The sequence below is a fragment of the Triturus cristatus genome, chromosome 2_2 (assembly GCF_964204655.1).
Source record: "Triturus cristatus chromosome 2_2, aTriCri1.1, whole genome shotgun sequence".
Taxonomy (NCBI): domain Eukaryota; kingdom Metazoa; phylum Chordata; class Amphibia; order Caudata; family Salamandridae; genus Triturus; species Triturus cristatus.
This window is the reverse complement of record NC_140582.1, coordinates 1,176,243,877-1,176,388,055: the sequence shown is the minus strand read 5'-3', so window position 1 is coordinate 1,176,388,055 and position 144,179 is coordinate 1,176,243,877. Positions and strand designations below refer to the sequence as shown.

The following is a 144,179-nucleotide window of genomic DNA, read 5'->3' as shown; positions in this document are numbered from 1 at the left end:
GACTAGGACTATAATGACCTGCCAAAGGGCCTGACCACTGTAATTGTAGGAGAAAAGGTGTATGGGGAAATAAGTAACGGAACATCTCACCTGTGGATTGCACAGGCAGTAACAGCCCCTGGCAAACGCACCTGCACTAGAGCATTCTGGGACAGGCAAGGAAGGCAGCAAGCTCTCAGAGGCAGGTCACTTTTGATATGTGCCTGGATTTTGAAAACAAATTTATGCACAGCGAAGGCACTAACTTTATGCCGTTATGGGTTTCATTTTTCATCCATGTTTAAAACTTAAGCAGTGTGATAACATTTTAAACATTTGCTGATTTCTTAGGGGGTGTTAATCTGAGGTACTGCGAATTTAATGTGGATGAATAACAACTAAACACTTTTAATGTCTTGTAAAACAGCACGAAATGTGTTTTACGTGTGTTGTACATGTGCAATTCAGTGATGGCTTTTGGGCGCTTTTAAGTTCCTAAACACACTTCACATTGCTGCCGCTGTGCTCCCTCTTTGTTGACAGGATTCGGTATAACCTGAATGCCTGACCTTCAGGTATTCGGGAAAAGTTTAAAAACTCGGCTTTTTGCAACCATATGAGTGACCTTTTTCTGAGTCCCATGCTATTACACCCTCAGCGCCAAGACGCCTCGGCATTCGAGTGCTTTAGAAACATATAAACATAAACATATAACGGCAAGAAGGGACCAGCAATCGAAAATGTGGCCTAACGAAAAATAGAAGAGGATTGGATTCATTCGCTGATACTTTTATTAAGCAGAGCTGCTTCGCCCCTGCAGATGAGCAGATGACGTGTCTGCGCCACCACTTCAATGTTATTGGTTCAACCTGCCCATAAACCAGGGCTATAATTAGGACTAAATGTCCTGGTCATAAAACTCTTTGCTCCTCTGAGGAACTTCTATTTGGCAGCCAGCGATGAAAAAACATAAATAAACATGACTTCATTTGTCAGAGGATTTCTTTTAAAAAATCTGAGTGACAATCCATGCAGTTTTAGCACCAGGAACAGAATATTCGCCCATTCTATGCCACTGTAGAGGGTCCATTGCAACCCAGTCCCTTTTCTAAATACGGAAAAAAAAACTATCACGTGTTAATGCTTTTGATAAAAGTTCTCGTTAAAGCCCTTGTGGTAAATCTAGTTGACAAGTTACTAATGGGTTCTCCTGACCCACCTGTGGCATATGTGTTTAATAACATTTCACTGCATGTGCCCACTGTTAAAAACATTATGGAAATTCTACTTGTTAATAATAAAAAGCTGAATCCAATAGGCACCTTTAGACATCAACTAATTAGACAATTATTGACATTACAAATAAGCTTTAATCTGCAACCGCCATCAGCTGGGATTTCCACCAAGGGTGCTCTGTACATACAACCATATTATGAAGCAGGAACTTACAGACATATGATGCCTATTTGTTTATATGTTTGGAGTCTTACCTCTGGGGTCTGCATGGCCGACAGATAGAACAAACTGTAACACAAGTGATCCTGTCATTGTGCCCTAACTCCTGTGAAATGCTGTGATTTCCTCCTTAAATGGGCTGTGTGGGGTGTCTTTGAACGTTTCTTTATTTTTCTGTTTATACCACACTTTTCAGAACTTTTAGTAAATTGATTGCCAGAGGGACAGGAGCACGGGGCACTCATCCTTGGCTCATGGGAGTGCTGAAAAACAAAGCAGGCAGGCTCTCCTCTACAGACTTGTGAAAAAAAATACTGCAGTAAATAATTTGCTGGCGCTTGAGTGGGAAGACAGGCGTGACGTTGACATCCATGACTGCATGAATGGGGTGTTCAAAATTACAGTTTTTAAACTGCAGATAATTGTTATTTGCAGCCGGTGATGGATAAATAGGGGTGGGTGGAGGGGGGTTTAAAACGCTATTTGCACGCACAGCCTGGGCGATCTATCGAGGCCAGAAGGGCTGGGATTGAACCAGTCTTGCGACAGCTTGACATGTGACTGGCAGAACGGCTGTCTTGTGGTGGATTTTAAATGTTGTTGTAAAATGAAGGATTGACTTCAAGAGGGCACATTTCCTTAGAGCAGCTAATGAAACGGTAGCAATTATCTCTCAATACGGATTACGGACTCCGGTTTTAACAGTCAGAGTTCCCGTGAATTAATTGTGTAATGCTTACTTGAGGGGACAAAGAACAGAAGTGCAGAGGAAAACTGTAGAGACATCTTTAAAAGCCACGGATCAGCTCCAATGAGTTATCAAGATCAGTCGGAAAGGAATATTGAACCTCCCCGGAGAGACCTGTAACAATGGAACGGGTTACCGAGGGGCAGCCAGGACAAGCACAGTAAGTGTGGAGTAAACTTCACAACACAAGCTTCATTCATTCGCGTTTTCCAGGACTCAGCGGTGAATATTTACACTCAGGGCCCGATTCACAGAACTAACTTAAGACAAAATTCTAAACTTACTACCCTTTTGGTATTCACAGAAGGCACTTACTCATTTTGGTATTCACAGAAGACACTTACTCACTTCGGTATTCACAGAAGTTAGGAGTCCTAACTTTACTACTCCTAAACTGAGAAAAATCCTAACTTTAAGACTTTCGGCATTCACAGAAGGCATTTAGGAGTCCTAAAGTTAGGATTCCTAACTTCTGTGAATACCGAAATGAGTAAGTGCCTTCTGTGAATGCCAAAATGGTAGTAAGTTTAGGATTTTGTCTTAAGTTAGTTCTGTGAATCGGGCCCTCAGTAATTACAGCTGAATTCAGCACGCCAGTATCTGTATACTTCCTACGCTATTTTGTTTTCTCCTTACCGCCGTGCCCTTATCCATTTACTGGATTGGGAGATGCACTAGGATGCCATCGGAGCTGTCACTGCTCCTCAGCTCTTGCCAGCCAGTGCGAAACACAGGGACCACCCGGAGCTCTAATAATGGTGCCAACTCAGACTGCGCAGACTCGATGTCTCTGCTTCCCGCCTGCCAGCAGCCTACCACACCCTTTCCCAACTCGTCACAGGTCAGCCCCCTGTGACGAGTTGGGAAAGGGTGGGGTGACGTCCCCTTCACTCCCTGACTGACGGGAAGCCCCAGTGTTAAAGGGTTTAAGAATAAAACGCCCGGGGCTAATTTTGCATGCACGTCTTTAGGGGGTGGAGACTGGTCTTTTAGGCAATGTATTTGCCGAGCTGATGACCTCACAACTCTCAGGGCTGTGGGATCGTCCGACCCGCAAATACCTGAGGTTGTGGCCCTGCCCACAGGCAGCACGTTTAGGAAATAGCTGTCACTGGCAAGCAGTGTGGGCACAATGTGTTTTTTAAAAACCCGGATAGTAAAGAGAATGGCTGACCGAGGGGGAAAGCGTGACGGGTCAAGGCCTCAGTCGGAGGCCTCAACGTTACTTTTTCCCCACCCACCATCCCCTAAGGCAGATATACTGTGTGATCATTATTTAATTTCTATTGCAGGTAAATGAGTGTACTTGTTTGATGCTTTGTCATAATGTTGGTATTATAAATGTTTGCTTTTCTTAACTAAATGGTTTAAATTTTCAGGTTTTGTGATTCCGTCGTATTTTATATGTGTTTTCCTTGGTCAGGCGGCAAAGTCATGATTGCTGAGCATAGTTTTCGGTCCTTAGCGGGCATCACCATTGTCAAATGGGGACGCCCGAGGGGGAAACAGAGGGTCTCTCATGGAACTTCAGGAGCAGTTACAGCTGGTAGGCCGGTGGTGCGCGGGGGGAAGGGAAGTCTCGCTTACAGTAGGCTGGTGGGCCAATCCCCGCACACGCATGCGCTCAAGGGCGCCAGGATTCAAAACTGCAGTGCCCCTTTATGGAGTTTAACGTTGAGGGCGTAGGGGGGCCTGGGGGAGGTATCCATCCGGTAAGCTGGGCCCCCTACGCAAGGTCACTCTGGTTGGAGGTTGGGACCTAGCTTGATCGGGATCTGGGGCCACCAGTGATTGACCTTGCCGTCTGGGGTGGCAGAGTGGGCTAAAGAACGGTGATGGATCAAACCCGGATCTGTTGACTGGGTGTGAGTGTTTGATTGGTTCTGATGCTCCGTCCATCACCACCCCCTTTTGTACTATTTTACAGAAAAGTTCCAGCCACCCCCTCAGGTGTCATTGTGGTTACAGTACAACGCCGGTATTCTGGGTTAAAGAGTCAGTCGATTGGGTCTTGTGTTAGCATCTCTCCTCCCACACTGTTTTCCCGCATCCATGAATACTGCCTCCGACATAATCCCTAAAAATAAAGGTATTAGAACACCTTCCAAAGGTGGGAACTTCATTATCGCTTCATGCCAATTTTACCAGTGCTAGCTATATTTTCCAGATGAGGGGTTCCTTGATTTCCTAAGCACTGTGTTGTCCAAGTTCCCATATTGTTCACAGCTGGGGTGAGTGTTCTCTCCATGATGTGGATAAACCTATTCCAATCTTGCACAATTGAGGTGAATCACTGAATGCTTTTTTTCTCTGATGCTGCAGGAAGCATTTAATGGAGACCAGGACAGAGGAACTGCTAGTGCGGTGAGGTGGCAATGTGTTGGACATGGGCGGCATGTTGTTAATTTAATTATAAAAGAAACCAAGAAACATCAGGAGAACAATACGAAAGTTATTAAATGGCTAAAGGTTACTTTGAAGAAAGACAGATGTTCAAAGGGACTCAGTGGCCGCACCATGATGCTGTTTTTTTCGTGTCTCGAGCGCATGCATTAACTCGAAAATCTCCGAGTTCGTGCATGGACTGCAGACGGCAGAAGCACTGGACGGTCATTGATTTCTTGTGTTGTCAGCCCTCCTGTCAGCAAAACATGCACTTATTTTGCGATTTTTCAAGTTAATGGATGTGTAGAAGATGCGTAAAAAGAAAGCACAGACCATCGCCGTTTGGGCCACACAGAAAGGGATTGTGATACAGGTGCAGGGCTCAAATCCCACATCTGGAATACAAATAGAGACATAATTTACTGTTATTGTTAAATATCTCAAAACGAAAAAGTCTAAGATACTGTACTGCACAACTTGTTGTCAAAGCTTCACAATGGCAATGTTTTCTATCACCATATAACGGCCTATTCACCTGGAGTTTAGACTTGGAGTCAGCTCACAACACATAAGAGAACCCTCTGAAAAGGTGAAATGTATTACAATAAGGATCACTTCTGCCCGTGCTGTTTATCGAGGAAGGAGAGAAGGGTCAGCCCAGCCCCACGGATGCTGTACACAAGATCTTAACGGGGGCTCCAGAGGGGGGAGGCTGGACACCTCAAACATGGCCTCTGTTTGTAAAGCCAGCTTCACCCAACATCAAACAGTCAACCACTCCCTCTTTAAACAAGCATTTACAATGTAATGGTCTCGGCATTATTAAAATTAGAGCTATTGGCATTGCTCATGACATTATTTTTATTTATGGTTTTGTTTTTAAAACATTTAAAGAAACGGCATTGTTATTTACAATGTCAATAGCTTAATCTCTCTCAAATGCGAGACCTATTGCATTTGCACCCACACACAGAGCCACACACACACAAAGCCACCCACACACACAGAGCCACCCACACAGAGCCACCTACACAGAGCTATTCACATAGAGAACCCACACACAAATAGAGCCACCCACACAGAGGCACCTACACACACGCATTTAAATATACATAGTTTATTTGCCCCACACTCACTTTTCTCCTACCAAGATCACCTGTATATATCGAAGTGCATCTAATGCTAGCCAACGATGCCAGGTGGCACAAGCAGACTTATGGTAAGGCAATGCATCAAGCAACTGTGGTCTGAAATACTGGAACCAATAACCAAAGTGTTCCATAAGTGTATAGAACTTAGTGCTCTTGGGTACATGACTAGGATTTAAGCCCAGATCCAAGACCACTAAAAAAATATATACCAAGAGGAATGTAGCAATGCAATGGAAGGCCAATAGTGCACCGAGCACCAAAATGTGGCTGCATGATGTTCATACATTGTCGAGAGCTCTACCGATGACACTTCTGAAACACCCATGACAAGAAAGCAATAAGAATTTGCAATGCAATAGGTCTTGCATTTGCTAGAGTTTGAGCTATTTGCATTGTAAATGACAATGCCTTTTATTTCTTGGTTTTAAAAACCTTACAAGCGCTTACGAGAAGCAAGGTTGGGAGTAAAAGAGGCCTCCACAACTGAAGTTTATTTTCAAACGACGACCAACTTGGCACTCAATGTACACAAAGTTCTCCCGGGAAGCAGCCATGGCTGGAATACAGGGGGTGTGTTAAGGGATGGGTTTTTTTTCGTAGTTTTATATAGCGTGAACTTGACCTGAAGGTATCCGGCATCGGAGTGCTTTACATGAGCACCAGTTGCATTACACAAGGACACATTCATTTTTTGTAGGCACAGGGAGATTAAGTGATTTGCCCAGAATCACAGGACGTTGAGTGTCATTGCGGCGACTCGAACCCGGTTCCCCAGATTAGAGATCGACCGCCCAAGCAATTAGGCTACAGAAACAATTGGAAAGGCTTATGTTATCAACAGTCATTGATAGACACCAAAACTACCTGTTTTCTTTATTTATTCACCCAGTCTGTGGAATGTTATCTCCCAGCATCTAAAATGCAATAAGACAGAAGACTGCAGTGAGTTTTACTGCAATCACAACCAAATGAGAATAGCAGGCAAAAAAAATCTATATAATTGCAAATAAGGTTGGTGTTTATAGTTTGCAAACCAAGCAATGCAACCAACTTCTCAAAGGAAAAGGTAGGGGTCAGAGACCATCTCAACAACTTTTCTTACACAATTTAAAATAGCCAGACAAGAGCCCACAATGTAAAATGAGAGGAGATGGGATGCCGACATCCTTAGGTGTAATAAATACTTTTGCTGGGGTTTGCACTAATATAGGCAAACTGCTGTTGAGGTGAATGGAGTTCCAATGATTCGATGAAATTTGAAGTTAAAACACACAACTATTCAGAAAGAGTTCATCGTAATTATTATTTTTCCTCTGGGTTTCTAAAAAAACAAGCAATGGCAAATCGAGAAACTTCCAGTGAGCCATGTTTAAATATTACTGTCTCTAATGTATAACGGTGAAAGGTCTAAAATAGAATTGATCCCTCAATTATAACAACACCCTATGTATACTCGGTACTTTCTTTTAATGACAAATCACCTAAACGGTCGAAAATAGCAAAGGAGTAGTTTTAGGCCACCAATCACCGATTTTGAAAAAAGGAAGCATTTTCATACATTCAGCAAGCAAAGAGTTTCCAAATCTGTTGCCGGATTAACCTTCTGCTACAGTTTGTAAAGAGTTTTAACACACAAAGTTGCTAAACACTGTCAAAAGTTTTGAGATTCGGGCACCAGATACCTGCTCCGCCTCGTGCTGAACACAGAGGCAACATCTGTCCAGAAACAGCTACCAAAAGGAAACCGTTTGACACGGGCGTCTGGCCGAAGCATCATGCATGCCTAGGGCCCTCCCGCACGATGCTTCAACTGGATCAGGAAATGTGGATAGGGAAGTGTGGACTAAAGAAGAAGGAATAAATATAACACACACACACGCACACACGATAGCCAGTACAACATGTGCATAATTATTATGCAGAAAGGGGGGGGGGATTCTAGTATAACTAAAAAGCGCAAGGCAATCAAAACGTAATCAATTCACTTATGCACACTGTTTACCAACATCTACCCGTCAATCATTATTACCGCTGCACTGAAAAAGTGCAACAAGCGTGCCCAATTACTCAGACCTGTGACGCAACACGCAGTGCAAGTTCAATAAAGGTACTTACAGGTGAGAACATCCATATTGCTGAAATTCATTACTGCCAACACGTTGCAATATCCGGTGGAACAGGGACATTGCCGATATTATGGCCATGTGCAAGGCTAGTTCATAATCTGCAGCCCCGTACTCGGCACAGGAGAAGCGTGGAGATCTTCATCATAGCAGGCAGACACGAGGAAGTGTCATAGGCAGGAAGGTTTGGAGATCGGGGCCCAGCGGCACTGAGAGCAGAACCGAGAGCACAGCAGTCGGCCTGAGGGAGCAATAAAAATAAAAGCGTCCAGGAAGCGCTCCTCGTCCGCCGGATCGCATCAACTTCCTACTAGCTGCGATCACGGAAGTGCTGTCGGGAATGAGGAATGCCTCCACAGAAAGACACGCAGCAGAGGGCGGAGAATGGGGAACAACCTTACATGTAAAAAATTAGAGGCTTTGGCGGCCACAGATAATGAGGAATAATTCACTCGTAACCCTGTGCCACAGCTCCAGATATACAGAGGAGGGCGGCCGTTGGAAACATCACAGCTCGAAGACTGACGGCATAATAAAACGGATGCGGCAGAAGCGCGCTCTGCAGAACGTCCGTAGGGAAACATGGCGGGGAGGAAAGTGAGATTGTGAAACGCAGCGTCATGTTCGGATTCGGGGGCGTGTTTTTCTTTCTCTCCTCTTCCCATTGGCTGGAATGTTTACATTCCAGAGGAGAGAAAGAAAGTAAAAAACACGCCCCCGAATCCGAAAAAGACGGGGCTTAAATGGACAGACGCCCCTCTCCTCCAATGGCTGGCCTCCGTTTAGGAAGCCAGCCAATGGAGAAGAGGGGCAGGTTCAAGCCCCGTACTAGAAAACAATAAATCTCGCGAGCGAGACTGCGCAAGCGCAGCCATCGCTAGCCGAGACCTAAAAAGACTCAAACTCACTCCTAGACTTCCCCTTCTGAGATCTCAGTGAGTTAGGAAGCTGCAATGCGGCTTTTACAGCGCAGGTGATGGCAACAGGATGAAAAGAGAGGGTGTGTGAAGGGGGCATGTGCCCTCCTAATTGCCATTCGCAATTAAACGTGTAAGTGGTTTGTGATAGCAACAGTGGTGGCAAATTATTGATCAGATACCGGAAGCTGTGCCACGCCCCTCCCTCCTTTCATCCTGCAGCACAGGGAAGGCCGTTCTCTAGGAAGCGCAGGAGTTTGTATTTTTTGGCAAAGATCCAGCGCTGAAGAGTGAGAAATGGAAAGGAAACGGGACAGAACGGCAAATTAGAGTTTGCAGGCAGGTCGAGTTGTGGAGCCTGTTATCTAATTACTGTGGAGCCTTTAGACTTACTTCTAGACTTTTAAATTGTGTTACCGTGGGCAAATGGAACAGTCTGCCAGTCACTATACAGCTTGCATCTTCATCACTGTGATTCGAGCTTAAAACTTTCCTTAAAACATTTCCTGAAGAGTGGAAGTGTGAATGATAACCTGCTTTGCAAATTCTCTTTTTAGGTCTGGCCTAGACACGCTTTTAACTGTTGTAGGAGTCGGGTTCCACGTTCTAGACTTACTCTGGAACCCCTGGCCGATGTCTCTTTGCTGTCTACTTGGAGGGGAGAGAAATTATTGTTAGCCAATTATGCATTACAGTTCCAACGAACCATGACTCCGAAGAATCACAGGCTCCCGATTCAAAGTTTAGTTAGTTTATTACGAGGCCAAAGAACAACTGGAAATATAGACACCTCATGACGAGGGTGTAGAAATACATCGGAACTAATACAAAGCCAAATCTATGGGGGAAGTTAAGACCATGCAGCATACACAAAATAACCAGGTCTAGAATCAGGACGCAGAATATAACTGCTCTGATGTCGAGTCCCCTTCATTGGAGGTTCGTAAGTAAAGAGCATTAGTTTGTACATACACTATCTCTAAAGTGACATCCCTACTTAGCATTCCCAAAAGGCAAGTTCTGTAAAGGTGTCAGCTCGTGAAGGCTTCCTAAGAAGGCCATTCACTCGGAATGGGTCAGGTAGCCGGAAGCGACAGAGCTCGTTCTAAGAGGCTCTCTCTCTCAAGGTAAGGCAGAAGTCCCAGGAATCTGTCGTTCACTCCAACACAAAACTGGCATGAGACTTCCCACAATGCCGCGTAATATCACCCCATCCACGCAAGACACCTCCTCAAAGGTAACTTTCCATGTGGCAACAATGCTCCCAGGCCTTGGCATGATGACCTTGATTGCCAGGCTCTCTCCAGTGAGAAAGAACACCATCTCACACTATAAGCATCGCCGTCCAATGTATCTTCTCCTCCCTAATCTTAACTCCTAAAACAAAGACATTATTCTAACTAACAAAGATGCGTATCTCCACCTGCAACACAAAACGTGAGAGAAAACAAGTTCTGATTACACATTAATTTTACAAATAAATTAGCCTTGAGAGCAGCAGGAAGAAACGCGCATTAGGCCTACAGAATTCAGCCAACATTAGAAACAGCACGTCATTTCATTAAGCACACGTATACATGATCATTGTTATTGAGCACATTTAAATCAGTGCGTTACACAACATACAGATTATAACTCATTAGTCACCTATAAAATTCTTCACATTGAGGCGTTCAGCGAATAATATGTGATTGCAATGCAAATTTTATCCCCGTTATTCGAAAATATGCCTATCACTTCACTTTAAACGTTATTACGATAAATTAACTAATGGCACATGTGTTAACACGAAAAAAGACTAATGCGGGTGCAGACTACCCATGATTATAATGCACCTCTACAACTGCCAGAGCAATTTGCGCTCTATCAATATCTCATGTAAACATTTGCAATGTAATAGGTCTCGCATTTACGCGAGTTTAAGCTATTGGCATTATAATGACAATGCCTTTTATTTATGTTAAAAACGAAAAAAAAAAAAAAAAGACACTGTTATTTGCAATGTCAATAGCTCAAACTCGCGTAAATGCGAGACCTATTGCATTGCAAATGCTTGTTCCTAAAGTTAATACTTGCGGCCTCAAGGCTACAGCTGCCGACTTTGGAGCTGGAGAACCAGGTTCGAGCCTCGGCATCGACTAAGAATCCTGTGATTCTGTGCAAATCACTTAATCTACCCTTGCCTACCAAAAATGAAGGTGTCCTCGTGTAACGTAACTGGTGCAGATGTAAAGCGCTCCACTACCGTGTTGAGTTCGCATTGGAAAAATCTGCAAAAAAAATAAATACAAAACCTGCACCTGAGACGCCAGTGATGTCGATACTAGTCGGTTTCAGAATAAGGATTGGAACTGCGACAATTAGGGACGTTGTTATTAACAGTGGTGCGTTGCAGTGCCACTAGCGCCCACGGCACTCTCTTGATGTCTACTGTCTGTCTTTTACTATTCAACCAGGGAGCACGGGGGAACCCATTTTTCTGGTGTTTCCTTAGAGCCCATGTCACCGCCGTTAGGTCACTAAGGACAAAGGGCTGTTGTTTTTAGCCTGGAAATAAAAGTTTGATTGGATGCTTCGGTGCATTGAATCCTTCTCACGCTCAGGCTGACTGGCCCTGGTCCAAAACAATGCTGCTGCAATCCCTCCCCTTTCTGACGTCACAACATTGCATCCCTCGCCCGTGACGTCACGCCGTGCTAAAAAAGAACACAAACATTATTCGCTGGTGAAGAGAACGGGTGGATAGAACACTGCGAAAAGCAGACCCCCTGCTGGCGGAACAGAAATGGTGTCGTCGGTCACTGTGGTGAGTAATTCCGGTTAAAGAAGCGAACAACGGCCACCACCAGCAGAAAACGACAGGTGGGAGGAAGCACTGACTCCGGGGGTGTAGGCCACTCCTTGAACACAGCCCTCCTTTAAAAACATGCACCTGTGAGCTCAGCCCGCCAACCTCTCCCGGATGAGTCTGCTGGCAACCACCCCTTGCCGCATAACACCATAGCAGCTCTTACCTTATTCTTCGCCGGTTCCCAAAAATGCAACAATCCTCTGGCGTGAAAGCTGTTTGTACGATACCCCCACCACAATCGCTCCGCCTCCAAGTGACTACAACAAACAAGATGGGTAATGTGCAGTGGGCGTCTTCGGTCCTAAGCACGCAGGGCCGGCTAAAAAGACCCTAAGGTTAAGAACCATCCTGAGTCATGGGCTGATCCCAAGTGGCACGCGCCTCGTCAATCCTCCAGTCCTTAAGGCACTGACAATGTGAACAAGCAGCACTGAAAGCGATCGCAAAATCAATTGCTATTGTAAACAAGAGGGGAATAAACTATTCCAAGCTATTTCTACAGCTAAAAAAGCAAAACTGCAGGAATGAAAAATTGTCTTGCCTTCGTGCTGGTAAGTTTCAATTGTATTTAGGACTCGGAGGCGAGGATTATGCCTTCTTCCTTCGCTTTATTTTTTACAGCAGCAACACAATAAAACATCAACAACTACATTTCCCATGAACACTTGGGAAACAAAAGTCTCAATAGGAGTACTTCCTCTCTGTCCGCACCCCGACCGGCCACCATAGTCCATCTACTCTGTTTCCTCTTCCTCTTTCTTCGCGTGAAGCACATCCTGTTGGATTTCATGCGTCCTGTTTGGTACCATCATTTCCTGCAAAAGAGGCAGTGTCAGAGGCAGAACCGAAAAACCAATGAACTTATCATAAGGAACGTCAATAGAGCAACATCACAACGCAAGACTAAACTGAGAAATAACCCCCCTAAATGGATTACTTACAGTCATACGGGGAGCGTCCACTTCTCAGAAGTCATTGGGAGGGATAATCCTCGCCTGCGAGTCCTTAATGGAATTGAAATTTACCAGCACGAAGGCTAGGCAAATTTTCATTCTATGGCAGGACCGGAGGCTTCGGATTATGCTAGTTCAAAGCTTGTCATCAACTAACCTCGCTACCTCCAGCACCGGCTTGAAATAGAACCTCTTAAAGGTGAAATCTGAGGACCAATAAGCCGCGCGCATCAGATCCTCCAATCGCACTCTTAGGGCAAAAGCTTTAGAGGCCATCGCATCTCCCGCTGAATGAGCACCAAACTGTTTGGTATCAATCCCCGCCTCCTGCATTACCCAACGCACCCATCTGGCGATGGTCGGGGATGAGACTGCCTTGTACGGCTTGCGTAACGCAATGAGCAGTTGTCTTTCACCCAGAAGGCGAGAATCATTAGTTATCTCTTCATAGGCACGGAGGCACTGCACTACACACAGTTTAGGGGAGTCTGGAAAAGCTGGGTACGAAATAACCCTTGTGTTAGACTTAGTCCTTCGACTTATAGTGAAAGATACCCCTTCCGGTGAAAAGACTCTGGCCGAAATATCCAAGGCTCCTACGTCAGAGACACGCCTGCAGGACACCAGACACAACAACATCGCCAACTTGGCTGTCACCTCCTTACGAGAGAGAAACCTGTTCGGTTGCCAAGACAGAAAAAGTTTCAAAACCCTATTTATGTCCCAGAGGACGGAGTATCGGGGTTCCGGGAGATACGAAAGGTGAATCCCCCTGAGGAGGCGACATACCAAGGGATGTTCGCCGACAGGGGAACCCTGTCCCACCATCTGACCGGCAGAAATCGCGGAACGGAAGGTGTTAATCGACCGATAGGCCAAACCATCCTCTGCTAAACTCACCCAAAAATTAAGGACATGGACTACATCCGCCCCCACGGGATCAACACCCCATCGCACACACCAACGACGACATCGGTGCCAGGCTGATCTATACCTCCTGGAGTGCTATCTGCCCACGCTTTGGAGAGCAAGTCCTCAGCCTTTCCCAAAAGGCCTGGGAGTGTCCAGCGACGCCAGAGATCCCCCAGGCCATCAATCGTAGCGTCCCTTCTTGGACTAGTCAATGGGGAACAAGGTCCGGATTGAGTAGAATGTGAGGAGAGTGGGGAAGTGGGATTGGAAAATCCCAAGAAGGTTCCAGTAGAACCGGAAACCACACTTGAGACCTCCACCATGGCGTGATCAAGACCACCTCCGTCTGCTGGCGTCGCAGCAGCGCTGACACTCGCGGGATCATGGAAAATGGGGGAAATGCATAACCCTGTTCCCCCTGCCAGTCCTGGAGGAAAGCATCCGTTGCTTCCACCAGAGGATCTGGGCGCCAGCTGAAAAATCTCGGTAACTGATGATCTAGTCTCGACGCAAACAGATCCACGAGAAGGGGCCCCATTTCTCCGACAGGAGGGAAAAAACTTGAGGATCCAGCTTCCAGACACTGGCATCCAATAGGTGACAGGAGTGCCAATCGGCCACCTCGTTCTCCCGCCCCGGCAGATATTCCGCCGTTACCGAAATCCGGTTGTTCAGGCAAAAGTGCCCAAAAATGTTGGCTAAATCCGCTAGCATCTTGGACCTGGTGCCCCCCAGGTGGTTGATGTATCGGACCGCCAAAACATTGTCCATCCTGAGGAGGACACACGACTGTACCCTGTCCTTGGTCCAGCACCGAACTGCAAAGGAACCGGCTAGCAACTCCAAGCAGTTGATGTGCAGCGACTGCTCGTGAGTGGACCAGGCTCCACCTGTGGAAAACTCTCCGCACCTGGCTCCCCCCCCCCTCCAGAGCGACTGGCGTCCGACTCGATAACGATATCCGGGGATGAACCGAATATCGCACGGCCGTTCCAGGACTCCATATGCGTGAGCCACCATTGCATCTCGACCCTCACTTCGTCCGACAGGGGAATCAGCTGCGAATATGTCAGGCCCTGTCTGAGGTGATGCGCCTTCAGACGCTGCATGGCCCGATAGTGCAAGGGCCCGGGGAAAATGGCCTGAATCGACGAAGCGAGAAGACCGACTAACCGCGCCAACTGGTGGAGCGAGATCTGCTGTTTTGTCAAAGTCTGACGTAGTTTGTGCCTGATTTTTGCCATCTTCCTGGCGGGAAGACTCAGAGTGGATGACACGGAGTCGATATTAAAACCTAAAAAGGTTGCGCATTGGACGGGCACCAGTAGGGACATTTTCTCGTTGATAACGAACCCCAAACCCTGAAGGAGGTTGACAGTGGTCTGCAACTGGGTAGACAGCTGCTTGGGGCACTGGTCCAGAAACAACATGTTGTCCAAGAAGATGATCATCCGCACTCCCCGTGCCCGCAGGAACTCCACCACCAGCCGAAGGACCTTCGTGAAGCACCACGGAGCAGAAGATAGACCGAAAGGGAGTGTGGTGAACTCGTACACCTGACCTTCCCAACTGAACTGCAGGAAATGCCGATGAGAGGGAAAAATAGGCACGGTCAGGTAGGCATCCTTCAAGTCGAGTCTGACCATCCAATCCAGCGGATGCAAAACGTCCCGGAGGAGGTGGATGCCCTCCATTTTGAAGTGGCGGTATACCAGCCACTCGTTGAAGTCCTTTAAATTGATAACTGGATGTCGGCCTCCGTCGACCTTGTCGACTAAAAAGAGATTGCTTAGAAAACCACCTGGCTCTTGTGAGTGACAAATCGCCCCTTTTTGGAGGAGGGCGAACACCTCGTTGCGCACTAACTCTGCATCGCGCTGCAAGAAGGTAATGGGGCGGGGGCGATATAGCTGACATGGACGGGCATGAAACTCCAACTGGAAGCCCTGGACTGTCTGCAGCACCCAAGCATCGCTTGTGAGGGACATCCAAGCCGGGAAGAATCGCGCTAAGCGCCCCCCCCACCTACAGGCTCGCCGATGGCAGCACACTCACCTCTTCGAGCACCTTGTTGCTGGCCTCTGTGGCTTCCAAGACCACGGAACTTCTGCCCTTGTGTCGGATAGAAGTTATTGAAGCGGGCGTTGTCCTTGAACTGCCCGCGACCCGAGCCTTGCCCGCGATCGAAGCTGGTGAAGCAGCCGAACGAGCGGCCCCTGCCACGTCCGGCCCTCTCGAAAACCCGAGGGGTAAAAACTTTCAGAATGTTAGATTGCGCCCTATCAAGGGACGTGAAAGTAGCAACAAACATCCCCAACTCCTTGACGAAGGGGTCCCCAAACAAACCCCCTTGGGCCACAGCATCGGCCTCCGCGGAGGCGAGGTCACCCAACTTGGGGTCTATCTTAATAATAAGTGACCTCCGTCGCTCTGTGGAGAGAGCGCAATTCGCGTTCCCAATGAACACGATCGCCCGCTGCGCCCAATTGGAGAGAACCTCTGGGGAGATTAGGGCCCTGGACAACTTGGCCTCCTCAGCCATGTCTAAGATATTGGTGACAGGACCTACTGCATCCAGCAGCTTGTCTTGGCAGGTGCGCCAAGAATGGTCGATACCCTTCTTAGGGTCCCTAATAAACTTTGCTAAGAAGGTCGCCTTCTTTGGGTCGATCTCTGGGGTCAGCGCCACCTTCCCTTCTAAGCTGGGGCGAGGGCACTCTGCCCGAAGGCGGCTGCGAGCGTCCTTGTCCATGGGCTTACGCAGACGACTCGCCACATAGTGGGCCACCTTGTCCCCCGGAACCCAATCCGAAGACCTTGGATGGACAATATCGTCCGGGTCCAACATGTCTGAAGACCCTGCCGGGCAGAGGCGGTCCTCGTAGCTGGGAGCCAAGACCTAGAGGAACACGCCTACTCATCAGTATCAGGGGAGTCCCCATCGTCAAGGGGATCAGGCGAGGCGGTTCACGGGTTTGGTGAAATACCTTCCGTAGGGGGCAACTGGGTCGGTTAAGGGGCCTCCTGTGTCATAAAGGCGCTCTTCAAGCGCGCAAAGGCCTCCGTGTCAACTCCTTTGGTGCAGGGCTTTTTACTGGGTGGGGAGGAGGGTGGGGGCACAGGGGTGGGAGCAGGAGTAGAGATAAGCGTCGCTAGCTTCGCATAAGCCTCATCCATGCGTGCCGACAGACGCTGCTCAAGGGGTCCCATGGCCTGATCTACAGCCCTATAGATAGAATCGTCTACTGCCTGATAAAAGTCATCATCCCAGGGGAGGTAGCTTAGGGGGTCCTCCTTCTGGTACTGGTCGTGATCTCCTGCATTCTAAGTTAAATTAGGCTCCGCAGGGTCACAGATGCTTAGGCAGCATGTGCGCACTAGCACAAATGAAAAGGCCTGAAGGCACTAGAATTTGGAGCTGGGAGGGAGCCCAGGCGAATGTGGGTGGCCAAAGGCGCACAATAAACGGGCAGAGCCCTGGGGACACACCAGCCCTTACCTGTCACAGGGCAAACCACCCGGGACCGTGTCCCACAGCACCAAAGCACTTGGTGCAATTACAACCCCGCAGGGTGGCAGTTACAACAGAGGGCGTTCAGGGCTAAGAAAGCAAGAAAACCGACCCTTAAGGGTGTCACACCGGGTAGCAAGGGGCAGAGAACTCCCTGAGAACAGCGCTGGTCGGAAAACTCAATGATTCGAGTTTTGAAACTCGCGCTCACAGGGAGGAACGTCTGCCCCCTAACAGTCACTGGGTGAAAAACGCGTGAGGTACGCTCTAAGTGTCCCACGATTAACAGGGAATCTGCCAGGAGAAATACAGTGCAAGCACTAGCATACAACAGTAGAAACACTCATAAAAAAAACCCAAACTCAGGAGAAATAATAAAAAACAACTTAACTTGCTGCTGAGCAGCGAAGAAAGAGGAAGAGGAAACAGCGTAGATGGACTATGGTAGCCAGCCGGGGTGCAGACAGAGAGGAAGTACTCCTATTGAGACTTTTGTTTCCCAAGTGTTCATGGAAAATGTAGTTGTTGATGTTTTATTGTGTTGCTGCTGTAAAAAATAAAGCAAAGGAAGAAGGCATAATCCGAAGCCTCCAGTCCTGCCATAGAATTGCCTTTTTGCGACTTGCACCCAAATTCTGGAATCCAGGAGTGCGGGGCATGGAGCGCGCGGCAGGAAGTGTCCGGGGCTCCCGTGAGTTGAGGGAGCCCCGCGTGTTGCAGCCCGCGTGAAGGAGCCCACCCCGCAGAGAGAAGTCCGGCGGGAGCCCACCCCGCCTTCGTGAATGTCACTTCAGGATTTCAGGCGGGGCTCCTGTGAGCATGACAGTGCCCCTCGTGTTGCTGCACCAGTGACCGGGTGAACAGGCCCCCCTCCCATGGGAAGCGCGTGTGCAGCGCGCAGTGAGTTCCCGTGAAGTAGCATGCTATGCGTCTGGGGGAGGGGGAAAGTGAAAGCAAGCCATGGCGCGCTGTGTTCATGCGGGGATAGGAGATGTGCACACCTACGGAGTAGGGGACAGGAGATGTGCACATCGTGTGTATGTACATGCGTGTTCGCGGGCGCATTCACATTTCCAGTCCGGACTGCGCGTGCACATCTCTTGTCTCCCTTCCGAAGCAAGTCAGTAACAATAGATCTCGCTAGCGACAGCGCTTTCGCGCTGCGTCGCTAGGCGAGACCTAAAAAGCATAGATGAAAATGCTTCAATATATACATATATAGAGAAGCTTTGGGTCAACCCTCTTCATTCATTGGTCTGTTCATTCGTGCCTCACCTTTTGCCCCCGTACATCACAACGTATAGCATGGGGTAGTGGGTCAGGCGCCTTCAGCCTACAGCCACTGGCTCTCTTTCACTGCAAAGGACCTCCCCACCTTGTTGCTGCCCCCCGCACATTCCTTTTCTTATTTTTGCAGCATATTTTATTGCAATAAAAATGGAATAGCCATTAGAGCAGCTAGCCATGGCCTGTGGCTATTCTGTTGCTTGTTTCTTTAGACATATGATTTCTGAAGCTGATTCGAGGAGAATTATTTCTCCGCTTGTGTTGCCATATATGTTTTGTGATTTGATTGTCTTGATTTGGCTCGTTGTTGTTTATTACCGTTGGCTTTAATTCAGTTTGAGTCATGGAGTTTATCACCTTGCACTTTTATGCTTCATTAAATGCTGTGCTTAAATAAATAAAATGAATCCCTTAGTTTCCCTTTCTGCCAGAAACTGGGTGTTCTTGGAGACCGTTTTAGGAGTGAAAGACTGGCAGCATTTGCTACTTACAAATGTTGCCTGACACACGCGTCACGCATGTTGAAAATGGGGTTTTGGGGGGCAGCCGAGCACGACGAGGTCTGCCCCCCGGGCAGATTGGGAGGGGGGGGGCTGGCCGGCGAGCGGCCATTTTGTAAGCTTTCGGCTACATTGGGACTAGCCCAATTGTAGCCCAATTTCGTAGCGCTGTGGTAGTCAGGTTTTTGTCCCCGCCCTCCCTTCCCAGTTTTTAGGTATTTTTGGGGGGCGCTTGTTTCTTTCCTCCTTATTTTTGGATTTTTTTTTTTTGTTTAGCAGCATTTGTTGGAACAGGTACATAGGGCTGGCATACGTTGTATTTGTAACTTGGAACAGGTGCAGGCGGGGTGGTTGACAGTTGGCCGGGATTGGCTGTAGTTTTTTGTTATATGTTGGTAGTTTGTGAGCAGGACCAGGGAAAGGGTAACCAGGTAGGATAAGTTTAGATTAGAGGTTGGTTAGTTACAGTAGCACAAAGGCAGGTAGGGATTAGGGTCAGGGGAGGTTAGGATTTGTAAATGCTAGATTGTGCGGAATGTTATATTGTATTTTGTGGGGTGGGGGATCTGATGTGGGGATCGAAGGGGTGGGGGAGGATCAAGGGGTCAGTTAATTCATGTATAGTGAGGTTTTAGTTTTAGAAGGCAGTTGCCAAGGTGATGAAATTGTGATATGCACCTGTTTTAATAAAGCGGCCTTTTACAAACACAGAAAATTGGTCTTGTGTCGGCTTGCACCCCCCCCTCTTTCCCAAATAATGGCGGGTGGGAACACAGGCTAGGAACTGTACAGCAGAGAGTGGAGGGAATTTGAACTGGTATTATGGTTTGTTAAAAAATGGAAGCCAGCAACGGGTGAAAGTGTCGGGCATGAAAAAGCGGGTCACATGCTGCAGGCAGAAGAAGAACAAGAAGCCGTGCGTGGCTGGCAGCAGTGAAAAACGTGCATTCATGAGCCTTGCACAGCAATTCACAAATGTGCTAGGCATAGTGAAAATGATATGTGCCCTTTGAACTGTGATGACATCACTGACATGACCTCTGAGCATCACCACAGCCCCTTATTTGCAGGTTAAGGTTTATGGGGAGAGAAAGAGTGGAAACTACAGAAAGCTAACAGAGCCCGGAGAACTAAGGTTTAGTTTCTGTTCCTGCAGCTGCTCACCTGACCCTTGAACCGTGGGGTAGCAAAGGTAGTGGGGTGCCATTGGCAAGGCAGGTAGAAGCTGCTACCCCTGACCGCCTCTTACCTTCTTGGATATTGGCAAATGAAAGTGGGTTGCGTATGTGTGGAAGGGAGAAGCTAGTGGAAATACGGATGTAAATGACCAGTGATAACTGTGTTACCGCTGGATTATTCCACTTTCTGGACATCCCCTGAATAAACAGGTAACGGCTGGCAATACCTCCATTTTTGATGTCGTAGATACCACCATAGTGGCCACATCTCCTTCTAAGAGGTGGAGGTTAATTAAAAAAAATAAAACATTCGAAATCCATGAAAAAGACCCATGACTTCATCTTGCAGTTTTCTGAAGCATACGCATTTCAGCCTCTGCTTTTCATCCCAGAGGTGGCTACACTTTCATTAGAGCCTGGGGCCTTCATCTCTTGCACACCTTAATTTTTTCTTAAATTGGGAAACCTGCCAACAAAGCAATAGGGTGAAATCATCCGAAAAACCTCTTGCAGAAAAGGCCCTAGTTTAAAACAATGAGGCACATTACACGGCAGGTTTGTCGCGAGTCGTGCTGCTTCAATTAAAGTTATTTATGAATGCATCCAGAATTGCATTTAGGGTGTCTGTGAGCAGTGGGAACTGGGTCATGTCGTTTTGAACATTAAATGAACTTATGAGCTCAACCTCGGGTAGAAGTAAGGTAGCTAGGCTTCAATGCTTCTTAAAAGCAACAGAGCATCCAATGGAGTAGTTTCATTTCTTTTTAGGTCTGGCTTAGAGTCAGCTTCAATCAATCAGGGGTGTGTTAAAGCGTGACTACTCACACGTAAGGGTCTCAAGGCGCTAGGGGTGGGTGCAGGTTCCATTCCATCAAGGAGGGGGTCTGTCGAAGAGCCAGGCTTTGAGGTTTTTTGCGAAGATGGGGAGCGATGTTGTCTGTCTGAGGTGGAGCGGAAGGGAAGTCCAGGCTTTGGCAGCCGAGGTAGGAAGAGGAGCGGCCTCCCGATTTGGTCTTTCTGGCGTGGGCGACCACGGTGTAGGAGACCTGGGCTGATTGTAGGGTCCTTTGGTGTGCTTGGAAATTGAGTTGGCTGTTCAGGTATGCTGGTCCGGTGTCGTGGAGGGCCTTCTGTGCGTGGGTGAGTATCTTGAAGGTGATTCTCGCCTCAACAGGGAGCCAGTGGAGTGTGCGCTGGTGCTAGGAGATATGGCAGTGTTTTGGCAGATTGAGGACCAGTCTTGCGGTGGTCTTCTGGATGCTCTTTAGCTTGCGGGTGAGGTTTTTGTTTATTCCGGCATAGATATCGTTGCCGTAGTCGAGTCTGCTGGTGACCAGGGCGTGAGTGACGGTGTTTCGGTGTTCGAAGTGATCCATTTGAAGGTCTTACGAAGGAGGCAGAGGGTGTTGAGGCAGAGGGTGTGGAGCTTTGTAAAGCCTCATGCTTCCAAAAACAATCATTATAAAAAATACATCCATATACACATATAGCAGCTTTCGGTGAGCCCTCTTCATCCATTAGTTTGTTCTAGTGTTATTCTCATTTTGCTTTTCAGCGCTAAAGCCCACTTTATCCATGGGGTGTAATATACTTTGAGGGGCAGCATTTTTTCTGGTCGCTCTTGCACAGCCTCCAGAAATGAGCCTGGCATGCCATTGCTTCTTGGTGACACGTTTGTTTTGATTTTTTAATATTTTTGTAATTTTGGCATATTACACATTTATAAAATAATAAAAGAATTTTAAAATTTGCTCGCATGCCAAGGACAGACCCATTGGCTTTGCCAATGAATGTTTGACTAGGCTGCGGACCCTTTCCAATGTTATCATGGTCAGCACCTTTCTTTCCTAAAAGTATGCATCTTTAATTTCTTTGGATATTTCAGGGAAGTTCAAAAACTGTTTTTATAATGAAATCCAGGTAGCACTGGGGCATTGTGTAGGGCTTAGTAACTGCATCAGAACGGAATTGCAAAAATATGGGGCTGTGTGTGGTTGTAAATAAGTAAAATCAGCAAGGTTGTATTCATTGTTGTTTTGTTGTATATGTGCAGCTTTAATACCTTGTGGAGTACTGCTTTGTTATTATTCCATCTGGAGGCTCCAATGTGAACACTTGGTTCTGGTCGCTGCTTGGGTTGGATGCTACACATCTTGATTCCGACCCATCTCAAGTGTGTGCGGCGTTGTTGTAACACTTGCGATGAAAAACAGCATTTTGGTAGATGGGCATCCACTCCAAAATATTAGTAAACCGCAGGCAAATTTGAGAGATGTCAAGAATTTTAGTATTTTTCAGCTTTGGATTTGATGTATGAAGGACATGAAGGTATGTCTTCCATGAAGAGGATATAGAAAAATGTGTCAGGGGTGTGTGGTGTGTGTCCACAGGGTCCGCTTTAGCACTGTGGGCGACAATGTTTTTTGGTGCCCCCCCCAATGACAATCTCTGCCACGGATTCCCTCTCTACCGCCCTTTAGCAGTCTCCATAACCCCTCTCTCATATGCATTTAATGAATTTTATAGCGTCACTCTTAAAAGTGAAGGGTATCAGAGCACTTTACATAACACACATGTTACACAGAGACAATCAATCATAGGTGTGTAAATCAGTGTATAGTAAATGTTACATAAGTCAACAAGGGGTGGATTCACATGTCATCCATACAGGTATGGAGTATAGGTGAAGAGTACTTGGTCTGGAGAAGCACAAACTCTGAATTTAAAATGTAACACAATGGATTGGGGCTCTCTATAATAACAAGAACTGATTTGTACCCAAATGAACCCTTTTTGCAACATTAGAATCATGAAAGTCTGGGGAAAAAATCCATACACTCTAATCTATACCTTGAAGTCTGCATGCAGTTCTTTGATGACAGTTAATAGCTCACTGTGAACTGCAACTAACAAAAGGAAGTCTCTGACAAAAGCAGTAACCCACTGACTTGTTTGCATTATATTCACTTTGTGATCTGCATGGTACATGTTCTTTGCAGCAGGCATATTAACCCTCTGTGCTACCTTACCATGAATCAACACTTCTACTAGACAAAACTCAGATCTCACCAGGAAGAACTTTAATCACCAGAGTTTTCTTGACATTTTAACTGTTGCCTGAAAATTGATGGAGGCCAGAAAGCTGCAGCAGGTGCTTTTAAGCAAACAGGCGCCCCCATGTGAAGTCAGCACCCGGTGCGGTGGCACCAGTCTCACTGTCCTAGAGCCGGCGTGTGTGACCACAGTGATAAATCTCATGTAGTTGACAAGACACCTGGTGTGCCTGCAGTGGCAGAGGAAGGGGGTGCTGTGGGTGCGGGACGCCCCAGGTGTCATCACTGAAGGGGGTGACAAAATGGTACTGAGGGAAATGACAAAATGGTAAAAATATGTGTAACTATCTTTTTTTCCTTATTTTAATAATTTCAATGTGGGCGGGGGGGTAACAAGAAATTTTCTGCAGCGGGACCACCTGACCTTGCTACGCCACTGTGTGCCTGTCGGTTTTCCCAAAACGGCACGCCAAAAGGTCTGGGTTGTTACATCTGGCATCCTTTTATCTGCCAGGGCTTAGAGAGAAAGTATGCCATAGGACTCATCGATTATCATTCGAAATGGTCAGAAGTAGGTTTCGTGAATGCGGTCTGGTCGACTAATGTAGTAGCCTTTTCCGAGGACGTGTCGAGAAGGAAGGATGCCTCAAGGTAGTTATTACAGACTATGGTCTACAGGAGTTTGAGAAATGCCTGAGAGAATGGGGCATAAAGTAATATAAGACCACGTTGTAGCATCTTCGTGAGAATGGTCTGGTTGAATAATTTAGCAGAGTGCTTGTGGAGTGTGTGCAGCTATTGGTGCACAGTGGTTTGTACTGGAATTATAGAACAATGCCACACTCAATGACATCGGTACGTATATTAGTTTTGTTGAAGGGACGGCTGCCCTGGACTGCGTTAGCGAGGATGGAACGAACATCAGCTAGTCTGAGAATGTGGCATGTCTGATAGATTAAGTACATATGGAGCTTGGTTTAGTATGGGAAAAACAAAACAGGGACAAATGACTAGAACATAATGTCAAGGTTAAAGGGTTGAGTAGAGGGTTGCTGAGGAGGACCACGTGAATTTAGGAAAGTCAAGGAAGAAGAAGGCGTCCAGGTGGTCTAATAAGAGAGTGGTGGATCTGAAGACCAAAAGCGTGGTTCTGGATGATGGTAAGTAGAACATGTGAAGGGTGACAAGGTGTAAAAGTGTGGAATAGAAGGATTTGGAGAATGGCGAGGAAGCAGAGGTCGGTGCAGTGTGATGAGAGGGACGCAACGACAACTAGATGATGTCGAGTGAGGATGGAAACCTAGAAGATACCACAGATACATGTCTGCAGTGGTGTAATTCTACCATGTTCATCTACGTGGCTTCATGAATTGTTTTTCCATTATGCAGTTTTCCTTTATGTGGTCTTCGTCAATTGGTATTTTTTTCGTTGCTTATGTAATCCTTATAGCGTTTAGCCCGTTTGCGTTCATTGTTCTGTGCGACGGAAGATGTTCTGTATTCTGTGCTGCATTGTGTTATATTTCTGTGTACAGCTTTAAAATATTGTGGGTCCCACCAACATTGTTATTCTAGCAGGAAGTTCCAGTGTGAACAGTTGGCTCTGGTCGATGCCTAACTTTACTACTCCTAAACTGAGAAAAACCCTACATTTAAGAGTTTCGGTATTCACAGAAGGCATTTAGGAGTCCTAAAGTTAGGAGTCCTAACTTTACTGCTCCTCAACTGAGAAAAATCCTAACTTTAAGACTTTCGGTATTCACAGAAGGCATTTAGGAGTCCTAAAGTTAGGACTCCTAACTTCTGTGAATACTGAAATGAGTAAGTGCCTTCTGTGAATACCAAAATGGTAGTAAGTTTAGGATCTTGTCTTAAGTTAGTTCTGTGAATCTGGCCCTAAGACTTTACCCCTTACAAATACATGTTCATGATTTTCCACATTATGCAATTGACCTCCACTTGGTCAATGTTTCATTCCTTCTCCTCCTCCCCTGTTTGTGATGGTTCTAGCCAACATGTACCCACATTTCTTCCTCACAGTTCAGGCCACTTGGTGTCAGGGTGCAGAGTTCTATTATATACTTAGAATCTAACTGTCTGAGAGTTCTTATTCGGTCACCCCCTCTTCTCAGTGGTGGAACTCGATCCAGGCAGAAAAATCTAAATAAATTGCTGTTACTTTTGTGCATTTCCGCAAAATGCCTGGCCACGGGATAGCTGCTATCTTTCTTGGTTATTGCACGCATGTGCTCTAGAATCCTTCTCTTTGTCTGGTGTATCGTGCTTCAAACATACCGTAGGTTGCATGGACACACCAGACAGTAAACTGTGAAGTCTGAATTGCAGTTGACTAACTTGGTGACACCTTTAGCATGTTCACTGCCTGGGATTGTGTAGGTCTTTACTGTTGCACTATTTTTACATGTCTTGCATTTTAAACAAGGATAGGAGCCTTTAATATCATATTGATTGGCATCCCGTTTGATAAAATGACTGTGCGCTAGCAAATCCTAAATGAGACATTTTTTCTATAGGTAATGCTTGGTTGTTTGGTTATTTTCTTACCTATAATTACATCTGTCTGGAGTATTTTCCAGTGATTGTTTAAAATCTCACAAATATATTCCGAGTCTGAGGAGAAGGTTAAAACTAGTCTAGTTGTTCCTTCACTGTCTTCCTTTGGAGGTTTATTCAAAAGATCTTCCCTCCTACGTTGTTCTGCCCTAGTCACTGCTGTTTTTAAAATCCGCTGTGGATACCCTCTTTGTTTAAAGCTGGTCATAGCTTCTTTTGTGGCTTTTTCATAATCTTTATCGATGGTACTATTTCTCTTTAGGCGAAGACATTCACCATAAGGAATGCTGTTCACTAGACAGCGTGGATGTTGACTAGAAAAGTGCAAAGTTGCATTCCCTGCTGTTGGTTTACGGAACAGTCTAGTCTTTAAAGTGCCACCATCGGCATATACTAGTAAATCTAGATATGGTAATTCCTGATCACTGATGATGCTGGTGAAGTGGAGATTCACATCATTACTGATTAAATTGCCGATATACTCTTCTAGCTCTTGTCTGCTCCCTGTCCAGGTGAAGAATATATCATCAATGAAGCGGGTCCAGAAACCTATTTTCTGAGACCACGCTTCATTGATACCCGCCCAGGCCACGTGCTTCTCCCACCAGCCCACGAATAAATTTGCGTAACTGGGGGCGAAGCACGTGCCCGTCGCGGTACCCTGCTTCTGGATATACAGTTGTTCACCAAAGGAAAAAATGTTGTCATTTAAACAGAATGATAGGAATTGTAAAATCATCTGATTGTGCTCTGTGTATCTAAGTGGTCTAGTTTTTAAAAAGGATTTGACAGCCGCCTCACCCTGACCATGATTAATGCTTGTATATAAGCTGGTAATATCAAGGGTGACAAGTAAATGTGTTTGTTCCCAGCTTATATTTGCAATCTGTTTGATAAAATCAGTACTGTCTTTGATATAAGATACTAGATCAAAGACAAAAGGACAAAGTACATCATTTACCAAAATCGAGGTGTTCTCTAAAAGACTACCCATCGAGGAAACTTTGTGGTCTCCCAGGCGGTCTTTTGTTGTTCTTATGCAGTTTTGGTATATGATAGAAGGTTGGGGTCACAGGGTGATCTGTTTTAATGAAACTATACTCATTCTGACCCAGAATTCCTTTACATTTACAAAAATCAATCATCCCATGAAATTCAAGTATGCTTTGATTTTACTCTTTAGTGGAGAATTTTTCATAGCACACATGATCATTAAGCTGTTTTAACGCTTCCATTTCATACGAAACACTGTCCTGAATAACAATGTTCCCGCCTTTGTCTGAAGGCTTTATAATAATTGATAAATCTTCCTGCAGGGTTTTAATTGCTTTACGTTCTACCAAAGAAATATTTTGATGTTGTCCCTTCGTTTCTTTTGGATTAGATCTTAGTTTATCCAGGTCCTTTATCACCATTTCATGGAAGCCATTAATCATGTCAAATGCAGTTCTTGGTACAGATCTCTATTTCTGCTTAAGATGGCTGACAATACCGGTTAGTCCTATGTTACTCTCTTCTAGGAATTCAGTGTCACTCACTGCTTGCACCGTGTTTTGCCCTTCCAATTCTTCCCTTAGGCCATGAAGTGCTCTCAGTGCTGGTAGCTCACTTCCAGTTATTAGATCCGTTGGGTCAATTGTCCGGTCTGGATCTGTAGAGGCTTTGGATGCTTTTCCTTCAAACATCTTCTTTAATTTCAATTTACATATAAAAAGATAAAGATCTATACGTGTTTGAACATAGTCCCACTTATTTGTCGGACAAAATGACAGTCCTTTACGTAGTACCTGCTGCTCCACCTTTGATAATTCTCGTTTTGACAGGTTGACTACGGTTAAATCCTCTCGACTCACTTCTTGTTGGCACCCCTTTTGCTCCGTGTCACTCTCGGGGTATATTGCACATTTACCTTTTTTGCCCCTTCTTGTTTTCCTTTTTCTGATTCCGGGGGTCTTGTTCTTTGTGGTAATTGGCGCCATGACTGTTGGATGATTTCGCAGTCCTGTGTGAAAAAAATATTATCTATCTATCTATCTATCTATCTATCTATCTATCTATCTATCTATCTATCTATCTATCTATCTATATATACATATATATAGGTAGTTATAGTTAGAACCTAGTTTCCATAGGAAAAGTATTTTTTGATTTGCTAATAACTTTGGCGTTGTGTTACGAATCTTCGCGAAATTCTCCCAAAATTAAGTCTATCCAGGTTAGCTCCTATCCTGAAAGTTTGGGGATGATATGTCAAGCGGGGTCTGAGATAAAAGGGGGGTCCCAAAATGCGTTTTCCCCATGTTAATTTCCATAGGAAATTTTGAGTCGGGCTACAGCCCGACCTGCTGAACGGAATTACACCAAATTTGGCAAAAAGGTAGAGTTGATTCAGAAAGCTACCTTTTTTTTTAAATGGTGTAAATCAGTTCAGTAGTTTTTGAGAAATTCAAAAAATATGAGTCAAAAAATCAATTTCCCATAGGAAACTTTGGGCAAGGCTACAGCCGAAACTACTGTAAGGAATAACCCCAAATTTGGCAAAAATATACTGCTTGGCTCAGAAAGCAACCTTTTTAAAAATGGTGTAAAACCGTTCAGTACTTGCTGAGAAATTTTAAAAATATTAATATTGATATCTAGAGGCGCGGTGGAACCGCAGACCCCCTGACCAGGAGCTTTATTCTAATTGGCTGTCAACACTCCAAACCAGGAAGTGTTGGTAGCCATCTAGTGACTCGGTAGAAAGGAGTCACAAGAAAACAGAAAAAAAGGTGAAAAAAAAGAAAAGGGGGCAGGGTAGAAACACCCTGACCCCCTAGGCCTGCTCAGGGTGTCCCACAAAGACCCCCGGGGCCAAACAATGCATTTTTTGAAAAAAGAAAATCGGACAAATTCACGCTGGGTGCGCGAATCCGGCCGAGAAAATAGAAAAAGAAGCGCGGGAGCCCGCGCTTCGTTTTATTTAAGCCCCCGGGTGGGCCAGGCCCCGGGGGCATTGATAATAAATTATGTGCAGGAGGGCACTCGGCCAACCCCGGGGCTTCTTTTTTAATGTGTGGGGGAGCCTCCAAGGCCCCCGCAAAGCCCCAGGGACCATCACCACCCGGGCAGTAAAACAATGAGAGGGGGCCGGAGTTCTTGATGGCCCTGGGGGCCGCCACCCCCCAGGGCCGGCTCCTGCAGTGTCCCTGGGTGCCTACCCCAGGACACTGCTGTTTGCAAACTCTGCTTTGCTTCATTGAAGCGAGAGCAGGGAAACCTGCTCTCGCTTCAATGAAGCAAAGAAGGATTGCTTTTCCATAAGGGGAGCTGCATGTCAGTAGCTCCCCTTATGGAAAAGCAATGGCGGCTCCCCAGGAGGTGGGGAGCCGGCGGGACTGTGGCGGAATTGGGGTCCCTCCCACGGTCCCCAACGGATAGGGCTGGCCCCAGGGAATGGAGTCCCCGGGGCCAGAAGTGGCCCAGGAGGGGGGCCATGCAGCTCCCATCCCAAAATTAAATAAAAGAAACGATGGCCAGGTTCCGGGGGATGGGGTCCCCGGGGCCAGAAGTGGCCTGGGAGGGGGGCCACGCAGCCCCCCTCCATAAAATAAATAAATAAATGTGGCTATGACCCGGGGGATGGGGTCCCCAGGGCCGGAATTGACCACGGGAGGGGGGCCCACACGGCCTCCTTCCTGTTCAGATTTTTCTTTTCAATCAAAGAGGTCAGGCCCTGGGGGATGGGCTCCCCAGGGCCCAAAAAAAAGCAAAAAGAAGGGGGGGCACACAGCCACCCTTCTAAAAAAAAGAAATTTAAAAAAGACCGGCATCATGCCGGAGGCCCCGCCCCCTCCCAGCAACACTCTGGAAAAGCGCCCTCTGTCGCATTTTAAGTAGGGGAATTAATTGCCCTTCAATACTGGGGGTCCCTGGGGGCCAACTAGCCCACCAGGTACCGCCAGTATGCGCCACAGGGCTGCATTGCAGAGAGGTGTTCAGAGGCCACGCCCCTTTTTACACCTCTCTGCAACGCAGCTCTGTGGCGCTTACTGGAGGTACCTGGTGGACTACTTGGACCCCAGGGACCCTCAGGACTCAAGGTGATTTAATTCCCCAATTTACAAGGCACCAGGGGGCGCATTTGCACAGTGGTGCAGGGAGGGGGCGTGGCCTGATGTGAGAAGTGTGCAAACGCGACCTGTGGCGCGTTTTAAGTCGGGGGATTAAGTCCTCTTGAATCCTGAGGGTACCTGGGGGCCAACTAGCCCACCTGGTGCCTCCAGTAATCGCCAGGGAGCTGCGTTGCAGAGAGGTGGTCCAAGGCCAAGCCCCCTTTTTACACTACTCTGCAACGCAGCTCTGTGGCGCTTACTGGAGGTAGCTGGTGGGCTAGTTGGCCCCCATGGGCCCTCAGGACTCAAGGGGACTTAATCCCTCAATTTACAACGCACCAGGGGGTGCGTTTGCACAGTGGTGCAGGGAGGGGCGTGGCCTGATGTGACAAGTGTGCAAACGCGCCCTGTGGCACATTTTAAGTTGGGGAATTAAGTCCCCTTGAATCCTGAGAGTCCCTGGGGGCCAACTAGCCCACCAGGTACGTCCAGTAAGCGCCACAGAGCTGCGTTTCAGAGTGGTGTAAAAAGGGGGCGTGGCCTCTGAACACCACTCTGCAACGCAGCTCTGTGGCGCTTACTGGACGTGTCTGGTGGGCTAGTTGGCCCCTAGGGACCCAAAGGATTCAAGGGGAATTAATCCCCCAACTTAAAACCCGCCAGGGGGTGCGTTTGCACAGTGGTGAAGGGAGGGGGCGGGGCCTGATGTGACGTGTGTACTTATGCAATCACTCCGCCAAAACCCAAGCACTTATAAATTCACCATGCACTCTACTTGCAGTACTCTAATCTTCCAGTCACTACCCATGCACTCATGCAATGACCCATGCACTAACTCATGCATTGCTACAATACCCTAGGAAGTACCCATGCAGTCCAGCCATCGCCTTGTCACTACCCATGCACTCCTCCAATCACCCAGCTCATACCATGTACTTATCCAATCACTCCGCCAAAACCCAGGCACTTATAAAATCACCATGCTCGGTCCTTGCAGTACTCTAATCTTCCAGTCAGTACCCATGTACTCATGGAATGACCCAGGCACTAACAAATGCACTGCTACAATGCCCTGTGCACTACCCATGCAGATCTCTAACCACCTACACAGTACTGATTCACTCCTCCAATTACCCAGGTTGTACCCATGCACTCCAGAAATCCCTCTGTCACTACCCATGCACTCCTCAAATCAGCCATTCAGCATCATGTACTTATCCAATCACTCTGCCAAAACCCAAGCAGTTATAAAATCACCATGCGCTGTCCTTCCAGCACTCTAATCATCCAGTCACTAGCCATGTACTCATGCAATGACCCAGGCACTAACTCATGGCAAATAAAGAGAAGGTCATGCTAATTAGAGGGGTAACTCAACGCATAGTGTTCCCTAGTGTATGTAGGTGTTTTCACTGTATTCTAAGTGTCTTTTAACATAGCACTGGCTCCGGTCCTGGATAGTCAGAGTACCCGTCACTAAAAAGTTGGGGGCACAGGAGGACTTTCTGCTTCTCTGTTGGTTCTTTCTGCACATCTCTTGCTTCTTTCTGCGCTCTTCTTCCTCTTTCTACACATGTCCTAACTTTGTAGGCATAGTTAGAAATTAGCATTTAAAAAACCTTTGAAATTCACTGAAAAAAACATAGGTTTCAGGCACGTTATAGTTAGAAATTAGCATTTAAAAAACCTTACAAATTCACTGAAAAAAACCATAGGTTTCAGGGATGTTATAGTTACTTGGACATTTCATTCGTACAAAACCATAGAAATTCCCCCGTTATAGTTAGTTTAGCTAACTATAACTCGCCCCCCCCGCAATGTACTGCTGATGACATCACATATTACATCATTCATGACATGGTCAGTGACATCACTACATTATAGAGCATACTGCAGTAACCGTAGGAGACTTTGCCCCAAATGCATCAAAAGTGACATTCCATACCAGTAATAGGTAAGGAATATCTTGATCTGAGCTAATAGAGGTTGGGCAGTTAGCGTGATATGTGTACAATTGTGGAATGGCAGTTATAGGTTGGAACAAGTGTGAGATCTTGGAGAGAAGCTTGCTATATATACCCAGTGACTAATTAGGGGAGGTGGTATTCACTGAGTTCTAAAGAAATGGTTTAACAACTATGGGATACATTTTACCAGATTCTGTTTGTTGATTTTCTGCGAAGAACTATGCATTGCAGATAGTGAGGGGTTATTGTGTTTTAAAATACAATATTTTGTTTAAGACTTCTCCAATAGAGAAAAAGCTGGAAGAACTATGCATTGCAGATAGTGAGGGGTTATTGTGTTTTAAAATACAATATTTTGTTTAAGACTTCTCCAATAGAGAAAAAGCTGATATGTATAGGACAGTATGATTAATGTTGCATTTCAGGTTGAACTGATTGATGTTTGTGTTTCACCACACAGGTTTTTAATAGACTATGTGCAATGTTTTAATTGTATGAGAGTCAATATGATGGTCTTGAAAAAGATGGAGACATAAGATAACCCATCGAAACGCGTCGACGCCTAGTTTTTTACATAATCTGTGAACAAGGGCGGTGGATAAAGAGTATAAATTGTGAAGCTTCAAGTTCCACTCTTTGGATATTGTCACATCACGGATGTGTATTTGTTAATGACATACTGTGTTTGTCTATGTTAGTGACTCTCTTTTTTAACTGTTATTGTTTTTAATGTTATGTGTAATTATATTGTGATTAGATTTGTTAATGAATTATGTGATCAACCACGAACATTAGCTATGGTATGAATTACAACTGTGTCTCTCTATTTTAAAACAATACATTTTTTGATAATTTTTCTATTGATTATCTGGTCTGGCTATATGTTGGCAATGTATGGTTTAATCTTCTTGAATACAAATGAATGACAATAGAGGTGAAATATCAGGTTTGAATGCGACGTATGGAGTGGATGTTGTGTAGCTAATATAATCCGGCCCAAAGGATACCGCCTGTTGGAGTCCGCAGACCAGCATGTCTGTTATTGCTTTTAAATAAAGCAAATTTTTTTCTGAATGCAGCTCATTTTCCTTAGGTTGTGTTTAAAAAAAATTAAATTTAAATAACATTTTTCCAAACATTTTTTAGGAGTAAGCAGTAGTCACATGGACCACTGCCTATTCCTAAAAAAGTTGTTTTAACATTCACAAGTTTTTTAAAATTCACATAGTGCTAACCCATTCACGCTGTTTGTGAATGGGTTAGAACTACCTTCGTGTAGTCGGTAACATAAATGTTTGCGACCAGATTTTGTTCGCAGGACATAAATACATACCAAAAGCATTCCGTATTTAGAAGGGAAGCCCTAAACCCTCTTTTACCAATACCGATTTAGTATTGTTTTCTAAACTCATTTATTGTTTCAGAAACCCTTTTCTGAGTCCTTAAAAGGGCTTAGATATTTGAAAAAAAGATTTTAGCATTCACAAACCCTCTGATGTAGGAGACCAGAGGGTTTGGGAACACTAAAACCATTTGCACATCTCGCCCTAGGAGCTGCCATTCGTAGCAGTAGATGGCAATTGTTGCTCACCTAATTCGAAATTGTGAATGAAAGACATTCACACTGTGAAGTAGTCAATCGGTATTTCAAGAAGCATTGGCTAACCACTGAGCTCAGAACATTTTCTTCAGTGATGAGAATGTGGTTAGCTATGACTGTCTCCTATGATTATTATTTCCAGTTCTCATTTTCTTGAATATAAATAACTTAGCTTCTTTTAATCAGTGTCTAAACCTTGAACCCATTTTTGCAAAGCCAAAACCTTTACTCTCCCTTTATGTTTCAAATATATTGTTCTTAGCAAACCACAGAGGACAAACCTCTTCCCTGGTTTCATTCCAGATTCCAGACACATCACATCTTCCAAACCTCCTTTCCTGGAACAAATTGAAACAACAATTGCTTGAGGCTTTCTCGTGAAAGAAAATAATAGGAATTCCCTTTATATTAAACTACAAGTATGGGAATCATGGAGTTTGATTTGTATGAAACATAGGGTTTTTCTTTATTTGGACTCTTTACATATTTAATTGATTTTCTTTAAATTGTGCAATATGTTTTATAGTCAGAGCTTGTAAAATTAGAGGTGGCCCAAATTATGCCGCATGGTTTACTAAATTATGTGGCTAGTAAAGGCAAATTTTGCAGCATAATGCGGCATATTTTGTGAATATTTAGCTTCAGTATTTTTTCATTTTTACTCTTGGAAACACTGTCTGGGCCAATATTTCACCTCATTAGTACCAGTTAAGAACCAAATGCAGCAATAAGCAGCTAAAAGATGACCAGTCAACTTTTTCAAAGAACTTTACACTGCGCAGGAACCCATTCCACATTTTTTGTAGCTTTTGATCTATTTGCGTTAGTACATTTTTATGGTTAAAATTACAAATTATCTAGCACATGATAGATTATGTGGCAAATGTGATGAACCCATAATTGTGCAGGAAACGCCACAGACACAGAATTGCATAATTCGAGTGGCCCTGGTTATGGTATGTTATGAGAATTTGTACTCCTAGCGTGTATGTCATTCTATGGATGGCTTTCCAAACAACTGGTTTCAGCATGAAGATGGCCAAATATGTGGCATGTGTGTACTGTCTTGGATGTATGAGAGGTTTTAGTTTAATGTGTCCTGTTGGACGTTAATGAAAGTTATTTATAAATGATTAGTTTGAATATTATCTAGCATTTGACTAGTTAAACTGTAGTAAGTTCACTCGACACTGTACGGTTCTTGACCAAGATCTTTTATTCCGCCAGGAGACAACTCCTATGCACCATTCCAAGCCAGGCATAGTCAACAACTAGCTTGGCACATTTTATACCAGCCAGAACCCCAATGATGTCATAAGAACTCCACATGGCAAACATTCTATCAGCCCAGGGGCGGAGCTACGCAGAGCTCAGAAGATTATACTAGCTACACACTATAACACACCCCCTTCCCTTCACGGAACAACACTAAAACACATGACATTTATATACCCATTTATCAACCGCAAGCCCTGACACCAACCCCAACATTAAGACAATACACACACAAAATGACGCAACAGAGACTACAAACACCAACAAATAAACCCAACAATACTCACAGGCACAAGGCATAAAAATTGCACCCCTCATGACTAAAATCCCTAAAACTCCCAACACTTCTGACGTTAAGGATCAGCCACAGAGATAATCTCCCACATAACCAGATGGTCTCCGTGACCTCACCGTCCTTGCAACCTACAGACCCATATCACCAAACCTACTCAAACCAATTAACTGATATCCTTACCACTCTGAAACTCACAAATATTCATGAGTAACCATCCAGAGCATTTGTGTCCCACTCCAGGGGATAAGATCAAAGTCCTACCCTTCTGATGCAATGCAACCCTTCTCAGGTTCCACATTTGTCCATTCTCCTGCCTGACCCAATTACTTCCCACCTCCAAAACCTTAAATGGGCTATGAAATACTGACAAGCCTCTACCAAAACCTCTCGGTTTGACATTCCCCCAATCCCCTTTATCAAGGAGCCTTTGGGGTTCGACTTGTGACACCCTCCCAGCCACCTTGTTGCTACCAACCACCCGCATCCAAGAGATAACCAACTTTGTACCAGGCTGTCTCTCCTGCATCAATTTAAAAGGAGTTTTACTTGTGCTAGCATTTATATATCTTTAATGGCGTCCTGGATTGTCAATCCTGCACTGAAAGCAATTTCCTAGTTCCTTTTACCAAACTGTTGCCCTTTTCCACCAAACTGTTACTTTTGGGATTATACAAGGACGTACACATGCTTAACACCCAGATTATCCAGAGATAACTTAATTTCCAAGGAAGGGAGCTGGGTGCCATTGTTGGCAAGTAAGATACTTCCACTAAAACAGCTATGGTAGATCGAATGCGAATGGACCTCATAAAAACTACCTCAACCCAAGTGGTGGCTCCTCGAGGGAGTGCTGCGGGGCGGTGGGCGGGGCGGGGGGTAGTAAACTCTGGAATTGGGCCAAACGGAGTTGAGTAAAGAAATAAAGAAATCAAACGAATTACATTGCGCGCTGTATCGCCAATTTGGCGTTGCAGAGCGCGCAATGTAATTAGTTTTGTTTATTTATTTTTTTACTCAACTTTATTCGGCCCAATTCCTGAGTTTACTACCCCCCACCCTGTCCCTCCCCCGCCCCACTGCCCCGCAGCACTCCCTCGAGCAGCCGCCACTGCTCAACCCACCTGGATTTGGCATCCACTAGGACTGTGGAAAATATTCCTGATCAGAAAACAAACGGACCAATGAAATCCAAGCAGATTTTCTCCCAGACCTTCCTCACTTCAGCCACATGCTGTTCCTGAGCAAAGACCCCCAAGCCCACACTTAAAAGTTTCTCTAATTCTTTACACACACCACAATCCTACAACCATGTTTTCACCTGGGCATCTATAAGCGACCACCAAATCTTTTCTCTCAACCTCTTGAGCATGAAAGTCGACCCTGATGGTCCTCATGTGCTAAATGCATCAACTTTGGTCACAGTGATTCGGGGGAACAGATTTACTACCTCTCATAACAATGCCCTCACCTTGCAAACATAACTCCTCCACAACCTTGTGGAAAGGCCTGACTGCCTCAGCAAAGCGCTCTCCCTCCTCACACCTCCTCTGACCAACTCAACTACTCGCCATAGCCTCTATCCAGTCTGTCTTGGAGGCACAACTCTCCAACCCCTCCGTGGCTTTCATCACACTAACCACCATCTCATTGTGTGAGTCACTTTTTTTTCTGCCGCCTTATTGGGTAGCCTTGACAAACAATCTTCCACTTTGTTCTTCCATCTTGGGATGCATTCCACGCTACAATCAAAGTCCAGCAACCGTACCGCCAATATGGACAACCTGCAAGAACAATTTTCTGTCCCCCTTGGACCCAGAACCTTGAGTAAAGGCTTGTGATCCATCCTCAAGAATATTTTACTTCCCTAAAAAAAGGTGCAAAAGTATGATGTAGCCCAAGCCGCAGCCAATGTCTTCCACTCTATCATGGAATAGTTCCTCTCCGCCCCTTCTCCCCTATGGAGGTAGCTGTGTGCTTTACAAATGTCCTGAATTGAATTGAATTTGCCCATGTACATGTGACAGCACTGCACCTATACCAACTGCGAGGGTACCCACTATAATAATAGTTTTCAAGCCGGTCTGGAAAGGCACAAGGACTTCTGCATTGACAATGTAATTCTTGATTTGAGTGAAAGCACTTTGCTGTTCCTCATACCAAGTACATTTTCTCCCTTTCCGCCACATGACTTTTGACATTTCTGTCTTGTGGGTGAAGTCATGGACAAACTTAGAATAATCCTCTACCAAGCCCATGAAATATCTTTGTTTATTCTTGTCATTGGGTGCTTCTACATGCACTATCATACACACTAGATCAATTTTAGGCTTCACTCGTTCTCTGATCATCAAATAACCCAGGTACTGCACCTCCTGAAATAAAAACATACGCTTTTTCCTTCTTAATGTTAGCCCTGCATTACCGACCTGAGACAACACCACCCCCAGTACCCTGTTATGTATATTAATACTATCCCAAACACCAGAATTTCATCTTGAAAAATCACAACATTTGAGGCTCCAGACAACAAATTCTAAATTAGTCGATGGAAATACTTGCCGCACAACATAGGCCAAAAGGCAGCCTCTGATGTTACGAATGCAGTAAAGTTTCTGGAATCTGGGCGAAGTTGTGCCTGGTAATACACACTTCTCAGGACTACTTTTGAAAAGTATTCCTCCCCCCTGACAACGTCAAGATCAGTTCATTGATATTCGGAAGTGGAAACGAGTCCATCACTACATTTTCGTTAAGACTATGTAAGTCTACACAGAACCTCATAGAATCATCTGATTTCTCTTCTTAATGACTACAGGTGAAAGTCATTTGATGGCCTCCACGACATCTATCACATCTTCCTTGATCATTTCCTCCAGTATCTCCTTCACTTTATGCCTCACTGCGACATGTACCTTCTTTGCCATGTGCTTTTGTTGGCACTGCATTTTTCTTGGCTTAAATTTCATGCATGTACTGATTTGCGACCCCCAACCTGTTCTCAAATACTTTGTTATTTCAAAATCTCGTCCAAGTCTTTGTTGTCCACTACCATCACCTGGTTGTCTGCTCCGGGGTTAACCACTATATGCAAGTCATACTGGTGTGTCCACCCAAGGATAGGTAGCCCCCCAGCTGCCACATATACCTTACCTTAGGTCCTTCTGCCCCCAAACTTGATGGCTGCTATAATGTATCTTACCACATCAATGTTCACTCCTTAATAACCTTTTAAGACCGTACTAGTGGTTTGCAACAACACATTCAAAAATGATACCTCACTTGTGTGGCTGTCCAATGCAGAATTTGCTAAAAACGTTATCACTTAGAATTCGCTTTGCTCCTTAATCCCTATACTTTTGGCTCTTCCCGGTCACAGGCCCTTGGCCCACCCCCACAAGTGAGTTATCATTTTACTTGTGAGAACAAGGGGAACGCTGAGTGGTAGGACATTTGTGCCGGCACGTTGATCCCAACGCAAAAATGTATGGAAAAAGTGATTTTTTTCCAGCTAAATTTGAGGTTTGCAGGGTAGGGAAACATTGGGGGATCCACCACAAGCCATACCTCATTGGACTCCCCAGGGTATCTAGTTTTCAGAAATGTGTGGTTTTGGTAGGTCTCCTTAGATGGCCGCTGAGCCTGGGACCAAAAACGCAGGTGACCCCCTTGAAAAAACAGGTAGTTTTTTATGTATAGGTGGGCGCCTGTGCTTTTGGTCCCGGGTTTGCAGACATCTGGGGGAACCTAAAAAAACCTAGACATTTCTGAGAACTAGAAACTCGTGGGAATCCAGGGAGGTGTGACTTGCGTTGACCCCTCATTTTCCTTCCACAAATTCGCAGTAAACCTCAAATGTAGCTAAAAAGTCACATTTTCCTCTAATATCTGTGTAAGAAAGTTGTGGGATCACCGCACGGCACAAATTTCCTACCACTCAGCGTCCCCCTCAGTTTCCCGATAAAAATTATACCTAACTTTTGTGGATGGGCCAAGTGCCTAAGACATGGAAGAGCCACAAATGTGTAGAGATTGAGCGGGCCTGATGCGGGTCCAAAAGGGCAATTTGTTTATACGTTTTTGGGCTGACGCTACTTTGGGCACCCATACAAGTGAGGTATCATTTTTCTCGGGAGACCAAGCAGGAATGCTGGGTAGTAGGAAATTTGTGCCTGTGCGGTGATCCTACAACTTACCCACACAGAAATGTGAGGAAAATGTGACTTTGTAAGTAAATTTGAGGTTTGCAGGGGATTCTGGGTTAGAAAACGCTGGGGGATCCATGCAAGCCACACCGCCTGCCAAGAGTCAGTACACGCCCACCACCATCCACACACTCCACCAAGCGCCATCCATTCACACCGCCAGCCAAGCACCATCCACACAACGCCACTAGCCAAGTGCCATCCATGCACACTGCCACCTAAGCGCCATCCACGTACACAGCCAGCCAAATGCTATCAATGCACACAGTCAGCCAAGCAATATCCACGCACATCACCAGCCAAGCGCCACCCACGCACTCTGCCAGCCTAGCGCCATCCCCTCTCACTGCCAGCCAAACAGAGCCAGACTGGGAACAGCAACCAGCCCTAGCAGATTGCTGTTTGACCAGCCCTGGCAGGGAGGGGGCGTGCTAGTAAAAAGCACAGCTCCCGCTTTTGTTACTGGGGCCTGCTATTGCAGCACTGCTGCAAAACCAGCTCCCAGTGACAAAACCGCCCCCACGGCCAGAAAACCGTCCCCCACCCCTCCAGCCCACCGGGTGAAAGTCTGGTGCCTGCTATGACCTGTGCGGACCTGCAGCCAAGCAGCATCCATGCACACAGGCAGCCAAGCCCCAGTCCACATACACCTCCAGCCAAGCACCACTCCACGCACACCATCAGGTAAGCGCCAATCTACACACACCGTCATCAAGCGCAAATCCACCCACACCATTAGCCAAGTGCAGGTCCACACACACCGCCAGCAAAATACCAGCCAAAGGTCAGTACACGCAGACCGTCAGCCAAACTCCAGTTTACACACACAAACTCTCCCTGGTTTTTCGAGGTTTTCTGTCCCTGTTAGGGTGCAGATGAGAATAAAAATATCACTGAAATAGCCAAAATATGTGCCTAAAAAAAAGAGAGTGACCCTTGCCTATGGGGCTTCTCACTGGCATGCCCATAAACATATCCCTGGTGCCGTGTGGGCTTTCTGTCCCCCACGGGGCAGATCAGGGGCTATTGCCCCAGCTGTCTCCTGGGGGGCAGAAAGACTGTGGGATTTTTCGGGGGGGAGGGAGTGGGCATTGGCATGCCCATTTTAGGCAGCCCCCACCCCTACGTACATTAAGTCAGGGAAGATGCTGGACACTAAACATATATAATTTACTATTCCCACTCCAATTTATATTAAGTCAGGGAAGGCGCTGGACACTAAGCATATATCATTTACTATTCCTACTCCAAAATACATTGTCAGGGAAGGTGCTGGATACTAAACATATATAATGTACTATTCCCAATACCAATTATTTTATTTATTTATTTTTAAGTTTTTATATTGCGTGGACAAGACCCTTGCGGGTATCAGAGCGCTTTACAACAAATAAGGCAATAGAGGAAATAGACATTTACATAAAAAATATTGTTGGTTATATTGGTCCAAGCAATGGTAACTCTTCCAGTGTAGCAAATATCTACAAGTCTGCATCTAATAGTTCAAGTGAATTTGGCCAGGAGAATCGATTTCATTTCCTTTTTAAAGGATGCCAAGTGAGGGTTCTGCCTTGTTTTTGGGGGTAAGGCATTCCAAATCCTAGGGGCCATTCATGAGAAGGAGCGGTTATACGTTTTCTTCTTGGTAAATCGTTGTGGCTTCAGTAGAAGGTTATAAGAACTCCTGTTGGCTCTGATACCACCCAATGGTATTCATTTCTCTGCAAGTTATTGTGGTGTTTTGAGATGCAATGCCTTGTGTGTCATACAGGCTATTTACATATGTATTCTGGCCTCAAAGGGTTGCCAGTTAAGGGCACGCAGATCCGGGGAGATGTGACAGTTTCTTTTGGAGCCTGTGATTAGTCTGGCGGCTGCGTTGATTGATGCTCTTAGTGGGGCTGTCGTTGATCTGGGAAGGCCGCAGAGAGCGACACTCCCATAATCCACTCTGGGTATTTCTAGCGATTGGACTGCCTGTTTATAGTCATTACCGGGTATGAAGGGTTTCAATTTTCTTAAGGTGTTTATTTGAAAGTTTGCTCCTTTAGTTGCTGCGCTGATGTGCTTCTGCATATTTAGCTTACTATCCAGAGTTATGCCTAGCGATTTGGCAGAATCGATCATGAGCTGTTTGCCGTCTAGTGCTGTTAAGTGCTTCATCCATTCCATGATGGTGGTTGTTTGGCTGGGGGGCCCTATTAGGAGGAATTCTGTTTTTAGGGTGTTTAATTTTAAGTTGTTATTTGCCAGTCAGGTCTGTGTTTTATGGAGCGTTTAGTTGAGGGACTTGATGTCTTCCAGTGAGTTTACCTTAATTAAGAGTTGTGTGTCGTCTGCATACATGTGATATTGGACCTTTGATGAGTTAAGAAGCTTGGTGAGTGGTTCCATAAACAACTTGAAGAGTGTCGGGAAGAGGAAAGAACCTTGGGGTACTCCTAAAGTGACTGGAGTGGGTTTGGATAAAGATTGGTTGGCCTTGAATCTTTGTGATCTGTTTTGAAGGAAGAAAGTGAACCAGTGGAGAACCGTTCCCGATAGTTCCATTCTATGTTTCAGGAGGTCTAATAGATTGTCGTGTTTGACGGTGTCGAAGGCGGAGGATAGGTCTAGCAGGATTAGTAAACAGGCTTTGTTTTGGTCTAGTATTTTTAATGCGTCGTCAATTATGTGGGCCATGTTAGATTTGGTACTGTGCCCTGGTAGAAAGCCAGATTGGAATTTATCGAGATCAATGTGGCAGGTAAGTTGCGTGTGAACACATTTTTCTAATAATTTGGCCAGTAGGGCAATAGTTATTTAGGTCTGCTGGGTCAGCCGATGGTTTCTTTAATATGGGGGAAACCTGACCAGCGTTGAGAATGTCAGGGATGGTTCCTTGTAGCAGAGAGGTGTTTATAATCCTGGTCCATAGGGGCACTAAGGTCGGTAGGAAGTCTTTTAGGAGGGATGCTGGGAGTGGGTCAGCAAAGTGATTGGAGGGATTCAAGGCCGTGAGCGTTTTTAGAATAGTTTCTTCGCTGTAGAGGTTGAATGAGGACCAGTCGGCGTTGTTGAGCTTTGCATAACAACTAAGCGGGTTCCTGAGAGGGGCCCTTGAGGCGATCATGTGAGGGTTGATGAGGGCTGACAAGTCATTCAGTAGGTCTGTCTTTATGTTTTCAGTTTTATTTGTGAAATAGGATGCGAATGTCTCGCAATTGGGGAGTGTTTCTAAATTAACTTGAGGTGAGTGGGAGACACCCTTGGATTGCGCTTTGATTATTTCAAAAAGTCTTTTGGGGCGATTCTTGGATTGGTCCAGTTGATTGCTAATGAAGTCGATATTTGAGCGTCTGATTTTTCTGTAATGGTTGTTTCTCGTCCTTCTGAGTAATTTGAGGTGAATAGAGGAAGGAGCTGCTCTCCATTGACGTTCAATTGTTCTTAGTGCTCTTCTGTCATCATTTAACCTACCATCATACTATGGGTTTGAGTCTTTACTGGAGATACTTTTCAATTGAAGTGGAGCTAAATTGTCTAATAACTTGTTCATAGATTGGAAGTAGTGATTAGTCAGATCGTGGACGTCATGTAAACTGTCAGGTGGGGGCGTTAGGATAGGGCTAGCGGTTGCAAGTGAGATAGGATTGACATTTTTAGGTTTCTTTTCCAGATTTTCATTCTCTTAGGTTGGACGTAGAGTAGTTTAACTGGTTCATTGCTATGGAAAGTGATGATGTGATGGTCAGACCAATCACATGAGAGGATCGATTCCAGTTGGGTGGAGTCCGCTTCGGAGATTACTAGATCTAGGGTTGAGCCTTTTTCATGTGTAGGGCTGTCACAAATTTGGGATAGGTTAAGGTCAGTCAAGAAAGTTTTGAGGCTATTGACCTCAGGGTCGTCACGGTCATTCCAATGGAGGTTGAAGTCCCCTAGGAATATCTGTGTGTTCTGGTGTCCGGCATTTGTGGCTAGGATATCCATTATGTGTTCAATAAAGGTAAGGTTGATTCCTGGTGGATGGTAAAATGAGTGGAGTGAGCATACTGGGTTGTTGTTATTAGAAATTTCTAGACATAAGTATTCACAGGAGGAGAAAACCGGGGAGATGAGATGTTTCACAGAGATGTAGTTCCGGTGAACGCAGGCAATACCACCTCCAAGCCTATCAATTCTATCTAGTCTTGTGGTGTGATATTTAGGGGGGACTAGTATGTCTAGGATGGGTGAGGATGAATCGTTAAGCCAAGTTTCCGTTAAGATTGTGAGGCCAGGTTTGTTGGTTAGTATGAGGTCAGCTATCACAGCTGCATGATGTGAGGCCGACCTACAGTTTAGTTGGATACATTTTAGCCGTACCTTGGTAGGTATAGTGTTGGGGTCTTGTAAGATGGGAACTCACTTGAGGTTTTTTCACACATACCTCTGGTAATGTGTCTCGTGGCTCTATCGGGGATGGGAAAGATGGATTGGATAGAGCACAGTATCAGTGAGTTATCAGTGTGCGCAGAGAGGAGGGGTGGAGTTGGGGGCTCGTAGGAATGTAATAGAGAGGTTAGTTCATGCGGTGATAGTGAGTTTTTTATTCTGAACGGGCGGGATAAGGCATTGTGGTTAGGAACTGTTTTCCATCCAGGAGGTTTATGAATCATGGAGCTAGTGTGTGATTGTTGGAAGAATTTCGCGTGTGGTTTTGGTTGTATTAGGATCAGGTCATGTAAAGCTTGGATGTCATCTTTGATTTGTTTTAGAGATAGTAATATCTCCTCGAGTCTAGGGTCAGGAGTCAAAGTTAACTTATTCATCGCCCGGTCTGTCGGTAGGTGAGGGAGGGTTACTAGTCTGGGTTCCTGGGGCGAGAGGTGAAGTGGTCCGATAAATGGCTGTTTTTCGGTGTGGTGGTCCATAGAAAGGAGGGAGGTAGATAAGGGGTGTCAAGGGGTAATGTTGTGTGCTGTAGGGGAAGAGGCGGTGAGGTTCGACGTGAGGGGGAGAGTGGGGTCGAGTTTGTAGTGGAGATGCTGGGCATTATATAAACTTTTGTAAGATGCTACACACCAAACATATGTAATTTACTATTTTTAAATATATATTGTATTGTAAAATATTAATATTTTTAAACATATATTTAACAATATATGACACATATAAATATTAATATTCAAATTATTATTGTAAAATTCTCCATTTTATTTTTATTATTATTACCAAATTAAAATATATAATCGAATAAAACCAAAAAAAGTTACTCTCATTAATAAATAACAATATTAACATAAATATTGATTTTAAAAATTTGTAAAATAAAAAAATACTCAAATGTATCCCCTATAAACACAACATCCTACTACTCCAATAATTAAATGTAATCAAAAATGTTGAAATTGTGGACATTTTTGTTTAATTTTTTTTAAAAAACACTCACCACCCTTAAACACTATAAACCCAACATTACCCCATAAAAACATTTCTATAAATTGTTTACATTTTCAAAAGCAAATTAACATTTTTTTTTAAACTCTCCTCCCTTATCCCCTATTTATCCAACATCCCATTCCTAAAAAAAAGTCTACATTCATTTATAATCTTGAATTAATATTTAAAATGTATTCCATTTTTTATAAAACACTCCCAACCCTTATCCTCAATTAACACAACATCCCGCTCCTAAAAAAAATTGTACAATCATTTAAAATTTTAAATTCATATTTAAATTTTCTGCATTTTTTTTTAAAACACTCCCCACCCTTATCTCCTATTAACCCAACATCCTGCTCCTAAAAAAACTTGTACATTCATTTTAAATTATAAAATAATTTTTTTAAATGTTTACAAAAATGTTCAAAACACTCACCACCCTTATCCCTTATGAACCCAACATCCCGCTCATAAAAATTATTATACAATTTAAAAATATATGTTTTTGACAATTATTATAAAATTTAAAAACATGTAACACAATAAAAAAATACTAAATCAATATATTTTAATGACGATATTTTAACAAACGATATTTCTTACAACACACAAAATCGATATTATATACATAGAGATTTTTAACATCGATATTTTGTACAAACGATATTTTCAACTCAATATTATGTCAAGTCGATATTTAAAACTCGATATTCTGACCACTTACCGCCCCATCTGCCCCCCAGGGGGGGGAGAAAGATTGGAATTTTGTTGAGGGTGGTGGGGGCATTGGCATGCCCATCTTGCGCAGCCCCCACCCCTAAATCAAATTTTAAAAAATCCCCGGCTTCTAGTGGGCTTTCTGACATCCCGGGGGGGCTGATTGGGGGCTACAGCCCCCGGGGGGGGGGGCAGAAGACTGCAATTTTGCGGGAGTGGGGGAACCCAGCCCTAAATCAAATTTTAAAAAATCCCTGGCTTTTAGTGGGCTTTCTGCCGCCCCGGGGGGCTGATTGGGGGCTACTGCCCCCCAGAGGGGATAGAAAGACTGGAACTTTGCTGGGGGCGGTGGGTGGGTGCATTGGCATACCCATCTTGGGCAGCCCCAACCCCTAAATCGAATAAACAAAAAACATCCCCGGCTTCTAGTGGGCTATCTGCCCCCCCCCCCCCGAAAGTCTGTAACTGCGCAGGGCTGGGGGCATTGACATTTCCATCTTGAGCAGCACCCACCACTACATTGAATGAAAAAAAAATCCCTGCCATCTAGTGTGCCTTTTGCCCCACTCGGGGCAGATAAGGGGCTACTGCCCCCATCTGCCCCACAGGGGGGGTAAGAAAGACTGATTTTGCCAATTATTTTTGGGGCGAACAAAGGCCCTTGCCCAGGGGGCCGCTCCCCCCTCCCTGGTGCCTAGTGGAAGGTTCCCTCCTGGGGCGATCCCCAAGCAGGGATCCACTAGGGAGGGGTACCATTGGAAAGGGGAGTTTCGCCACTTTCCAACGATACCTCTCCTGACTTTCTACATGCTCAGGGGGCTGAGATAGCTCCCTGAGCACATAGAAAGTGAAACTAAAATGAGACTATCGGCTCATTTCAGTTTAGGTTTCTATGAAATGACGTCAGCGCAACATGCGCGCTTATCGTCATTTTACAGAAACCAAAAATACAGCCTCAGGAGCTGGTAATCCCTCTGGTGTCTGCACCTGAAGGATTCCCTGTGTCATGGCGTCGGATGCGCGGGAGCCATCCGATGCACATGAGTATCTATGCGTCGGACGGCTCCCGCACGTCTAACGCATGGAAGGGGTTAAAATAAATACATAAATGTAACAAAACAAAAAAAAATTGTTTTAAGTACAACACCCTTGAAAGTCTGGATTTGTACAATACAACTTTAAATCTCTATATATTATCTTCCTTATACATGTATACCCTTTTTATGTTGTTATGTGCCTATATATTTATTAATTTAGTCCTACTGTAGAAGAAAAAAACACATTAGACTCTCTGCAATGCACTACTCTGTTTCACCCTCTATCTCGCGCAATATATCCTCTACCTCCACTCTATGACTCATCCCAAACCGCATTGTACTAGTATGAACTCTGAAATAAACCTTTCTAGACTCTTCTCCCCTCTATCCCTCCTTGGCTCACCCAAAACCTAATTTTACTACTATGATCTCCCAAACAACCCTTTCTAAATTCTTCCCTTCTGTATCCCTCCTTTGACTCATCCCAAACCTCATTTTACTACTGTGATTTCTCTCATCCCTTTCTAGAGACTCTTCCCGCCTCCATCTCTCCTTTTACCCATCCCAAACCTGATCTTACTACTATGATCTCCCAAATAACACTTTCTAGATTCTACCCTCTTCCATCCCTCCATTAAACTATTCAATCAAACTAACAAACTCGCATGTCCACTTTTCAAATTAATATATAATTCCCTATGCTAATCCACCACTAATCCTTTGTGGTAGCATGCTACTCGCCGTAAAGCGTTTTGATGCTTCGTCAGGAGTAGCAAAAGCAAAGAACAATGGTTCTGTCGGGAAGTAAGCAAACTTGCTTGGACATATACTGAATACACTTGAGAGCTGTACGGGACACACACAGACCCAAAGAAACAGAAATGAATTCGTGTTGCTGGATGGAATAGTATTAATTATTGTATGGAAAACACCGAAGTGTTTACAGGGTGACCCAACCAGAATACACATACAAAATGAAACAATTGGTGAAACAGTGATTACTTGAACAAAAAAAATCACATATAACAGATATATACAATGGACAATACATAGAAATAATAAACAATCAGATCCAGCTTGAAGTACATAAGCCACTGTAGGCTGTAATTTCCTTGTTCTATATGTGGATTTGCACGGAAGCATAGGACAGGTAACGTCGACGTTTCGACCCAATATGGTTGTGCCAATTAGTATGCATCAAAGGGGGTCTTCATCAGGACAAGGAATAGGTTGGGGACCTGTAAGCGCAAAGAGTTTGGTGTCAGGGCAATGTGTGCGTCACATGTGAAGGAAATGGTTAAATTCCCTTGTGCGGCAGAGTAGCTCACCTGGGAAAACGATTTAATTAATTGGAAATAGATTCCTCGTCTCTCTTATGCAGGAGGCCGACATCAACTTTGGTAGTGAATTATGCACAAATTCTGCAAAAATTAAAGAGGAGGGGCTGTTGCACGGATTAAACAGACTACGTGTCATCGTAATTAAAGTATACCCGGTTTTAAAAGAAAAGCACGTACCTGAAGGACGGTAATTTCGATTTGAAAAGAAAAGTGGTGCTGTCACGACAATCGCCACGTACTGCGGACAAAAAGGGGGGGACTATGATTAAGGTTGCCAAGGAAGTTAAATTAGAAGGGGTAATAATCGCTTGCGAGATATCTATGGACATATGTACACATTTATACATCAACAAATGCAAGGAACAGCATAAAATGAGCTGTTTCTAGTACATGTAAGGGGCTGTCATACCCCCAATGTTACCACTGAAAAAATGGGGGGACGAACCGGTGGCAGTTAGACAATGGTAGCAGAATCGTTTAACATGGAAACTTGGTTAAAAAATGCCGAACGCTGGGAAGCAACATTAGGTAGAGCAATTACGGCACAGTGGTTTCACAACATCGTAGTGAAACTAAGTGAAAGAACCATGACGTTAGTGAAACAATTTACAAGGAGTTAAAAATGCCGAACGCTGGGAAGCAACATTAGGTAGAGCAATTACGGCACAGTGGTTTCACAACATCGTACTGAAACTAAGTGAAAAAACCTTGACGTTAGTGAAACAACTTACATGGAGTCCGCGAACTGGACGTCTTTATCCGTCAAAGGCTCAGCTGCAACTGACAGCGAGCGCTCGCTAGGGCCGACTATATGACGTGTTCAAATAGGCCGTGTACGTGCGGGGACCTGAACTCGTAGGCAGATCGGGAAAACCCGGAGTGGATTAGTCGGGAATGAACTCGTAATGAGTGAAGGAAGAGGGATGAGCTTGTACAATATGAGGGACCCAAAAGGCAGGGGACAATTTTACACAGTGCAAATGAGAGCCGATCGTGCAAACGTCTCTTTCAGGACTTTTCAAGTGTAATATTTATACATTGCAAACGAAGTTTCATAGATCTCAACGTGGGATTTCCTCACACTGTGCTTATCAATGAGCTTTTTAACATAGTCAAACTGCAAAGCAAATACGGGCCATGATATTACATGCGTACGAAGATACCAATGTTTCAATTATACAAGTTATCAAACATAACGTGTAAAAATGTCATAAAATACAAAATGGAATATCCCACAGTGGACATGACAATATCCCAAACGATTGGACTGCACGGTATACATTATAGTTTCATGATGTACATTATTACAATAACATGACGATGATAATGACATATGACGTATAAAACAATGTCAACATGTTATGCTAATAAAAAATGTCAAGTTCATATATATGCTGGGATTGCAAGAGGAAAAGATCCAAGTAATATGTCTTACTCAACCAAATGGCATACAAAACAAATGAAGAGGTAAGGAAAATGACCAGCAGTGAAATTAGAGCTTACTCATTTGCAAATAAGTCTCCTCATGTTCATTCAGACCCGAATTGGTTGCATCAAGGAGATGGATCCAACGACATTCCTTATAATTAAGAGAAGTGCCCATGTTACCACCCCTTCTGTGTAGTGTGATTTTTTCTAAAACCCACCACTCCAGTTCTTGGTATGTGTGTCGTGCGTTTGTGTAGTGTTCAACTAGTGGTGCTCCTAGTGATTTGCACTTGATCCTGCTCTGATGTTGTTGGATCCTATTTTTGACTTTTTGGGTAGTTTGACCTACATATATCATTTGGCATGGACATCTGATGGCGTAAATCACGTTTTGGCTATTGCAGTTGGTAAAGTGATTAAGAGAATAGGTCTTTCCATAGTGATTAAAGCTGATTCCAATCATGGTATATTCACAGACCTTACAATGACCACATTTATGATGTCCTAGGATCTGTGGTAGTTGGAGCAGAGATTTTATGTTTGGTGTGGGTGGTGGTTCTAGATATGAGGATACAACGAAGTCCTTGATATTTTGTGGAAGGATGGCCAGTCCGCGTGCAGGAGGGCCATGCTCACTAACATGCTGCCCAGGACCCCGCTTGATGAGAACGTACCCCAGTAACACTGGACCCGCAGTGCCGTCTTAACGCATGGGCACGCTGGGCAGTTTCTCTGGGGCCCCACGAGCATATGGGCCCCATGCAGATCTGCATTTAACATACATTTTCTGTTGAACATTTTTATTCCTATGAGTGGTTGTGTAAGCAGAGCCCAGCGCACTGTTTGCCTGGGAGCCTATAATGTTGTTTAGACGGCCCTGTGGAACCTGGGTGGTGCAGAGAAGTGGCTGGTTTGTCTACATGAAACCAACATGTCAAACAGCCTATATCAAGGATGTAGAGACGACCAGAAGAAGGATGCGAGATGGGCAGTGCAGTATGTCACACACTCTCCTCTCTTCCGCCACTCATCATCTCAGCATATTTTTAGAGGAACTTCAAGTGCATCAATTAAGGACTGGTGTCCCCAGAAGCACGGCTTTATTAAAGAGTGTATCATATCATTCCAGCAGGCTCCTCAAGTAGAACGTACAGTACAGATGATATGGTTGAGTGAAACCTGTCATCATGATGATGTCATTGTGTGTAATAATACGGATTGCATCATCATATCAATAGCCCCCAACCACTCTCTAGAGCTTTAACATTGTCAAGGCTTCCAGAGTTATGAGTCATGGATGGCCAAATTATGTAGCAAGCGTATCTAAATTATGTGAGACAAAAAACGTATTATTTGGTATTTTTCGAGTCAGTATCATTTTTATTTATTAGAGACAGAAGCAACATTTTTGGTGCAATCTGCAGATGTTGGAATTTATATGGCAAATTATGTGGCAAATGGAGCACATTCAATATTATGTGGTAAATGTGTTACCAGATAATCGCATAGGTCTACTTACCTTCGCCATTTCCCAATGTTTTATGAGCAATTTATTTAAGAAGGGTCAACAAAGCCTAAACATTCTAATTCTGATCAGTAGCTATTATTAGCTGCACCTAGAATAAAACAGCGTTTTCAAGCTAAATGCCCCAAAATAAACATGTCGTTTAAAAAATGTATAACGGGACCCGGTACAATTGGGTCATATATTGGCATCTCTAGGTTCTGATGGCACAAACTCGCCAGCCTTTGACTTCGTGGTTTATGATGTTGCCAGAACCCTTTGAAGGCAAAATTGGACTATATTGCAAAATTACTTAATGTATTCTCTATATATATGGGTATGGATAAACATGTGCATATAGAATACATGCATGGAAATATGTAAAATACAAGTAGTTGTGCAGTTCAGCTGGCTCACCAAAGCCAAGGCTACTGTACCTTGAAAGAGCCGGGAAGCGGCGAGGCATCGCGAGGGCCAATGGGAAGCCAGGCCGAGGGGGTCCCGGGAGGCGACTGATGGTTTCCCTCCAAGTGTTTTACATGAAGTCGAAAGTTCAACTCAACTTTATCTGGAAGGAATAAAAACGAAGACAAGTCACGATGTGGGAATCTCGGGCTTGTGATGAAAATGGAAGGCGCCACCCTATAAAGCAAGCCCGCCCAATGGGAAGCAGATGGCCGCCTGTTCCCGCGCGCAGCCGGCCCGCTTTCAATTACCCCAGAATTAGAGCCCTAATGAGACGCAAAGCAGGATTATTTTACTTGACATGGAGCCCCCCTTATGGATCAGTAGCAGATCTGGAGATGACATCTTAGATTGCTTCCCAAAACAATGCTAATCAGGTTTTACTCGTCGGCTAATTGGGGTCTGTAGAGGAGCTTGTAATGAGACCCCTGACCCTCACCGGCGGTGTTTCTCGCCCACCTGACGACTACAAATTGGGCTCTGGTCGTTTTCTGCCTGTTAAAAAAAGCTCCCCATTACGTACAACTTTAAGGCAACTTTTTTTCTGAGTAGCAGTGCGCGCGAGCCGAGTCCTTAATTATTGAACAACTAGACCGCAAACCAGACTAGTTAAAACAGGCATAATGAATATGCCCCAGCCGCTTTAAGCACATTAGTGAGCCAATCTAGCAAACGTTTAATGCTTCCTTGTGGGCCTCCCCCCCACCTGTACACACCTGCTTATCACCGAGCCATACAGAAATCCTGCTTCACAGAATGGGAATTTGTATGCGGAAATTCACTTAGGTTGTAGGAGCGGTTACAAATGGCGCTGGTAGTGACAAAAAAGTTTATTTGCTGTTTCCTAATTATGGAACACAAAGATACTTACTCCTACTTGGAGGAAGGTGTACATGTAGAGTAGGAAAGGGAAGGCGCGCGTTGCATCTGAATGTCATTTGTTTTCTTGAAGTCTACGAAATGTTGAGAGATAACACAGAACCTTAACCAGAACAACCCCCTGAGAAAGTATACAGAAGTTGTAAAAGGAACAGGTTACCTTCAGAAGTAAATGTATAATATGTTAAATTATAACATGATAGGACTTTTGAGTAATGGTATGTTACTTTATGGCAGGCTGTGCATGACAATAGCTGATGGAGTAAGACAGATGCCAACAGCAGCCCTGAGGCCAGTGAGCCAGTGACGTGTCAGGAATGTCAGACCAGAGGCAAGACCTGAGTATCTATTCTCTTTCCAACAATACAGCATCCCTTTTCCGACTCAGACGTCTTTTCATCTCAATAGGGATTCAGACACAGAGAAGGGGCTTTGTGGGACTTTTATCACCCCAGTTGATATCTAGGTGCTAGGTTAGCGCATGGGCGTTCAGGTTCCCAAACCACTCTTTCAATATTTAACTTATGGGGCTGAAAAATTAGGTTTGTGTGATTTGATTCATTGTTGCACCAAACAAATCTCTTTCTTAAAGGAGTGATTAAGAACTCGAGTGTGTAGTGGGATTGGTTTTGTGTTTTGTTACCTAATCTAAGAAATCTTATGCAATGTATGTGTCCCAACTTTCTGAGTGCTGTTGGCCAAGATATTCCATTTTGTCAATCGACCAAGAGTTTAGCAGAATATTTATGGGATTCCAAATTGATCAGTTACCTCCAAAAGGACATTTTGGGATTATGGTGTGTATTACCAACCACTCAATGGCGATCTTGGGTCTTTTTTCTTACTTAAGAGACTCCTGACCTTATTCTAATGAACATAAATACTGTTTATCAAGCTATTTTAGCAAATTCCAGTAAGCAAATGGTGAAATGTTATATTTTTTCACAGGATACAAATAGAGAGTTAATGTGTCAAGATTTTTACGCCTGGTATTTTCTAAACGTATAAAATGATAATAATATTGTATAGTTTAAGGTTTGTTTATACATCAAATAAACTATTTTATAAACTAAAGGCTATCTCAAAACCCACCACCCAAACAACAAGATTCCAACCCATAGTAGGCTTCCACAATGTGCGCATTCCTGCTTTTTGTCCAAAAAGGTTGCCCAAAAATTCAGATGCCTCTAGCACAACTACTTCCTGTTGTGGTAGAGGTTTTATGATTGTGCTGGTACTGTGGTCACCCACAGCAGCCTAGGGTACCACTGATAACTCTGTATCATAAGGACTAGAACAATAGTTCCAGCAGTTATGGTATCACCACATTCTCGAACCACCTCCAACCTGTGGGAGGGGAGCCCAAGCAGGGTTTGAAGACAGTATCCTGACCCTTCTGGGGCAAAGAAACGATAGACAGCTGTGCGATATTGGCTTATTGGATGAGGGGGTGAAACACCACTCAAGCAACAACCACAATCCTTGACAGAGTGAACCACAAAAAGTCACTAAATTAACCTCTGCTCAACCATCTGGTAGCTTGCCACAAAAGTAGTAAGGCTTAACCAAGAGGCAATGTGTAAAGCAATTATGCAGCACGCAATCAGTAACAAAGTGAAAACACAACACACAAAAAATTGCACACCAATTTAAAAAATAAATAAATAAATAAAATGATTCCAGAACAACAAAAGTCCAGGACCTAAGGGGCACCTCTTGGGGATCAGGACTCCCTCCAGCAGAAGCCAGCAGCAGGGAAGAGGCAGGTCTATTTGAGTCTGATACAGGACAGGTCTCTTGAGCTTGTTATGTAGCTCAGAACAGGAGGCAAGTCAGCTTGCCCCTGGAGTCTCTCTGGTGGTTCTGGGTTCAAGCAGCAAGTCCTATCTTCCTTCCTCAGGCAGCAGGGCAGTCCTTTTTGCACCAGGGCAGTCCTTCCAACACCAGGGAAGCAGAGCAGTGTTTCGTATGAGTCTTCCATAGAAGTGATCTGAAGAGTTGGTCCAAGGGTTTAGTATTTATACCTGGTGACAGCTTTGAAGTGGGAGAAACTTCTAAACTTACCCCACATCTGGTTCTGGAATTTCCTTCCTTACCAGGTACAACATCAGCAAAATGCAATCATGGAAATGGTCAGGGATGGGTCAGGCTTATCCATCTTGACTTCTGAAGTCAACAGAGCAGATCCTTAACCTGAATGTCTTATGATTTTGGACAGTTGGTATGAGGCCACGGCGTGGCTCCCGAGCTGTCTTTATTCTTGCAGTGGCACTCACAATGGTTCTTCCATTCAGCTGAACTTTGTGCTGTAGAAAGGTCACAACTCCAGTCAGGCACATTCTAGTTCCTCGTGTAGGAAGGTAGGTCTCCCTTTATTCTTCACGCCCAGCAGCAAGGAAAGCTCCAAAGGTGTTTCCCAGAATTAAACCCAGTCTCTGAGGAACAATGGCAACCATGCAGAGTACCCCTTCTGGACCAAGATCTCCCTTCCTTACATGGGCTTGTATGGCTGCTCTGTGTACAGTTGACATTTGCAAAGTATTGGCGTGGGGATCTGGCACATGCACTCCACTGGTGGTCAAGGAGAAACTGACAGAACCAACCAGAGCGCTTACTACTTTTGAAAGATCGGAAGCTCCTCCAATCCATTCCACAGGTGGCATTTCTCCCTGTGTTACTAGCCAGATTTGTGGATTTCCTGGACAGTGTCCAGGTTGAGGACATTTTGGGCATTTCCTGTATAATGCGTATTTACATTCTTCTGGAGAATAGGAGATGGTCACAACACAGGGCACAGTAAAAGAGTGGGTTTCAGTCAAGGAGGGGGAACTACATACGTAGTGCAGGAGGGGCTGGGAGAAAGCAGGTGAACACAAACACACGCACCTTCATGGAGTTCTTCCACAAAAAGAAAATAATAGATTCCAGATGGCAAGCAGTGGCAGGACACAAGTACTTTGGACATGCTCCAGGTGAGGGTCAAATACAAGAAGAGAATGTGAAGCCCAGATGGCTAAACAAATTTGAAGTAAGCAAATTGGAGTAACAATGACGCTAACCAATGGTGAGCAATAGATATGCTCTATGCCCACTGTAAGCTAACAAAATGTTTCCCAAGCGACGGCACATGCGCTGTCTCAGGCGAGACCTTAAAAAGGAAATAGCCAACTAATGCAGCATACGCATAATCTACAGTGGACTCAAGCACTCTCCAGTCCAATGATTGCATTCGAATACCCACATATTCCAAAGACATTGTTCATACATGATCCACACATGATAAAGGCCAAGCTCCAGGCTGAATGGGCCTTTTACAAGAGTCACCCATGAGGCATTTTCCCACAGAGGAACAATTAAAGGGTTCTGCCATCCTAACTGTATTCATATTACCATCTCCATCAGTCACCACATAGCCTGTGTTGAGAAGGCAGTACCCACTCTCACTCAAATGCAGACACTTGTTGGTTGTACCACTCCCACAAAAGTCAAAGCGTGCACCTCGAGTGAGCTCTGTCTAGCTCGCTTCTCGAGCCTACTTGGGACAACACACAGGACTATTCAGCAATATAAAGTTTTTCCAAACCATTTAGAGGACTTTCTTACCAACATATTTACTTTTAATTTTTTAGAAGATGGTCTTTTTTGGCAGAGAAAGCGAGTGACTGAACATTGCCTGCTTGCTGATCAATAAAGGTAGGATGTAATAAATATACGTTCCAAATTGCAAAGGGCAAGCAACTCAGTTGTCAAGTCTGAGTTTCCCTAGGAGGAGCCTGAAATTTCACTCCGCTTATCTTAACATAAAAACAAGACCGATTGACATTGCCAATGCTTGTTTAAATTAGTCTTCCATGTCTGTCAAGATTGATGTTGTATCTTCCACATTTGTGCTGCAGTTTTTATAGTGACCACAAGGTGTCATTGAAATGCAGCAAGCTGGTATTGTTTAAATGTGACTTTATTCTTAGATGCAATGCTGCGTCGTTCGGAGCGGAACAAATGGCGAATCTACTGATGGTGAAACCAAAAAGCTCCTGTGGACGGGTAAAATACACAAGGGTGGAAAGCCACAAATAAGAGCAAAGCAACTTGTCATGAAAGACATCCAATCCTGGGAAATGTTTACTCTGTGGAGTATTGAATACAATTGGTTGACAGCTGGTAAAACTAGAGCCACATGTTGCACAATTGTTACATCAATTACCCAAAAAGTCATGGTTCTCAACGAGAACGCATAAAGCTATTATTTGTTTGTTGTGTATGCATTGCTTATTTGCTAACCTTTTTTCTTTTTAGCACAGTTACTCCCTCTCTGCAGCATTGGTGACTCTTAGGTTTTGGGTCTCATGTGGACACTGTAAATGCTTATTTATATTTATTAACTTTATTTCAATTTACTGTAGACAAACCATCACCAGCAAATTAACAGTCTTGATTAATACCCCTCCTAAATAGACACACATTTAACCCAACCACCCCAACTAAGAGCCAAATTGCAAGACTCCCTTTGAACTAAAATGGCTTTGAAAAAGTGGTTACCACCTACCTCCAGTTTCACATGGAATCCCACATGGAATCCTTGTTGCAAACTGCTAGGCTTCCGTCCATTCAAATCTAAAATCATAGACATGGGCTCCCGCAGCATGTGGACCTAAAATCACAAACATGTCCTTCACAGCTTGCAGACCTAGAATCACAGACATGGCCTTCCGCAGCATGTGGCCCCAGAATAACAGACATAGCTTCTTGCAGCATGCAGACCTAGAATCACAGACATAGTTTCCCGCAGCATGTAGACCTAGAATCACAGACATAGCTTCCCGCAGCATGCAGACATAGCTTCCCACAGCATGCAAACCTAGAACTACAGACATGGCCTCCTTCAGCTCGGGGTGCAAGGGAGCTTTGCTCCGCCAGTGGAGTTTGCAGAGTTTTGCCCACTCCGGGCTCCGCTTGGAGCATGGAGTTTGGCAAAACTCCACCAACCACCCAAATGGAATGAAGGATCCAGCGTCCCTTTCGGGGAGACAAAAGGCTTGGCTGGCATGTGGTCACCATGGAGACGCTCTGGCAATGTATCCCGACTGCAATTGACCGTTGGTTTTCCCTTCGCCAGTGCCCCGCTCACTTCCTGTTCCTCCTCACGGGCACGGCCTGGACGAGGTAGTGCCGGAAGAGAGGAGTCACTCCGTAGCCTGCACCACACGAACTGCGAAGGAGGAACACGGTCTCGGCCGTCGCCCATGCCCTACTCTGCTTCACCCTGTTCTGTGTGCTGGACTGCTGGCTGGGCATCACTGTTTTCGGGGTCACATGACTCATGAGCAGTGGCTGCAGCAACAATTAAGGTAAGAAAGAAAGCCCAGCAGCTCATACATACTGCCACCGCTCACTGTAAAAGAAAAACTGGGACTTGGAAAGAGCTGAACTGCTGCTGTTCCCTTTGAGTGCTGCGCGAGCACTGGTGCCAGACATGTGCTTGGTGCTTTCAAGCAGTCGATGCTGCACATGCACTGGTGTTGAGCGTGTGTTTGGTGCTGTCAAAGAACTCAATGCTGCACTTGCACCGATGCTAGGCATTTGTTCAGTGCAGAGCAAGCAAGTACTCAATAGTGCACATGCTTCTGGTGCCATACATGTACACTTCTTTCATTTATATAGTGCAAGCCAAGTACTTGATGGTGCACATTCACCCAATTGCTGCACATGTACTCGGTGCAGTGCAACAGTACGTGATCCTGCAGGTGCACCTAGTGCCAGAGCTGGACATGTCCTTCTTTGGTGCAGTGTGCACTCGGTACCGTAACTATAACAAAAGTCAGCGTAGAGTGAGTTCTCAAGGCAGCACATGCCCTAAATGACTGGGATATTTTTGGTAGAAGTAGACTGGGTGGCACTCCGACACACGTGGAACTCCGTAGAATTCCACAGTTTATAGGCAACTCCAATGAATTCTGCGTAGTAGAACTCCGCAAGCTCAGCCCACCCCTACTCACAGCATGCAGACTGAGAATAACAGACATGGCCTCTTGCAGGATACGGACCTAGAATCACAGACATTGGCTCCCACAGCATGCAGACCTAGAATCACAGACATGAGCTCCAGCAGCATGTGCACCTAGAATCACAGACATGGCCTTTTGCAGCAGGTGGACCTAGAATCACAGACATGGGCTCCCATGGCATGCAGACCTGGAATCACAGACATGGCATTCCACAGCATGCAGACCTAGTAATAGAGACATGGCCTTTCGCACTATGTGGGCCATGTAATACAGAGATGGACTCCTGTAGCATGCATTCCTTGAATCACAGACATGACCTTCCATAGCATGCAGACCTAGACTCACAGACATGACCTCTCGAGGTATGCAGATCTAGAATCACAGGCATGGCCTCCCACAGCATGCAGACCTAGGATCACAGGCATGGCCTTTCGCACCATGTGGACCTAGTAATACAGACATGGACTCTTGCAGCACATGGACCTAGAATCACGGACATGTGCTACTACAGAATGCAGCATTAGAATCACAGACATAGCCTTCCATAGCATGCACTCCAAGAGTAACAGACATGGGTCCCACAGCCTGCAGATCTAGACTCACAGACATGGCCTCCTGCAGCCTGTAGACCTAGAATCACAGACAGCATACAGGCCTGGAAGCACAGACATGGGCTCTCACAACATGCCAGCCTAGAATCACAGACATGGCCTTCCGCAGCATGCTGACTTAGAATCACAGACATGAATTCCTGAGGCATGTGGACCTAAAATCACAGACATGGCCTCCTGCATCTTGCTGATCTGGAATCACAGATATGGCCTCCCTCAGCATGTGGACCTATAATCACTGTGTAGGGCTCATGCAGCATGGTGACCCCGAATAACAAACATGGATGTTACATCATGCAGACCTAGAATTACAGACATGGCCTCCGGCAGCATGCTGGCTTAGAATCACAGACGTGGCCTTACCAGCATGCGGACCCATAATCACAGTGAAGGGCTCATGCAGCATGGTTGCCTAGAAAGACGCACATGTCCACCTGCATCATACTGACCTAGAATCACAGATATGGGCTCCCGCAGCATGCTCATTCTATTAAAACTCTGTGACACCATCAGGATTTCTGCTTTTCTAATGTTCATGTGCTGTGTACTCTCTACTGATGTGTACAGGACCACTGAGAGGTCACCAACTAAATGCCTAATCTCATTTGGACTTAAACAAACCACCACCATATCATCTCCAAAAGCTAAGCTTAGCTTTATCTCATTCAAAAATAACCTGCATAGAATTTGAATAGTTTATATGTCTTATTGTGTTTGTCAAGTCAAGAATTCTTTATTTCGGCCAATATGACCATAAAAGCAAAGGTAAAAAAACATACACCAAATTTCATACATATAAATTTCAAAGGTAAAGTGCATGTGCAATATCAAAGAATTCCATTTAAAAATTATAAAATGCAATAATTACATTAAAATAAACATTAGCAACATTTGGGGTTTAAAGAAAAGGAGGGGTTGATACCAATATAAGGTCACAGAAAGTTGATGGAGTGATCAGATTAAGCAGAGCCTGGTTTTAAAATAGCTCGGCGCGCACACCACATGGAGAATAGGTATCGGGAGACAGAATATACAAAGGGCATACTAGTATCATATTTTAAAATCCTATAGGCTTCCGCACAATGGTTTGTTCCAAGGTTTCTACATATCTGTACTAGCCATCGGCGTCTAGCCTTCTTGTATGTCGGGCAAAAAACTGTACATGTTGAGCTGTCTCCGAGATGTGGTTGCAAGCTGGACAACCCTGAGAGTTAAAGTGCCCCCCCCCCCAGTTATTTGTGAAGGTGCGAATCAGCAATGCTCTGTGCCTGGATGACATCGAGAACAGGTTCTAGGCTATATTGCTCTTTAATCTCTAAGAAGGATGCGGTCATTGTACCAGTTACGGGATTCCTCTTTAACTGATTAATTTTGTAATCCCTAAAAATCTGTGACAAGGTCTTCCTGGATATTAACGTACTGCTTCCTTCAGCGTTAGCCCATAGTTCACCCATCCCCATAGCTTCTAAGGAGTTTTTAATATACGCCAGCCATGGGATTTTGCTAGCTCCTTTTAGGCTCAGCACTTCCTTTAACTCGCCTCTAAAAGCTTCTAATTCTGGGGTACTCCATAGGCGTCGCCAATGTAGTAGAGGTCTGAGGGCAGATTCCTCTGCAATTGGACCAACCCCGAGATCCATTCGAAGTGGCGTAAGCGGAGTACTTATCGGGAGGCCTGGGCGTTTCCTAAGAAAATAATTTTCATTCTTAGATAGGGGGATGGTAGGCCGATGGCCCCAGATTTCTGCCCCATACAGGGCTGCCCCCCTTATTTGACCTTTGTAGATTTCCATCACTGGCCCAACCATTTTATGGGTACACTTCCTGAGCGTTTTGGCCAACCCTCCATTGTCTGTGCCAGCTTAAGGCAGGCCTTCTTTATTTGTGCGCTCCACTCCATCTTCTCAGTGAGTGTTAACTCTAAGTCTTCAAAAATGGTCACTTTCTCTAGTAGTTTCCCGTCTAGCTGGGGGTTTGGTCGTGTCGTATTTCTTACGTTGAAAGCCATATATTTAGTTTTTTGTGTTTATCTCTAAACCCCTGCTTTTACAAAATGAATGGAAGATATCTAGTGCCCTCTGTATTGCCATAGGGGACTTAGATAGTAAGAGGGTATCATCGGCGGACATCCAGGCAGGGACCTTGAGGTTCGCTAACCTAGGGGCATCTAACCTAGGGGCCCTCCCAGCGGTCAGGGTTTCCACTAAGCCGTTAATAATTAGGGAGAAGAGGGTTGGAGCCAACACGCACCCTTGTCGTACTCCTCTTTCTATGGAAATGGGGTCAGTGAGCTCACCATTCTTCCCATGCCTGATTTGGGCAAAATTACATTCGTGGAGCCGTTTCATCTGGTAGCAGAGGTAGGGAGGCACCGCCATTTCTAGTAAGATGCTCCACAATTTGTCCCTGGGGACCAGGTCAAATGCTGATTTTAGGTCGTCAAAGATCAAATAAAGGCTGCCACCCTCCAGAAGTACCGTCTTCCAGTACACGAGTTGCAGCCTAAGAATTTGATCTATTGTGGACATTCTAGATCTAAAACCTACTTGGAAGGCGCTGAGTATGGAGTGCGCCTCCATCCAGCTATCTAGTCGACCCAATAGCACTCGTGAATATATCTTCTGGGTAACATCTATGAGGCTTATTGGGCGATAATTGGAGGGTAGCAGTGGTGAGCCCTTTTTATAGATTGGAAGGATTTCTGCCCCCAGCCAGGTCTTGGGGATTGGCATTCCCTGCAGGATAGCATTAAACAGAGTCCAAAGGTATGGTACCCAGATTTTCGGCTCATTACGGAAGAGGTCAACTGGGATCTTGTCTAATCCCGGTGCCTGAGAGGGAGAAATCCTATTAAGGGCATCTCCTATCTCTTTAAAAAAAATTGTTGGAGCAGCAGAAATAGATAACTGCAAATGGGGGCACTCATTTATATCCCGCTCAGCTGCACCCTCTACCCTTTCATTTAGAGGTTCAAAGTGGGCCCTCCAAATTCCTGCCCCCAAATTTGGTTCTATTGCCAGTTTGTCGTTTGTGCAGCCAGTATTTACTAAATTCCAAAATGTCCTCATATCCCTGGTGCATTAGGCATTTTTCAAGCTGTCCCATTTATCTTCCTCCCATTGTTTCTTGGCCACATTGATTATATTTTTGTTCGCTGATCTTTGTCTTTTATCTGTGCTCTTACTTTGGATTTGATAGCTAGGACTAGTGCTTGCTTGGCCTTGCGACAATCGCCATTGTACCAAGGGTGACACGGGGTTTCCTTTTCCCTAGATTTTGAAGTAGGAAGAAGATATTTGCCAGATCAGATACTAAGCCTTGGTGATTGTTCGCAATTTCATGTAAGGCAGTGGTAAGAATAGCAATTTCACTAAATTGGGATGCAACCTTAAGATATGGAATTGCAGTTTGGTAGAGGGAGGCTAGCTTTTCCTGGGATTCACAAAATGCTCCCCATTTGACTCTCCTGCTGCAACTAGATAGAGTTAGCCTGAGGCTGGTTGAAGGTTGGCCTGTATTAGCAAGCCTAGGGCAAGGCGGTATGATCTCAAGAGTCAGAGCGTTATGGTCGCTGTTATATCGAGGGACAACCTTAAAATCAATCACCCGCTGCCAGGATTTAGTGTCCACCAGTATATAATCTAAAATAGAAGAGTTTCCTAGTCTGTTATAAGTTTGATTCGCCGGGGAGTCAGATTTTGTGTGCCCATTACAGGCCCTGAGGGAGTGGTTCAATGTAAGGGTATTCATTTGGAGTACCAGTGCAGTCCAGGCCCGGGTTGCCGGGGCATTTGGTTCTGGTATGGCCCAATACTGGTCCTCCTCACTGACATCACCCCCAATTAGATCTTTCAGGGGTTCAAACTGGCAGTTTAAATCGCCAGCAAGAATCACCAAGGTGTTACCAGGAATAGTGTTGTAGTACATGCTTAGTGTTTCTGTGCTTATGGAATGTTTATCCTTCTATGTTCTTCTCTGCCCTGTGTGTTCTACGTTCTCTTGTTAGACAGTTGCTGTTGGCTTCTGTCGTGGAGAGTCCGTTCTTGTGCTTGCTCTGTCTTATTAAACTGCTCTTCAAGAGGATACCTTTCTATGCCTACTTATTTACCACAATTTGGCGACGACTGGCTTTATTTATTGGTCCCATGGGTGAGTTACACGAGAGAGACAGATTTGCCATAGTGGTCGTGGATGTTTTTTCAAAATGGTTAGTTGTGGAATTTACCAACAATATCACTACTGATACTACTATCAGATTTTTAGGAAATTTGTTCAGGGATGAGGGTCTTCCTTCTGTAATCATAACTGATAATGGTACTCAATTGATTTCTTCTGATATGCAATCTTTTCTCTTGGGATGTGGGATATCTCACCATCGCACATCTTTGTACAACCCACAAGGCAATGGGATTTGTGAAAGGGCCAATAGGGTGGTAAAGGGCATCATACAGATGGCTTTTTCTGATGGTTCTATTGTTCGGAAAATGGTCAATGAAATGTTGTGGGCATATCGCACTACACCTCTTATTGATGGTCAGCTGTCTCCTTTTCAAATGATGAGGGGGCGGGTTCCTGGCTCTAAATTGATTCCAGCCTGGATGAAGAAGGTGGTTGCTGGGGAAAAGGATCTTGCTGCGTTGCTGCCTACTTCTTCTGTGCGTCCTTTTTGTGTGGGGGATTTGGTCAAGGTAAAAAGGGGCAGGATAATCAAAGGGTTGTCAAAATTTCAGGGTCCTTTTACGGTCAAGAAGGTTTTGGATCATTGTGTCATTCTTAACAATGGGGAATGTTGGAATTTCAGGCGGGTAGCTTTGTATAGGAGAGGTGCTTCTTTGGAAAGTCCTGGAGGCTCTCCTGTGGAATCTCCTTCTTCTGAAGAAGGTAGCAGTGGGTATCTTTTGGCTTCTCTGCCTTCGGAGTCTCACTCTGCTGCTGCTGCACCTCTGGTGGTTGGGGGTGCTGGAGATTCGTCAACATCTATTCCTATTCCTCTACCTGTGTCTTTGGTCTCTAATCGCACTCCACGTTTTAGGAGGGCTCCAACCTACTTGCAAGATTTTGTTTGCTGATGTGTTTTTTTTTTTTTTGTGTTTTGTTTCTGTTTTCTTTAGAAGGGAAGAAGATGTGTAGTACATGCTTAGTGTTTCTGTGCTTATGGAATGTTTATCCTTCTATGTTCTTCTCTGCCCTGTGTGTTCTACGTTCTCTTGTTAGACAGTTGCTGTTGGCTTCTGTCGTGGAGAGTCCGTTCTTGTGCTTGCTCTGTCTTATTAAACTGCTCTTCAAGAGGATACCTTTCTATGCCTACTTATTTACCACAAGTGTATAAAAAAGTAGTCAATTGCTCCAGAGTTGAAGACTCCTGGCCATGATTAACTGGGCGGGAATAGACATTAATTACAGCTATTCTAATCTTGGCGGGGAAGTTCAGAATAACACAGAGTATGTCTCGGGAGGAGGTCTCAACTAACCGAGCCGTGCAACCCAAGTGCACTGCAATCCAGGTACAAAGTCCCCCTGCGGGTCTTCCCCTTCCTCCACCTGTATTGTGTTTGACTTCCAGCTCTTTTACCACACAGCAGGGTAACCCTGATCGTACCATCTCCTCATGCCATGCTTCTGCACCATGCATGCATGGCATCCTATAACTTTCGCAAAAACCAAAACCAAAACCACTTTCTACAAGTGTGCAAGCACTCACTTCTCACACTGCAGAGCACTATGAAAATGCCTTAAATACACGAATATTGTCACCAGTGCATACAAAGTAAAGGCCTATATAAAGAGATGCAGGTCAGCAGTCTGTCCTGTAGTACTCATGGGAGTTTGTGTTGTACAGTATAGTGGACCAGTATGGTACTGGGAAAAGTCCAATTTGTCCATCTACTCTTGTCCAAATTAGCTTAACACGTTTCACTGTAAAAGACTTTATCAATGTTTCTCCTTTGAATGTTATATTTTAATTAAAGAAAATCAGAATACAGCAGTGAGAAGAACTAGATTTAAGATTGAGACCAGGAAAACCATCAAAGACAATCCAATTTACATATTGGAAGAGAACACGACAGAAAGCTTCCAGAGTTAGCAATGAAATGGTTAGAATGTCACGACTGCATCCAACAATACATTTCTTTAAAAAAAAAAAAAAGGTTAAAAAACCGTCGAAAATTAATACCCAATACAAGTGACATGCATATAGTGGAACATTATAATTCAAAACGAGAAAGACAAAAAGAAACATATAGAATTCTTAAAATTGAATGTAGTGTTTTGCAATAATAGGCTTTTTCCACCAAGGGGAGATTCATCAAATTGTTTGTCCAAAAACTCTACTTCTGTTCTATGTTTCGTTTTCAAAATACTTTAGTTTTTTTTGTCACAGAAATTAGTAATCTAAAATAAAGCTCCAATCATGTCACTGTAAAGGGGCGAGTGAGGCATCATGGTAATGAAGAATGAGAAAAGCATATAATGTTGGAGCCTGAGGGTAAATTCAAGACAAGAAAAATCAGCTTCCGAAGAGGAGTCATGCAGTTACATGACATAAAGTAATCAATATTGCATCACATCTCCATGTCTTACCAGCAAAAGACCCCACTTAAGAATTAGAACAGGTGTGCTGTATTTTCAAAAGAAAAAATGTACTTCAATCCTTCAGAGGACCTGATTAAGAGTGCGGAGTACGGTTTGTACTCCATCAGAGCATCGGAGAAAAATACTCCTTCGCCATCACAGAGTGCCTGTCCTCCCCACTGAGAGATGTCTGCTGGACCTGTGGACATCCCCAGTCATTGGTAAGAACTGCTGTAATGATGGTTCCTGCCAATGTGTTAACAGTTTGACAAACAGTACCATCAAATAGACAGACGTTTGTCAAACTTATACCATGCTTTTGGTTTTTCAAAGTCAAACTCCCAAAGTGGGAGTTTGTTCTTGAAAAATCAAGCACTAAGGATTGCTACATCATGGGAGTTTTCTCCATATGGTGGGGGTCATTTATATGTTTTCACTGGCCATTACTGCCAAGTTTTACCTGCCAATAAGAGGTAATAAAAACTAGCCATTCAACTGCCCACTCTAAATTGGCGGATGGTCGAATTGTCAAAAGTTTGATGGCCTGTAATCTGTCAGGTTGTTAGGAGTGCTTCCTCGACAAAGGAGCCATAGAAGTCCATTATCGAGCTACTGAAGGTATTCATCAGGTGAGTGGACCAGAGGTTTGGGGGAGACGGTACCCCGTCACAGTTGTGATGGAGTATCCTCTCCGCCAAACTTTAAATCAGGCACAGAGACTTTAATCCAAAGATTTCACAAGATCATCGCTCAAAATCAACACCCAATCACATAACTTGTTTGCTTGACCAAGATGACCGAAATAGGAAGCTCTGTAAGCTGGTGGTGACTTGTAAGCCGATGAGTTCCTCCTCCAATAATGACAAGTGAACAAATTATATTTATCTCAACTTAATTTATTTCGGTATTAGTTGAGTCCTTCAGTGATAATCAAGCCTCTTCTGTTTAACTATTTCTGTGTCTTGAAAATTTAATTTCTCCTTGAAAAGGTGAAATGGCACCAATACCCAATATGAATAATTTGTTTCATTTGAAACATTACCCCATTTTTCTAACTTTTCCAGAATAACATTTCACAATTACCCTGAGCACTGAAAGCATTCAATAGTCAGAGACTATTTGTATATTATTGCTAACGAGATCCCAGAATTTCAGCCATTCTTTAGACAAGGAGGCTGCAGATTTCTGGAAGGCTCTAAAATTCCATCTTTAAATCATAGAAATAGCCAGTGGCGGCCAGCACAGGTAAGAGTGGTGAAGCGGTGAGGCGAGGGCACGGTGGGGTGGGAGGGGCCAGTTGACAGACGACAGGATAGGTAAAATTAGATTTAAAAAAAACAAAAAAAACACTTAACTTCGTTCGCCGCATCGCTGCACCCTGCCAGGTGATATGTTATATTTTGTAGTGCATTCTGTGTTCCAGGAGAATGTTGATCATGGAACACCAGTCTGCACCGCAGTTGGATCTGTAGCTGTGTTGATTGCAGGTCGCTGTGCTATGCTGCTGACAATAAATGTGTATTTCTACATATTTGGATTTATCTTTGTAACTATTACAACGAGTTAGAGTCGGTATCCTGCCATCGCATGCAGCACAGGAGTGGATTACCTCGCTTACCCACAAATTTTCTTTTTTTTTTTTCTTTGTTGGATTGTCGTTTTGGCAATCATTACACAGAGGAGATTCCCTGAGAGTACTGGGTATTGCAGGACATTGTTTCCGGTGCTCATATCAGCCTCATTTTGGGGGGATTTTTTGGGAGATCAACATGGTGTTGATGTTTGAATTTGACTCTGACCTAAAGCCTCAAACGAGTTCTGGAGCGAGCTGTCCACACAGCCTTTGGCAACGTTCTCTGGAAGAATTTGCATATGAGAACCAAATCACCAGCTAGAAGCTGTCTCGTCATCGCGACTGGAAAATGTGCTCTTTGGAACCTTTTTCGCTGTTTGGAAGTTGGACAGCCATCATTTGTGGAACACTGGTGTGAAAGCTGCTGTATGTGGGCATGATGCAGGGAGAAATAGGAGTGCACGTTACTTGCCATGCTGCCGCAGCGGGCTTCCGTCATCACGCTGCATGGCAGCCATTTTGTTTTCGGAAATATTCAGAATACTGGCGCAGAGGCGGTTATGCTGTGAAGAACATGACTGGCGCTTATGAGATGTTGCAGAATCTGCAGGAGGTCAAATCAGTTGTTTTGGTCAGTACTTTTGGAGCTATTGTTCATGCGCTTGTGGGAGACAAATTCTGGAGAAGTGTATAGTTGGATATTTAGATATTATTCTCACCTTTGTCCATAGACTTCACTTTTCCAAGGGGCTGAGAGTTTTAGTTACCCGTAGTTATAACTTTTAGGTGCAATATTGATGTTTGCCTAATTGGATATAGAAGCTATGCAGTTCAATCTGCCTGGTAAATTTTTGCAAAGCAATGGAGAACCTCCCGTCCCATGGGTAAGTTGGAAGGATGAATTTTTCACCCACATGAAAGCCATAATTAGCGTGCGCACGGGGGCAGCATGGAAGAAAATATATTGTCTTGCATTGCCTTAGGTAGGAGGGTCAGGTCGCTTTTAGGACACTGCCACAGGTCAAGCCATCAGATGGTCAAAATGAGATGGATGTATTTAAGGAAGCGGTCCGTGGATGGGACTCAGATTTAAACCTACCACTAACATTGCCTTGAACAGGTTCAAATGTTAAACTAGAGTGCAAAAAGAAGGGGAATCGTTTAAAGAATGTTTAACGGAGCTGAGAGTATTATCATGAATTGCAATTTTGGTCCCATCAAAGATCCTAAGTTACAGGATGCCATTTCTACTGCAAAAGCATTGGAACAGTCAAAGAAGTGAATGTCTACTGTATAAAGCACTAGCATACATGTGGATGGTGCTGAGGATGTGTGTGTGGTCAAACGTGCGGGGGAACGTCGTGCTGATGCATCCACCACAAGTGGGAAATGAGTGAACAACTTTGCGGGAGTAGACAGAGAGAGGTGAAGCGTGTTATAGGTGCGGTAGTAGTGTGCATATAGCATCGCATGTGGGTTGTTCCGCTGTGAACAGAGAATGCAGAATGTGGACATGTGGGATATTTTGAGCATGTGTGTAGGGATTTAAAGAAAAGCTGGGGTCTGATGCACGGTAAGGTGTCATGCACTGCTGAAATGTGCGGAGAAAAACTGAAGTGCGAATGTGAGAAATGTACTGACAGCAATAAGGGGATTGTTTTATCCGTCCAAGGGTGTGGAGGAGTGAGGACTGTGTGAAGATTCCTCCTGAGTATATTGTGAGTATTTTAGGGGTCGAATTAAATCTCATGGTGAACTCAGGGTCGCACTGGACCATCATCAGCACAAAATATTTCAAGGAGAAATTTAGGCGAGTTTTGGACACAGAATGATTACATCAGACTGATATCATTGCCGAGAGTTTTGATGGCTCTACCATTGAGATGGATGGATATGTATGTGTAAAGGTAGAGTTCAAAGGGAGATGTGCGCAAATCAAGCTTTATGTAGCTGTTAAAGGTGTGACTGTGCTGGGTTGGAGAGACCAGTGGAAATTGGGCATAGTATTGAATCCCAGGTGCAAGGAGCTTTGTTTTGCTGTGTGAAGAGGTAGTTGATGAACATGTATCTTTTATTGAAGATGACAAGGGGGAACGCTTTAAGAAGGTTTTCTCCGAGGAGTTGGGGAACTTGGGAAACTTTGCACACAGATTCAAAGTAAATAATGATGGTATCAGCGTAAGGGATGAGTTGAGAGATGTGCTTAATAAGTTAGTCACAGAAGGGATCATCAAGGAGAGTGAGTTTGCTGAGTGGGTTTCTGCCATTGTTTAGGCCAGCAAGGCTGATCAAACGTTGCGTTTTCAATTAAAATGTAATAATCGACTGTCATCCTTTACCCAATATTAACAAAGTGGTGTCAGTGCTGGAGGGTGCAATTTTTTGTGTGACTTTGGACCCTAGGTCAGCGTACTACCAGATTGTTTTGGCTGAAGAATGTAAGCAATTGACAGCTTTTATAACTCCTCAAGGGTTATACCAATTTACCAGAATGCCGTTTGGTCGGGCCTCTGCGGCCTCTGTATTTCAGAGGGCCATGTTCCACATTTTCAGAGATGTTGATAAATATGTTAAATGTTTTCAAGATGACATTTTAATATTTTCCAGGAATGAGGAAGAACATGTGCAACACATGATCCAAGTGTATCCTAGATTGTAGAAACATGGTTTGACGCTCAAAGGTCACAAGTGTAAATTGTTTAAAAATTTGTAGAATACCTGGGCCACATTCTGTCGGATGAAGGAGTGGTACCAAAGATGTCAAATGTGGAAGCAATTGTAAATGCTCTGCACCCTTCCAACAAACCACAATTGCTTTTGTTTGCTGCCATGTGTGAATACTATAGCAAGTTTATGGAGGGTTTTATAACTATGATGGAACCCCTGAGGGAATTGCTGAGACATAATGTGATGTATCTGTGGACAGAGTGGCAGCAAGTGGCTTTTGAGAACATTAAACAGGAATTTGTGAGAGCTCCAACACTTAAACCATTGTGCATGAGGAAGGAATGTATTATCACAGTGGGCACCTGTATGTATGGTGTGGGAGGTGTTTTGTCCCAAAAGTACGGGAAGAAGAAGGAGTGGAATGTGGCATTTGCCTCTCGCACTTTGAGTGAAACGGAACTCCGGTAGGCAGCCACTGAGAAAGAGCTGGTTGCCTGTGTTTGAGTTATTGAACATTTTAGAAACTATGTATGGGGTGGTAAATTAATCTTGAGGATGGATCATACGCCGTTGGTAAATAATTTATCTCCGTCAGGTGGATAGAATTTGACAGCACCTATTGCCAAGCTTGCCCCAAGACTGCAAGAGTACAGTTTTAAAACGGAGTATGTTCCTGGGAAGAAAAATGTGACAGCTGATTTTTTTTCACAGTTGCCATGCCCGAAGGATGACATGGGTGCCATGGGTGAATGTGAAATGATTATCACATTAAATTATGTGATCACAAAAAAATTGGAGGAGATTTCAGAGGAATTTTGGAAAGAGTGTGAAGAAACAGATGAAGTTTAGCAAGCTACTAAAAGGTGTGTTTTGGAGGGGTGGCCCAAGAAGTGTGAGGTTAAACCTGAGTGGTTATCCATGTACAAGGTAGCAGAGGAATCGGAGCTTGAGGGTGATTTGTTGTTCAGAGGAGGGAAGTGTGTTCCCCCAGTGGCTATAGAGGAAACCTTTGTCAAGTTAGCTCATAATGTGCATCCTGGGATGTCTGCTACGAAGCGTCTTGTGGGCATTCACTTATGGTGGCCCGGAATGGATAGGATGATAGTATGTGAGGTGTGTGCAGGTAGTGAGAAGATGTTGAAGGTCAGTACCCCTCCTCTTCAAAGCAGTGAGTGGCCAGAGTTTCAGTGGCAAAAGGTGGCTTTTAATATATCTGGTCCTTTCAATTTCCTCCCTGCAGACACTCGTTTTGCATTAGTTCTGATAGACTATCATTCCAAATTTGTGTCACAGGCTACCACTAGCACAGTGGTTGAATTCTTCAAGGAAGTGTTTGCCAGGGAAGATTGTCCTTCTGTTTCGGTCATAGATAATATAGTTCAACTCACAAGTTTAGAGATGGAATCTTATCTCAGGCATTTGTAATGTCAAATACATGGCCACTGCATTATAAGAACCACATGAAAACGGTCAAGTGGAGAGTTTCGACCACGTGTTGAAAGGATATGTGGTAGAGGCATATGGAGAAGGAGGTGATCAGAAAAGTGCTTTGCGGGAAAAGTTATGGTTGTAGTGCATCACACCTCATACCATTACTAAGGTTAGTCCTTTCAAATTGTAAAAGGGCAGAGATACGGCTTCTAGTTTATGTCCTTGGTGGTTTAAAGAAAAGTGCATAAGTGGCACGTAAAGCCCGCTTTCACCTTTAGCCAGGGTGGGAGATGCTGTATGCAGGGTAACAGACCAAGTCTATACTTCAGGAAACTTAGTAAAGTTCCTGAGGCTATGCGGAAAGAAAATGCCAACAACGTAGTTACTAAACAACCTAGTCATATGGAATAAATGCAAGATCACGAGGAGGCTAGAACAGGTCCTTTCCATATACCTTTCTATTCCTGGTTCCAAAGTACTTTTTTGAAGTTTAAAGTAATTCTAACTGAACATGGGCATAACTAAGGAAAGGAATTAAGGACTGGAATGAAGTATTATTTGCTTTCAATGGACTACAAGCGAGCTGTTGGCCAGTATAATTGCTGCGGTTATGTCAAAAGGAACTGTAAGTACAAGAGCTGATAATGATTACAGTTGGTTATAAACAGTTGCAACTCTAAATAGGAAGTCCTGAAGAGAATGCTCCCTGTCAGGCATTAATAAACTTTATTTAAGCCGAAAGCACTTTATTTTGCACTTATAGAACTCTGCTACAATCAATGAAGAAAAGCACGGACTTGAATTAAGTACTTTGACCTATAAATGATATGCGCAAAGTCGAAAACAATGTAGCTAAGAAATTTGTCCCCTCACTTGTTTAATTATAGTACAGTTTTTAGAAGAATTTTAAACACAAGATATATTAAGTATGGAGTTTTATATGTGTAGATTGATTTTAAATGAAGTATTTTTGTGTTGCAATGGTTTTAACGAACTAGGCAAATAAATAAACTCGAAACTTGACACTTGAAACTAGTGTGAAGGATGTAGCGGAAGGAATTAGAAGTTAACAAAGTAAATTGAAGGAGTGGTATGATGCCAAGTGGAAAGTGAGGCCTCACAAGATTAAGGTTGGAGATTGGGTTAGGATACTTAAACCAGTATTCTTTATTAAAGGTGTGTCCAGATCTGGAAAGGCTATGAAAGTGCTGAATGTGTTCACTAACAGTGTGATTACTCAAGATGGTAAAGTATGGAATGTGAAAAGAGTAGGAAAATGCACTGGTGAGGGTTTATTTGGCAATAACAGAGGAAGAATGTGAGGAAAGTGGATTTCTGGTGAAGTTTGACAGGAGGGTACAGCATGACCACCTCATTAATAAGTGTCATGGTTCCTCCAGAAATTCTGAAGGATCTGCTGATTCTGTAGCTTCTAGAGTCAAGGTAGCAGGCAGAATTAGACAGCCACCATAGAAATTGGCTGATTTTGTTAATTAGGAAATGTATGTTTAGTCATTGTTTTTATTCTTTTAGTTATGTTCTCTTTCTTCTTTGTTTCTGTATATAGGCCTTTTTATCGGTTGTTGTCTTTAAGTGGAAGATGTGTTGCATTGTGAACTTCTATTAGCATATGTTCTCTGCAGATGCCATGTTATGTTTTGTAGTGCATTCGGTGTTCCATGAGAATGTTGATCATTGAACACCAGTCTGCCCTGCATTCAGATCTGTAGCTGTCTTGCTTGCAAGATGCTGTGCTGCTGCAATAAACTTACATTTTTACTTATTTTGATTTATCTTAGCAACACATGCTTATATCAGCGCAGGGGGATAAGGGTTGATGTGGACGACTGGTGGATGGGGAGTTACGTAGCACCATACCAGATGTAGCTAGAAAAAGGGCCAAGTTTTTATGTTGGACTATAGTTGGCGTTCGATCCAAATTTGAGAATCCGGATTGGTTATATTTTATTTGTAATTATTTGGTTTTATGTTTTCAAGAAACTTGGGCGGCTGACCCCTTTTTTCTGGAAGGGTATCCCTCCTTCTGTCCTCCCGTGATAGGATCGCGCCATGGGAGGGTGAAAGGGGTGTAGCCATTTTGTTATCTTCTATCATTCAAGGGAACATAACCAAGAATGTTGTACAATCTCCACAATATCAGATCATTAGGATTAGTTTGAAGGGCACAGGGGACATTGTGCTAATCAACTACTATAACAACATTTTTGATAGCTCCAGGACTGATGTGGTAAATGCCTTAGAAAAAGATTTGATAAAAGTTTTAGAAAAAAAGGGAAGAGAGTTTTTTATCATATGTCTCGGGGATTTTAACATAAGTACATGTTCACAAGAAGGGTGGAGGGATTATGCCCTTTACCCATGATAATTATAGAAATGTTTTGAACAAATGTTTAATCGAAATGAGTTTGTGTTTTGTTAACGATATTTAATCTGTATCTGAAGACCATCTCCCAATCTCCCATCTACCTATCTACCATCTCCCAATCTTTGTAAGGAGAAGTTGTTCAAGTATAATTGACTTTGTGCTTGTTTCAGAGAACACCAATCCTTTTATGGAGAGATTTCAAATAGTGCCAAACTGTATTAGTGATCACAGCCCCCTAGCCCTTTTCAACAATTGGGTGGATGAGAGTGCTAAACCGGGTCTGCCAGGACAAGATCTAGAGGTGGGAAGTAGGAAGGGCCTTGTGCTCAGGTGGGACAAAATTGATTCAGGGAAGTTCCTACCAGATTTAATCAAAAGGAAATGGGAACAGGTGGACACCTCTCTTGATGAGACCGCAGAGGTAGGCTCTATTGTTACCGCTTTTTCGGAGCTAGGTAATCATACAAGGGAGACCTTATTGCAACGACCCAGAAACGGCCCAGGGAAAACGCTAGGTTGGTTTAATTCAATTGTACAAAAGCTCATAAGATGTTAAAGAAGGCTCTAAAGCTAACCCAAGGGATACAGGCAAGGTCAATGAATTCAGGAGACTTTATAAAGATGCACTTAATAAGCGCAGGGCTTTTCTAAAAGAGGAGGCATGGGAGCCTTGCAGAAGGCAAATGAGGAATCAGATTGGATGACCTTTTGGAGGGTGGTTAATGCTCCATACTTTGGTCAGTGGAAACTGTCATCCCCCCGGGGGAGTGGGTGAAGCATTTTTCAGCTATTTATGCAATCAAGGAGGAGTGTATTAATGAGAAAATGACCCAGGAAAGCTCTCAGGGGCCGATTCACAGAACTAACTTAAGATAAAATCCTAAACTACTTTTGGTATTCACAGAAGTTAGGATTTTGTCTTAAGTTTGTCTTAAGACAAACTTAAGACAGACTTAAGACAGACCTAAAACAAACTTAAGACAAACGTAAGACAGACTTAAGACAGACTTAAGACAAAATCCTAACTTAAGTCTGTCTTAAGTCTGTCTTAAGTCTGCCTTACGTTTTTCTTAAGTCTGTCTTAAGTCTGTCTTAAGTTTGTCTTAAGACAAACTTAAGACAAAATCCTAACTTCTGTGAATACCAAAAGTAGTAAGATTAGGATTTTGTCCTAAATTAGTTCTGTGAATCGGGCCCTCAATGTTTATGTTCAGCTAATTTGGAGCTGAGCTTAGATGAGGTCAGAAGAGCCATTAAAGGATGAAAGAAAGGTAATGCACCAGGGCCAGATGGATTATCCTTGGATATGTTTGTGGAAAATTTCGAGCTCTTGGACCCATTAATCATTGGTACTAAAAGCTGTGGAAAAACATGTCCCTCCCCCCATATAGCACTAGTCTGTGATTGTGTCCAGCTTTTAAAATGGTAATAAGATGAACCCAAGTTGTTATAGGCCAATTCCTCTGTTGGACTCCATCCTTCAGTTGATGAGTAGGATCTTATTGACCAGATTAGAGGCATGGGCTGAAGAAAAGAACATCATGTGACACCCAGTATGGGTTTCGGAAAGAATTAGGCACTAATGATCAAGGCTTGAACCTACACTTCTTAATTAGCAAGAATACCATGGCAAAAAAGGCCTCATTATACATGGCATTCATGGACCTGTCATGTGCCTTTAATAGTGTCACCCACAACAAATAATGGAACCTCTTAATGACTATGGGCTTAGATATGACAATTATATCATTTTTAAGGCAACTGTATACAGGGGTCACTGCATGTGTAAGATGTAGAAGAAAAGGGCGGTGCACTCAGTTATTTAATGTGGAAAAAGGGGGTGAGGTAGGGCTGTATTCTGGCCCTGTTTTTATTCTCTTTATATATCAATAATATCTGGTGGGTAAAGCACGTGATTTGCCTCCGGTTGGGTCTCGACCACCGGCCTACCCTGTTACATTGCAGATGGCACGCACAGGAAATGCCCTACAGTCACTACTTGACCACTATGTGTTGTTCATGGACAACTTGGGGCTGAGTGTGAACCCCTCTGTGGTGGGAAGCTGCATAAATGTGATCCGTCAACTGCGGAAGCTAGCCCCTGTCCTCTCTCAATCAATGATGCGCTCAATCGTAGCAGCAACTGTTATCTCAAGGCTAGATTATGGGAATGCCCTCTATCTGGGACTCCCCAAAACCCTGACAAATAGACTACAGGTCGTGTTGAATGACGCCGCACGACTGATTTTTAGACTCCCACGGAGAACTAAGGCCTCCCCTCTGCTTCATAGCCTGCACTGGCTCCCCATTAAAGAGCGTGTGGAATTTAAGAGCCTATGTACGGCCCATAAGGCAATTTATGGCCAGGCTCCCGCCTACATTGCAGATCGTTTGGTTGTGTACAGCCCAGTGAGAACACTTAGATCTTCAGATTCTCAGCTACTGGTCTGCCCCCGTTACAAATTAGTAACCAAGGGAGGCAGAGCCTTCTCTGTGTTAGTCCCTCAGCTATGGAACACGCTGCCTGAGATGCTGCGCAGGGAAGGGAACCTCCTGCGGTTTAGGAAGATGCTAAAAACACTGATGTTTAGAAGGATTCTGAGTGTCAGCTAGACCAGGGAGTGTTTTCTTGCAATGTCTGCCAAGCTTATTGTTGTAACTAGAGATTTCGAGCGCCTAGAGACCTGCAGGTGATTGGGCGCGATATAAATCCAAAATAACAATAACAATATAGAATGGTGATAGGGGAAGCTAAGAAAAAGACTGGTTCGCATTTCCTTAAAGGAAACAAGATGGCTAACACCGATGCCTTTTCCTACTTTGAGACTCTTATTTAATTGTCACAATAACTGGAAATCATTGCTAATGGCAAGTAGCATGTTGTTAAAAAGAAACATTGAAGCAGTTATTAGATTTGTGACAAAGCTATGCTAAAAAACACTGAATATGAATGTGTAGCGGGTGCAACTTCTGGGGCAGGATTATAGGGATGGGCTGATGTGAACATTCTACAGCATATAGAAAATAAATGCTTGAGACGGGTGCTGGTAGTCCGTCATAGCTGTACCCATTTTATATGTCAAGAAGAACTAGGCTTCTATACATGGAGGACAGGATTCATCCCGCTCTCTACTTTTGTGGCGAGCAGACGTCTGCTTCTCTGACTAGAGCAATCATCCAGGACTGTTTGGCCTTAGATGGGGTGGATTAAATTCCCTGGCTAAAATATATCAGGAATTTGCTAGGGAAAATTGGCAAGAGCTATTGCTTGCTAGATGCAGAAGTGATTGCTGGAGCAAAAGGGGCTTAAAAACAAATTTCCTTGATCTGGTTCGGGGGGAGAGGGATACTCAAGAATCAGAAAAAGTAAGTGTTGCTGCCCACACCCTTTTACTTATTCAGCCCGGCATTCAACCCTATATCACAATGGTCACAAAAGCAGATCATAGGTTTTTGTTTCTGTTTGAGTTATGTCCGCCTTCTGTTTGCTTTTACCGAACAAGATGGAATGGGATGGTCTTACCCATCCTGTCCTCATAATAATTTTTCAGAACAAAGCACTTTGCACTTATGCTTCTGTTGTAGGTATTATTTGACACCTAGAAGAGAGTGGATCATCCATGTAGTTAAGCATTTACATTTTGGTACATTCACAGAAGGCATTTGGGAGTCCTAATGTTAGGAGTCCTACCTTTACTACTCCTAAACTGAGAAAAATCCTAAATTTAAGACTTTCGGTATTCACAGAAGGCATTTAGGAGTCCTAAAGTTAGGAGTCCTAACTTTACTACTCCTAAACTGAGACAAATCCTAACTTTAAGACTTTCGCTATTCACAGAAGGCATTTAAGAGTCCTAAAGTTAGGACTCCTAACTTCTGTGAATACCGAAATGAGTAAGTGCCTTCTGTGAATACCAAAATGAGTAAGTGCCTTCTGTGAATACCAAAATGGTAGTAATTTTAGGATTTTGTCTTAAGTTATTTCTGTGAATCGGGCCCTTTCTATTTACATTTGAGACTCTCACACGTGAGATCTTGACTCATCTGAGATATTAGTTTGAGAAACCAGAAGATATACCCTGAATCACGCATGCTGTTGTGGTATGTGCAAGTCATGGGTCTACGAGAAGGTTGAGCGTGTGTTTGCTTTCTTGGAAACAAGAGGGAGTAGGCAATTTTTAAGGTGTATCAAAGTTAAAGAGCAATTTAAACAATTTTCCAAATGACATCTGGAGATAAGAAACAATGAATGCATCAAGCAATTATGATAACTCATTGTAGATGCTTTGGTTAATTATTGCACAATCCAATTACTGTGATATAGAAATTACATGAATGATTTAGTGCATTTATCTAGCTCATTAACCATCCTCAACTCAACTCCATCTCCTCTTTCTCATTGAATGTATCCTTATCTTTGACCATGGACAGCACTCCTCTGCCTTTCAGCTAGGTGTGCCATAGAAATACCATATACATATATTCATATACATATGCTATTACTTGGCTGCATTTAAGAAAAACAAATCCAAATTAAGGCAATATGTTTTCATTTATATGAGACTCGACACAGAAGATGAGTAAAGAAATGAAAATTGACTGGAATCACAGATTTGGAAATGAAACGATTAATTTATCAGTTTATTGTCTATAAAATCTTATAAAATCCACCCACCCAAATATGAATCTATGGCAAATAATTGATCAAAAACATAGACATTAGCACGACAAGTTTCATAATAAAGGAGTTCACAGACAACCCAAAAGTAAATCACTGGTAGATATTTAGTTCTTCAGCCAACTTTCTGGCTCACTATATCACTTTTTTCTATGAGATATTTAAGCCCAGCGAAGCCAAGAAGGTCACCAGAGCACTTTACATAGGATCAGGATTTACAAGCAAGTAATTCCTGTTTTCAGAGCCCAGTAAGAATTATTTACATAGGTGGTATAGTGATTCAAAGTTTGCTCCAGTATCCAAGATCTCTGTAGCTAATTAGGAGCATGACACATAGACGCCACTGGTGTAGACACCCCATTGTGCATCTTCCTCATTGGCGCCAGCTTGATGTTGGCTTCGTCAATCTCCTTGCCTATGAGCTAGGACCTTGCTAATTGGGCTAACCAACTATGCTTATGTAGGAAATTGATAAAGTGCGCAATTAACCCACCGGGCATCCAGGCGCTGATGTGACGAGGGACTCTAGAACAAAAGGACTGGGTGAAGCAGGAATAAGAAGACTGCAGAAAAAGCCAGGTGTGAAGTTTTTGCCTGAAGATTTAGATCTCAGTGATGCTTTTCAGTTCAAATGGTAAAGAATCTCAGGGTTTCGAGGATAGGTAAGAGAAAGCACGCCCACCCCTGCAAGTTTTTGTAATACAGGGAACTACCGGTACTAGCACTGAAGAGGATCTAACAAGGCATGTTGGAAGACAGCGAGTAAACTTTTTCCTGAGATATGTAGGGCCAGAAATATGAATGGCCCAATATGTAATGCAAATTGACATTGTTTTTTCACTGGACGTCAGTGATGGGTAGAAAGATGGTAAAAGACTGAAGCGGTTGCCACAAGTGTATAAGGATTGTCTGGAAGCCCTAGATAAACTTAATTAATGTAGTCCGGCCTGAAAGTATTAGGATCTTGTGCCACTATTTTCATTTTGTTTACATCTTTTTATTGTCATTTCTTATTTTCTCCTACAATACTAACAATGCAATGACATCATATCTCATAACAGTATTTAGGCAATGCAGTTCATGGTACAGTTTACCGTTGAAGCGCATCCGCTGGTGGATGTGACAGTTCAGATTGTTGCTTAAGAAAGAGCATTACAAATTACAATAACACCAATGGTTTTGATGAGACATTGTGACATACCAAACGTCTATGTTCTAAAAATGATGCATTACACATTTGAACTGTGGATGTGGGATACAACAAAATGAGGACAAAGTAATCAAATCAGGGATTGGGTGTTTGCCTGAGACCTGTTGCCTGGTGCGTTGGAAAGAGAGAGTCCTGTTAGAAGTTACTGGTGATAGCCTTCTGAGGTTGGAGCCCTAAGATGTGAGAGTGGGGGTCTGCTCTTCCTGATTCTCTCTATGTGTACTTTCAGAGTCTAAGTGTTGGTTTGGCTGGCATTGTGCCCTCTTCTGGGCTTCCTCCGTGGTAGCATCTGGGCCCTGTAGGTCTAACACTATATTCTCCCAGTGATTCGCCATGGGAAACTTACGAAGACTCACCAGGTCTTCTCTGCCAAGGCCTCCCACTGTGCCCTAGCCCAGTTGAGTAGTGATCGGGCCAGGCTATTGTGTGGGTGGCAATCATGGATTTCCATCTCTTGGTGATCAAGCGTTTCGCTGCGATCAGGCCCAAATCGAGAAATCACAAGGTTGCCCTGTTTTTCTCATTCCTGCGAGAAAGATGCCTGCCAGCGAAACGGAATGTCGCGGTTTGTGCAATTGGTCAGTGTAGTCGCTACAGGCAATACCACAACATGTGAAGTATGTCTGTATCTGACAAGCAGCACCTAGGGCAGGCTTCATCGGTTTGGTGGAAGTACTTATTAATCTGGGCTGGGGCGAGGTATGCCCAATGTAGTATGAAAAATTCAATCTGTTCGGTGGAAGACTCTGTGCCTCAATGTTCCCCATATAAAATCCCTGATTGTCTTTTACCATTTGCGGCAAAAGGAAGGGGAGATGAAGATAGGTACGGTAGTGAAGTAATGAAGTAATAGAGGAGGCGAGGGAGGACCACCATCTTTGTGAGGGCAATGCTACCAGAGACAGTCAATGGGAGGGTCCTCCAGAAGCTCATTTGTGACTGGATGGCTGTAGTGGCTCTAATTATGTTTCCCTCAAATACATTCTCCTTGGCACGGTATACATGCAAGCCCAGGTATCTGAAAGTATCTGTGCACCATATCACAGGGACTTCTCCAAGGTCATTTCCTGGGTCTGAGGTTGCCTGCAGGTAAGGAGAGAGAATGGATTTCGTGGCGTTAACCCGCAGCCCCGGTGCTTTGGCGAATCGTGTTAGTGCTAGATCTAAGGAGGGCGGGATGGCATGAAGATCTCGCACATGTGTGCCAGTATTTTCATGGCAGAACTGGGAGAAATAAGAGGCAGGGTTTTGCTGAGCAGCAACTTAGCTGATTTGTTTAGAAAAGGTAAGATTTTGACCAAAGAAAATACCTCGTTTCTTCGCATGAGCTGCAGGTGTAGGGGGGCTCACAGTTCAGAAGGCCATCAAGACATGGACCCAAAACTGGGCTCCATGCCAAAGAGAAGAATTTCAGTCTTATCACTTTTGAGCTTGAGGCAGCTGTCCCTCATCCAGATGGCAACTGCACTCATGCATGAACAGAAATGAACTCTGTTATTTAAAACTGATATGATGACCTGAGTTATATCAGCATATAAGACCAGGCCGAAGCCAAATGGTCTTACTAGTGTAGCTGAAGCAGCACTGTAGACATTAGTGTCAGACTCAGGGGCGAGCCCTGGGGGTTCCAAAAGATTGGATTTGAAAAGGACCATCAAGACTCATTGACACCTATCAGAGAGACAAGAACCTAAGCACCTAAGGGCGTGTTTGCACGCACCCATCTAGAAGAGTCAGAATAATGTGAGCTATGGTGTAAAAGTCTGCAGAGTTGCAATAATATGAGAACAGTTGAGTCTCCTTGTTGGAAATACTCCACTCCCACACCGGAAAGGGTGGTGGTAACGGGGTCTTTCCAGGACACACTGTGGTAGCTTGGCTCGAGTGGTCAGGAATCAGGCACCGTGCTAAGCATACGTCATACCCATACAATAACCATGCGTGCATCCGTTCCAAAAACGACTCTACACCGTAAAAATTATGAAAATATCTCTGTTTATCTTCTTTTTCTCTTAGTTGCTGATTAAATAAATAAATAACACAATCACAATATACAAGGCTTTTTAAATAGTGCAGGTCAAATAAATACGGTCTTACTGATTCAATAAATAGGGGTGATCATAAATAATTAAGGCATAAATATAAGTGCATTACATACAGGCAATTAAATATTCTGAGGCAATAAATACTGCAAACCAATAAATATTGTGCGACAATAAATACTGTGGAACAATAAATACAGTGAAGCAATAAATAGGTTAAATACAATAAATACAGTGCTCTCAATAAATAATTAAAAGCTGACAGTGACACTTCTAGAATCAGATCACATTTAGATTTCTATGGGCTGATTTGGCCCAGGCACAGCTTGTAGTTAGGTGGATGGCTTGAGGGTGGCTGCTCCCTAGCTTGGTCAAGGCTGAGGCCTAAACTGAGGTAGATCAAGGGGGGAATACTAGAGACCTGGTTCTCTCACTCTACACAACCCCTCTGAATTAGTCTCAGCTCACCCCTGGCACAGTCAATCTGGTTCCAGCACCTCTCTAACCCCTAGGGTAGTCTCTTAGGATTCCACAGGGCCTTAGGCGCCCTCTATTCCACTTACTGCCCTTTTTCTGAAGCTCCGACGCCGCTGGAGTCGTGTCGACGCCGTGAGGCGGTTCCGGTTCGATGTCGGCGGCCTCGGCACAATGTCAGTTCTTGACGACGCCGGTAGGCGGTTCCGGTTCGATGTCGGCGGCCTCGGCTCGATCTCGACCTCCGATTCGATGGCGTCGGGCAGTCTTGGCTCGATGTCGACTTCGGGCGGCTCCGGTCCGATGGCGACCTCAGTTTCGATGACGTCGGCCGGCCTTGGCTCGATGTCGACTTCCGGCGGCTCCGGAGTGCGATCCTCACTCCCGACCTCCGGTGCTCCTCTCCTCGGGTTCCGGCGACTCCGGAGTGCGACCTCACTCCCGACCTCCGGTGCTCCTCTCCTCAGGTTCCGGCGACTCCGGAGTGCGATCTCCACTCCCGACCTCCGGCACGCTTCACCTCGGTCTCCGGCGACTCCGGAGGGCGGACTTCACTCCCCCGTCGACGCCGCTCACTCGACCTCGGGTGACTTCCTCCTCGACCTCTGGTACTTCTACGACCTCCGCCGGCGCCCTCTCTCGACCTCTGGCGGCTCCGGGTACGACGTCTGCTTTTCCAGTCAGCGCCGCTTCTCCACCTCGGGCTCCAGGTCTCCAGGCTACTCGACGTCGGACTCCAGGGAAACCAGTATCCAGGTCAGGATCTTGCTGTTCTTGGGTTCTAAGGCCTGTTCCTGCTGTCCAGGTCCTTACGATGGTTTTTCTTGCTTCTTCCCACACAGGGCTCCAGGCTGGGCTCAGTCAGTAGGGACTAGTATCAAGGGTGGGTTTATGGACCCCACTCCAGGCACAAGTTTCCACCCCTGCTGCCTCACTCCTTCCTCCTTCAGGTTTCTGCTGCTCTCCCTTCACCAGTCAGGTGCCAACTGCCAGCTCCAACTGCCAACTCTCTGTCTTAGCTTCCCAACATTCTAAACCGCCTCTAACTGTCACAGGGTTCTGGAATGTTCTGGAAGGTGCTAGTAGGTTCCAGTGGGTGCTGGTGATGTCACAGGTGGCCACCATTTTGTGCTCCAGGCCTTCAGACAGAAGTTTCAGGGGTAGATAAAATGGCTCCCTGAATCTGCAGCAACACTAAAAAGTCTGGTGGTTCCCAAAAAGGAAAGATTCTAACAGGGTTTGAGGCAAAAGTGGGACAAAATAAATAATGATGAGGAGGGACCACCCAAAGGGCTGACAGGTCTAACACGCGTCCCCCCCAGCTGAAAGTGGGGAGAGCTACCCAACCCCTTGGGAGTTCTCATCACTAAGGCGGAAATACCTTGAGAGACCGTCTGCATTGGCGTGGTCCACTCCAGGCCGATGTTCCACCTGAAAGTCCATTCCCTGTAGGGAGATAGACCACCTCAACAACTTGGGATTCTCCCCCTTCATCTGCATCAGCCAACGAAGGGGTCGGTGGTCGGTCTGAACTAGGAAGTGCGAGCCAAACAGGTATGGCCGCAACTTCTTCAGAGCCCATACCACTGCAAAGGCTTCACGCTCTATTGCACTCCACTTCTGTTCCCTGGGAAGTAGTCTCCGGGATAGGAAGACCACGGGTTGATCCAGACCCTCTTCATTGAGTTGCGATAACACTGCCCCAATGCCATGTTCTGATGCATCTGTCTGGACAATGAACTCCTTGGAAAAGTCTGGGGCCCTTAAGACCGGGGCCTCGCACATGGCTTTCTTCAATCTCACAAAGGCCTGCTGACAAGCCTCCGTCCAGACTACCCGTCGAGGTTGTTTCTTGGACGTGAGCTCCGTGAGGGGGGCTACGATGGTACCGTATCCCTTCACGAAGCGGCGGTAGTATCCCGTGAGGCCCAGAAAAGCTCGGACCTCAGTCTGTGTCTTGGGGGGTTCCCAGGCCATGATGGCCTCGATCTTCGCCTGGAGGGGTTGCACCGCTCCCCTACCCACCAAGTGTCCAAGGTACACTACCGACCCCTGCCCGATCTGGCACTTGCTGGCCTTGATCGTCAATCCAGCTTGTCTCAGGGCCTGGAGAACAGCTTGCAGGTGACGCAAGTGATCCTCCCAGCTGTTACTGAAGACGGCTATGTCATCCAGATAAGCAGCAGAGAAACTCTCCATTCCGGTGAGGATCTGGTTTACCAGGCGCTGAAACGTGGCAGGTGCGTTCTTGAGCCCAAAGGGCATCACACAGAACTGGTAGTGGCCATTGGGCGTGGAGAAGGCTGACCTTTCCCTTGCTCCATCAGTCAAAGAGATCTGCCAGTACCCAGAAGTAAGGTCAAAGGTACTTAGATATTGGGCAGCTCCCAGCCGGTCAATCAATTCATCCGCCCTAGGGATCGGATGAGCATCAGTTTTGGTCACTGAATTCAGTCCCCGGTAGTCCACACAGAACCTCAGTTCCGGTTGGGCACCCGGTGGTGCAGCTTTTGGTACTAGTACCACCGGACTGGACCAGGGGCTGCTAGAAGGTTCGATCACTCCTAGCTCCAGCATCTTAGTGACTTCACTATGAATGCTGGCCTTCACCTTGTCTGACATCCGGTAGATCTTGGACTTCACAGGTGGGCTGTCTCCTGTGTCCACGTCATGGACGCACAGGTGAGTCCTGCCCGGGACAAGGGAGAACAACGAAGAGTACTGCCCCAGGACCTGGCGACAGTCCTCCTGCTGTTCAGGAGTTAGATATGGGGAGAGAATCACTCCCTCCACCGACCCATCCTTTTCTTGAGACGCAAACAAATCTGGGAGAGGCTCGCTTTCCACGTCCTCTGCTCCGTCAGTCACCATCATCAAGATGACTTCGGGCCTCTCGTGGTGGGGTTTGAGGCGGTTGGCGTGCAGCACCCGTAGGGGCTGACGAGGGGTTTTAAGATCCACCAAGTAGGTAGCCTTACCCTTCTTCTCCAATACCTCAAAGGGTCCTGACCAGCGATCCTGGAGGGCGCTAAGCTCTCCTGGTTCGATCACCCACACCTTCTGGCCAGGCTCCAACTCCACCGGGTGAGCGTTGTGGTCATACCACGCCTTCATCACTGCTTGGCTGGCATCCAAGTTGTCAGAAGCTTGCTTCCACAACTTAGCCATTTGGCTCCGGAAGGCCAGCATGTAGCTCACCACGTCCTGGGGAAGCTTTCTGGGAGTTCTTTCCCATCCGTCTCTCACCAGGTTGAGAGGTCCACGTACAGGGTGCCCATACAGAAGCTCGAAGGGGCTGAAGCCCACTCCCTTCTGTGGCACTTCCCTGTAAGAAAAGAGTAAGCAGGGTAGGAGGACGTCCCATTTCCTCCGCAGGCTTTCAGGCAGACTTCTGATCATGCCCTTCAAGGTTTTGTTAAACCTCTCCACCAGACCATTGGTCTGGGGGTGGTAAGGAGTGGTGAACCGGTAGGTCACTCCACACTCCTTCCACATGGCCCGCATGTACGCTGACATGAAGTTGGTCCCCCTGTCGGACACAACTTCCTTGGGAAAACCCACTGGGGTAAAGATTCCCATCAGGGCCCTAGCCACAACAGGTGCTGTAATGGTCCTCAGAGGTATTGCCTCTGGGTACCGTGTGGCATGATCCACCAAAACCAGGATAAACCTGTGACCAGCTGTAGTAGGTGGATCTAACGGACCCACAATGTCGATGCCCACCCTTTCAAAGGGGGTGCTAACGACAGGAAGTGGTTCCAGGGGAGCTTTTAGCTTCACCCCTGTTTTCCCACTGGCTTGGCAAGACACACATGTCCGGCAGTAGGTATCGGACGACACTTTCATCTGAGGCCAATAAAAGTGTGGGACAAGACGGGCGAAGGTCTTGTCTTGCCCCAGGTGTCCTGCCAATGGTATCTCGTGAGCCAACTCCAGAAGGAAGGCTCGATAACGTTGAGGGACTACCAAGGCTCGTGACGATCCATGTAGGGGTGCCTTGGGTTCACTGTAGAGGAGGCCATCCTCCCAGTAAACACTGTAGTTCCCTTCAACGTTCCCTGCTGCCTGGGCTTCGGCCTGTCGCCTCAGCCCCTCAAGGGTAGGGCACTCCCTCTGGCCCTGGCAGAATTCCTCCCTGGACGGGCCTCCCTCCACATGCCACTCGGCCGGGATGGGTAGGTCCTCCAGTTTGGTAACGTCCCCCACCGCAGACTCCTGGTCCACCACCTCCGGTGGCCTATCCGTCCTACGGGGTGTGGATGCCGAGGCAGGCTCCTCCTGTCCTCGGTTCTTCCCTTGACTGGCAGCTGGCTGGGCCTTTGTTCCAGGCTCCAGCCGAAACGAACTCCCTCTCCGGGTAGTCGCGGACCCTGTGCTCACACAGGCCCAGTCAGGTGTACCCAGCATCTCAGTATGAGTCCGGTATTCCACCTCCTTCCAAGCATTGTGCTCCATGTCATTCCCCAGTAGACAATCGACTGGCACGGCAGGGCTTACGGCAACTCGAAGTGAACCTGCAACCCCCCCCCCCATTCAAAGGGAACCTCGGCCACTGGATAGTGGCCTGTTCTGCCGTCAGCCATCGCGGCTGGGTGGAGTACATCGGGAATTACCTGCTCTGGAGACACCAGTTGACTACGTACCATAGTCATACTGGCTCCTGTGTCTCTCAGAGCCTCCCCTCTTTGGCCGTTGATGGTGACCCACTGCCCATACTTTACGGTATTTGCGGGCACCTGGATCTTAGGAACCATCTCCCGTTCTCCCAGGGACACTAAAGTGACACCCGCCCACTCCCTTCCCTTAGTTAAGGGCATCTCCTCCCCGAGCACTGCACTAGCTACTCCGGGGGTCTTTCCTCCAATGGGAGGGGGTGGTCGTTTCAGGCACTTCGGATCTCCTTTATAGTGTCCAACGCCACCGCACTCGTAGCAATAGACAACCCTTGGCTGCTGACTCTGGCCAGGATTAGGGTTTCTGGGTGGGTTAGCCCTAGGGGTGAATCCTGTTCCCTTCCCTTGGAAGTTATTTTGGGGGCCTTTGGAGAACTCCTTTTTCTTTTCCCCTCCCTCTTTCTTCTGAGGGGCGCCCTGTCCGGCCTTTTGAGTATCCCCTCCAGTCCCCCTTGTGGACACCCGGGTACTAGCCCAAATGTCCGCCTCCTCAGCAAGCTTCCGGGGACTGGTCAGCTTGCTATCCACCAGGTGTTGACGCAGTTCAGGGAAACATTTCTCGAGCAGGTGTTCCTTCAGTACTAGATCAAACAACCCCTCGTAGTTCCTCACTTCACTGCCCTGAATCCAACCCTCTAGTGCCTTCTTTGCATAGTCCAGGAAGTCCACCCAATTCTGTGTGCCCAGTTTGTGACTACCCCTGAACTTCTGTCTGTACTTTTCGGGTGTTAGTCCAAACTTTCTTATGAGCGCCAGTTTCATGGTGGGGTAGTAGGTCTGCTCATCCTCTTCGAGGGCCAATAAAGCATCCCTACCAGCTGGAGGCATGTACTTGTACAATCCCCCTCCCCAGTACTTCTCTGGAACCCCATGGGCCCTTAACGAGACCTCATAGGCCGCTAGCCACTTGGCGATATCGTCACCCACCCCATAGCTAGCTACTATGTCCTTTGGCAGGTAGGGTTTGGGTTCCCTGGTGTACTCTCGTTCTTCGCTGCCACCGTTAGGTACAGGGTGTGCCCCGATTCTCAGGATCTGAAGATCTATCTCTTTCAGCCTTATCTCATGAGCCATCCTCTGTTCCTCCTTCTCCTTCTCCAGCCTTGCTAAGTCCCATGTGAGCTGTCTTTTCTCCCTCCGGTCTGTTAACTCCACTTCAGACAAGCCACCGCTAGAGGCACTGCTGCCCTTCCTGGAAAGTGTCCTGGGCCCCGCTGACAGGTTCCCCACCTCAGGTTGGTACAAACCAGCTCCCTCACTGTCGGGCTCTCTATCCCTGTCCTCCTCCTCAGCCTTGCTTTCTCGGCGTGCCTCCCCCCAAGCCCTTAAGCTGGTTTGGAGTGCACCCTTCTTTGCTCCTGGGGGACAATACACCCCCTCCCGCTGACAAAACTCCCTGAGTTGGGCCACAGTGTACGTTTCTAAATTCTCCAGTACAAACTCCATCTTGCCCACTCAGGTCAGAGGACAGTTATTTGCAGTAACTATGCAGGGGGGTACCTTATATAATACCTCCTCCCACCACCAGAGTAAATTTGGAAAAACAAAAACTCACAATTAGGAAGGCCGCTTTGAGAAAACTCCCGGTGTAGGCCTATGGACTACCCACAGTTATTGTTGAGTATACGTAGGCACAGCTCTATCCCACCACTGAACACCAATTATGTTGGAAATACTCCACTCCCACACCGGAAAGGGTGGTGGTAACGGGGTCTTTCCAGGACACACTGTGGTAGCTTGGCTCGAGTGGTCAGGAATCAGGCACCGTGCTAAGCATACGTCATACCCATACAATAACCATGCGTGCATCCGTTCCAAAAACGACTCTACACCGTAAAAATTATGAAAATATCTCTGTTTATCTTCTTTTTCTCTTAGTTGCTGATTAAATAAATAAATAACACAATCACAATATACAAGGCTTTTTAAATAGTGCAGGTCAAATAAATACGGTCTTACTGATTCAATAAATAGGGGTGATCATAAATAATTAAGGCATAAATATAAGTGCATTACATACAGGCAATTAAATATTCTGAGGCAATAAATACTGCAAACCAATAAATATTGTGCGACAATAAATACTGTGGAACAATAAATACAGTGAAGCAATAAATAGGTTAAATACAATAAATACAGTGCTCTCAATAAATAATTAAAAGCTGACAGTGACACTTCTAGAATCAGATCACATTTAGATTTCTATGGGCTGATTTGGCCCAGGCACAGCTTGTAGTTAGGTGGATGGCTTGAGGGTGGCTGCTCCCTAGCTTGGTCAAGGCTGAGGCCTAAACTGAGGTAGATCAAGGGGGGAATACTAGAGACCTGGTTCTCTCACTCTACACAACCCCTCTGAATTAGTCTCAGCTCACCCCTGGCACAGTCAATCTGGTTCCAGCACCTCTCTAACCCCTAGGGTAGTCTCTTAGGATTCCACAGGGCCTTAGGCGCCCTCTATTCCACTTACTGCCCTTTTTCTGAAGCTCCGACGCCGCTGGAGTCGTGTCGACGCCGTGAGGCGGTTCCGGTTCGATGTCGGCGGCCTCGGCACAATGTCAGTTCTTGACGACGCCGGTAGGCGGTTCCGGTTCGATGTCGGCGGCCTCGGCTCGATCTCGACCTCCGATTCGATGGCGTCGGGCAGTCTTGGCTCGATGTCGACTTCGGGCGGCTCCTGTCCGATGGCGACCTCAGTTTCGATGACGTCGGCCGGCCTTGGCTCGATGTCGACTTCCGGCGGCTCCGGAGTGCGATCCTCACTCCCGACCTCCGGTGCTCCTCTCCTCGGGTTCCGGCGACTCCGGAGTGCGACCTCACTCCCGACCTCCGGTGCTCCTCTCCTCAGGTTCCGGCGACTCCGGAGTGCGATCTCCACTCCCGACCTCCGGCACGCTTCACCTCGGTCTCCGGCGACTCCGGAGGGCGGACTTCACTCCCCCGTCGACGCCGCTCACTCGACCTCGGGTGACTTCCTCCTCGACCTCTGGTACTTCTACGACCTCCGCCGGCGCCCTCTCTCGAACTCTGGCGGCTCCGGGTACGACGTCTGCTTTTCCAGTCAGCGCCGCTTCTCCACCTCGGGCTCCAGGTCTCCAGGCTACTCGACGTCGGACTCCAGGGAAACCAGTATCCAGGTCAGGATCTTGCTGTTCTTGGGTTCTAAGGCCTGTTCCTGCTGTCCAGGTCCTTAAGATGGTTTTTCTTGCTTCTTCCCACACAGGGCTCCAGGCTGGGCTCAGTCAGTAGGGACTAGTATCAAGGGTGGGTTTATGGACCCCACTCCAGGCACAAGTTTCCACCCCTGCTGCCTCACTCCTTCCTCCTTCAGGTTTCTGCTGCTCTCCCTTCACCAGTCAGGTGCCAACTGCCAGCTCCAACTGCCAACTCTCTGTCTTAGCTTCCCAACATTCTAAACCGCCTCCAACTGTCACAGGGTTCTGGAATGTTCTGGAAGGTGCTAGTAGGTTCCAGTGGGTGCTGGTGATGTCACAGGTGGCCACCATTTTGTGCTCCAGGCCTTCAGACAGAAGTTTCAGGGGTAGATAAAATGGCTCCCTGAATCTGCAGCAACACTAAAAAGTCTGGTGGTTCCCAAAAAGGAAAGATTCTAACAGGGTTTGAGGCAAAAGTGGGACAAAATAAATAATGATGAGGAGGGACCACCCAAAGGGCTGACAGGTCTAACACTCCTATAACAAACAACATTCACAGTTAGTCAATTACAGAGATAAGAGCGAGACTATGATATTGGTGAAAACCCGACTGAGAGGAATTGAGCTGATGGTTAATTTCAAGGTAGAGGGAGAGTTGAGTGCTAATGGGTCTCTTTGAAGATCTTGGGAAGAGCTTGAAGTAAGAAAATTGGGTGGTAGTTGTTCAGCATAAATAGGTTATTGTTAGTTTTTTTGAGAAGTGACTTACGTAGGCATGCTTTCAGATGTTCAGGACCCATGGAGAGGCAATAGAGATATTGCGGGGATATTTATGGTTTAAATCTTTTTATTGAATCAAATGCCAAGCAGTGTATATTAGCAGATAAGCAATGCAACCAAGTAGACCACGCAGGGTTCCGGTGCAGGTGGCTTATGAAATTAAAAAATAAACTCTCCAGAGAAATGAGAGCAAAAATACAGCCCCCACCCTAACCCAGAAGTAGAAAGAAGGGAAAATGAAGGAAATAGGATAGCGCTCTCCCCCACTCCCCACTGACCCCCTCAGCCCATCTTATCTATAAGTATGCAGGGGTCTAGCCTGCGTGGCTAATCCGTGAGAGTATTCGACTGTGCCAATCGCATTAGGCGTAAGTAACTCGAGCACGTTAATTCCTGAAGGTCCTGTGCCAGGAGGGCTAGGAAACATTGCCATAATTCGCCAAATCCCGATCCTTAGCCAGCCTAAGTGAGCGAGATCTTTTCCATGCCTAATATACGCCAAAGGCGTTAAAACCACCCGGTGAGTGTTGGGATACACGTAGAATTCCAATGTGTGAGAATGTTTTGCATAGAGGTGCCCAGCGCAAGCGCTATTTGCTTCCCCCTCATAGATTTCATAGGATAAATGGGCGGGTTTGGCACCCCCAGAATATTTTTCAATGTCGTCGAGGACTTGAGTCCAGTAGGATGTCAAATGTTCACATTCCCATAGTAGATGGACAAGTGTACCCACCTTCCCACATCCTCGCCAGCAGTCCGGGCTATATGCACTGTCGAAGTGGTGCATGCGCTCGGGGGTGTAGTACCAATAATACGCGAGTTTAGTAAAGGTTTCAGTGAGACCTATGTGAGTCGCAGTGTGTCGCGCCCTATAGCAGATCCCCTCCCATTCCTTGTTAGTGAGAGTCCGACCCAGGTCCCTTTCCCATCTGGCCCGCCCTGCATGGAAGGCATGAGTGTAGCGGGATAGAAGCATTCTGTACAGATCTGAAATTAACCTTTTATCTGAGGAACAGGTGATCAGCCATCTCTCATAATGGGTAAGAAGTCTATGGACCTGTGATTTATTGTCTGGGTGGGAGGCCCAGTGTCGCAGCTGTAGGTAAGGCAAGCGCTCAGATTCAGGGATCTTCATCAAAGAAGTGCCCGCTATCGCGCGATCTTGGAAAAGCCAGTGCTTCTCTGCCTCGGCCCGGATCCACTCCACTAGGTGCCGTAGTTGTGCAGCTTTATAGTAAAGCGCAAGATCAGGGATCCCTAGACCCCCTTCATCGGGAGGGAGGAAACTAACCAGCCGCTTCATCCTCGTTTGCGACCCTGCCAAATGAATTGGGAAAGTTCTGACTGCACCCGCTGGAGCCAACCAGTGGGAGGTTGTAGAGGAAGCGTTTGAAAAAGATAGAGGAGTTTGGGAAGGATCATCATCTTGACTGCGGCAATGCGACCCAGCCAAGAAATAGGGTAGTGTTTCCATCGCCGTAGGTCAGCACGAATGTGGGAGTGTAAGAGGCTGTAGTTAACTGCCCTCGCCGTCTGTAGTGTGGGGGCTAGCTGGATTCCCAAATAAGGGACTGTGTCAGAGGACCACTGCACGAAGTGACGCGCCTGTAGTTCCACCAGCAATGGAGGTGGTAAGGAGAGGTTTAGAGCCTTGGACTTCATAACATTGACTTTGAACCCAGACGCCCTCCCGAAGGAGTCCAGCTCCTCTAGAAAGGTGCCCAGGGCTATGGCAGGGTCCGTCAGAGTGACTAAGATGTCGTCCGCGTATAAGCTGATGGTATGAGTATCACTGCCAAAGCGAATACCCAAGATTTGCGGGCGCTCACGAACTCTTTGCGCCAGGGGCTCCATGTATAAGGCAAAGAGCAGGGACGACAGAGGGCACCCCTGTCTAGTGCCTCTGTGGATGCAAAAGGGAGTCGACGCGTATCCATTCACTCGTACCGCGGCTGCAGGGCCACGATAGCAGTTGAGAATACGGGTCCTCATTTTTTTCCCTAGGCCAAAACGGATCAACACTTGCTCCAAATAAAGCCAGTGCACGTGATCGCACGCCTTTTCGGCATCGACGGTTAGGAGCATATAGTCTTCCGGAATGCGAGAAGCTTTTTCGATGAGATGGAGCACTCGCTTTGTGTTATCACTGGTCTGTCATTGGGATATAAATACTGCCTGGTCAGGGTCCATTAACCCAGGCATATAGGGAGCCAGGCGAGCCGCACGGATGCTCGTATAGAGCTTCAGGTCAAGGTTTAAAAGAGAAATAGGTCTATATGCTGCGCAGTGCTTCTTATCCTTGCCGGGCTTGTGAATGACCACTATGGCCACCTCGAGCATGGAGGAAGAGATCGCCCCAGAAGAAGCAAAGGAATTAAAGAGGCAAGTAAGAAGAGGGGTAAGCGTGTGGCAAAACTGCTTACAGAACGCTGTCGTTTAGCCGTCTGGACCAGGAGATTTAGCCAATTTTAGGCGCGAGATGCCCGAGACCATTTCTTCCGGACGGATCTCCCTCTCTAGATGGTCGACTTGCGCTTGGGACAAGCTGGGAAGAGTAACCTGATCCAAGTACGCAACTACTCTAGACGTTGTGCATTGTACAGTTGTGCGTAAAAGTCACTGAACGTCTCCGCTATGTCAGAGTCTTCTGTATGTGTGTGACCTGCATGATCTGTGATCTCCTGAACCCCATCACGCAGTCGGGTTTCTCTCAGTTTTGTGTACTAGTAACTGACCGCATTTGTATAAAAGTAATGGTACAGGCATAGCGCTACGTATTCGGCTTTATCACAATCTATGGCAGCCAACTGCAACCTAGCTGCCTTCAATTGACGCTAGATGCGGTCCGTTGGTGTATCTGTTCTAGCTCGTGTACTCTCTGAGTGAGGTCTTCCCTCTTCCGTTTACATTCACCGTTATCCGCAGAGGAGTGGGCAATAATCGCTCCTCGAACTACAGCCTTTAAGGCTTCCCATTTAGTGGAGATAGACGCGTCAGTGTTGTCGTTATAGGACAGATAGTCATCGAGCGCATGTTGAATCTGGGCAACGGAGTGTGCACGGTGTAAGAGGGTATCTTGGAAGCGCCAGTGTCTAGTAGGGAGCCGTATGGGGGGCAAAGTTAGGGTAATCACTACAGGGGCATGGTTCGATAAGGCAGCAACCAAAATGTCGGTGGATGTCGTCATGTCCCTGACCGTCTTGGTGCCCATGAAGTAGTCCAACCTAGCATAAGTCTTGTGAGCGCTAGAGTAATAAGAGTGTGGGAGGAGGTCCCTCCATAAATCCATCAAACCTAGGTCCCTCAGTCTAGCAAATCCGGCACGGGAAAGGGCACCCACCTGGCCAAAGCGTTGCACCGACCTATCCAGCTCATTATTAAAAACTAGGTTGAGGTCCCCCCCCAGGAGCACCCTGCGTTTCAGTGTGGCGGTGGCCTCGAGCATTGCCTCATGGAGAAGCTGCTCCTGTCCTTCGTTAGGGGCATAGATGGATCCTAAGATTAACGTATGGCCTCCAATCGTGAATTGGTAGGTGAGAAGCCTGCCTTTGATTTCGAACTCCTTCTGCACCTATTTCACTTTAGAAGCCCTAGAGATCAGAATCGCCACCCCCACAGATTTAGAGGGTCCCGAGGAGAAGAATTGGGTTAGAAAAGCACGTGACCGGAGTCTGTGACAATCTTTAGTTAACAAATGTGTTTCTTGTAATAGGCATACGTCAGTGTAAGACCACTAACCTTTTCAAGCCGGATACAGCGGGAGCGAGGGACGATGCTAAGTAACCCTCCCCCCAATACGGAGCAGCCCTTGAGGATATATATGTCACTCAACAGACGGCTCCATAACGGGGGAAAGGGAAAAAAGGGATAAAAGAAACAAAAAGGTGCAGCTGGTAAATCACACTCTGGGAGAAGGCACGTGGGCGTAGACCTCAGTTCAATCCGGAATCTCCAGCTGTCTAACCCCGTGTTCCATGCAGTGAAACAGAAGCCCAACATACATGTATACCAACAACTACCTGTATGCAAGGCACTATTATATAAACATGAGGGAGCACTTATGTGGCGGTTCTGCTGCACACTACCCAAAGCAGGGTACATAGAGCCAAGGGTAAATCAATAAAGGAACCAACTGGCTATTCTAAAGTACAAGTTTATCGCATGCGCTTTGTCCTGCACTCCCAGCAGCTTGTAATTAACACAAAACAAATAGCACTTAGCTGTGAAGGGTTCTCCTTGTTACAGGAAGCGGGTCGTTCAGTGCAGACTTCTCCATGGCTTTCGTAGCGCTCCTGCGCGGTGTCCGATTTGTCTTCCCCAGCTGGAGGGAATGGTTGCCAGCGCGAAAGACGAGCCTTTCAAACGGCTCCATAGCGCATGCAGGTTTTCCACATGCGTCTTCTTTGATGAGTATGGGAATAAAAGTAAAAAAGAAAAACTAAGCGGAATCCGAGCCTTCCAAGCGGCTCGCCGACGAGCGTCTGCTCGTAAACTAAACTTTACAAACAAAGCAGGCAAGGCGAGTCCATACACCAGAGGTGAGCCGAGTAACGGCTCACAGACGCGCCTCTGCGCGTTCAGAAAGATGTGATTGCGAGTCTACGCACCTGGGGGGAGCCGAGCAACAGCTCCAAGACGCTCTGCAGCGTGTTTCAGATTAAGGTGTCTCTCAAAGAGACGCTGCAGTTGGGCACAAAGCGTGCGTGTTCGTCTTCCATCTCGACGAAATGCAGGACAGAGAATTCCGTAGCGATGGCGAAGCAAGCAGATCGGGCTTCCAGGAAGTACTTGATTGACAAGCACCGGGCAGCCTGTGGGCAGTGCTTATGTATGCTTCCTGATCACAGGGCATGTGATGAGGCCCACAGGCTTATGGGAAACGTAGTTTTAGTAGAAAGAAGCAAACGCAGACACACACACTCAAGCCTAATGTGTCTCCACCCTCTATCTACGCTGGGACATGACAGTCAGCCCCGGAGCTCTCCAGATAAACCAGAATCACCCGGCGTTTGATGGGATTAGTTAGTCCCCGCACATTAAGTGTGAGGACTTTAAGACTATGGGGAGGCATTTACTGCGGGGAATATCGTGCGGTGCAAAGCATGCACAGGCCAAGGCAAGGTATAATGCTCAGCTGCAGCTGCATAGGGAGGTCAGAGGGCACATGTCGCCAGCTCGGAGAACTATATCCAGCAGCATTGGTGCACACGGCACGGCTGTCCTCCCTCGCTGCTTTTATTTGCCCTCATGCTAGAACCACTAGCTTGTTTAATTCGTCAGCGCCACAGGGAATCGGCGCTCAATTTTAACCATCGTCCTGTCGGCATATCCCTATATGCAGACGACATGGTGCTTTTCATTTGTGAACCACAAAAATATCTGTCCCCCGTTCTACGGGAATATATTCATTTTGGTTTATTTTCTGTGCTCCTGATAAACTGGGACGAATTATCCCTTTGACGTCAAACACTACACCCCCTCAGATGGAATACCCTCTGATATGGTCCACGGATCCTGTGAAATATTTAGGAGTGTGGGTACATCGCGATCCAGAGATTGTGGTAAGGGAAAATTATGGCACAGCTTGTGCTACCCATGAACTTCAAGTTGACAGATGGGCCTCGTTGCCACTCGCCCTGGCCGACCGCATCGCCATTATTAAAATGATCGTACTGCAGCGGTTTTTATATCTGTTTAATAATATCCCAATCCGGTTGCCGGCGCAACTCTTTCGCACTCTTCGTTCCCACTAACTTAGACTTATCTGGAATGGTAAGCAAGCTAGGATAGGTTGGCATACACTTACCCTGGATTATGCTGAAGGGTTCTGCGCACCTGATTTATACCTTTACTACCTATGTACACAGGCCTACTACTGGTACCACCCACATGCCTTCACACCACACGTCGTGGTGGAGGATGGGGACGCACATCCTGTTCCATTGACTGGAATCCTCACACATACACACAGGGGCACGCCCAAGACAGAGATAAATACAGTGGACACCACTATAGCTGCTTGGCAATCGATTGGCAAGCTGGCAAAGAAACTTCCGATTTATGCCCCGGCCATGCCGATTGTACATGTAAGAGATGGGTTCGATCCACTCGCTGCAAGCGGTCGGTATCCGACAAATGCATGATCTCTTCATAGATGGACACTTTCTCACGTCTGAAGACCTTCAGTACATTATAAACCAAACACCATTATTTCGCTTCACTGTCCATCGATTGAAACTTGCACCACAAAAACATTGAGTCATATCCTGTGGAGCCACCCTCATTACAGTCTTTACAGTTGTTGTTGGTGTCGCCCTCGAGGCGGAAACTGGTAACCAAATTATATAAGTCGGTACGTGCTGAAATTGTAAATAGGGAAGACCGTAGCTTGATGCGGTGGAACACTGTACTCGACACCCCGCTGACCCCGACAGAGTGGTAGCCCATATATACATTGACAGGCAGACTAACCCCCAATGGGAACCTCAGGATAATTCATTTCAAATATATTAATCAGATCTATCACAAACCGTCCAAACTACACAGGATAGGCCTCTGGGACACAAGTAATTGCAAACGATGTGGTACACCGGATGCAGACTTTTGGCATTTGGCATGGCACTGTACCTTTGTCACACAATACTGGAAGGCAGTCGTTAATTGTTTGCAGGTCATGTCCACTTAAGTCTTGCAGTGTAAACCGGCAGTCTGTTTGCTGTGTTATGTACCTCAAGTTAAGGGCACTATGGGCAAGGTTTTGAGGATTGCTCTATTACTAGCACAACGGCGGGTGGCACTGACGTGGGAAAGCTCATTGGCCCCCCGTGTTGATCACTGGCTGAAGGACATGGTGTACTGCAGAGAAACTCTTGAACTGTATGCTGAAGGACTCCCGTCCTCCTCTAAGCCCAAAGACATCTGGGAGCCATTACGACAATATCTTCTAGCGAAGAATCACATATCTGATGTTTAAATAGTATGTTGTTGCAACGTGAAATTATTGCTTTAGGATGCATAAGTAATAGGCGGCCTTTCATTTTTAGCATTTATCTATTAGGTAGTAGCAATCACACTTAGTTCGCTGTTGTTCTTATTCTCATTGAATTATGCCGTCCTACGTGACAGGTTCTGTGTACTGTCGCTTCTGGAAAATCAATAAAGAGAATTTAAAAAAAAACTATATCCAGCAGCACTGGGTGACCGAGGAGAAGCGCAGGAGGAAGGAGAAGAGAACGACAGCCCCTGAGAGAGATAGAAAAGACCCCAGCACAACAGGTGCCAACATGAATCAAGAGTCCTGGTGACAGTCCAACTTCCGTGGAAGATCAGGTAAAACATTACTACGGGAATTACGTGGCCATTGGTATCCCCCGCTCCCCCCCCCAAACCGACCAAGAACAGAAAAGCTAAGAGAAGTTATGTGGCCTAGGCTCCTTATAAGGGAAGTGTCTTAGCAAGGGTGCCAGGTAAAGCCTCCAAAGCGTCCTGCTGGCCCTTTGCGATTTCTTCGGAGTCGGGGCGCCACGGGCGGTTGGCGCGGCATCTGCGTCTCTGCTGCCTCCATCACAGTTGTGTGTCGCTAGGCCCTTGGTCTTGTGGGTCACTACTGTCGTCCTCTTCCGGTATGTCAATCCTCAGTACCCTGCTGGCCTCTGTTAAAGAGGGAAGTTAGTAAAGCTTGCCGTCGTATCGAAATACAAGACGAAATGGGTGGACCCAGGAATACGCAGTGTTGCGTTGGCAGAAGGCAGCAGTGATGGGGAGAAATGTCTTACGTTTTTGAAGCGTGAGGGCAGCAAGATATTGGTAGAGAACCGGAGTCTGATCCCGGAACGTGATAGGATGCTGCATCCTGGCCTTCTGAAGAATCTCCTCCTTGGTGCGGAAGTCGTGAACACAGACCAGGATATCCACCGGTGGGGCATTGTCGGCCCGAGGGGGACCCACACGATGTGCCCTGTCAATCCGGAGTTCGGAGTCGAGGGGATTGCCCAGGATGTGATTGAATAGTTCACGCACGAAAGTAAAGATATCGCAAGCTTCTGCGTTGGTCCTCACTCTACGGATCCGTACATTATGACGTCTAGAGCGGTTCTCCAAGTCCTCTAGATGGGTCTGAAGGTCCACCTGCTGGTCGTGTATGTGGAGTAGTTCCTGCTGTAAGAAGGAAACCTCATTGTCTCGCGTGTCACTTTTGTCCTCCAGAGCTACTACACACTCTCAAACACTATCGAGGTCTTTTCGGGCGGCTTTAAGCTCCGCGGTGAGGTCTTGTTTCACTGTGTGCAGATCATCACGGAGGGCCGAAAATAGGGATTCTAGAAAGGCCCGCATGAATGGTTCCTCACCAGAGCCACCCCCATGTGTCGAGGCATCGTCGTGCTGCTTGGAAGAGTTGGATGTCGCGCATCCCTGAGGGCGTGCAAAGAGTTCCTGGAGGGACTTGTTCTTTTCCCCCATGTGGAAGACATAGTTCTGCCCGGGCAGTGTGGAGGCGCAGAAAATGATGGGAGTCGAATGCCACTGCGCCGCCCCTCACTAGCTCCTGGGAAAGGCGTTGAGTTTCCTTTGAAGTGTCCACCTGGGGGAGCAGCACCAATCAAGAAGGGGACACCGGGCAGGTAGAATTAGCAAAGCTACTGGCAAACCACACTTCACCCGGGCCAGCAGAGCGTGGGCGCAAAAGGAAGGCCTCCCAAGGCAGGGCTCTCCCGGTGTCAGCAGCAGCAGGGGGCCACTCCAACCTCCGTTTGTCGAAGCCCTGCTATGGGGCAATGGGATAGGCCACCACGCTGCGCTTGCAGCACAAAGGAGAGAAAGCAAGGCATCACCTCCTGCACCGCTCTGCTGCCGCAGGCCCCAGCCGGTCCTGGCAGCGTGGAGCCCCAGCACAGAAATCCAGATCTGAGGCCAATATGCGCCACCAATGTCAACTGATCAGAGGCATCTGCTAGGGCTCTGGTCACCCCAGAACGGGACTCTGCTGTATGTGTCTGGAGGGTGAGCAGAGTGCCTCCAGTCCATCGCAGGCCACTCTCAGGCCCAGCCGGGCCGCCGCCGTAACGTGCCCGGTCTCCTCCTCGGTCTCTGCCTCCACCAGTGATCACTCTAGTGCTCCCCCAGGCCGTTGTCTGCGCCCGAACCATGCATGTGGGTGCCCCAGGGAACACAGGGGAGATTATCAGGCGTCCTCTCCCACCCTCTACAGCTCCCTGCAGGAAACTCAGGGCCTGTAGTGTACTCTTACCTCCCAGGAGGGACCGGGCCCAGCACTGGCCACTGCTGTAAATCAAACCAGGAGGGCCCCAGCTGCTCGCTCCTCCGATCACAGGTGTACGCCCCGACGAGGCCCCAGCGCACCAATCGCTGACAGCGGGCAGGGGACGATCTCGGTGCAGGCCTCGTAGGCGGAAGTGGCAGTGTAGTGATGCGGTGCTCTCAAGGTCCGAGGGCAGAAGAATAGATGGGGCACCAGGCACGGTAACCCCACCACAAGCCCTACTGCCTCAGCGCCGGCCCAGCGCAGATCCAAAATCGAGGCCGCGGCTCCGCCTCCAACTATAGGCCCGCTGTCTCTAGGGCGCAGCATGTTGTCACCTTCTCCGCTCTGCAGCTCCCGGGAGCACTTCAGGCAGGACGGGGGCCTCTAACTCTCCGTAAGCAGCCCCGCACAGGATCTCGCCCGATGGAAGCTTTTGACAGCCTAGGCGCGGTGATTTCTCGGCCGGTTAGTGGGACAGACGAGAGGACTTGTTTCACCTTGACGCCATCTTGGCCACGCCCCCTTGCAGGGATCTTTAACAACAGGTGCTAGGATTTCGGGGACCAAAGGCCAGGATCTGAGCGAGAGCCAGATCTAATACGAAGGACATGTCTCATTTGGTCATGGGAAGAAGATCAATCAATCAATCAATCAGGGGTTGTTAAGCGCGCTACTCACCCGTGAGGGTCTCAATGCACTGATGGGGAAGGGGGGGCATTCGCGGGTCCGTTAGCCGAAGAGCCATGTCTTGAGAGTCTTTCTGAAGGTGTTCAGGGAGGGTGCTAGTCTGATGTCTACTGGGAGCTCGATCCAGGTTTTGGCCGCAGTGTGAGAGAAGGATCTTCCTCTTGCTCTGCGGATGCGTGGGGTTTCGGCCAGTGCGAGGTTGGAAGATCGGAGGTTTCTTTTGGGTACGTGGAAGTTGTTTCTGTCATTGAGGTATTTGGGTCCGGTGCTGTGTACGCATTTAGTAGGCGTGGGTGAGGATTTTGAAGGTGACCTTTTTTTCCATGGGGAGCCAGTGGAGTCTTCGTAGGTGTTGGCTGATGTGTTTGTGCCGGAGGATGCCGAGGTCGAGTCTGGCGGCAGTGTTCTGTATCGTCTGGAGTTTTTGGAGTAGGGACTTGTTTATGCCGGCGTAGAGAGCGTTTCCATAGTCCAGTCTGCTGGTGATGAGTGCGTGGGTGACGTTCTTCCTTGACTCCGGGGAGATCCATTTGAAGGTCTTGCGGAGGGTGTTGAAGCAGCTGGAGGTGACGGCATTGATCTGTCGGTTCATGGTGAGGTATAAGTTGAGTACGATGCCGAGGTTTTTGGCGTGGTCCGAGTGGGTCGGTGGGCATCCAGGGGCGGTCGGCCATTAGGTGTTGTCCCATGCTGAAGGGGTGGTTCCGAGGACGAGGACTTCTATCTTCTCGGCGTTGAGCTTAAGGCAGCAGAAATTTGAGCAAAGTCCCTGAAAATTCAGAATGACATTAGTGCAGATATCAGGGTGTAGCGGGCTGTTAACAACTGAGAAAATCTCCAGATAAGTGTTACCTGAGGTATTGATCTTGTTGTTATAGAAGTCTATGCAGGATTTCTGAACAAGTCACTTATAATTGTAAATGACGGCTTATATGTGGTTTTTGACTCTGGGGTGTAGGAACGATTACGTTTGGCCATCCTGTTATCATTAGAGTACCAGGGGGCAGGAGAGTGGCACATGGAAATTTGACCTTTTACACAGCACTATAGAGGCCAGGGCATCAAGGAGTTACTTATTATAGGAGTAAGCAGAGGAGATGACATTTAAATTGCACATAGAGGGCAGAGCGGTGAGAGCAGTATCAAATTAAGTTTATTGACTTTAGACCATGATCTTGGGAGAGATGTGGATTTCCTGTCTACCCTTGCTTTAAGGGAGGATGGGACCAGGAAGTGAAATGGCGCCGCAAGATGGTCTGTCCATGTTAGTGCAAACAGGAAGGCAACATGTGTGGATGGGTGATTGGCACTATAGAGTCCAGGGAATTAAGGAGCTACTTATTAAAGGAGTAGGTGGAGGAGAGGAACAACACAAAGAGGGTGGAGCAGCGAGAACAGAAGTCATATTAAAAGGAAACATGTATAGATAGATCACTGGAGAAAATGATATCCAGCAGATGGCCCTCTATTTGAGTTGGTAGCATGAGCATTCCCCTTGTAATCGAAATTTATCTTCAAACCTCTGAGCATTACATTTTGAAAATGTTTTAGGATAAGAGGCGCTAACAGGTTCAAGCGTTTAGTAGTAAATTTAGTCTTAGGCTCTAGCCGGGCAATATGCGTATGTGTACGGTATTTCTATAACGCAAACCTAGTCAAAATGCAGAGGAGCATTATTCATGGCTATTCATGGTCAAAGACAAGCATAAATTCAATGATTAATTGGAGAAGAAGCTGGACTTTGGAAGGCTAATGCATTGTGAAGTAGTGTTCTTTGAAGAGGTGACTGTTCAACTCTTTCCTAAATTGGACCAACAATGGGTGGTTCTGATGGATACGGGGATGTTGTTCCAGATCCTGGGTGTATAGATGCTAAAAAGGCTGCTGTGTTGTGTTTTCTTTTTTACTCTTCTTAGTCTGTGATCTGGACGTGTGCTGGCTGCAGGTTTGCTCAGAACGATGAGCGATGATGACCTTGTCTGCAAGATAAGCACGGGTGGTAGTCAAGACAATAAGGGGAGCCAGTGGAGTTTCGTCAGGATGGAAGTGATGTGATCATATTTCATCAGGCCCTTGATGAGACGTGCTGCAGCATGTAAAATGCCTATAAGGATGTCAGTGTGGAGTCTGGGAGGCCATGAAGCAGGGCACTACCACCATCCAGAAGTGAGAATATGAGTGCTTGGGCTGCAGTTCTGGAGTTGGTTTTCGAAAGAAACAGTTTGATTTTCTTTAGAAGATAGAGATAGTGTCACGCTGGCTTTGTTTTTTGGCAACATTTTCCTTGAGGTTGAGGTTGCTGTCTAGGGTGAGTTCGAGTTTCTTGGCATTGAATAAAAGTTGGGGTTCAACGCTGTCAAGGTTCATCACATTAAGCAAAGATTGTACTGTGTCTTTTTTAGGTCTCGCCCAGCGATGCAGCGCGAAAGCGCTGTCGCTAGCGAGATCTATTGTTACTGACTTGCTTCGGAAGGGAGACAGGAGATGTGCACGCACAGTCTGGACTGGAAATGTGAGCGCGCCCGTGAACACGCACGTGCAGACACGCGATGTGCACATCTCCTGTGCCCTACTCCGTAGGCGTGCACATCTCCTATTCCCGCGTGAACACAGCGCGCCATGGTCTGCTTTCTCTTTCCCCCTGTCCCCAGACGCATAGCATGCTACTTCATGGGAACTCACTGCTCGCTGCACACGCACTTCCCATGGCAGGGGGGCCTGTTCACTCGGTCACTGGCGCAGCAACACGCGGGGCTCCGTCATGCTCACAGGAGCCCCGCCTGAAATCCTCGCTTCTTCAACCGGAATTTCTCACCACAGTGACCGGCGACACTATTTCTGCTCCGCCAGCGGGGGTCTGCTTCTCGCAGTGTTCTATCCTCCCGTTCTCTTCACCGGCGAATACTGTTTGTGTTCTTTTATAGCACAGCGTGACGTCACGGGGGAGGGATGCACTGTTGTGACGTCAGAAAGGGGCGGGCTTGCAGCAGCGTTGTTCTGGACCAGGGCCTGTCAGCCTGAGCGTGAGAAGGATTCAATGCACCGAAGCATCCAATTAAACTTTTATTTCCAGGCTAAAAACAACAGCCCTTTGTCCTTAGCGACCTAACGGCGGTGACATGGACTCTAAGGAAAGCCCAGAAAAATGGGTTCCCCCGTGCTCCCTTCTTGAATAGTAAAAGACAGACAGTAGACATCAAGAGAGTGCCGTGGGCGCTAGTGGCACTGCAACTCACCACTGTTAATAACAACGTCCCTAATTGTCGCATTTCCAGTCCTTATTCTGAAACCGACTAGTATCGACATCACTGGCGTCTCCGGTGCAGAGCTTGTATTTTTTTTGTTTTGCAGATTTTTTCAACACAGTAGTGGAGCGCTTTACATCTGCACCAGTTACGTTACACGAGGACACCTTCATTTTTGGTAGGCAAGGGTAGATTAAGCGATTTGCACAGAATCACAGGATTCTGAGTCGATGCCGAGGCTCGAACCTGGTTCTCCAGCTCCAAAGTCGGCAGCTGTAGCCTTGAGGCCGCAAGTAATAACTTTAGGAACAAGCATTTGCAATGCAATAGGTCTTGCATTTACGCGAGTTTGAGCTATTGACATTGCAAATAACAGTGCCTTTTATTTTTGTTTTCGTTTTTAAAACATAAATAAAAAGCATTGACCTTACAATGCCAATAGCTTAAACTCGCGTAAATGCGAGACCTATTGCATTGCAAATGCTTGTTTATTGGTCTAGGCAAATAGCAGGAATTCTACCTTCGTTGGGTTAAGCTTCAGGAAGGCGCTGGACATCCAGGTCTGGATGATGTGCAAGCACTGTTTGAGGCATTGGAAGTCTGAAGCGTAGGTGACTTTCAAGTAGAATGATGCGTCATCACTATTCTGGTGAATCTTGATGCCGTTATCTGTGAGTAGAGCACCAAGCAGCTTCATATGAAGGTGGAGGACAATAGCGGACGGTATGGATCCCAGGGGTACTCCACAGGTGATAGTGATCTTTTGTGACCCGGAGCTTCCTGAGGGAACAAACTGGCTAAAGTTTCAAGGTAGTCTAGAACTGTCTGCACTGTGTTCATGTTGTTCGACCTGCAAGTTTCGCAGGAGTTGCAGTTGTTTAAATGCTATGGTACTCCTGACTCATATTATTTTCTACAGTTATTTGTAGGGCTATGACCCAGATTGTATCAGGAAAACCAAATAAAATTTGTTATTAAAAATAAAATTGAAAGGTTGAAGAACCAATAAAGGAGATTGTCAGTGAATCTCGTTTGAGACTTAACAATGCGTATTGAGGGTGAGATGGTCGACTGTATCAAAGGCAGCTGAGCGGTCCAGCAATACCAAGAGGCAGGGGTCATCTTCATCTATGGTCAAAAGGATGTGGTAGGTTTTGTGCACTTTTTAAAATAGAAGTATTATTAATGTGGAATTTGCATGTATGCGCTTATCTTATGTTATTGGCTTTGAAACAATTTTTCTATGACCTGTAAAAGTGCCTTTTCTTGCCCTATGATAAGTAGGCCTCAGTTAGATTGTGACTCCATCTTGTTTAAAATGGATATCTCACCCTGCACATTTCCTGTTTATTAATTCTGCTGCACACAGTGAAATAAAGTAATGTTTGTTTGTTGCCAAGTAACAATTTTCTCGCTACTTTTTTTTTTTTTTTGAAAGACCTTTATTCAGAGATTCACGCTACACAGCAGAGAGCCTACAACCCTTATGGACCGGCCGCGGAGAATATACTTGCATATGTCTCGGATCACACAGCCCTGTGCGGTCAATCCGGAGGTACGGCGGCATTGAAGGATGCAGGTGTACCAAGGTGTAACCAGAATGTTGCAGGTCTAGTGTCCCTCAGAACATCCACAAAAGTATGGGCATAGTGCCCCAATAGGCATTAAGGTGCCAAACAATCAAACTCCCTCCCCCTCCCACCCCTTAACTACCGGTCAACACTACGCTCGTCTTACGTGTCCATGGCTCGGGGCTGCAGCCTCCGCCCCCCTCCCCAGCACCCCAAGCCGCAGCAGCAGGATACTAGACATCTCCGGGTTCTTCCTGCGCGATGGCAGGAGGCTCACAAATGCCCCCCCTAAAATCGTTCCACTTGGCCCATACCTCAACCCACTTACGAGGGCACCCTCTCGCCACATACACAGTTCTTTCCTGCAGCATGCACCAATCCATATCGTTGTTCCAATCTGATAGTTTTGGTGGAACAGCGCTTCCCCAGAGCCTGGCTATGTTCCTCTTCGCAACCATTTGCCCGAGTGTGACCCAGAGCCTCCCTTTTGGCGGCAGGTCAGTTGGTTCCCATATATTGAGGAGGCACCTTTTAGCCTCCGGGCGAATCTCCACTTCCCACACCTCCTCCATACACCGCACCACTCTTCTCCAATACCTCTGAATCTTCGGGCAGCCCCACACTACGTGGAAAAAGGTTCCCGTGTCCCCACAACCCCTCCTACAGAGCGCTGTGTCTGCCCTCCCCATCATGTGTAGTCTCGTGCAAGAGATATAGACTCTGTATAGAATCTTCAGTTGAATAAGCCGCAATCGGGCTGATATCGCGACTTCACGCGGGGAGGCCAGGGCATAAAGCCACTCCTCGTCATCTATCTCCAACCCTTCAGCGACCCACTTTTCTTTGAGGGGAAGAAGCATATATGGGGGGTTATTGATAAGTTTTTTGTAGGTGAGGGATATGGCGTGCTCCGCGAGATGTCCATCCAGCAGCCTATCTTCAAGGGGGGAGGCCGGTGGCAGTTTGGCCTCCGGTGGGATATTGGCCTGCAGGGAGTGACTTATCTGCAAGTACCTAAAATATTCGGTATCCGCCAGCTCGTATGCTTCTCGCATTTGGGCGAACGTGCGGATCCCGGCAGGCCCCCAGATATCTTTGATCTGGGAGATGCCGATCAGGTCCCAGTTGCAGAACCCCTTGGTGCGTCTTAGATTGCCCAATGCTTCGGAGGCCCAAAGTGGCGTGGCCATCGTGAGGACGCCAGACCAACCGAGCTTCTTCTGGGCGATGTGCCATATCTGCACCGAGTGGAGCGTCGGTCCGGTGAGTCGGCTCACCCCTCTTTTAGAGTAGAGTGCTATTTCATAGTTCCCCCCGGGAAGCAACCACCTATCCATACCATATGCTGGGTCGTTCCCGTCCCCGTATGTCCCTTGGTTAATCGCGGACAGGTGGGCCGCCCAGTAGTATTTACGGATGTCGGGGAGAGCAATTCCACCATCGTACCACCCCAGCGTGAGCTTAGCCAGCGAGATACGGGGCATCCCGGCCCAGAGGAGGGTGCGTACCGCGGTCTCGATCGCCAGAAAGTAACTGTTCGGAACCAGGTCTGGGTAGTTTTGCAGCGCGTAGAGGAATCGTGGGAGCGATAGCATCTTAAATAGCGCTGCTCGGCCCAGCAAGGACAGTGGGAGGTTCTGCCAGGATTTCGCCTCCCTTTGGAGCCGGAGCAGCGGCGGCTTGAGGTTGTGCTCGTACAGCAGGGCCTTATTAACGGTGATATACACTCCGAGGTACTTAAACCCGTCCTTCGCCACCCGGATAGGGCAAGTGGCAGGGAGTCTGGGAGGGTCCCCGCGCAGGACGTAGAGATGCGATTTAGCCCAGTTGACTCGGAATCCAGAGTTGCGACCAAAACTAGCCAGTATGTCCAGCGCCGCGATCATGGATCTACGCGGCTTAGAGAGGTAAAGAAGTATGTCATCAGCATACAGAGATACTTTATCCTCCCACCCTTCCGCCCATGCTATGCCCTGCACGGTGGCAACCTGTCTTATCCAGGCCGCAAGCGGCTCCAGGGAGAGGGCGAAAAGAAGTGGCGAAAGGGGGCAGCCCTGGCGAGTTCCTCTAGCCAGCGTGAAGACTTCAGACACCTTGTTGTTTACCAGCACCTGCGCCAGGGGTTCCGCGTACATTAAGCGCACCCACGCGATGAAGCGAGGTCCAAAGCCCTTTCTCGCTACTTTTGTAGATGTCTAACATGGTCTCAATAATGTTTCAACTGCTCAAGGACTCTTCCGCTAGCTTGTTGTATTGCATCTATTCACAATAGTTCAATGTTGTTTTGTAAACAGTTTGTTCTGCCATCTCCGGATGATTTCCTTCTCAGCTGAATCCATGTTCATGTAGTGGGATAGTCCTTAGGTGGTAAGGTAATATGATGTATAATAAGAATGTGCTCTGATTTGATGAAATTGTATTCCTATTGCTCACACTAAGATGAATCTACACTTTTAATTCCTGTAAGAAGATTTCCTACACAAACTCTCATATTTGGGAATGGTCCAGTAGACTTTCCAATGCTCCTAGGAACTGTGTCCAATTTCTTACAGATTTTGCTGCTCATTTGGGACTTAGAATATTTTGATTTTGCTACCATGCTGTATTGCCCACCACTGAGAGCCTTTATGGCAATGACTTATGAAATATTTTGAAATTTTTGTATTGTATACTGTTGGGACAGAAAAGTCCTCCAGATGGTAACAGACATGCCCTCGTGCCCGGAGTGGCCAACTATACTGGTGTCTGCATCACTAATACTGATTTGTGTTGTCATAGGCAAACACGGATCATGCGTGTTTGCCATAACATAGGCCTGTCTCACAGATTGCGGTCTTGTTGAACCAGAGGGGCACCCAAAGCACTTTGCTCATAGTGCTGGAAAGCTACTGCATTCGCCAGGAGGTATGTAGCACAAGTGCCGTGGTGGCAGCATACCGTGTAGTGATAAGTAGGTGTGACAGTTCTTTTTTAACCTGTGGCACTGGAGTTAGGACTACATGCTCACCCCCTTTTAAAGTTCAGCTGCTGTGTGCGTAACTCACCCTTGGCCTACATCAGATTGGTGTGAAGTGCTGCGAAGAGATGGTGTATCTGCGCTGGGTGTATGTGTGTCTGGGAAGGGCACAATACAGGGATATTGCTGTACTAAACAGTGTGTGCATGGTTGATGCATGTGCTGGGAGTATGTGTACCTGTGAGTGGTACAATATTTGAAGGGTGTAGTACGTGCATGTTAAATTCATGTGCTAGATGTATGTGTGCCTATGAGTAGTACAGTACGTAAAAGATACACTACTGGGCAGTCTGTGCAAGTTAAATGCATATGCTGGATGTGTGTGTGCCTATAAGTGGTGCAGTACATGGAGGATACAGTACTGTGCAGTGTGTGTCTGTGTTGTACACATACATTGGGTGTATGTGTGCCTGTGAATGGTATAATTCTTGGAGGGCCCTGGGTTTCGTTTGGGAGACCAAGGCTTGCATGATGAAACATGGAGAGGAGGTAAAGAGCCCCCCTCAGAAAGGTTTGTATATTGCTGCATTCTTGTAAGTGGGTGGGACACGCTGGGGAGGGTAAGACCAGGCTTACCCAGTACGCTTTAAAGGGTGTTCTTTAATTCAATGAGAGTTCACAAGGAAGAGGCCTGGGCATATCTCGAGGAAGCAGATGGGGCTGAGAACCATAAAGAGTAGGGCAGGGGGCCCTAGGCTAACTATTTGATGCACATCTTACTGTGGCAGACATCCAGGTGTGAACTCTAGTCACTCACCATGGCATGTGTTGTGAGACTATCAGCTTTGGAGACATCCCTGCTGTGACAGACTGCTTTTCAAGAAGAAAAGGGAGCAGAGGAAGGAACACTTCCAAAGAAGCAGAACCCCAACATTAAGCTTCAAAGATACAGACCCAAAATCCCATTTGGTGTCTGAAAATGGACTATAAGAAGGGGAGGGGACATCACCCAGGGAATCCAAGACCACTTGCCCTGGAGCATCGAGCAGCAGCACCTACCTACTCGCCATGATCAGTACTTCCTGTGAGGAAGAGGAGAGCGTTGGAGGAAGTGAGGTCTAGTGGGAAGCTCTGTTGAGTGGACACACTATGCGAGGTGTGAGGAAATGGCTGATGCACCAATTGGATTGTTGCCTGTATGCAGGGCAGAGCTGGAGACCCCTGTATGCCAGAAGACATCTCTGTGAAATTAGCTGTGTGTCATACTTGGCCGATCAGGTGAGAGTCGGCGCGTAGTTGCGAAAAGGCGATCCCATATGCCTGGATTGGAAAGACTGCCTTGTGGTTAGGGCTGAAGCCTTTTGCAGCAGCATGACAGCGACCCCGTATGCCAGGATGGGCAACCGTAGAGAACTTCACTGTGCTGATCGGGCTGAAGCCCATGGACAGTGAGTTGTAGTGACCCCGTATGTTGGAGTGGGTCACCAGGAACAACAAGAACTGTGACTTGTTCTTCCCTCTGCTGGAGAAGTGAGGATGCCTTGGAGCACCCACGCACCATTAACTAGGCTGAGGGACCCAAGACAGGAACGTCATAGACATTCCTCAATAGAAGCCTAATGAATACTTAACCCCCCAGGTGGGCCTGCAGAAAGCCTCCGGTTGTTTCAAGAGCGTGACCGTGAGTGAAAGACTATGTACTTGCTGAGTGCAGCTGGCTTATCTGAACTTGTCTGCAGCCACTTTGAGTGCCTACAGGCGGGGTGCATTCCGGAACTTTAGATGCTCCAGGCCTGCTGGTGTGGTTAAACCTGGTTTCAGGTCTGTTGGCCCTGGGGGAACTTGCTGCTAGTTTAGCCCGATAGCGCTGGAACACTCTTGACATAAAATTAGAGTCATAGTTGACATTTGAGACTTGCTGTACTAGTGGGGCATACCCTGGCTGTTACCAATAGTGAATGGGGAGTAACCACATTTACTAAGGTGAGAAGTGAGTGGGAAAGGGTACAGCCAAAGAAACACTAGAACCACAACCTCAGGGGAGAGCTGTGTAATTGTTTGTAGACGTCGTATCTTTTCTTTGTGTAGTTAGCAATAGAAGTAAAATACTTTTCTTTTTGCATAAAAGCAAGTATTTGGCTGGACACCAGTTCATTACTGCTGCTCTGCGCATGCTGAGTTGTGAGCCCATAGTCACTATCCTGTTCCACACCTCCCTCTGAGAGGGAGCTTTGGACTGCTTGGACCATGCTATCATGATAGTCAAGTGCAGAAGGGGTTCTTGATCAAGTAACTCACAGTTCATAGCAGGAGGAGCCCCAGGAATTCAGGGGTAAAAGACCTCAACCCCCACGTTTTGGCCCAGTAGCCCCTGCGTGCCCCTTGGCCCTCTGAAAGAGGTTCTGACATATCCTTGGAATTTATGTAATAAATATCTCTAAGTTTTATAATTCTGCCCTTCAACTTATTTATTGAGTCTGTCCTTACTTAATTAACTGTGTTTTTGATATGTTGTGTGGTGCCGTGTCTTGGGATACATTGCTTCTTGAAATTAAGGTTTAACACCATCCCCGTCCCATCCACCAATGGGCGTATGGTCAAGGAGTGTTGTTGGGGTATAACAATTTTGGGGCTCCCCGTGTCCACAAGCGCATCGTCTACCATGTGCAAGGTAGCGATTTCTCTGCTGCAGAGTGATCTGAAGCCATAGTGACAGTCGTGCAGGAAATGGTTAACACTGATGTGATCTTGGAGTTGAACATAGTCTGCTTTTTCAATGGGCATGCCAATGAAAGATAGGGCCGATAGTTGACGAGGTCATCAGGGTCTAGTGTAGGCTTATCAGTGGGAGAAGCTGGTCTGTCTTGAGAGATTCTGGGAAGAAGCCCTGAGTGAGGAAGGCATTTACAATGGTAAATAGGACTAAGAGAGCGTCCCAACAGAGAGATGTGATTGAGGACAATGGTAAGACATCATCTTCATAATAAGTGGCTTTGAGGGAGTTGAGTATGGTAGCAAGATCTGGGAGTGATAGGGCTTTAAATGCTGACAACTGAGAGATTCTACAGGAAGGAATGGGTGCAAGCTTCGTGTTGATGGATTTTCTGTGTTTTTTTTTCTGAAGACGAGGTAGATGGCATTGTACTTTTCTGTGGAATGAGAAATAGGTGTGTCCGGCAGGTGGTGGATGCAGTGCATGATTGTTTGTTTCTGTTGGTGGTTTTATTGTTGGTGATGGTGTACTACTTTGCTTTGGATGATGTGATGAGCTGTCTTTGTGTTTCATGGATGGACGTCAGTATCAAGAGGTACTCTGGCATTCTGAGTTTGTTCCATTTATATTTCCTTTCTGATGATGGATCTCCTTGTGTTTGATTTGTTTGTAGGGTATGCCCAGACATGGGTCCCCTGCTCACTTTGCCACTGGATTCAAACTAGCCTGGCTGATGAGGCGTGTTACCCCGAAACAGTCCCAGGATGCTTGTTTCCAGTCCAGTGAAGACCTGGCTTGGCAGTACGGGCTGGACTGTTCCCTTGAGGAATAGGGTCAAGACTGATTTGCATATGGCTGGTTCCGAACTGGGATGGCGAAATAAGCTAAAGAATGATGATGGATTCAACCCAGATCTGTTACTGGGGTGAGTGTCTACAAAGTTTCAGCGCTCCATCCATCATCTCCTTGTGTTTGCGATAGATCGTTTATTGGCAGCACAGTCTTAAGAATATCAGGGAACAGAAGGCTTTGGCATGCACTCGTGTGTTGTAATTGGCGTGAGGATGTTCACATAGCTTTCCAAAAAGTTGCTGAAGTCGTTAAGAAGGGTGTTGGAAAATATGTTAATGCCTCTTTTGTTACTATGAGAGTAAATAACTGAACCTCACAGGAGAAAAGAGCATGATTGGTATGTAAGGCAAGTCCACCTACTCGCTTGTCTTCATGATTCTGATAAGTAATAGAATAACCTAGAGGAATGGCTGCCACTGTGTCAGGAGCGAAAGCATCATGTAGCCAAGTTATGGTGAGGAAAAGCTTGTCAGGCCTAGCTGACAAAACAAAATCAAAAATGTCCCTATAGTGATTTGACAAGTATCTTGCCTCATCAAGTAGCAGTTGGGGGTTCCGGCAGTTTAAGAGCTCTATTTGGAATAGTTCCAGCTGACAAATAGTGGCAATGGCTACAAGGGAAGAAACCATGAATGGAATTAGGGTGCAAGGGATGGGCAAATCAAGTCTTACTGCTAGTCCTCAGCTTGTAGAGCTGAATGGCTGCATAAGAGATGATATGAGGATTGTGTGCCGAAGGGCGAGTGAGGAGTCTGGCATCTGCCATGTCCTGGGCACAGACTGGTTTGCTTTTGTGTGCCTTCGGCTCAGCAGCAGAGTATGGGTGAAGTCTGTGTATGATGTCCTGTCTTCAGATTGATGCATGAACTGACATTCTTCCTATCTTGCAACTTCTAACTTCTCTGAGGTCCATCAGAGTCCACATCAGGCAAACTAATGATGTGTGCCATCATCATTATGAAATGCAAGGGTTAATGAATGTATAGATCCTTCACCAGTTGTTGGTTTTATTTGGACATTTCCCACAGTTTTGCACTTGCCACATTTTTTGTCATCATACCAAATTTATAGAGTTCTTTAACAAAGTCTGGTGTTAAATCAAGAGAAATTACATTTCTTATTATGTGCTTTGAAATGATTTTCTAATAGCATCATAACACAGATTTTGTACAACTTCCCATATTTTTGCATAACACAGGAAGTTCTACAAATAATACTACTGTTAAGGCGAAAAGCTATCTTTTTGCTGAGTGAATTCAGAAGGGGGCTTAAAATGCTATAGCCCTGGTGCAGGTTGTAAAGGGTTTTTCTAACCTAAGTATTGCTCCCCCTTATGAGCTTTCTGGAAACTGGTATACAGGGGTAAAGAGATTTTTTTATGATTAAAATAACTCTATCTATGTGTCCCCTAAGTTCTTATCGCTTGCCTGTTTTATTATCTCACTGGGATGTGTATTTTGTATCTGCTGAATCATGTGCTGTACCTCGAAATCTGACCACTGTTTGCATATTGTTTAGTTTCTTATTTTACCTGCATGTTCCGCAGGGATTGTTTATTTTTTTGGAAATGGTTATTGATGCACGTATTGTACGAATGATTCAACGTGCTATTGCAGGGCTGCAGCCTGTTGTATCGTCAAATGACCAAATAAAATCTGTTGTTAAAAAAAAAAAATAACTTTATCGGTGCTCTGCTCCATTCTGGTGATACTAATGTTTCAATGAATCCCAGTGTCTTGTCGGTGGATTTTGATGCTCCGCCTCTTACAAAACAATATATTGCCCCAAGTTTCAGAGTGAGTTTGATTAGTGTGCAGCGCAGCATCATCATTTTTAAAAAGAAAAGATTATAAATACTCTTATTTTACCGAGCAGGGTTTCTATCAATATTAAAATGAAAGGTAAGACCATAAAAGCTGTTTGTTTTTGTCACTCTGTGAGCCAACAGTTTACCAATGTTCTCCACATTAACTTAGAATTAAAGGGGCCATTATGAAGGCGGGCGAATCGCCACCGCCCAACCGGTGGTGGCGATCCGCCTGCCAAAACTCCTTGTCCGCCTGCCATTTACCCTTCGCCATATTACCATGGTGCGGGGTACCGCGGCGGACGGAAAGACCGCCCGCTGCCAGGCAATCGTCACGATTACCTGCCAGGCGAAAAAGGCCCACAACATGGTGCCGGTGCCTTGCAGGCACCACCATCCATATGACGATGATTGCGGTGGGCATTCCTTTCCATGGCGGAGATTCCGCCATGGAGAGGCATGCGGAGAATGACATTGGGGTCCCGTTGGGGGCCCCCGGGGGGATTTGGTGGGTGGTTGACTGCACTGGGGGGGGTACCTATGGTACCCCCTTCATTGCCATACACAAGGTGGCAGGCACTGCATGGTGCCTGTCACATTGTGCATTGCAATTCACAACATGCCTATTTAACATTGAGGCGGGTGCTGCTTACAGCACCGCCCGCCGCAATGTTAAATTCCAGAATGCGCCCGCCAGTGTGGCGGGCGCATCTTAATTGACCTTGTGGGACCGCCGCACCTCTGACGGTCAGTCCCGTTTCCCGTTACTGTGGCATCGTAATGGGGCCCTAAGTTTCCATATATATCCAGTTTGCTCTCATAAGAACTTGAGTATTTCCAGCATTCTGGGTAGGACCTAAAAATGATTTAACTTTATGAGCTCCCATATATTAAAGATAGCTAAGAATCATATCCAGTTATGCACATTTTTGTTGAAGTTATTGAGGTACCCAGGCTGGGCAGGGCAACAATCCAGGAAGAGTTCTAAGGTCCAGTGCATCTAAGGCACCTATGGTAGAGGCCAAAGGTAATACGGTGGTGACACATGATCACTCTTGCTAAAATCTATGCCATGTAACCCGACATTGGTGTATGTCAACACGAGGGTGATTTTGAACATTTACTGACTGCAAGGGCCAGATGCGAAGAAGAGCTGCAATTTGTGGCACATCATTCTCAGAATGCGCATGGTTCAAGAATAGTGGCAGGATAAAGTAAGTATCCTGTGGCCAGAAAGTGTCATTAAGTTAGTTGTACTTGATTGGTTATTGTTGTAACTCTTTCCATTTAACTTGTTCTGATGTTTTGGTTTTGTAGTGGAAGAGAAGTTTTCCACCTAGCATTGAACATGGATTGTGATGATGGAGGATAAAGAATCGGTGGGAGTGGAGGGCAGTTGATGCGAAGGCTAATAATGTATAAGCATTTAAGGAATTTAAATACTTTTTGGGAGAACCCTTTAAATTCTATGTGTCAGTCATAGGAGCCTTCAACACCAACATACTTGATGCGTTCGCATAGACTAAAACTGGAGATATCCAGGGGATAATGTAACATTCAAAGGGAATATATGAGTACCTGCTGTAATCTATCAATTCATCCAACAGTGGAGAAGGTCGCTCAAGACACGCTGTAGATCCAGGTGTGATGCTATGAATCAGGCGTGTAATGAACAAGGTCATTCTATGGGTTCACACTTGAGTATATATCCATCTCATGCATCAGTACAACAACTTACGCTTTCTTGTCACTGAGTAATTTGTAACTGTTTCCTTGCCAATGTTTCAGCAAACCACTGCTCGCCTTTACAGTGGCAAGCCTCTTTCTCTTTTCCAGGATTTCTATTTACATTTACCTAATGACCTGACATTAACATCATCATTTACCTGACGACCTGACATGACCTGACATAAACTGCCATCTAGGATCCAAGGTCACTTATGCAAGATCTACACATGCCTGTGGTTGAGACTGTCACCCCGGAGATCTTAGCTCTTCTGATATACTCATTGAGAAACGAGAAGATAGTACACTGCAGCGCACTCTCTTGCGTGCTACGTGCAAGTCATGGGCTTCTCAACCAGAAGGGTGAGCGTTTGTTTGCTTACCTGGTAACAAGAAAGAGGAGGCAATGTTTAAGGTGTATCAAAGTTGAATAGCAATGTCATCAATTTACCAAATAACATTCCATGAATAGAAATAAAGAATGCACCAAGCAATTACAATAACTCATTGTAGACACTTGGGTTGTGCATTGCACAATCCAGGTGCTGTGCTATATACATGAAATTACTGATTTATTACATTTATCCAGACAGTATTACTTGGCAGCATTAAAAAACAAATCCAAATCAAAGAGAGTTTTCGATGCAGAGGATGAGTAAACAAATAAATAAAGACATGTATCTTAGATTTGGCAATAAAACTTTAATTTATCAGTTGTTTTGGGAACAGTGTCATGGAAAACTATGGATTCCACCCACATAAATGTGAATCTTTGCCAAACAGTTGATTGAAACTTGGACTAAGCACGTCAAGTTTCAACATAAAGAAACTCACAGACAACCTAAGTAAATTGGCAGATATTTATTTCTTTGATAATTACTTTACTCACTGTGTCACTTTTTTCTTTGGAGGGTCTTTATATAGCTCTGGTGTAGCCAGGAAGGTCATCGGGGCAATTTACATAGGATTGGGCTTACAAGACTGGTTATGCCTGTTTTTAGAGCACATTCAAGGTAATTTGTATAGGTCATCTATGTGGATTTAAAGGATGTTCTAAAATCTCCCTGACTCTCCTGGTGTATTTTGCCAATTAGATTAGAGGGAGCACTAAGACGTGAACATACCACTGTGCCTCATCCTCGTTGACGTCAGGTTTATGGTGTCTTCTCCAATCTCTTTGCCTATGACATAGCGACTTATTAATATGACTTCACAAGCTACAATAATTGAAGATTTTATGCAAAGTCTCTTTTGTTCACACCAGTTATGCCTTCTTGATTCCAAAAATGTCCCATGGTGACAGAATCCCCATTATCCTCATTGGCATCAGACCATGGACGGCTCTTTGATTAGGGACATCTGATCATGGAGGACTCTTTGACTAGAAGCTGGCTGAATTGTCTGCCCAACCAACAGTGCATTCCCGGTTGTGATGTTGTGTAGGGTGAGTGTGGCCATCTCTTCAGAATCCATTTTGGTAAATCCTTCTCAGGTATTACATCTTTACAAGTGAAAAAGTAAGCCCGGACTGAGAAGTGTGATATGATATGATATACTCAAACGTGTACCTATAGCATGGAGTCACTGTTGGAAGTATAGGGAAGTGTGTCAGCTGCGGACGTGTTTGCAGGTCTTATAGTTGATTTTTTCCATGTGTATTGGTGAAGTGTATTGTCCTTACCTCAGAGTGATGTATGCACTCACATTCACAAAGCCAAAAGTCAGGTTGACTACGCGAGACCTATTTGCTTTGCAAAAGCTTGTTTATTTTCATACCATATATTCTCGACTTCATTAACAGTGTCTGGTGTTACACCAAGAGAAAGGACTTTCCTTGTTATTTCCTACAAAATGTCTTTCTGATAATATCAAACAGGTTTTTGCAGAACTTCTTATGTTTTTTGTAGAACACAGGACCTTCTTTAAAAAAAAAAGTCAGTATGAAGGTGGTGAAAAAAGAAATTCCTAAGGGTGCAAATAATATTGATGCCCTGTTCCAGGCTTCTCAGCTTTTGCTTACCCCAATATTGCTCCCCGTTCTGAGTTACCTGGAAATGGATGTACACAGGTACAGACATTTTTTAAAGATATAATCAACTCTATCAATGACCAGTCCCCTTCTTGGGATACTAATGGGTGGTTGAAACTCAGTGTCATGTCACTCACCATTTACTTTCCTTGAGATCTTCCTTGTTAAGACCATCACTATTTTGAAGAGTGTTTATTCGTCTTTCTGTTAGGAAGATCACTGTCCAGCAAAAACTTTCAGACAGGGCGTTAGGAGCCGGCTCCTTAATTCAGAAAAGTTAATAACACCTCTATTGGCAAAGGAATTATTCCCTATATTCTAAAGCAGACCTAAGAAAGCTGCTGCTTAGGAAACCTGGCTTGGGTGCCACTGATCCCCTCATTTTTTTCTTGATCTCCAATATCCCTTGGATTCTCAGACTGATGGAAAAGTGAGCTATTCTGCAATTTCATGATCATTTTAAATCAGCCAGAGTCACTGGGTAATTTTATTCTGGTTTTCGTATAATTAGAGGTACAAAGACAATGCTTATTAACATCTTGTGCAGCATTCTGAGTATTATAGTTCTGGTGCTGTGGGCATTTCTGGTCTATACTAAGTTGGTTCTCCTGGAGCGAGTATCTTGGGTAGCTGTTGGTCAGAAAGGACAGAAGCTTTACTTGTGGACTGTGAGGTGGCAGGGGTCGTGCTTATCCTCGTCTATTTTTAACATATACATTAAACCTCTGCACCAATATTTTGGAACTGGGAGCCTGCTTCCAAAATTGTGTTGATTACGCACTAGTAATGTTTCGGTTATAACACAACTCAAAAGATCATCATAAGATAATTAATTGTGAAAACTTTATCCAGAATCCAGGACTGAATGAATGCCAACCATCTAAGCCTGAATGCTTCTAAAATGGTATTTCTCCTTGTTGGTCCAACCATCGGCTCAAGAATCGGAGTGAGGAATGCCGCACCATTTATGCTGGAAATAGCATCATCCGAGTTAAGTATAAGATTAAGACCGCAGGAATATGGTTTGTTGATAAAATGTTCATCGACTGGTAGGTGAATATTGTAGTGATGTCCTCAAACTATCACTTGATGCTGTTGCAGAAAACTTGTCAACTACTCGACCTGAGGATCTTGCTGTCATAGATGCAAAACTAAATTACGGGAACTCACTATCAGCAGGGGTTACTAAAGCAAAGATTAACAAATTGCAAGCACTGTGGAAGTCGGTGGCATGTGTTGTGTCCAACTTGCCATGATCGGCTCAAACCTTGCCTTTGTTGAGAAGGATGCACTGGCTTTCCTATCTTTTTTAAGACTAGGAAACAGTATTCATCAAGTAGCTAATGATCTTTTTCACGGATTGCTTCCCAACATGCCTTCTTTGATAGGCAGGTACACGCCTGCTTATCTCCCCAAAATTTGTGAGGAAAAAGGCAGGAAGTAGGTCTCTTGTTGTGGTTACAAGTGCTGAATGGAACTCTATGCTTGAAGCCGTTAGATGTATGACGGAGATCTACTATGCAGAAAAGGATGTGTTTTAGTTACTATGTAAATCTCTCTAGAGCTTTGACGCCCCTCCTTAGGCATTTTCTGCACTATAGAAATTACTCATTGGATGATTGATCAGGGACAGGGTCTGCAGCTTTGCAAAATAGCTTGACAGCATTATCCGTTATATTCTCAACCAGGGTGAGTTCAGTGTCTTTGATTTTTATATATGCCGCCTGCAAGGTGTGTTCTTCATGCTTCGGTCACTGTGGTAGTGTGTTTTGCTCTACTAAGCCTGTCAGGTAGACTTGCAGATATTTCTGTAACTGACAGCAATATTGTAGCTGGACAGATGAAATAGGTAATACAGTACTAACAATTAAGTTGGTGTTGTACAAAGTCGTAGAATGCAACAAGTTATTAGAGTCATCTCTTAAAGATATTCATATTCCATTATATTTTAAAGTGTAACACCATTCATTCATCAATTTTTAAACATTCTGATCCCCAGGGACAGAAACACCCTTATCTTTGTATTGCTCATGTTAATAGCCAGGCCTATTTCTTTTGAAAATCTTTGTAAACTATCAAGAAGGTGTTGAAGTCATTTGGGGGTTAAAACAAACGACTAAGCTCTCTGTGTATATAATTAGCAAAATTAGAGTTTCCCCAATTTTAGGTGGCTATACCCTGATAAAAGTTAATATTTTGGAAGCTATGCAGTTTAAAGTGAAGCTAGCACAGAAGCCAATGCAAAGTACATCTCAAACAGGGATTTTCTTCATGTGTTGATTGTTAGGCCTTACAGATAATCTAACCAAAGTGTCACAGCAGATCTACAGGTATACCTCCTTTCCTCACTTGTGACAGTATTGAAATGTGTCTGCGCGGTCAAGAACATTAGAAATGTCAACAAAAGCTGCATAGACTTTTTGTTCCTTCTTCATAAAATAGCTCTTAGAAATTATTAACAGAGACATACATTGTCAGTAGTAGAGCATAATGATCAAAGACCTCCCTGTTGGATTGGGATCAGAGTTGTTGAAGAAGACCATGCAACCATCTGTTCTAACACCACCTAAGCAAAGAGTTTGGAAAAAGCACCCAATAAGTCTTTTGGGTGATCACTTCTAGTTGCAAACCTTTTTTTGGTACAATGGCATTATCAGGCTTCCAGACTAAGAAAAAGGCACATTCATTTTGAATTGTGGAGGCCTATTCACAAAGGTAAATTTGGCACCTAAACGTATGTTTACCACCTAATTTACCTTACTTATGCCTGCCAGGAATCACAATGCAATTCCTGGCAGGCAAACGCTTATTTACATGTTCAAAGATTCCTGCCACGAGCATGGAGTTCTCCACACCCATAAATCCCATTCAAAGGATGGAAAAGTGAGCATTCGAACGTGTGGTTCTCCTTGGAAGTTTGTGAACGCCCACAAACATTAACATTGTTTGAAATTCATAAATTTACCTCCTTTCCACCATGAAAAGGTTTGATTTTTACTCCAGTCAACGGCTGGCATAAATCGCCTTCCAAGATGGAAGGAGAACGGCTCACCCCCAGATTTAGTGGGGGTGCATGGACTTTCTCGATGGGGAAAACGAATTTCACTGCCGAAGGGACAAGGTGTGTGTTTACACTGGGGATCCTATTGTCCCTGTGTGGTGGTCTCCACTGTTGGAACATTCATGAATTCCAAAAAATAGAAAAGGTAATTGCTGGTGGAGACAAAGAGCTCCACCCATACTTTTCCTACTTTCTTCATGAATCAGTCTCAAAATGTCTAAACAGAATCAAAAACATCTTAGGCCAAGAGTGAGTCTTGCTTGTAAAGACTTATTGGTGCTCCATCAGGCCACTAAACAGGACACCATTAAGAAGTATTAAAGGAAGAATTTGTTTTTCAAGAGATTTAAAAATAATAGCCATATAATCAATGTTTGTAGAAACATATATTGAATATTTTTAGTGCAAAGATTAGCCTTTATGAAGATCACCAAAATACAAGACCCACTGCTTTTCACTTATTGGAACATATTTCCGAGTAATTTCTCTGTCTAACGTTGGAGCCACCTCGTCCCTCGCACATTGTTTCTTTAGGGATTATTATATTAAATGGGTTCTTTTCACATGCTGGGATTCTCTTATTGCTCATGTAATTCTAGCTGTACTTTATAATGTGGGAACACTTCATGTGTTTAGGGAGGATAACTGAAATAGGATGAGATGAAACGTTCAAAGCAGAAGGCAGTGTGTCCTTGCCAGCTCTGCGTAGACATTGACTGTGAGCCTAGGATTGAACATTTCTATCGCAACCCTCTGTTCGACTCTTTAAAGTCGCCATTTGCATATGGTCAGAGGAAGTCTTGACCACATAAGGCATCATCTGCCTCTCATTTTGGGTTTACCTGATGCTACAGGAGCTGGTCCATGTAGAGATGGCCATTAAAACTGGGGGAATCTTGGAGATGTTCCCGCTGCCATGACCTCCGTCCTTGACACCCTGGTGCCAACATTCTAAGTCACATCCATGATTGTATATCTTTTGCCACTATAGACTTCATTTTCAGCTCCACTGAGAAGACCTGGGGCCGTATTACGGTGAAGGCTCAATTTCATTGCTTGCGCCAGGAGCGCCTTTTAAAAGGTGCGCCCTAGTCAAACATTGAAAATGAGTACTATTATTATGAATGTGCTGCCCCCAGGGCAGCCGCAAACTCGTGCTGCCCTTGGGGCAGCGCATTTGGCGAAAAAGTGGAGCGGCTGCATTACAGCCGCTCCGTGTTTTCACAGTGCAGGCTGCAACCCGCCTGGGCTTTTAAAGAGGATTAGAGATCCCCTTGCAGGTGGTTGCAGTCACTGACTGCATGGGGATGTGTGGGGGGTCCCTGGGACCCCCTTTACCCTCTGCAGAGGGCTGCTCTCCAAGATGGTGCCTGCAAATCATACTTACCAGAAGCTGCCCATGAATGTTGTTTATCATCAAGTTAGTGACAAGTCTCAGACAAAAAGGCCCCAGTCTTATCTCCTGTTTTTCTCCTGACATACACATATGCAAATGAGACCCGCTCGCAGATACACAGTCATCATCTACACCCCCAATATTTTGTCAGCTGGAACATTATTTTCTTTATCTTTTTTGAGGAAATATTTGTGGAGGATGTCTAAGTGTAGCTGTGGAGTGTGGCCAATCCCTGTACAGCATGTACATATGTACCAAGGTGCCAGAAATATCCAACAAAATGCATGCTAGGTCTCCCAGTGGGTGTGTGCAGTTTTAAGTAGTTGATGTTTTTGATGTTTACTTTAATTTATGGCGTCTCTGCGGTTCGTGGTCCTTTTTCTGTCTCTGGTCATTCCACTGACCAATCTATGCTATCAATCTGCCCTTGACCCTCTCTGTTCCTGATGGATCCTCTGCTTCCCGGTGTCCTTCTGATCCAGACCCTTCTTTGCGGCTAACCTGGTCCCTTCTCATACTGTTCCTAACACAAGATGTGTTCCTCACTCCTTCCCTGATCCAGAACGGGTTTAGATATGTTGCAATGTTCAGTAAATAGAACATTTTGAAGAGCTCTACATTATATGTTATTTAAACCAATAAAGGTTGAAGGGATTGTTTATGATATGGTCAATGAAAGTTTATGTTGAAATTTTGCATGAACGCTAATTCTAAGAGCATTTGCTTTTTTGCATCTTCTGACACCATATTGATGCAAAAAAGTTCCTAAGAAGTTTATCAGCTCCTCAATTCTTTCCTGAAAAACACAGGCAGTATGTACAAGATTAACTTCACATAGGCCACAAATATATCAAAATGAATGATGCAAGCCTCTCAGAAATACAAAATCTCCTGAGTGTTATTCTATCCCTCATTACCCTTGGGATAGAGCACGACAAACAATATTTCAAATAACTGTGAATTGTATACCTCAAGAACATTTTAAGTGAAACCTTTCTCAGGTCTTCAGAGTGAGAAGTTGCCAGGAGGGTCAGTTTAGTTACAGCCTTAAAAACATCACAATGCACAACCATTTCCCAATCTTGCAAACCCTCTGGCGCTTTGAAGGCTGAAGAAAGGTAGAAAGATCTGTAACTGCGTGCTTTAAGTGTGCTTGGGTCAGCCTTATTGCAACAACATTCACCCCATCCACCTCAAAGTCATGCTTGTTGCAACTCACATCCACCACGTGACTACACAACACACCACTGCATCAAAACCCACCCGCAGCAAACACCATAGCGAGAATTTTTAAAGCATTCTACTAAAACCTATCTAGTCCATTCTCCACTAGTCAATCCCAAACAGCTGTAATTAGCCCTGACCCCAAAAGTCTGACGGGCTACCGAACACCTGCCCTATGAACAAATCAATCGATCAATCAGGATTTATAAAGGGCAGCTAATCAACCGATAGGGTATCCAGGCACTTCAAGCTACAACTGTATCTTCCCACACATGTATTAACCGGATCACTGACAGAATATTGAGGAGCAGAATATCGAGCTGCCAGAATATCGTTGAGAAAATATCGAGTGACAGAATATCGAATTCCTATCTACAAACAGGTAAGTACAAAAATATTGAATCCTAAATATCGTTGTAAATAATATAGTTCGCTAAAATATTGACTTTTTTAAATGTCTTAAAAGTAATATAAAATTAATTAAATAATAAATATAATTAAGTAAAACATACTTAAAAATAATTTTAAAACGTTAAAATTAATAAATAATAAATGTAATGTAAAAAAAATAAACATGCATTTTTATTTTTTATTATATATATTAACTTAATATTAAAAACAATTAATATTTTAATGATGAAATTTCTCTATATATATATATATACACAAAGGTTGCCCTTGAGGATTCACCACACACATAGAGGTTACCGCTCACGTTGCCACAGGCAGGAAGAAAGCAGCATGTCTCAAGCCTTTAGTCAAGCCATACGCGTTTCGAGCAATACACGCTCTTGTTCACTGGCAATGATCGAGGAAGCAGGTAAGTTTGGAACACCAGATTTATTCAATTATAAGTCCCGCCTCCATGGGCGTGCAGGCATTCTGGATACAGTAGTTTCCCTGGTATGCCTGAAGACTCCATCGTTCCTTTTAGCAAGTGCACTGTTGCCTCGGTCACAAAATGTTTAATCCCGGTTGGGCAAAAGGTCCTGAAAACACCACTGGTTGCTCCCCAATGTGACCCTGTGGCACAGGCCCCCTACGTTCCTGCGAGTGTCCAAAGTCCGAACTCTCCGGATCCGCTGAGATGGCGGCGGGGCTCATCCGCGACCTGGCCGGCCGCAATTAATTTATACACAAAGGTTGCCCTTGAGGATTCACCACACACATAGAGGTTACCGCTCACGTTGCCGCAGGCAGGAAGAAAGCAGCATGTCTCAAGCCTTTAGTCAAGCCATACGCGTTTCGAGCAATACACGCTCTTGTTCACTGGCAATGATCGAGGAAGCAGGTAAGTTTGGAACACCAGATTTATTCAATTATAAGTCCCGCCTCCATGGGCGCGCAGGCATTCTGGATACAGTAGTTTCCCTGGTATGCCTGAAGACTCCATCGTTCCTTTTAGCAAGTGCACTGTTGCCTCGGTCACAAAATGTTTAATCCCGGTTGGGCAAAAGGTCCTGAAAACACCACTGGTTGCTCCCCAATGTGACCCTGTGGCACAGGCCCCCTACGTTCCTGCGAGTGTCCAAAGTCCGAACTCTCCGGATCCGCTGAGATGGCGGCGGGGCTCATCCGCGACCTGGCCGGCCGCAATTAATTTATACACAAAGGTTGCACTTGAGGATTCACCACACACATAGAGGTTACCGCTCACGTTGCCGCAGGCAGGAAGAAAGCAGCATGTCTCAAGCCTTTAGTCAAGCCATACGCGTTTCGAGCAATACACGCTCTTGTTCACTGGCAATGATCGAGGAAGCAGGTAAGTTTGGAACACCAGATTTATTCAATTATAAGTCCCGCCTCCATGGGCGCGCAGGCATTCTGGATACAGTAGTTTCCCTGGTATGCCTGAAGACTCCATCGTTCCTTTTAGCAAGTGCACTGTTGCCTCGGTCACAAAATGTTTAATCCCGGTTGGGCAAAAGGTCCTGAAAACACCACTGGTTGCTCCCCAATGTGACCCTGTGGCACAGGCCCCCTACGTTCCTGCGAGTGTCCAAAGTCCGAACTCTCCGGATCCGCTGAGATGGCGGCGGGGCTCATCCGCGACCTGGCCGGCCGCAATTAATTTATACACAAAGGTTGCCCTTGAGGATTCACCACACACATAGAGGTTACCGCTCACGTTGCCGCAGGCAGGAAGAAAGCAGCATGTCTCAAGCCTTTAGTCAAGCCATACGCGTTTCGAGCAATACACGCTCTTGTTCACTGGCAATGATCGAGGAAGCAGGTAAGTTTGGAACACCAGATTTATTCAATTATAAGTCCCGCCTCCATGGGCGCGCAGGCATTCTGGATACAGTAGTTTCCCTGGTATGCCTGAAGACTCCATCGTTCCTTTTAGCAAGTGCACTGTTGCCTCGGTCACAAAATGTTTAATCCCGGTTGGGCAAAAGGTCCTGAAAACACCACTGGTTGCTCCCCAATGTGACCCTGTGGCACAGGCCCCCTACGTTCCTGCGAGTGTCCAAAGTCCGAACTCTCCGGATCCGCTGAGATGGCGGCGGGGCTCATCCGCGACCTGGCCGGCCGCAATTAATTTATATACAAAGGTTGCCCTTGAGGATTCACCACACACATAGAGGTTACCGCTCACGTTGCCGCAGGCAGGAAGAAAGCAGCATGTCTCAAGCCTTTAGTCAAGCCATACGCGTTTCGAGCAATACACGCTCTTGTTCACTGGCAATGATCGAGGAAGCAGGTAAGTTTGGAACACCAGATTTATTCAATTATAAGTCCCGCCTCCATGGGCGCGCAGGCATTCTGGATACAGTAGTTTCCCTGGTATGCCTGAAGACTCCATCGTTCCTTTTAGCAAGTGCACTGTTGCCTCGGTCACAAAATGTTTAATCCCGGTTGGGCAAAAGGTCCTGAAAACACCACTGGTTGCTCCCCAATGTGACCCTGTGGCACAGGCCCCCTACGTTCCTGCGAGTGTCCAAAGTCCGAACTCTCCGGATCCGCTGAGATGGCGGCGGGGCTCATCCGCGACCTGGCCGGCCGCAATTAATTTATACACAAAGGTTGCCCTTGAGGATTCACCACACACATAGAGGTTACCGCTCACGTTGCCGCAGGCAGGAAGAAAGCAGCATGTCTCAAGCCTTTAGTCAAGCCATACGCGTTTCGAGCAATACACGCTCTTGTTCACTGGCAATGATCGAGGAAGCAGGTAAGTTTGGAACACCAGATTTATTCAATTATAAGTCCCGCCTCCATGGGCGCGCAGGCATTCTGGATACAGTAGTTTCCCTGGTATGCCTGAAGACTCCATCGTTCCTTTTAGCAAGTGCACTGTTGCCTCGGTCACAAAATGTTTAATCCCGGTTGGGCAAAAGGTCCTGAAAACACCACTGGTTGCTCCCCAATGTGACCCTGTGGCACAGGCCCCCTACGTTCCTGCGAGTGTCCAAAGTCCGAACTCTCCGGATCCGCTGAGATGGCGGCGGGGCTCATCCGCGACCTGGCCGGCCGCAATTAATTTATACACAAAGGTTGCCCTTGAGGATTCACCACACACATAGAGGTTACCGCTCACGTTGCCGCAGGCAGGAAGAAAGCAGCATGTCTCAAGCCTTTAGTCAAGCCATACGCGTTTCGAGCAATACACGCGCTTGTTCACTGGCAATGATCGAGGAAGCAGGTAAGTTTGGAACACCAGATTTATTCAATTATAAGTCCCGCCTCCATGGGCGCGCAGGCATTCTGGATACAGTAGTTTCCCTGGTATGCCTGAAGACTCCATCGTTCCTTTTAGCAAGTGCACTGTTGCCTCGGTCACAAAATGTTTAATCCCGGTTGGGCAAAAGGTCCTGAAAACACCACTGGTTGCTCCCCAATGTGACCCTGTGGCACAGGCCCCCTACGTTCCTGCGAGTGTCCAAAGTCCGAACTCTCCGGATCCGCTGAGATGGCGGCGGGGCTCATCCGCGACCTGGCCGGCCGCAATTAATTTATATACAAAGGTTGCCCTTGAGGATTCACCACACACATAGAGGTTACCGCTCACGTTGCCGCAGGCAGGAAGAAAGCAGCATGTCTCAAGCCTTTAGTCAAGCCATACGCGTTTCGAGCAATACACGCTCTTGTTCACTGGCAATGATCGAGGAAGCAGGTAAGTTTGGAACACCAGATTTATTCAATTATAAGTCCCGCCTCCATGGGCGCGCAGGCATTCTGGATACAGTAGTTTCCCTGGTATGCCTGAAGACTCCATCGTTCCTTTTAGCAAGTGCACTGTTGCCTCGGTCACAAAATGTTTAATCCCGGTTGGGCAAAAGGTCCTGAAAACACCACTGGTTGCTCCCCAATGTGACCCTGTGGCACAGGCCCCCTACGTTCCTGCGAGTGTCCAAAGTCCGAACTCTCCGGATCCGCTGAGATGGCGGCGGGGCTCATCCGCGACCTGGCCGGCCGCAATTAATTTATACACAAAGGTTGCCCTTGAGGATTCACCACACACATAGAGGTTACCGCTCACGTTGCCGCAGGCAGGAAGAAAGCAGCATGTCTCAAGCCTTTAGTCAAGCCATACGCGTTTCGAGCAATACACGCTCTTGTTCACTGGCAATGATCGAGGAAGCAGGTAAGTTTGGAACACCAGATTTATTCAATTATAAGTCCCGCCTCCATGGGCGCGCAGGCATTCTGGATACAGTAGTTTCCCTGGTATGCCTGAAGACTCCATCGTTCCTTTTAGCAAGTGCACTGTTGCCTCGGTCACAAAATGTTTAATCCCGGTTGGGCAAAAGGTCCTGAAAACACCACTGGTTGCTCCCCAATGTGACCCTGTGGCACAGGCCCCCTACGTTCCTGCGAGTGTCCAAAGTCCGAACTCTCCGGATCCGCTGAGATGGCGGCGGGGCTCATCCGCGACCTGGCCGGCCGCAATTAATTTATACACAAAGGTTGCCCTTGAGGATTCACCACACACATAGAGGTTACCGCTCACGTTGCCGCAGGCAGGAAGAAAGCAGCATGTCTCAAGCCTTTAGTCAAGCCATACGCGTTTCGAGCAATACACGCGCTTGTTCACTGGCAATGATCGAGGAAGCAGGTAAGTTTGGAACACCAGATTTATTCAATTATAAGTCCCGCCTCCATGGGCGCGCAGGCATTCTGGATACAGTAGTTTCCCTGGTATGCCTGAAGACTCCATCGTTCCTTTTAGCAAGTGCACTGTTGCCTCGGTCACAAAATGTTTAATCCCGGTTGGGCAAAAGGTCCTGAAAACACCACTGGTTGCTCCCCAATGTGACCCTGTGGCACAGGCCCCCTACGTTCCTGCGAGTGTCCAAAGTCCGAACTCTCCGGATCCGCTGAGATGGCGGCGGGGCTCATCCGCGACCTGGCCGGCCGCAATTAATTTATACACAAAGGTTGCCCTTGAGGATTCACCACACACATAGAGGTTACCGCTCACGTTGCCGCAGGCAGGAAGAAAGCAGCATGTCTCAAGCCTTTAGTCAAGCCATACGCGTTTCGAGCAATACACGCTCTTGTTCACTGGCAATGATCGAGGAAGCAGGTAAGTTTGGAACACCAGATTTATTCAATTATAAGTCCCGCCTCCATGGGCGCGCAGGCATTCTGGATACAGTAGTTTCCCTGGTATGCCTGAAGACTCCATCGTTCCTTTTAGCAAGTGCACTGTTGCCTCGGTCACAAAATGTTTAATCCCGGTTGGGCAAAAGGTCCTGAAAACACCACTGGTTGCTCCCCAATGTGACCCTGTGGCACAGGCCCCCTACGTTCCTGCGAGTGTCCAAAGTCCGAACTCTCCGGATCCGCTGAGATGGCGGCGGGGCTCATCCGCGACCTGGCCGGCCGCAATTAATTTATACACAAAGGTTGCCCTTGAGGATTCACCACACACATAGAGGTTACCGCTCACGTTGCCGCAGGCAGGAAGAAAGCAGCATGTCTCAAGCCTTTAGTCAAGCCATACGCGTTTCGAGCAATACACGCTCTTGTTCACTGGCAATGATCGAGGAAGCAGGTAAGTTTGGAACACCAGATTTATTCAATTATAAGTCCCGCCTCCATGGGCGCGCAGGCATTCTGGATACAGTAGTTTCCCTGGTATGCCTGAAGACTCCATCGTTCCTTTTAGCAAGTGCACTGTTGCCTCGGTCACAAAATGTTTAATCCCGGTTGGGCAAAAGGTCCTGAAAACACCACTGGTTGCTCCCCAATGTGACCCTGTGGCACAGGCCCCCTACGTTCCTGCGTGTGTCCAAAGTCCGAACTCTCCGGATCCGCTGAGATGGCGGCGGGGCTCATCCGCGACCTGGCCGGCCGCAATTAATTTATACACAAAGGTTGCCCTTGAGGATTCACCACACACATAGAGGTTACCGCTCACGTTGCCGCAGGCAGGAAGAAAGCAGCATGTCTCAAGCCTTTAGTCAAGCCATACGCGTTTCGAGCAATACACGCTCTTGTTCACTGGCAATGATCGAGGAAGCAGGTAAGTTTGGAACACCAGATTTATTCAATTATAAGTCCCGCCTCCATGGGCGCGCAGGCATTCTGGATACAGTAGTTTCCCTGGTATGCCTGAAGACTCCATCGTTCCTTTTAGCAAGTGCACTGTTGCCTCGGTCACAAAATGTTTAATCCCGGTTGGGCAAAAGGTCCTGAAAACACCACTGGTTGCTCCCCAATGTGACCCTGTGGCACAGGCCCCCTACGTTCCTGCGAGTGTCCAAAGTCCGAACTCTCCGGATCCGCTGAGATGGCGGCGGGGCTCATCCGTGACCTGGCCGGCCGCAATTAATTTATACACAAAGGTTGCCCTTGAGGATTCACCACCCACATAGAGGTTACCGCTCACGTTGCCGCAGGCAGGAAGAAAGCAGCATGTCTCAAGCCTTTAGTCAAGCCATACGCGTTTCGAGCAATACACGCTCTTGTTCACTGGCAATGATCGAGGAAGCAGGTAAGTTTGGAACACCAGATTTATTCAATTATAAGTCCCGCCTCCATGGGCGCGCAGGCATTCTGGATACAGTAGTTTCCCTGGTATGCCTGAAGACTCCATCGTTCCTTTTAGCAAGTGCACTGTTGCCTCGGTCACAAAATGTTTAATCCCGGTTGGGCAAAAGGTCCTGAAAACACCACTGGTTGCTCCCCAATGTGACCCTGTGGCACAGGCCCCCTACGTTCCTGCGAGTGTCCAAAGTCCGAACTCTCTGGATCCGCTGAGATGGCGGCGGGGCTCATCCGCGACCTGGCCGGCCGCAATTAATTTATACACAAAGGTTTCCCTTGAGGATTCACCACACACATAGAGGTTACCGCTCACGTTGCCGCAGGCAGGAAGAAAGCAGCATGTCTCAAGCCTTTAGTCAAGCCATACGCGTTTCGAGCAATACACGCTCTTGTTCACTGGCAATGATCGAGGAAGCAGGTAAGTTTGGAACACCAGATTTATTCAATTATAAGTCCCGCCTCCATGGGCGCGCAGGCATTCTGGATACAGTAGTTTCCCTGGTATGCCTGAAGACTCCATCGTTCCTTTTAGCAAGTGCACTGTTGCCTCGGTCACAAAATGTTTAATCCCGGTTGGGCAAAAGGTCCTGAAAACACCACTGGTTGCTCCCCAATGTGACCCTGTGGCACAGGCCCCCTACGTTCCTGCGAGTGTCCAAAGTCCGAACTCTCCGGATCCGCTGAGATGGCGGCGGGGCTCATCCGCGACCTGGCCGGCCGCAATTAATTTATACACAAAGGTTGCCCTTGAGGATTCACCACACACATAGAGGTTACCGCTCACGTTGCCGCAGGCAGGAAGAAAGCAGCATGTCTCAAGCCTTTAGTCAAGCCATACGCGTTTCGAGCAATACACGCTCTTGTTCACTGGCAATGATCGAGGAAGCAGGTAAGTTTGGAACACCAGATTTATTCAATTATAAGTCCCGCCTCCATGGGCGCGCAGGCATTCTGGATACAGTAGTTTCCCTGGTATGCCTGAAGACTCCATCGTTCCTTTTAGCAAGTGCACTGTTGCCTCGGTCACAAAATGTTTAATCCCGGTTGGGCAAAAGGTCCTGAAAACACCACTGGTTGCTCCCCAATGTGACCCTGTGGCACAGGCCCCCTACGTTCCTGCGAGTGTCCAAAGTCCGAACTCTCCGGATCCGCTGAGATGGCGGCGGGGCTCATCCGCGACCTGGCCGGCCGCAATAAATTTATACACAAAGGTTGCCCTTGAGGATTCACCACACACATAGAGGTTACCGCTCACGTTGCCGCAGGCAGGAAGAAAGCAGCATGTCTCAAGCCTTTAGTCAAGCCATACGCGTTTCGAGCAATACACGCTCTTGTTCACTGGCAATGATCGAGGAAGCAGGTAAGTTTGGAACACCAGATTTATTCAATTATAAGTCCCGCCTCCATGGGCGCGCAGGCATTCTGGATACAGTAGTTTCCCTGGTATGCCTGAAGACTCCATCGTTCCTTTTAGCAAGTGCACTGTTGCCTCGGTCACAAAATGTTTAATCCCGGTTGGGCAAAAGGTCCTGAAAACACCACTGGTTGCTCCCCAATGTGACCCTGTGGCACAGGCCCCCTACGTTCCTGCGAGTGTCCAAAGTCCGAACTCTCCGGATCCGCTGAGATGGCGGCGGGGCTCATCCGCGACCTGGCCGGCCGCAATTAATTTATACACAAAGGTTGCCCTTGAGGATTCACCACACACATAGAGGTTACCGCTCACGTTGCCGCAGGCAGGAAGAAAGCAGCATGTCTCAAGCCTTTAGTCAAGCCATACGCGTTTCGAGCAATACACGCTCTTGTTCACTGGCAATGATCGAGGAAGCAGGTAAGTTTGGAACACCAGATTTATTCAATTATAAGTCCCGCCTCCATGGGCGCGCAGGCATTCTGGATACAGTAGTTTCCCTGGTATGCCTGAAGACTCCATCGTTCCTTTTAGCAAGTGCACTGTTGCCTCGGTCACAAAATGTTTAATCCCGGTTGGGCAAAAGGTCCTGAAAACACCACTGGTTGCTCCCCAATGTGACCCTGTGGCACAGGCCCCCTACGTTCCTGCGAGTGTCCAAAGTCCGAACTCTCCGGATCCGCTGAGATGGCGGCGGGGCTCATCCGTGACCTGGCCGGCCGCAATTAATTTATACACAAAGGTTGCCCTTGAGGATTCACCACCCACATAGAGGTTACCGCTCACGTTGCCGCAGGCAGGAAGAAAGCAGCATGTCTCAAGCCTTTAGTCAAGCCATACGCGTTTCGAGCAATACACGCTCTTGTTCACTGGCAATGATCGAGGAAGCAGGTAAGTTTGGAACACCAGATTTATTCAATTATAAGTCCCGCCTCCATGGGCGCGCAGGCATTCTGGATACAGTAGTTTCCCTGGTATGCCTGAAGACTCCATCGTTCCTTTTAGCAAGTGCACTGTTGCCTCGGTCACAAAATGTTTAATCCCGGTTGGGCAAAAGGTCCTGAAAACACCACTGGTTGCTCCCCAATGTGACCCTGTGGCACAGGCCCCCTACGTTCCTGCGAGTGTCCAAAGTCCGAACTCTCTGGATCCGCTGAGATGGCGGCGGGGCTCATCCGCGACCTGGCCGGCCGCAATTAATTTATACACAAAGGTTTCCCTTGAGGATTCACCACACACATAGAGGTTACCGCTCACGTTGCCGCAGGCAGGAAGAAAGCAGCATGTCTCAAGCCTTTAGTCAAGCCATACGCGTTTCGAGCAATACACGCTCTTGTTCACTGGCAATGATCGAGGAAGCAGGTAAGTTTGGAACACCAGATTTATTCAATTATAAGTCCCGCCTCCATGGGCGCGCAGGCATTCTGGATACAGTAGTTTCCCTGGTATGCCTGAAGACTCCATCGTTCCTTTTAGCAAGTGCACTGTTGCCTCGGTCACAAAATGTTTAATCCCGGTTGGGCAAAAGGTCCTGAAAACACCACTGGTTGCTCCCCAATGTGACCCTGTGGCACAGGCCCCCTACGTTCCTGCGAGTGTCCAAAGTCCGAACTCTCCGGATCCGCTGAGATGGCGGCGGGGCTCATCCGCGACCTGGCCGGCCGCAATTAATTTATACACAAAGGTTGCCCTTGAGGATTCACCACACACATAGAGGTTACCGCTCACGTTGCCGCAGGCAGGAAGAAAGCAGCATGTCTCAAGCCTTTAGTCAAGCCATACGCGTTTCGAGCAATACACACTCTTGTTCACTGGCAATGATCGAGGAAGCAGGTAAGTTTGGAACACCAGATTTATTCAATTATAAGTCCCGCCTCCATGGGCGCGCAGGCATTCTGGATACAGTAGTTTCCCTGGTATGCCTGAAGACTCCATCGTTCCTTTTAGCAAGTGCACTGTTGCCTCGGTCACAAAATGTTTAATCCCGGTTTGGCAAAAGGTCCTGAAAACACCACTGGTTGCTCCCCAATGTGACCCTGTGGCACAGGCCCCCTACGTTCCTGCGAGTGTCCAAAGTCCGAGCTCTCCGGATCCGCTGAGATGGCGGCGGGGCTCATCCGCGACCTGGCCGGCCGCAATTAATTTATACACAAAGGTTGCCCTTGAGGATTCACCACACACATAGAGGTTACCGCTCACGTTGCCGCAGGCAGGAAGAAAGCAGCATGTCTCAAGCCTTTAGTCAAGCCATACGCGTTTCGAGCAATACACGCTCTTGTTCACTGGCAATGATCGAGGAAGCAGGTAAGTTTGGAACACCAGATTTATTCAATTATAAGTCCCGCCTCCATGGGCGCGCAGGCATTCTGGATACAGTAGTTTCCCTGGTATGCCTGAAGACTCCATCGTTCCTTTTAGCAAGTGCACTGTTGCCTCGGTCACAAAATGTTTAATCCCGGTTGGGCAAAAGGTCCTGAAAACACCACTGGTTGCTCCCCAATGTGACCCTGTGGCACAGGCCCCCTACGTTCCTGCGAGTGTCCAAAGTCCGAACTCTCCGGATCCGCTGAGATGGCGGCAGGGCTCATCCGCGACCTGGCCGGCCGCAATTAATTTATACACAAAGGTTGCCCTTGAGGATTCACCACACACATAGAGGTTACCGCTCACGTTGCCGCAGGCAGGAAGAAAGCAGCATGTCTCAAGCCTTTAGTCAAGCCATACGCGTTTCGAGCAATACACGCTCTTGTTCACTGGCAATGATCGAGGAAGCAGGTAAGTTTGGAACACCAGATTTATTCAATTATAAGTCCCGCCTCCATGGGCGCGCAGGCATTCTGGATACAGTAGTTTCCCTGGTATGCCTGAAGACTCCATCATTCCTTTTAGCAAGTGCACTGTTGCCTCGGTCACAAAATGTTTAATCCCGGTTGGGCAAAAGGTCCTGAAAACACCACTGGTTGCTCCCCAATGTGACCCTGTGGCACAGGCCCCCTACGTTCCTGCGAGTGTCCAAAGTCCGAACTCTCCGGATCCGCTGAGATGGCGGCGGGGCTCATCCGCGACCTGGCCGGCCGCAATTAATTTATACACAAAGGTTGCCCTTGAGGATTCACCACACACATAGAGGTTACCGCTCACGTTGCCGCAGGCAGGAAGAAAGCAGCATGTCTCAAGCCTTTAGTCAAGCCATACGCGTTTCGAGCAATACACGCTCTTGTTCACTGACAATGATCGAGGAAGCAGGTAAGTTTGGAACACCAGATTTATTCAATTATAAGTCCCGCCTCCATGGGCGCGCAGGCATTCTGGATACAGTAGTTTCCCTGGTATGCCTGAAGACTCCATCGTTCCTTTTAGCAAGTGCACTGTTGCCTCGGTCACAAAATGTTTAATCCCGGTTGGGCAAAAGGTCCTGAAAACACCACTGGTTGCTCCCCAATGTGACCCTGTGGCACAGGCCCCCTACGTTCCTGCGAGTGTCCAAAGTCCGAACTCTCCGGATCCGCTGAGATGGCGGCGGGGCTCATCCGCGACCTGGCCGGCCGCAATTAATTTATACACAAAGGTTGCCCTTGAGGATTCACCACACACATAGAGGTTACCGCTCACGTTGCCGCAGGCAGGAAGAAAGCAGCATGTCTCAAGCCTTTAGTCAAGCCATACGCGTTTCGAGCAATACACGCTCTTGTTCACTGGCAATGATCGAGGAAGCAGGTAAGTTTGGAACACCAGATTTATTCAATTATAAGTCCCGCCTCCATGGGCGCGCAGGCATTCTGGATACAGTAGTTTCCCTGGTATGCCTGAAGACTCCATCGTTCCTTTTAGCAAGTGCACTGTTGCCTCGGTCACAAAATGTTTAATCCCGGTTGGGCAAAAGGTCCTGAAAACACCACTGGTTGCTCCCCAATGTGACCCTGTGGCACAGGCCCCCTACGTTCCTGCGAGTGTCCAAAGTCCGAACTCTCCGGATCCGCTGAGATGGCGGCGGGGCTCATCCGCGACCTGGCCGGCCGCAATTAATTTATACACAAAGGTTGCCCTTGAGGATTCACCACACACATAGAGGTTACCGCTCACGTTGCCGCAGGCAGGAAGAAAGCAGCATGTCTCAAGCCTTTAGTCAAGCCATACGCGTTTCGAGCAATACACGCTCTTGTTCACTGGCAATGATCGAGGAAGCAGGTAAGTTTGGAACACCAGATTTATTCAATTATAAGTCCCGCCTCCATGGGCGCGCAGGCATTCTGGATACAGTAGTTTCCCTGGTATGCCTGAAGACTCCATCGTTCCTTTTAGCAAGTGCACTGTTGCCTCGGTCACAAAATGTTTAATCCCGGTTGGGCAAAAGGTCCTGAAAACACCACTGGTTGCTCCCCAATGTGACCCTGTGGCACAGGCCCCCTACGTTCCTGCGAGTGTCCAAAGTCCGAACTCTCCGGATCCGCTGAGATGGCGGCGGGGCTCATCCGCGACCTGGCTGGCCGCAATTAATTTATACACAAAGGTTGCCCTTGAGGATTCACCACACACATAGAGGTTACCGCTCACGTTGTCGCAGGCAGGAAGAAAGCAGCATGTCTCAAGCCTTTAGTCAAGCCATACGCGTTTCGAGCAATACACGCTCTTGTTCACTGGCAATGATCGAGGAAGCAGGTAAGTTTGGAACACCAGATTTATTCAATTATAAGTCCCGCCTCCATGGGCGCGCAGGCATTCTGGATACAGTAGTTTCCCTGGTATGCCTGAAGACTCCATTGTTCCTTTTAGCAAGTGCACTGTTGCCTCGGTCACAAAATGTTTAATCCCGGTTGGGCAAAAGGTCCTGAAAACACCACTGGTTGCTCCCCAATGTGACCCTGTGGCACAGGCCCCCTACGTTCCTGCGAGTGTCCAAAGTCCGAACTCTCCGGATCCGCTGAGATGGCGGCGGGGCTCATCCGCGACCTGGCCGGCCGCAATTAATTTATACACAAAGGTTGCCCTTGAGGATTCACCACACACATAGAGGTTACCGCTCACGTTGCCGCAGGCAGGAAGAAAGCAGCATGTCTCAAGCCTTTAGTCAAGCCATACGCGTTTCGAGCAATACACGCTCTTGTTCACTGGCAATGATCGAGGAAGCAGGTAAGTTTGGAACACCAGATTTATTCAATTATAAGTCCCGCCTCCATGGGCGCGCAGGCATTCTGGATACAGTAGTTTCCCTGGTATGCCTGAAGACTCCATCGTTCCTTTTAGCAAGTGCACTGTTGCCTCGGTCACAAAATGTTTAATCCCGGTTGGGCAAAAGGTCCTGAAAACACCACTGGTTGCTCCCCAATGTGACCCTGTGGCACAGGCCCCCTACGTTCCTGCGAGTGTCCAAAGTCCGAACTCTCCGGATCCGCTGAGATGGCGGCGGGGCTCATCCGCGACCTGGCCGGCCGCAATTAATTTATACACAAAGGTTGCCCTTGAGGATTCACCACACACATAGAGGTTACCGCTCACGTTGCCGCAGGCAGGAAGAAAGCAGCATGTCTCAAGCCTTTAGTCAAGCCATACGCGTTTCGAGCAATACACGCTCTTGTTCACTGGCAATGATCGAGGAAGCAGGTAAGTTTGGAACACCAGATTTATTCAATTATAAGTCCCGCCTCCATGGGCGCGCAGGCATTCTGGATACAGTAGTTTCCCTGGTATGCCTGAAGACTCCATCGTTCCTTTTAGCAAGTGCACTGTTGCCTCGGTCACAAAATGTTTAATCCCGGTTGGGCAAAAGGTCCTGAAAACACCACTGGTTGCTCCCCAATGTGACCCTGTGGCACAGGCCCCCTACGTTCCTGCGAGTGTCCAAAGTCCGAACTCTCCGGATCCGCTGAGATGGCGGCGGGGCTCATCCGCGACCTGGCCGGCCGCAATTAATTTATACACAAAGGTTGCCCTTGAGGATTCACCACACACATAGAGGTTACCGCTCACGTTGCCGCAGGCAGGAAGAAAGCAGCATGTCTCAAGCCTTTAGTCAAGCCATACGCGTTTCGAGCAATACACGCTCTTGTTCACTGGCAATGATCGAGGAAGCAGGTAAGTTTGGAACACCAGATTTATTCAATTATAAGTCCCGCCTCCATGGGCGCGCAGGCATTCTGGATACAGTAGTTTCCCTGGTATGCCTGAAGACTCCATCGTTCCTTTTAGCAAGTGCACTGTTGCCTCGGTCACAAAATGTTTAATCCCGGTTGGGCAAAAGGTCCTGAAAACACCACTGGTTGCTCCCCAATGTGACCCTGTGGCACAGGCCCCCTACGTTCCTGCGAGTGTCCAAAGTCCGAACTCTCCGGATCCGCTGAGATGGCGGCGGGGCTCATCCGCGACCTGGCCGGCCGCAATTAATTTATACACAAAGGTTGCCCTTGAGGATTCACCACACACATAGAGGTTACCGCTCACGTTGCCGCAGGCAGGAAGAAAGCAGCATGTCTCAAGCCTTTAGTCAAGCCATACGCGTTTCGAGCAATACACGCTCTTGTTCACTGGCAATGATCGAGGAAGCAGGTAAGTTTGGAACACCAGATTTATTCAATTATAAGTCCCGCCTCCATGGGCGCGCAGGCATTCTGGATACAGTAGTTTCCCTGGTATGCCTGAAGACTCCATCGTTCCTTTTAGCAAGTGCACTGTTGCCTCGGTCACAAAATGTTTAATCCCGGTTGGGCAAAAGGTCCTGAAAACACCACTGGTTGCTCCCCAATGTGACCCTGTGGCACAGGCCCCCTACGTTCCTGCGAGTGTCCAAAGTCCGAACTCTCCGGATCCGCTGAGATGGCGGCGGGGCTCATCCGCGACCTGGCCGGCCGCAATTAATTTATACACAAAGGTTGCCCTTGAGGATTCACCACACACATAGAGGTTACCGCTCACGTTGCCGCAGGCAGGAAGAAAGCAGCATGTCTCAAGCCTTTAGTCAAGCCATACGCGTTTCGAGCAATACACGCTCTTGTTCACTGGCAATGATCGAGGAAGCAGGTAAGTTTGGAACACCAGATTTATTCAATTATAAGTCCCGCCTCCATGGGCGCGCAGGCATTCTGGATACAGTAGTTTCCCTGGTATGCCTGAAGACTCCATCGTTCCTTTTAGCAAGTGCACTGTTGCCTCGGTCACAAAATGTTTAATCCCGGTTGGGCAAAAGGTCCTGAAAACACCACTGGTTGCTCCCCAATGTGACCCTGTGGCACAGGCCCCCTACGTTCCTGCGAGTGTCCAAAGTCCGAACTCTCCGGATCCGCTGAGATGGCGGCGGGGCTCATCCGTGACCTGGCCGGCCGCAATTAATTTATACACAAAGGTTGCCCTTGAGGATTCACCACCCACATAGAGGTTGCCGCTCACGTTGCCGCAGGCAGGAAGAAAGCAGCATGTCTCAAGCCTTTAATCAAGCCATACGCGTTTCGAGCAAAACACGCTCTTGTTCACTGGCAATGATCGAGGAAGCAGGTAAGTTTGGAACACCAGATTTATTCAATTATAAGTCCCGCCTCCATGGGCGCGCAGGCATTCTGGATACAGTAGTTTCCCTGGTATGCCTGAAGACTCCATCGTTCCTTTTAGCAAGTGCACTGTTGCCTCGGTCACAAAATGTTTAATCCCGGTTGGGCAAAAGGTCCTGAAAACACCACTGGTTGCTCCCCAATGTGACCCTGTGGCACAGGCCCCCTACGTTCCTGCGAGTGTCCAAAGTCCGAACTCTCTGGATCCGCTGAGATGGCGGCGGGGCTCATCCGCGACCTGGCCGGCCGCAATTAATTTATACACAAAGGTTTCCCTTGAGGATTCACCACACACATAGAGGTTACCGCTCACGTTGCCGCAGGCAGGAAGAAAGCAGCATGTCTCAAGCCTTTAGTCAAGCCATACGCGTTTCGAGCAATACACGCTCTTGTTCACTGGCAATGATCGAGGAAGCAGGTAAGTTTGGAACACCAGATTTATTCAATTATAAGTCCCGCCTCCATGGGCGCGCAGGCATTCTGGATACAGTAGTTTCCCTGGTATGCCTGAAGACTCCATCGTTCCTTTTAGCAAGTGCACTGTTGCCTCGGTCACAAAATGTTTAATCCCGGTTGGGCAAAAGGTCCTGAAAACACCACTGGTTGCTCCCCAATGTGACCCTGTGGCACAGGCCCCCTACGTTCCTGCGAGTGTCCAAAGTCCGAACTCTCCGGATCCGCTGAGATGGCGGCGGGGCTCATCCGCGACCTGGCCGGCCGCAATTAATTTATACACAAAGGTTGCCCTTGAGGATTCACCACACACATAGAGGTTACCGCTCACGTTGCCGCAGGCAGGAAGAAAGCAGCATGTCTCAAGCCTTTAGTCAAGCCATACGCGTTTCGAGCAATACACGCTCTTGTTCACTGGCAATGATCGAGGAAGCAGGTAAGTTTGGAACACCAGATTTATTCAATTATAAGTCCCGCCTCCATGGGCGCGCAGGCATTCTGGATACAGTAGTTTCCCTGGTATGCCTGAAGACTCCATCGTTCCTTTTAGCAAGTGCACTGTTGCCTCGGTCACAAAATGTTTAATCCCGGTTTGGCAAAAGGTCCTGAAAACACCACTGGTTGCTCCCCAATGTGACCCTGTGGCACAGGCCCCCTACGTTCCTGCGAGTGTCCAAAGTCCGAGCTCTCCGGATCCGCTGAGATGGCGGCGGGGCTCATCCGCGACCTGGCCGGCCGCAATTAATTTATACACAAAGGTTGCCCTTGAGGATTCACCACACACATAGAGGTTACCGCTCACGTTGCCGCAGGCAGGAAGAAAGCAGCATGTCTCAAGCCTTTAGTCAAGCCATACGCGTTTCGAGCAATACACGCTCTTGTTCACTGGCAATGATCGAGGAAGCAGGTAAGTTTGGAACACCAGATTTATTCAATTATAAGTCCCGCCTCCATGGGCGCGCAGGCATTCTGGATACAGTAGTTTCCCTGGTATGCCTGAAGACTCCATCGTTCCTTTTACCAAGTGCACTGTTGCCTCGGTCACAAAATGTTTAATCCCGGTTGGGCAAAAGGTCCTGAAAACACCACTGGTTGCTCCCCAATGTGACCCTGTGGCACAGGCCCCCTACGTTCCTGCGAGTGTCCAAAGTCCGAACTCTCCGGATCCGCTGAGATGGCGGCGGGGCTCATCCGCGACCTGGCCGGCCGCAATTAATTTATACACAAAGGTTGCCCTTGAGGATTCACCACACACATAGAGGTTACCGCTCACGTTGCCGCAGGCAGGAAGAAAGCAGCATGTCTCAAGCCTTTAGTCAAGCCATACGCGTTTCGAGCAATACACGCTCTTGTTCACTGGCAATGATCGAGGAAGCAGGTAAGTTTGGAACACCAGATTTATTCAATTATAAGTCCCGCCTCCATGGGCGCGCAGGCATTCTGGATACAGTAGTTTCCCTGGTATGCCTGAAGACTCCATCATTCCTTTTAGCAAGTGCACTGTTGCCTCGGTCACAAAATGTTTAATCCCGGTTGGGCAAAAGGTCCTGAAAACACCACTGGTTGCTCCCCAATGTGACCCTGTGGCACAGGCCCCCTACGTTCCTGCGAGTGTCCAAAGTCCGAACTCTCCGGATCCGCTGAGATGGCGGCGGGGCTAATCCGCGACCTGGCCGGCCGCAATTAATTTATACACAAAGGTTGCCCTTGAGGATTCACCACACACATAGAGGTTACCGCTCACGTTGCCGCAGGCAGGAAGAAAGCAGCATGTCTCAAGCCTTTAGTCAAGCCATACGCGTTTCGAGCAATACACGCTCTTGTTCACTGACAATGATCGAGGAAGCAGGTAAGTTTGGAACACCAGATTTATTCAATTATAAGTCCCGCCTCCATGGGCGCGCAGGCATTCTGGATACAGTAGTTTCCCTGGTATGCCTGAAGACTCCATCGTTCCTTTTAGCAAGTGCACTGTTGCCTCGGTCACAAAATGTTTAATCCCGGTTGGGCAAAAGGTCCTGAAAACACCACTGGTTGCTCCCCAATGTGACCCTGTGGCACAGGCCCCCTACGTTCCTGCGAGTGTCCAAAGTCCGAACTCTCCGGATCCGCTGAGATGGCGGCGGGGCTCATCCGCGACCTGGCCGGCCGCAATTAATTTATACACAAAGGTTGCCCTTGAGGATTCACCACACACATAGAGGTTACCGCTCACGTTGCCGCAGGCAGGAAGAAAGCAGCATGTCTCAAGCCTTTAGTCAAGCCATACGCGTTTCGAGCAATACACGCTCTTGTTCACTGGCAATGATCGAGGAAGCAGGTAAGTTTGGAACACCAGATTTATTCAATTATAAGTCCCGCCTCCATGGGCGCGCAGGCATTCTGGATACAGTAGTTTCCCTGGTATGCCTGAAGACTCCATCGTTCCTTTTAGCAAGTGCACTGTTGCCTCGGTCACAAAATGTTTAATCCCGGTTGGGCAAAAGGTCCTGAAAACACCACTGGTTGCTCCCCAATGTGACCCTGTGGCACAGGCCCCCTACGTTCCTGCGAGTGTCCAAAGTCCGAACTCTCCGGATCCGCTGAGATGGCGGCGGGGCTCATCCGCGACCTGGCCGGCCGCAATTAATTTATACACAAAGGTTGCCCTTGAGGATTCACCACACACATAGAGGTTACCGCTCACGTTGCCGCAGGCAGGAAGAAAGCAGCATGTCTCAAGCCTTTAGTCAAGCCATACGCGTTTCGAGCAATACACGCTCTTGTTCACTGGCAATGATCGAGGAAGCAGGTAAGTTTGGAACACCAGATTTATTCAATTATAAGTCCCGCCTCCATGGGCGCGCAGGCATTCTGGATACAGTAGTTTCCCTGGTATGCCTGAAGACTCCATCGTTCCTTTTAGCAAGTGCACTGTTGCCTCGGTCACAAAATGTTTAATCCCGGTTGGGCAAAAGGTCCTGAAAACACCACTGGTTGCTCCCCAATGTGACCCTGTGGCACAGGCCCCCTACGTTCCTGCGAGTGTCCAAAGTCCGAACTCTCCGGATCCGCTGAGATGGCGGCGGGGCTCATCCGCGACCTGGCTGGCCGCAATTAATTTATACACAAAGGTTGCCCTTGAGGATTCACCACACACATAGAGGTTACCGCTCACGTTGTCGCAGGCAGGAAGAAAGCAGCATGTCTCAAGCCTTTAGTCAAGCCATACGCGTTTCGAGCAATACACGCTCTTGTTCACTGGCAATGATCGAGGAAGCAGGTAAGTTTGGAACACCAGATTTATTCAATTATAAGTCCCGCCTCCATGGGCGCGCAGGCATTCTGGATACAGTAGTTTCCCTGGTATGCCTGAAGACTCCATCGTTCCTTTTAGCAAGTGCACTGTTGCCTCGGTCACAAAATGTTTAATCCCGGTTGGGCAAAAGGTCCTGAAAACACCACTGGTTGCTCCCCAATGTGACCCTGTGGCACAGGCCCCCTACGTTCCTGCGAGTGTCCAAAGTCCGAACTCTCCGGATCCGCTGAGATGGCGGCGGGGCTCATCCGCGACCTGGCCGGCCGCATTTAATTTATACACAAAGGTTGCCCTTGAGGATTCACCACACACATAGAGGTTACCGCTCACATTGCCGCAGGCAGGAAGAAAGCAGCATGTCTCAAGCCTTTAGTCAAGCCATACGCGTTTCGAGCAATACACGCTCTTGTTCACTGGCAATGATCGAGGAAGCAGGTAAGTTTGGAACACCAGATTTATTCAATTATAAGTCCCGCCTCCATGGGCGCGCAGGCATTCTGGATACAGTAGTTTCCCTGGTATGCCTGAAGACTCCATCGTTCCTTTTAGCAAGTGCACTGTTGCCTCGGTCACAAAATGTTTAATCCCGGTTGGGCAAAAGGTCCTGAAAACACCACTGGTTGCTCCCCAATGTGACCCTGTGGCACAGGCCCCCTACGTTCCTGCGAGTGTCCAAAGTCCGAACTCTCCGGATCCGCTGAGATGGCGGCGGGGCTCATCCGCGACCTGGCCGGCCGCAATTAATTTATACACAAAGGTTGCCCTTGAGGATTCACCACACACATAGAGGTTACCGCTCACGTTGCCGCAGGCAGGAAGAAAGCAGCATGTCTCAAGCCTTTAGTCAAGCCATACGCGTTTCGAGCAATACACGCTCTTGTTCACTGGCAATGATCGAGGAAGCAGGTAAGTTTGGAACACCAGATTTATTCAATTATAAGTCCCGCCTCCATGGGCGCGCAGGCATTCTGGATACAGTAGTTTCCCTGGTATGCCTGAAGACTCCATCGTTCCTTTTAGCAAGTGCACTGTTGCCTCGGTCACAAAATGTTTAATCCCGGTTGGGCAAAAGGTCCTGAAAACACCACTGGTTGCTCCCCAATGTGACCCTGTGGCACAGGCCCCCTACGTTCCTGCGAGTGTCCAAAGTCCGAACTCTCCGGATCCGCTGAGATGGCGGCGGGGCTCATCCGCGACCTGGCCGGCCGCAATTAATTTATACACAAAGGTTGCCCTTGAGGATTCACCACACACATAGAGGTTACCGCTCACGTTGCCGCAGGCAGGAAGAAAGCAGCATGTCTCAAGCCTTTAGTCAAGCCATACGCGTTTCGAGCAATACACGCTCTTGTTCACTGGCAATGATCGAGGAAGCAGGTAAGTTTGGAACACCAGATTTATTCAATTATAAGTCCCGCCTCCATGGGCGCGCAGGCATTCTGGATACAGTAGTTTCCCTGGTATGCCTGAAGACTCCATCGTTCCTTTTAGCAAGTGCACTGTTGCCTCGGTCACAAAATGTTTAATATAGTTCGCTAAAATATTGACTTTTTTAAATGTCTTAAAAGTAATATAAAATTAATTAAATAATAAATATAATTAAGTAAAACATACTTAAAAATAATTTTAAAACGTTAAAATTAATAAATAATAAATGTAATGTAAAAAAAATAAACATGCATTTTTATTTTTTATTATATATATTAACTTAATATTAAAAACAATTAATATTTTAATGATGAAATTTATATATATATATATATATATATATATATATATATATATATATATATATCTCTATATATATATATATATATATATATATATACACACCTATAATTTTAGTACATTTTTTTTTAAATATGATAAGGTTAAAACATTAAAATAAACATTATTAAAAAAACAATATTTTAC

General features: G+C 46.4%; 1 protein-coding gene across 1 annotated transcript; it reads right to left on the bottom strand.

Moving 5' to 3' along the window:
* Nucleotides 1-47,029: 47,029 nt before the first annotated feature.
* On the bottom strand, nt 47,030-105,996 carry LOC146863322 (uncharacterized). The gene is made up of 6 exons (XM_085643168.1): nt 105,821-105,996; nt 94,649-94,815; nt 50,880-51,010; nt 47,688-47,748; nt 47,499-47,591; nt 47,030-47,408 (listed from the first exon to the last, which is right to left on the bottom strand). Exons 1-5 carry the CDS (start codon nt 105,994-105,996, stop codon nt 47,512-47,514), a joined length of 615 nt encoding a protein of 204 aa, XP_085499294.1. The 3' UTR covers nt 47,030-47,408; nt 47,499-47,511.
* Nucleotides 105,997-144,179: the final 38,183 nt, after the last annotated feature.

Bases quoted from the DNA above. Each gene is read 5' to 3' on its own strand.
- LOC146863322 (XM_085643168.1), bottom strand. From the start codon at position 105,996: ATGGCCACGCCACTTTGGGCCTCCGAAGCATTGGGCAATCTAAGACGC. The intron at 94,816-105,820 runs GTACTTGCAGAT...ACTTCCTGGAAG, and splicing joins GCGGATACCGAATATTTTAG to CCCGATCTGCTTGCTTCGCC. The intron at 51,011-94,648 runs GTGCGTAGACTC...TATTCCTTCCAG, and splicing joins TGTTGCTCGGCTCCCCCCAG to ATAAAGTTGAGTTGAACTTT.